The 106,984-nt window shown below is 43.5% G+C and overlaps 4 protein-coding genes, 2 long non-coding RNA genes and 1 pseudogene across 10 annotated transcripts in view; all 7 read right to left on the reverse strand.

Moving 5' to 3' along the window:
• Positions 1-266: 266 nt before the first annotated feature.
• On the reverse strand, positions 267-57,923 carry LOC115168466 (coiled-coil domain-containing protein 71). 3 transcript variants are annotated; one of them, XR_003870672.1, is made up of 3 exons: positions 57,665-57,923; positions 694-786; positions 267-569 (listed from the first exon to the last, which is right to left on the reverse strand). XR_003870672.1 is itself a non-coding variant. In XM_029723782.1 (3 exons), exon 3 carries the CDS (start codon positions 24,971-24,973, stop codon positions 23,921-23,923), a length of 1,053 nt encoding a protein of 350 aa, XP_029579642.1. In that variant the 5' UTR covers positions 24,974-25,000; positions 33,369-33,584; positions 57,665-57,878; the 3' UTR covers positions 22,448-23,920. The 3 variants fall into 3 exon arrangements, 2 of the variants coding, with proteins under 2 accessions (XP_029579642.1, XP_029579641.1); XM_029723782.1 differs by lacking the exons at positions 267-569; positions 694-786 and adding exons at positions 22,448-25,000; positions 33,369-33,584 and having other exon boundaries at positions 57,665-57,878; XM_029723781.1 differs by lacking the exons at positions 267-569; positions 694-786 and adding an exon at positions 22,448-25,000 and having other exon boundaries at positions 57,665-57,877.
• Positions 57,924-64,134: 6,211 nt separating this feature from the next.
• On the reverse strand, positions 64,135-67,073 carry kctd6b (potassium channel tetramerization domain containing 6b). Of its 2 annotated transcripts, none has more exons than XM_029723784.1 (3): positions 66,910-67,073; positions 65,888-66,007; positions 64,135-65,644 (listed from the first exon to the last, which is right to left on the reverse strand). In XM_029723784.1, exons 2-3 carry the CDS (start codon positions 65,912-65,914, stop codon positions 64,958-64,960), a joined length of 714 nt encoding a protein of 237 aa, XP_029579644.1. In that variant the 5' UTR covers positions 65,915-66,007; positions 66,910-67,073; the 3' UTR covers positions 64,135-64,957. The 2 variants fall into 2 exon arrangements, with proteins under 2 accessions (XP_029579644.1, XP_029579645.1); XM_029723785.1 differs by lacking the exon at positions 66,910-67,073 and adding an exon at positions 66,219-66,890.
• A 456-nt stretch (positions 67,074-67,529) lies between these two features.
• Positions 67,530-76,659, reverse strand: abhd6b (abhydrolase domain containing 6, acylglycerol lipase b). The gene is made up of 7 exons (XM_029723783.1): positions 76,414-76,659; positions 76,137-76,250; positions 75,822-75,954; positions 75,482-75,639; positions 68,625-68,679; positions 68,344-68,444; positions 67,530-68,025 (listed from the first exon to the last, which is right to left on the reverse strand). Exons 1-7 carry the CDS (start codon positions 76,624-76,626, stop codon positions 67,846-67,848), a joined length of 954 nt encoding a protein of 317 aa, XP_029579643.1. The 5' UTR covers positions 76,627-76,659; the 3' UTR covers positions 67,530-67,845.
• A 7,993-nt stretch (positions 76,660-84,652) lies between these two features.
• LOC115168903 (filamin-B-like) lies at positions 84,653-102,176 on the reverse strand (annotated as a pseudogene).
• On the reverse strand, positions 95,317-96,403 carry LOC115168470 (uncharacterized). Its single transcript, XR_003870673.1, has 5 exons — positions 96,374-96,403; positions 96,172-96,271; positions 95,733-95,892; positions 95,525-95,630; positions 95,317-95,426 (listed from the first exon to the last, which is right to left on the reverse strand). It is a non-coding gene; the product is annotated as an uncharacterized LOC115168470 (long non-coding RNA).
• LOC115168471 (uncharacterized) lies at positions 98,020-98,742 on the reverse strand. The gene is made up of 2 exons (XR_003870674.1): positions 98,615-98,742; positions 98,020-98,453 (listed from the first exon to the last, which is right to left on the reverse strand). It is a non-coding gene; the product is annotated as an uncharacterized LOC115168471 (long non-coding RNA).
• Positions 102,177-104,138: 1,962 nt separating the features above from the next.
• The window catches only part of slmapb (sarcolemma associated protein b), a 15,674-nt gene continuing 12,828 nt past the window's right edge, over positions 104,139-106,984 (reverse strand). Inside the window, exons 8-10 of one of the 2 annotated variants that reach the window (XM_029723787.1) lie at positions 106,857-106,984; positions 105,509-105,596; positions 104,139-105,128 (exon numbers count right to left, since the gene is read on the reverse strand). The exon at positions 106,857-106,984 is cut by the window's right edge and continues 7 nt beyond it. In XM_029723787.1, coding sequence (XP_029579647.1) covers positions 105,513-105,596; positions 106,857-106,984 — 212 coding nt within the window. In that variant the 3' untranslated portion in view covers positions 104,139-105,128; positions 105,509-105,512. The remainder of the gene's footprint in view (positions 105,129-105,508; positions 105,597-106,856) is intronic. The other variant, XM_029723788.1, reaches the window with a different exon arrangement.

Below are 106,984 nucleotides of genomic sequence, written 5' to 3' on the forward strand. Positions count from 1 at the left end.
TGATATAAATATGAACTTGATTGAACAAAACATGCATGTATTGTATAACATAATGTCCTAGGATTGTCATCTGATGAAGATCATCAAAGGTTAGTGCTGCATTTAGCTGTGGTTTGGGTTTATGTGACATTATATGCTAGCTTGAAAAATGGGTGTCTGATTATTTCTGGCTGGGTACTCTGCTGACAATCTAATGTTTTGCTTTCGTTGTAAAGCCTTTTTGAAATCGGACAGTGTGGTTAGATTAATGAGAGTCTTGTCTTTAAAATGGTGTAAAATAGTCATATGTTTGAGAAATTGAAGTAATAGCATTTCTAAGGTATTTGAATATCGCGCCACAGGATTACACTGGCTGTTGAGTAGGTATAGGCCCATAGAGGTTAATAATGTCCCAATTTGTGGGGAATAATCAGAGTTTCCCAAGCAGACAAATCACCCACCTGAGCCACCACTGTCCTTTGCGGTCCATTATGTCTTGTCCATTTTCCTACCAAGTACACCAGCAGCATGAGAGAAGTTTGGACAGGTTCTCTCTCCATGCTCACTCCACATGGACTCATGTCGCACTCCTAAGAGAAAAGGCATGAGAGAAAAGTCAGTTGATAGCTTCAACTGGATGCTGTGTACAGGTTGCTGGCTTGGACTCAGGAAGAAGAGGTGAAGGACCACAATGAACGCCATTGTTGCTATTACTTCAGATGGTTAGAGGTGGTGAGGCTCACTGTTCTTGGTTGAATTCTCTCTTCCGTGCATCGAGATACCATATGTGGTCACCTTCGCCATAACCTTGAGAGAGTACAGACCAGAACAGTTTAGGGCATTTCTGAATCAGGAAATCCAAACCAACTATTTACTGTCTGACAAATTATTACTACTAGCAATATTCTTAATACAAATGTTCTCTTTAACATTTGTCTTAGACAACACACAGTTGAAACCATTTTTGCAAATTGGCTTATACTCCCCTATCATCTTGGCAATCTCACTGCAGAGTTACACGGTCAAGGAGTTAGAGGGCTAATCCTTAGGCAGAAATCACAACCATCCAGCAGACCCAATCTGGTTAGATTTGTATTGAAACAAGACAAAAACAACATATATTGTGATTCATGTGTCCCAAATAACCAACAACAAAAAAAACACTACTACATTTACATTTAAGTCATTTAGCAGACGCTCTTATCCAGAGCGACTTACAAATTGGTGCATTCACCTATAATATCCAGTAGAACAACCACTTTACAATAGTGCATCTAAATCTTTTAAAGGGGGGGGTTAGAAGGATTACTTTATCCTATCCCAGGTATTCCTTAAAGAGGTGGGGTTTCAGGTGTCTCCGGAAGGTGGTGATTGACTCCGCTGTCCTGGCATCGTGAGGGAGCTTGTTCCACCATTGGGGTGCCAGAGCAGCGAACAGTTTTGACTGGGCTGAGCGGGAACTGTGCTTCCTCAGAGGTAGGGAGGCGAGCAGGCCAGAGGTGGATGAACACAGTGCCCTTGTTTGGGTGTAGGGCCTGATCAGAGCCTGAAGGTACGGAGGTGCCGTTCCCCTCACAGCTCCGTAGGCAAGCACCATGGTCTTGTAGCGGATGCGAGCTTCAACTGGAAGCCAGTGGAGAGAGCGGAGGAGCGGGGTGACGTGAGAGAACTTGGGAAGGTTGAACACCAGACGGGCTGCGGCGTTCTGGATGAGTTGTAGGGGTTTGATGGCACAGGCAGGGAGCCCAGCCAACAGCGAGTTGCAGTAATCCAGACGGGAGATGACAAGTGCCTGGATTAGGACCTGCGCCGCTTCCTGTGTGAGGCAGGGTCGTATTCTGCGAATGTTGTAGAGCATGAACCTACAGGATCGGGTCACCGCCTTGATGTTAGTGGAGAACGACAGGGTGTTGTCCAGGATCACGCCAAGGTTCTTAGCACTCTGGGAGGAGGACACAAGGGAGTTGTCAACCGTGATGGCGAGATCATGGAACGGGCAGTCCTTCCCCGGGAGGAAGAGCAGCTCCGTCTTGCCGAGGTTCAGCTTGAGGTGGTGATCCGTCATCCACACTGATATGTCTGCCAGACATGCAGAGATGCGATTCGCCACCTGGTTGTCAGAAGGGGGAAAGGAGAAGATTAATTGTGTGTCGTCTGCATAGCAATGATAGGAGAGACCGTGTGAGGATATGACAGAGCCAAGTGACTTGGTGTATAGCGAGAATAGGAGAGGGCCTAGAACAGAGCCCTGGGGGACACCAGTGGTGAGAGCACGTGGTGCAGAGACAGATTCTCGCCACGCCACCTGGTAGGAGCGACCTGTCAGGTAGGACGCAATCCAAGCGTGGGCCGCGCCGGAGATGCCCAGCTCGGAGAGGGTGGAGAGGAGGATCTGATGGTTCACAGTATCAAAGGCAGCAGATAGGTCTAGAAGGATAAGAGCAGAGGAGAGAGAGTTAGCTTTAGCAGTGCGGAGAGCCTCCGTGACACAGAGAAGAGCAGTCTCAGTTGAATGCCCAGTCTTGAAACCTGACTGATTAGGATCAAGAAGGTCGTTCTGAGAGAGATAGCAGGAGAGCTGGCCAAGGACGGCACGTTCAAGAGTTTTGGAGAGAAAAGAAAGAAGGGATACTGGTCTGTAGTTGTTGACATCGGAGGGATCGAGTGTAGGTTTTTTCAGAAGGGGTGCAACTCTCGCTCTCTTGAAGACGGAAGGGACGTAGCCAGCGGTCAAGGATGAGTTGATGAGCGAGGTGAGGTAGGGGAGAAGGTCTCCGGAAATGGTCTGGAGAAGAGAGGAGGGGATAGGGTCAAGTGGGCAGGTTGTTGGGCGGCCGGCCGTCACAAGACGCGAGATTTCATCTGGAGAGAGAGGGGAGAAAGAGGTCAAAGCACAGGGTAGGGCAGTGTGAGCAGGACCAGCGGTGTCGCTTGACTTAGCAAACGAGGATCGGATGTCGTCAACCTTCTTTTCAAAATGGTTGACGAAGTCATCCGCAGTGAGGGAGGAGGGGGGGGAGGGGGAGGAGGATTCAGGAGGGAGGAGAAGGTAGCAAAAAGCTTCCTAGGGTTAGAGGCAGATGCTTGGAATTTAGAGTGGTAGAAAGTGGCTTTAGCAGCAGAGACAGAAGAGGAAAATGTAGAGAGGAGGGAGTGAAAGGATGCCAGGTCCGCAGGGAGGCGAGTTTTCCTCCATTTCCGCTCGGCTGCCCGGAGCCCTGTTCTGTGAGCTCGCAGTGAGTCGTCGAGCCACGGAGCAGGAGGGGAGGACCGAGCTGGCCTGGAGGATAGGGGACATAGAGAAAATCAAAGGATGCAGAGAGGGAGGAGAGGAGGGTTGAGGAGGCAGAATCAGGAGATAGGTTGGAGAAGGTTTGAGCAGAGGGAAGAGATGATAGGATGGAAGAGGAGAGAGTAGCGGGAGAGAGAGAGCGAAGGTTGGGACGGCGCAATACCATCCGAGTAGGGGCAGAGTGAGAAGTTTTTGATGAGAGCGAGAGGGAAAAGGATACAAGGTAGTGGTCGGAGACTTGGAGGGGAGTTGCAATGAGATTAGTGGAAGAACAGCATCTAGTAAAGATGAGGTCAAGCGTATTGCCTGCCTTGTGAGTATGGGGGGAAGGTGAGTGGATGAGGTCAAAAGAGGAGAGGAGTGGAAAGAAGGAGGCAGAGAGGAATGAGTCAAAGGTAGACGTGGGGAGGTTAAAGTCACCCAGAACTGTGAGAGGTGAGCCATCCTCAGGAAAGGAACTTATCAGGGCGTCAAGCTCATTGATGAACTCTCCAAGGGAACCTGGAGGGCGATAAATGATGAGGATGATAAGCTTGAAAGGGCTGGTAACTGTGACAGCATGGAATTCAAATGAGGAGATAGACAGATGGGTCAGGGGAGAAAGAGAGAATGTCCACTTGGGAGAGATGAGGATTCCAGTGCCACCACCCCGCTGGCTCGATGCTCTAGGGGTATGCGAGAACACGTGGGCAGACGAGGAGAGAGCAGTAGGAGTAGCAGTGTTATCTGTGGTGATCCATGTTTCCGTCAGCGCCAGGAAGTCTAGGGACTGGAGGGTAGCATAGGCTGAGATGAACTCAGCCTTGTTGGCCGCAGACCGGCAGTTCCAGAGGCTGCCGGAGACCTGGAACTCCACGTGGGTCGTGCGCGCTGGGACCACCAGGTTAGAGTGGCAGCGGCCACGCGGTGTGGAGCGTTTGTATGGCCTGTGCAGAGGGGAGAGAACAGGGATAGACAGACACATAGTTGACAAGCTACAGAAGGGGCTACGCTAATGCAAAGGAGATTGGAATGACAAGTGGACTACACGTCTCGAATGTTCAGAAAGTTAAGCTTACGTTGCAAAAATATTATTGACTAAAATGACGAAGATGATACAGTACTGCTGGCTGGTGGAGTAGGCTAGCTAGCAGTGGCTGCGTTGTTGACTTTGTTTGAACGTGTAGCTGGCTAGGTGTAGCTGGCTAGGTGACCTCGATAGTTTCAGTACTACACCTTGTCATGATACAAAAGCAACTATTGAGAAAATATAAACGTCTTCCTAATCATCAGTGTTTACATACTACATTTAAATCTCACCCAATGTCTCTTGACTTTCTAGTGAGGGTGATCAGGCCTCACCAGAAAGTCAAAACCAATGTCAGAGGTCATTCAACCCCATTAAGTTAGTGTTTCTTTCCCTTTTCTTTCCCTGTATCTCAGACTCAGTGACAATTCAAACATTTTGTGTATCAGGTTTGTAACCAAAACACTGACAATAAATACTTCAGAAAATGTAATGTGTGTACCCTTTAACCTGTTTGGGATAGGGGGCAGTATTTTCACGGCCGGATAAAAAACGTACCCGATTTAATCTGGTTACTATTCCTGCCCAGTAACTAAAATATGCATATAATTAGTAGATTTGGATAGAAAACACCCTAAAGTTTCTAAAACTGTTTGAATGGTGTCTGTGAGTATAACAGAATTCATATGGCAGGCCAAAACCTGAGAAGATTCCATGCAGGAAGTGCCCTGTCTGACAATTTGTTGTCCTTCTGTAGCATCTCTATTGAAAATACAGCATCTGTGCTGTAACGTGACACTTTCTAAGGCTTCCATTGGCTCTCAGAAGATTTGTTAGTGGTCAGCCTGGGAACAGTGAGACTGAGAGGCACGTTCACGAGAATTCTCTATTTTTTTCTTTCAGCCTTTGAATGAATACAACGTCACCTGGTTGGAATATTATCGCTATTTTACTAGAAAAATAGCATAAAAATGTATTTTAAACAGCGTTTGACATGCTTTAAAGTACGGTAATGGAATATTTTGAATTGTTTTGTCACGAAATGCACTCGCGCGTCACCCTTCGGATAGTGACCTGAACGCACGAACAAAACAGAGGTATTTGGATATAACTATGGATTATTTGGAACCAAAACAACATTTGTTGAAGTAGAATTCCTGGGAGTGCATTCTGACAAAGAACAGCAAAGGTAATCCAATTTTTCTAATAGAAATTCTGAGTTTGGTGAGCCCCAAACTTGGTGGGTGTCAAATTAGCTAGCCTGTGATGGCCGGGCTATGTACTCAGAATATTGCAAAATGTGCTTTCACCGAAAAGCTATTTTAAAATCTGACACCGCGATTGCATAAAGGAGTTCTGTATCTATAATTCTTAAAATAATTATGTTTTTTGTGAACGTTTATCATGAGTACATTAGTAAATTCACCGGACGTTTGTGGTGGGTATGCTAGTTCTGAACATCACATGCTAATGTAAAAAGCTGGTTTTTGATATAAATATGAACTTGATTGAACAAAACATGCATGTATTGTATAACATAATGTCCTAGGAGTGTCATCTGATGAAGATCAAAGGTTAGTGCTGCATTTAGCTGTGGTTTTGGTTTTTGTGACATATATGCTTGCTTTGAAAATGGCTGTGTGATTATTCTTGGCAGGGTACTCTCCTGACATAATCTAATGTTTTGCTTTCGCTCTAAAGCCTTTTTGAAATCGGACAATGTGGTTAGATTAACGAGAGTCTCGTCTTTAAAATGGTGTAAAATAGTCATATGTTTGAGAAATTGAAGTTATGGCATTTTTGAGGTATTTGTATTTCGCGCCACGCTCTACCATTGGATATTGGTGAGGCGTTCCGCTAGCGGAACGTCTGTCCCTAAAGGTGCATCCTTTCTAGCCTGTGAAAAACCCACAAAAAAACAAAATAAACCCCACACAATAAATCAAACAGTATTAACACCACAAACAAATATTCATAATAGGTTGGTTTGTGTGTGGGTGCTGGCGTGTGTGGTAAAAACAAACAAAATGGGCAGGCCTTACATAATTTGGGAGCTCCCTTAACAGCTGGATCCGGGTACCTTCATACTGTATAGTACACAGTCTCAATAACTGCTCTCTTAAGGAACCTGCCTCAGGAAGCCTTTCAAAGGGAGAGATACAGAATCATTGGTAAACTTGGTAGTGGACATTCATCAGTTCTGGAAGAATTGTTTTTTTTGTTTTTTTTTACTTAGTTTTCACTATTCTACATCTTAGTCAGTCCTAAGAATTATTAATATTAATCAAGTTTACGGCATCTTAGGCAGGAAGTCTAGATAAAACCATGCATATACAGAATCATACTTCAGACATCAGATGATACAGTGTCCCGTCAAGCGGAACAGGCACCCAGAGCCCTTTCTTGTAATCTTGTAATTTTAACATTTTCTGTACTGACTGTCCCTGTGACAACTAGTCAAAATATTAAACCTGTTTAACAAATCTTTTAGGTCCTTCAGAAAGTTGGTGCTGGCTTATCAGCTCAATATTCGGTACTAAAACCATTTTCTTGGATCTACTTCAATTTTGGACACAGTTCCACGTAATGGAAACAGATTGTTTAAGATTACATTAACCTGTTGAGGACAGACGCCCGTTCCGCCAGCGGAACCCCTAACCAACAGCATCGCACGGCGCGAAATACAAAACCAACTAAAATACCACAATTCAATTTTCTCAAACAATCAACTATTTTACACCATTTTAAAGACTCTCGTTAATCTAACCACATTGTCCGATTTCAAAAAGGCTTTACAGCGAAAGCAAAACATTAGATTATGTTAGGAGAGTACATAGACAAATAATCACACAGCCATTTTCAAAGCAAGCATATGTGTCACATAAACCCAAACCACAGCTAAATGCAGCACTAACCTTTGATGATCTTTATCAGATGACACTCCTAGGACATTATGTTATACAATACATGCATGTTTTGTTCAATCAAGTTCGTATTGATATCAAAAAACAGCTTTTTACATTAGCATGTGATGTTCAGAACTAGCATACCCACCGCAAACTTCCGGTGAATTTACTAAATTACTCATAATAAACGTTCACTAAATACATAAATTATTTAAAGAATTATAGATACAGAACTCCTTTATGCAATCGCGGTGTCAGATTTTAAAATAGCTTTTTGGCGAAAGCACATTTTGCAATATTCTGAGTACATAGCTCGGCCATCACGGCTAGCTATTTTGTCACCCACCAAGTTTGGGGTTCACTAAACTCAGAATTACTATTAGAAAAATTGGATTACCTTTGCTGTTCTTCGTCAGAATGCACTCCCAGGACTTCAACAACAAATGTTGTTTTGGTTCCAAATAATCCATAGTTATATCAAAATACCTCCGTTTTGTTCGTGCGTTCAGGTCACTATCCGAAGGGTGAGCGCATTTCGTGACAAAAAAAAGCAAAATATTCCATTACCGTACTTAGAAGCATGTCAAACGCTGTTTAAAATCATTTTTTATGCTATTTTTCTCGTAAAATAGCAATAATATTCCAACCGGGCAACGTTGTACTCATTCAAAGGCTGAAAGAAAAAAATAGTTTTTCAGTCTCACTGTCCCCAGGCTGACCACTAACAAATTCTGCTGCTGTTCTTTGCCCAGAGACAGCAGACACCCCATTCCACTTTCTGGCGGCTTTAGAGAGCCAATGGAAGCCTTAGAAAATGTCACGTTACAGCACAGATGCTGTATTTTCGATAGAGATGCAACAGAAGGACAACAAATTGTCAGACAGGGCACTTCCTGTATGGAATCTTCTCAGGTTTTGGTCTGCCATATGAGTTCTGTTATACTCACAGACAACATTCAAACAGTTTTAGAAACTTTAGGGTGTTTTCTATCCAAATCTACTACTAATATGCGTATTCTAGTTTCTGGGCAGGAGTAGTAACCAGATTAAATCGGGTAATTTTTTTATCCGGCCGTGAAAATACTGCCCCCTATCCGAAAGAAGTTAACTTCTTACTTAAAGCACTGGTGTTACCCAAACTATAATCAGATTTTGTAACAGAATTTACGTGACAATAGTCCATACATAAGCGGGACGTACCGTCAGGCTTAGGAACGAGAATACACGGGGAACTCCAGGAGCTGTTACTGGGTTTTGCCATGTCATTCTGTAATAAATAAGCTCTCACTCTTTATTACTTCCCTTTTCTTAGTGTTAACCCGATACGAATGCTGACAAATACGAGCAGCGTTCCCCACATCCACATCATGTTCCAAGATGGACGTGCGACTTGGAACGTCCTGAAACACATTGAGAAAACTATTTATCAATAGGATAAGAACATTTGTTTGATCGTTATCCAAAGGTTCCATTTGAGGGGGTAACTTTTTCAGCATCTCCGAATTACATAAGCGTTCACACTGCTGTAACGTATGGCATAACTCCAACCCGTCCTCCTTAGCCTCATCTAGGTCCCAGCCAGGCTTCAGCACCACCACAGCCACACTGGAGATGGCGGGCTGGACCGGCTTACCTGAGGAGCTGTCTGCAGAGTCCCACATATAATACGCGTTCAGCATGCTAACATAACACACACGGGAAGAACGCCTCCGATCTGGGAACTTTATCACATAATTGGTGTCACAGTTTCTTTTCCACAAGATACGGCCCAGAAAAATGTGCCGACAGAGATAAGCCAGGGATTGGCAAAAAAACTAAAACTTGATCCCCTGGTGCAAAAGAACGGCCAGCAGCCTCTTTGTCATAATGTAATTTCATGCGTTTTTGAGACTAGGAGAGAGACTTTTGGGCAAACACGCATGTGGCGTGCAGTCTCTCCCGCATCTTACTGACATAATCCAACACATTTTTAGGGGCGCTACCAGGTGTAGGAGACAGGATATGCTCCTTCAAAACTTTTAGCGGACCCCGTGGGGTGTGTCCAAACACAAGATCAGCAGGGCTGAACCCTCAGGACTCTTGTACTGTTTCCCTGATAGCAAATAAGACAAATGGCACTGCCTCATCCCAATCGGTACTGGCATCCATGCAATACTTGCGTAGCATCGCCTTAAGTGTCTGATGCCAGCGTTTGAGGTCCCCTTGACTCTCCGGATGATACGGACTGGAGACCTGATAGGAAATACACAGCGTCTTTAACACATTTGATAACAGTTTTGGCATAAAGTTGGTTCCTTGTAAAGATTGGATTACTTTAGAGAGTCCAAACGTAGAGAAGAACTTAACTAGTGCCTTCACCACAGTCTTAATCGTTATAGTACAGAGAGGGATAGCCTCTGGGTATCGAGTAGCACTGCACATTATTGTTAGTAAGAACTGGTTACCTGACCTAGTTTTTGGCAACAGACCTACACAATCGATTATCACTTGTTCAAATGGTTCCCCCACCACAGGAATCAGTCAGAGCGGCGCACATGGAACTGTTTGATTTGCTTCCCAGTGAGTTGACAAACATGACATGTTTACAAAATTGGACAATGTCAGACTTCAAACCGGGCCAGAAAAAATGTTGAAGGACTCAGTTATAAGTCTTGGTGATCCCTAAATGTCCAGACCACGCCTTGTCATGGGTGAGTGACAGCACCTACTGTACAGTGTAGGAACAACCACTTGAAACACTTCACTCTAGTCACTAACTGTTATGAGCTGCCCATTTATGCATCAAAACTCCTGCTTCCATAAAGTAGGCGGTCTCCCTAGTTTTAGCTTCCTCAATGGAAATTACCGAAGCAAAACACTTGCGAAGACTGGTGTCTCCCTTTTGACATTCAATCACCATCTCGGGGGTGACAGACAAAATAATATTATGTAATTGGGCTGCGATTTCATTTTCCCCTGCATTAGTTTTTACGGGGGTAAAAACCGTCAGCCTTGCAGAAGGAGTACTCGGTGCATTGTCTTCAACCTCAACATTCTCAAAAATGGAACTAGACAAATCCACCACACCTCCCAGCTTGCGAGATTGTGCCCTCGTTAACACACAAGCAGAAAAACATGGGGAAATGCTTGAACCAATTTATCATCTGCAGTTTTGATTTCTGGGTTGTCTACTACTCACACAGAAGTCACGTTACCACCAGCGATATCATTCCCAAGTAACAATGTGACTCCTTTTACTGGCAGTGTAGACACTACACCAACACGGAAACGTCCTGATACCAAGTCTTGACACTAAGTGGACCCAGTGTAATAGTACAGGTACGGTTTCTGTCTCTATACCCTGTAATATGACATGCGAGCCACAATACGTTTCAGGGGACCAGGGTAAAGCATCAGTAACTATTACTGACTGCGCTGCCCCGATGTCTCGTAAGATTTGTATGGGCTTTTGATTAGCTTGTTCTCCAGTTAAGGAAACACAACCGGCATAGATAAACGGAGCATGGATAGGATCCAGTTTCCCAAATGCTGAATCAATAAGTGGGTCCAGCAGATGAGCCACAAACTGGACTAAACCCAGCCTTTTAATTTAGGGGATGGTGATAGGGACTGTTTAGGTTTATTTTTCAAAACCGGGCAGTCCACAATCACGTGACCCTTTTGGTGACAGTAAAAACATTCATGGATTTTGTGCCAAGACTTAGGCTCGGCAGAGGAAAACGACCTGAATGAGGCACAGATGACGTAATTGTTCGGCCTTCAAAATGAGGCCCACCAAACACAGTCTTGTGTGTCAGAGCATACTCACCTGCCAACACTGCTGCTTGGGCCAATGTTGCCACTTTCTGTTAATTTAAATGAACTACAAATCTATCAGGCAGGTTGCTTTTAAAATCCTCCAACAGCATCAACTCCCGAATATAAGCAAAGATGTTAGCTTTGGTGGCTGAACACCAGTGATTAAACAGAGACTCTTAGTCCCTAGCAAACTCAACAAAAGTACAGTGAGAGGTTTTTTTGTGGTTCCTGAAGCGCTACCTATAGGCTTCAGGCACCAACTCATAAACCTGCAACACGGTTGTTTTAACTTATATCGTACTGTAAACTGTCTTCCATGGAGAGAGCGTCTACTACTTCCTGGCCTTTCCCAGACAATTTACATTGCAACAGGAGCGACCAAACCTCGAGTGGCCAGTGCAGTGCAGGGACACGCTCAAACGCAAAGAAATAGGAATCATCTTCCAACTCCCAAAATGGAGGGACTAAAGCAATATTTTTACTCAGATCGAAGTGGGCTTGATGACGGGCAGGCTGTGGAGTTGCACTGGAGCCAGCGTCTATCTCCAGTTGTTGGATCCTCACCTCCGTGTCGGCTTCTGCTTCCATTTTCTAAATCAAACTCCAGCTGTCTAACTTGCTCTTTATTTTTTAGCTCAATTTCCAAATGGGCCAGCCTCACCTTTAGCCTAGCGGTCCCGTCTGAATGACCCGAAGCAGAAGATAAAGGGTCGAATCGGGGAAATGTAAAGGGGGTACGAGCAACCCCTTCCTCCGTGTCATCCTCTGACTTGGCATCGGAAAGTCTAACCGTCTCCTCATCTTTCAATGAGAAAGTTTGATTTCCCACTAAACCCTCCCTGACTAGCACTGAAAGCTCAGCCTTTAGGGCTTTCTCAGGGACGAAGAGGCCATAATGGTCAGGTATGGCGCAAAGGTCTACTTTACGCAACCTCACTAACCGATGGCGCTTCAATAAAATTGGAGACGGCTGAAGCAGCCATTTTGTACACAGCAGCCTCCTGAACACACGTAAATGAAACAAGTCACCCAAACTCACAACCTTACCCCCACGCCTCAATCACCAATCACAGAGAGCTCAGAGCAGCGGGGTCCTGTGGATTTAATAATCCCGGATGAGCCTCCATTATGTTACGTACGTCTCTTGGAAGAGGGAACGCAACACCCTGCTACATCTCAACTCCCCGTGGAGTGAAACAGTATGTGATCGTAGATTGCAGAGACAGGTGTATCCCCTGACGAGAGGGAGGGGTCAGAGCTCCAATCAGCTGCTTAGAATCCAGGAAGCCATTTCCTGAAATACACACACATACAAACCCAGAACACAGAAACTGGGGAAAGTAACATCTTTAGTCTCCTTAGTCTCCCCAAATCTCCCATTCTTCAGTCTCCCCAAATCTCCCATTCTTCAGTCTCCCCAAAACTCCCCAGTCTCCCCAAAACTCCCCAGTCTCCCCAAAACTCCCCAGTCTCCCCAAAACTCCCCAGTCTCCCCAAAACTCCCCAGTCTCCCCAAAACTCCCCAGTGTTAAATAATCTCCCCAATTCTCCCATATTTCAAATTTCCCAAAATCCCCCCAGTCTTCCCAGTTTCTCCAAATATCCCAGTTAGATTCCCAAACCTCCCAGTCTTCCCAAATCTCCCATAATCCCCAGACTTCCAAAATCTCCCGTCTCCCAATTCTCCCATCTTCCGAAATCTCCCCAGTCTTCCAAATCTCCCAGTCACCCAGTCTCCCCAGTCTGTCAGTCTTCCAGCTCACCCATCTACCAATCTTCACATATCACCTCAGTCCCTCCAAACCTCCCCAGTCAACCCAAACCTCCCCAGTCAACCCAAACCTCCCCAGTCAACCCAAACCTCCCCAGTCAACCCAAACCTCCCCAGTCAACCCAAACCTCCCATTCTTCTGTCTCCCCAAATCTCCCAAGTCCCCTAAATCTCCCCAGTGTCCCAAAATCTCCCCAATTGACACATATTCCAAATTTCCCCAAATCTCTCCAGTCTCCCCAAATATCCCAGTTACAGTTTCCCAAATCTCCCCAGTCTTTCCAAATCTTCCAAAATCTCCCCAGTCCTCCAAAATCTCCCCAGTCCTCCCAAATCTAACAGTCTCCCAAATCTAACAGTCTCCCAAATCTAACAGTCTCCAGTCGTTGTTCCCCAGTCTCCCAGTTACACAGTCCCCCAAATATCTCCAGTCTCGCAATTCTACCAAATCTCCTGTCTCCCAAATCTCTGTTAAAAGCCTCCCAAATCACTCCAGTCTCGCAAATCACCCAAATCGACATAGTCTCCTAAATCTCCAGAATTCTCCCAGTCTCCCATTTTCTCAGTCTCCCAAAATCTCCCCAGTCTCCTAAACCTGTTACACAGCCTCCCAAATCTCTCCAGTCTTGCAAAACTCCAATATTCTAGTTACAGTGTTCCAAAATCTCCCCAAATCTATTTATTCTTCCCAGTCTACCCAAATATTCTAGTTAGTTTCCCAAATCTCCCCGGTCTTCCCAACTCTCCCCAGTCTCCCATAATCCCCAGTCTACCCAAGTCTCCAGTCATCCCAAGTCTACGTCTCCCAGTCTTCATAGTTGTCTAGTCTCCCCAGTCTTCCAAATCTACCAGTCGTCCAAATATCCCAGTCTCCCAAATCTCCCAGTCTTCCAGAATCTTCCTATTTCTCCCGTTTTCCAAAATCTCCCCAGACTTCCCAGTCTTCCAAATCTCCCCAGTCTCCCCAAATCAACCGTCCTCCTAAATCTCCCAGTCTTCCATTTCTCCCATAATCCCCAGATGTCCGAAATTTACCATCTACCAAGTCTCCCCAGTCTTCCCAAATCTCACCAGTCGTCCCAAATCTCCCCAATCGACCCATATTCCAAATTTCCCCAAATCTCTCCCGTCTTCCCAGCCTCCCCAAATATCCCAGTTACAGTTTCCGAAATCTCCCTAGTCTTTCCAAATCTTCCCAAATCTCCCCAGTCTCACAAATCTCCTAGTCTCCACAGTCTTCTCAAATATCCCAGTCTCCCAAATCACCCCATTCTCCCCAAATCTCCCAGTCTCCCCAGTCTCCCATAATCCAGTCTCCCCAAATCCCCAGACTTCTAAAATCTCCCCGTCTCCCCAGTCTCACCGTCTCCCCAGTCTTACAAATCTCCCCAGTCTCCACAGTCTTACAAATCTCCCCAGTCTTACAAATCTCCCCAGTCTTACAAATCTCCCCAGTCTTACAAATCTCCCCAGTCTTCCCCAAATCTCCCCAGTCTCCCAAACGTGCCCAGTCTGCCCAGTCTCCACCAATCTCCCCCGTCTCCCCCAATCCCCCCAGTCTCCCCCAATCCCCCCAGTCTTCCCAGTCTTCCCCAGTCTCCCCAGTCTTCCAATCTCCCCAATCTCCCCAGTCTCCCCCAATCTCCCCAGTCTCCCCCAATCTCCCCAGTCTCCCCCAATCTCCCCAGTCTCCCCCAATCTCCCCAGTCTTCCCCAGTCTCCCAAATCTCAAACGTGCCCAGTCTGCCCAGTCGCACAAATCTCCCCAGTCTTCCCCAATCTCCCCAGTCTCCCAAATCTCCCAAACGTGCCCAGTCTGCCCAGTCTCACAAATCTCCCCAATCTCCCCCGTCTTCCAATCTCCCCAGTCTTCCCTAAATCTCCCCAAATCTCCCCAGTCTTCCCCAAATCTCCCCAGTCTTCCCCAAATCTCCCAGTCTCCCAAATCTCCCAAACGTGCCCAGTCTGCCCAGTCGCACAAATCTCCCCAGTCTTCCCCAATCTCCCCCAAATCTCCCAGTCTCCCCCAAATCTCCCAGTCTCCCCCAAATCTCCCAGTCTCCCAAACGTGCCCAGTCTGCCCAGTCGCACAAATCTCCCCAGTCTTCCCCAATCTCCCCCAAATCTCCCCAGTCTTCCCCAATCTCCCCCAAATCTCCCAGTCTCCCAAATCTCCCAAACGTGCCCAGTCTTCCCCAAATCTCCCCCAAATCTCCCCAGTCTCCCCCAAATCTCCCCAGTCTTCCCCAAATCTCCCCCAAATCTCCCCAGTCTCCCCCAATCTCCCCAGTCTCCCCCAATCTCCCCAGTCTCCCTCAATCTCCCCAGTCTCCCCCAATCTCCCCAGTCTTCCCCAATCTCCCCAGTCTTCCCCAATCTCCCCAGTCATCCCCAATCTCCCCAGTCTTCCCCAATCTCCCCAGTCTTCCCCAATCTCCCCAGTCTTCCCCAATCTCCTCAGTCTTCCCAGTCTTCCCAAATCTCCCCAGTCTTCCCCAGTCTTCCCCAGTCTTCCCCAGTCTTCCCCAGTCTTCCCCAGTCTTCCCCAGTCTCCCAAATCTCCCAGTCTCCCAAACGTGCCCAGTCTCCCAAACGTGACCAGTCTGCCCAGTCTCTCAAATCTCCCCCAAATCTCCCCAGTCTTCCCCAAATCTCCCCAGTCTTCCCCAAATCTCCCCAGTCTTCCCCAGTCTTCCCAGTCTCCCCAGTCTTCCCCAGTCTTCCCAGTCTCCCCAGTCTTCCCCAGTCTTCCCCAGTCTCCCAAATCTCCCAAACGTGCCCAGTCTCCCCCAATCTCCCCAGTCTTCCCCAGTCTCCCAAACGTGACCAGTCTGCCCAGTCTCAAATCTCCCCCAAATCTCCCGTCTCCCCCAAATCTCCCCAGTCTTCCCCAAATCTCCCCAGTCTTCCCCAAATCTCCCCAGTCTTCCCAGTCTTCCCCAGTCTCCCCAATCTCCCAGTCTCCCAAACGTGCCCAGTCTCCCCCAATCTCCCCAGTCTTCCCCAATCTCCCCAGTCTCCCCCAATCTCCCCAGTCTTCCCCAGTCTCCCAAATCTCAAACGTGCCCAGTCTGCCCAGTCGCACAAATCTCCCCAGTCTTCCCCAATCTCCCCAGTCTCCCAAATCTCCCAAACGTGCCCAGTCTGCCCAGTCTCACAAATCTCCCCAATCTCCCCCGTCTTCCAATCTCCCCAGTCTTCCCTAAATCTCCCCAAATCTCCCCAGTCTTCCCCAAATCTCCCCAGTCTTCCCCAAATCTCCCAGTCTCCCAAATCTCCCAAACGTGCCCAGTCTGCCCAGTCGCACAAATCTCCCCAGTCTTCCCCAATCTCCCCCAAATCTCCCAGTCTCCCCCAAATCTCCCAGTCTCCCCCAAATCTCCCAGTCTCCCAAACGTGCCCAGTCTGCCCAGTCGCACAAATCTCCCCAGTCTTCCCCAATCTCCCCCAAATCTCCCAGTCTCCCAAATCTCCCAAACGTGCCCAGTCTTCCCCAAATCTCCCCCAAATCTCCCCAGTCTCCCCCAAATCTCCCCAGTCTTCCCCAAATCTCCCCCAAATCTCCCCAGTCTCCCCCAATCTCCCCAGTCTCCCCCAATCTCCCCAGTCTCCCCCAATCTCCCCAGTCTCCCCCAATCTCCCCAGTCTCCCCCAATCTCCCCAGTCTTCCCCAATCTCCCCAGTCTTCCCCAATCTCCTCAGTCTTCCCAGTCTTCCCCAGTCTCCCCAGTCTTCCCCAGTCTCCCAAATCTCCCCAGTCTTCCCCAGTCTCCCCAGTCTTCCCAGTCTTCCCCAGTCTTCCCCAGTCTTCCCCAGTCTCCCAAATCTCCCAGTCTCCCAAACGTGCCCAGTCTCCCAAACGTGACCAGTCTGCCCAGTCTCTCAAATCTCCCCCAAATCTCCCCAGTCTTCCCCAGTCTTCCCAGTCTCCCCAGTCTTCCCAGTCTCCCCAGTCTCCCCAGTCTTCCCCAGTCTTCCCCAAATCTCCCCAGTCTTCCCCAAATCTCCCCAGTCTTCCCAGTCTTCCCCAGTCTCCCCAATCTCCCAGTCTCCCAAACGTGCCCAGTCTCCCCCAATCTCCCCAGTCTTCCCCAGTCTCCCAAACATGACCAGTCTGCCCAGTCTCTCAAATCTCCCCCGTCTTTCCCAAATCTCCCCCGTCTTTTCCAAATCTCCCCCGTCTTTCCCAAATCTCCCCAGTCTTTCCCAAATCTCCCGTCTTTCCCAAATCTCCCCAGTCTTTCCCAAATCTCCCCAGTCTCCCAAACGTGCCCGGTCTGCCCAGTCGCACAAATCTCCCCAGTCTTCCCCAATCTCCCCAGTCTTCCCCAATCTCCCCAGTCTTCCCCAATCTCCCCAGTCTTCCCCAATCTTCCCAGTCTTCCCCAATCTCCCCAGTCTTCCCCAATCTCCCCAGTCTTCCCCAGTCTCCCAAATCTCCCAGTCTCCCAAACGTGCCCAGTCTGCCCAGTCGCACAAATCTCCCCAGTCTCCCCCAATCTCCCCAGTCTCCCCCAATCTCCCCAGTCTCCCCCAATCTCCCCAGTCTCCCCCAAACGTGCCCAGTCTGCCCAGTCTCACAAATCTCCCCAGTCTTCCCCCAATCTCCCCAGTCTCCCCTGTCTCCCCCAAACGTGCCCAGTCTGCCCAGTCTCACAAATCTCCCCAGTCTTCCCCCAATCTCCCCAGTCTTGCCCAATCTCCCAAATCTCCCCAATCTCCCAAATCTCCCCAGTCTCCCCAATCTCCCCAGTCTTCCCCCAATCTCCCCAGTCTTCCCCCAATCTCCCCAGTCTTCCCCCAATCTCCCCAGTCTTCCCCCAATCTCCCCAGTCTTCCCCCAATCTCCCCAGTCTTCCCCCAATCTCCCCAGTCTTCCCCCAATCTCCCCAGTCTTCCCCCAATCTCCCCAGTCTTCCCCCAATCTCCCCAGTCTTCCCCCAATCTCCCCAGTCTTCCCCCAATCTCCCCAGTCTTCCCCCAATCTCCCCAGTCTTCCCCCAATCTCCCCAGTCTTCTTCCAATCTCCCCAGTCTTCTTCCAATCTCCCCAGTCTTCTTCCAATCTCCCCAGTCTTCTTCCAATCTCCCCAGTCTTCCCCAGTCTCCCAAATCTCCCAGTCTCCCAAACATGCCCAGTCTGCCCAGTCTCACAAATCTCCCCAGTCTTCCCCCAATCTCCCCAGTCTTCCCCCAATCTCCCAAACGTGCCCAGTCTTGCCCCAATCTTCCCCCAATCTCCCCAGTCTTCCCCCAATCTTCCCCCAATCTTCCAAATCTCCCCAGTCTTCCCCCAATCTTCCCCCAATCTTCCAAATCTCCCCAGTCTTCCCCCAATCTTCCCCCAATCTTCCAAATCTCCCCAGTCTTCCCCAATCTCCCCAGTCTTCCCCAATCTCCCCAGTCTTCCCCAATCTCCCCAGTCTTGCCCAGTCTGCCCAGTCTCCCAAACATGCCCAGTCTGCCCAGTCTCACAAATCTCCCCAGTCTCCCCCAATCTCCCAAATCTCCCAAACGTGCCCAGTCTTCCCCCAATCTCCCCAGTCTTCCCCCAATCTCCCCAGTCTTCCAAATCTCCCCAGTCTTCCAAATCTCCCCAGTCTTCCAAATCTCCCCAGTCTTCCAAATCTCCCCAGTCTTCCAAATCTCCCCAGTCTTCCCCAGTCTTCCCCAGTCTTCCCCAGTCTTCCCCAGTCTTCCCCAGTCTTCCCCAATCTCCCCAGTCTTCCCCAATCTCCCCAGTCTTCCCCAATCTCCCCAGTCTCCCCCAACATGCCCAGTCTGCCCAGTCTCACAAATCTCCCCAGTCTCCCCCAATCTCCCAAATCTCCCAAACGTGCCCAGTCTTCCCCCAATCTCCCCAGTCTTCCCCCAATCTCCCCAGTCTTCCCCCAATCTCCCCAGTCTTCCAATCTCCCCAGTCTTCCAATCTCCCCAGTCTCCCCCAATCTCCACAGTCTCCCCCAATCTCCACAGTCTTCCCCAATCTCCCAAAAGTGCCCAGTCTGCCCAGTCGCACAAATCTCCCCAGTCTTCCCCAATCTCCCCCAAATCTCCCAGTCTCCCAAACGTGCCCAGTCTGCCCAGTCGCACAAATCTCCCAGTCTCCCAAACGTGCCCAGTCTGCCCAGTCGCACAAATCTCCCCAGTCTCCCCGTCTTCCCCAAATCTCCCCGTCTTCCCCAAATCTCCCCAGTCTCCCAAACGTGCCCAGTCTCCCAAACGTGCCCAGTCTCCCCAGTCTCCCCCAAATCTCCCCAGTCTCCCAATCTCCCAAATCTCCCCAGTCTCCCCCAAATCTCCCCAGTCTCCCCCAAATCTCCCAAACGTGCCCAGTCTGCCCAGTCGCACAAATCTCCCCAGTCTTCCCCAATCTCCCCCAAATCTCCCAGTCTCCCAAACGTGCCCAGTCTGCCCAGTCGCACAAATCTCCCAGTCTCCCAAACGTGCCCAGTCTGCCCAGTCGCACAAATCTCCCCAGTCTCCCCGTCTTCCCCAAATCTCCCCGTCTTCCCCAAATCTCCCCAGTCTCCCAAACGTGCCCAGTCTCCCAAACGTGCCCAGTCTCCCCAGTCTCCCCCAAATCTCCCCAGTCTCCCCCAAATCTCCCCAGTCTCCCCCAAATCTCCCCAGTCTCCCCCAAATCTCCCAAACGTGCCCAGTCTGCCCAGTCGCACAAATCTCCCCAGTCTTCCCCAATCTCCCCCAAATCTCCCAAACGTGCCCAGTCTTCCCCAAATCTCCCAGTCTCCCAAACGTGCCCAGTCTTCCAATCTCCCCAGTCTCCCCCAAACGTGCCCAGTCTCCCAAACGTGCCCAGTCTTCAGTCGCACAAATCTCCCCCAAATCTCCCCAGTCTCCCCCAAATCTCCCAGTCTCCCCCAAATCTCCCAGTCTCCCCCAAATCTCCCAGTCTCCCCCAAATCTCCCCAGTCTCCCAAATCTTCCCCAAATCTCCAGAATTCTCCAGAATTCTCCCGTCTTCCCAAATCTCCAGAATTCTCCCGTCTTCCCAAATCTCCAGAATTCTCCCGTCTTCCCAAATCTCCAGAATTCTCCCGTCTTCCCAAATCTCCAGAATTCTCCCGTCTTCCCAAATCCTCCCAAATCTCCAGAATTATCCCATCTACCCAGACATCCCAAATCTCCCAGTCTACCCAGACATCCCAAATCTCCCAGTCTACCCAGACATCCCAAATCTCCCAGTCTACCCAGACATCCCAAATCTCTCCAGTCTCAAATCTCCTAGTCTCCCCAGACATCCCAAATCTCAACAGTCTCCGTCTCCAAAATCACCCCATTCTTCCCAAATCTCCCAGTCTCCCCAGCCATCCATTTCTCCCATAATCCCCAGACTTCCGAAATGTCCCGTCTTCCAAATCTCCCCAGTCCTCCAAATCTCCAAACCTCCAACTCTAAGTCTCCCAAATCTTCCCATTTCTCCCGTTTTACAAAATCTCCGCAAATCTTCCGTTTTACAAAATCTCCCCAAATCAACCGTCTCCCAGTCTCCCCAAATCACCCAGTCTCGCAAAATCACCCAGTCTCTCCAGCCTTCCAAATCTAATAGTCTCCAGTCATTATCTGCCAGTATCCCCAGTCTCCCAAATCTCCCAGTTACACATTCTTCCAAATATCTCCAGTCTCGCAATTCTCCCAAATCTCCCGTCATCCCAAATCTCCCAGTCGCCCCAAATCTCCCACGTCTCCCCCATTGCCCAAATGGATTCTATAGTCTTGCCGCTTCAATACTTAGGTATTCACATCCACACCACCAGCAATAATCACAGTGCAGCCAGTCAGAGGTACACATGTTTGACAAAATCTGTGTCCTGCGTTATCAATAAACAGCACTCACCCAGCTCAGCTGTTAGACTCAAACTTTTCAATGGCTTCTCCTGTCAGTGCTCACTACCTGTAGATCGATGGGCGGTGGTGGACAAAACCCCTAGATAATGTTATAGATTGAAAAACTCAGCTCACACAGAACTGGTTGGGGTATTCATTCACACACACACACACACACACACACACCTCTTTCACAGCAGAGCTAGTCCCAACAGTTCTCATTCACTCATTACTGTTAAGTACTATCTAAAATTCAATCCTCGTATTATTCCAAATGTTTTGTTGAACTCAGCTTCCCACTTACCTAAATTACAAATCTCTTAGAACTAATAATATAAAACACGTGCTCAGAAACACCTTGTGCAATTACCAGTGGCTGCAGACCACGTCGACACTTCAAATAAATGCCTAGACAGCTGTCAGCGGGGCTTTTCCATGGTACCGTTACTTGCCCTCTCTAGTCTTGCCTAGGAGACAAGCTCTAGCCTTAAGACTAATGGTACCTTCATTTTTGTTTAGTTTTATAACAAAACATTCATTTTTTAAAATTAACTTACTGAAACGCAGTTGCAGTGTCCCTCAATTATCCGCGGATGATGCGTCCCCTCCTGGGCAGCTCGCAGTAAGGGTCTGGTCGGGTCCTTGTCTTTTGGTCAGATGGGAATTTCCCCTCACGCTTCTTAAAGTGCACCACCGGTTTTCCCTCGCAGACCCTCACTGGAAAGCTCCGCAGGCAGAATCAATCATTTAGTTTATGACGCCAAATTGTCAGGGAAATCACCACCAGGGACACCTGAAGTCAATCTTAAATGAATCATTCTTTATTAACAGCATGCTGGAGTGGTTCCAACAAACTCAATGCACCATAGTACACTACGTGTCAGTCAAGAGCGCCATCAGGGCAGTCCAGTTAGTTCTTATATACTGCTTAAAACTGACAAGTTATATTTGCATGATTTACATTACTCATAAATCACCAATATCTTTTGGTGCATGCATGTGAGCGACCAATACCTCATGAGGCTTCTCTCCAAGCTTAGACCTTGAAACTGAGATATCCCTTTCCGTCCTCAAAAACAATATTCTGGGCGTACTACCAAATTGCCAATACTGATGAGGATTCCTCCCAGGCACGATCAGTCAGTCACTTGCATGAACCCAGTCAAATTGTTATTAGAAAAGGAAACATTTTCCTTCACACTGCTATTGACCAACTGGGTTCGAACCCATGTCTGTGTGTCACAACACTATGTAGGCCTAAGTCTGTCTAGGATTTAGCTTGAATGAACGTAACTGTTCAGGTTTCAGGCAAAAGTACGAGTCATTGGGCCTCCCGAGTGGCGCAGCAGTCTAAAGCACTGCAGTGCTTGAGGCATAACTACAGAACCGGGTTTGATTCCGGGCTGTGTTGCTGCCTGCCGCGACCGGGAGACACGAGGCAACGCACAATTGGGCCAGCGTCACCCGGGTTAAAGGAGGGTTTGGCCGGCTGGGATGTCCTTGTCCCATTGCGCTCTAGCAACTCCTGTGGTGGGCCGGGGACATGCACACTGACACGGTTGCCAGTTGTTTCCTCCGACACATTGGTGCGGCTGGCTTCCGGGTTAAGCAAGCAGTCTGTCAAGAAGCAATACGGCTTGGGGGGGGGGGGGGGGGGGTAGTGTTTCGGAGGACGCATGGCTCTTGACCTTCGTACGGGAGTTGCAGCGATGGGACAAGACTAACTACCAATTGGATATCACAAAAAAGGGGTAAAAGTAAAAAAAAAAATTACAAAAGGGTACTAGTCATCACACAAACATGGTTATGAGTATAACGACCCATTATTAAAATGTAAATGCCAGGTAATCCAGAGAAAGAAGTGGTCAAAATGCTTTATTTTACAGTTCAACAGTAATTCCCAACACACAATGACCATAACATGTTAACAGATGTCTTTGTTAAGAGTATCATTGTGGTTCATACAAAAAGTTTAAAAAATAAAAAGTTGATTTTAAATAGATATAAATTAAGCTACATTGAACATGAACTGTATCTCTACCTCTTCACATACCTAAAAGTGCCTCAGACATTTTGTTCAAAGCATGTGTGATTTAGAATATGTAGCTAACAGATGAAGACAACCTTAAGTTGGAAACAAATTAAAAGTACAATTGAGAAGCACCAAAAATATACATTTGGCACATGAAAATCAAAACAAGCAAATGTAACCCAACGCAAAAAAAGCATTACTCTGCCTTCGATTGAGAATGGAAAGGTCAAGGACGGATAAATCAAAATCAGTTGAACCTAATGAGAGTAGGATACTTGAATAAAAGTAACCAACTGGCATACTTCCTCCAATTACAGAAACAAACAAGGCCTAAATATCAATTTCAAAGCTAGAAAATGCTTTAGGAATAGTTCTCAATGTCAGATAATACACAATATAGGCTAGAGCATTTCCTCCAGAGGCTTTAAAAACACTGAAAACTCTTAAGGCCATGTAAATTCTTCTACAAATTAAATTCAGATAATGGAATAAAATGCCTTAAACTTTGTACAAATGAGAATAAAAGCCATAAAATGTTAACACATAGCTAGGAACTCTTAACTGTCATGTCTAAAAAGAAAAATTACCTTTATAACACCATTTAAATTGCCCCTTTAAGCCAACATACAGTAGAAATTACATGACTAAAAAGTGATGTATATAAAATATCTGTAATATTCTAGCAAATGAATGCTGCATAGTTATACATGACATGGCTTCATTGTCAGATGTTTGTATCATTTATAAAACAGATGAATGAAATTTCACAGTGTCCCAAAAACACACATGTAAAGAAGGATATACTGCAGGTACAACTCATGAGGACATCCATTGCGCCTCACACTTCACCATTCCATCACTCAACAGTCAAGGGGTAGTCTATAGTATGTGCAGTGTAAACAAAACATTAAACCATATTTTTGGATGTTTAGGCAACAACCCAGCGTCCCCTTATCTAAACATATTAACAAAGAAATAGGATTATCCACATCTCCAAAAAGCATCCCAAACAATCCCAATACTCCCAAGCTGAGCACAGCTGAAAGACAAAGCATTGCCTTGTTGAGATGCAACTGAAACCAATGAAATTTACATGGAGGACAAAAGGACTTTAAGGCTGTGTTCACACAGACCAATTCAAAATATTTCCCCCCCAATTATTGGTCTTTTGGCCAATCTGATCAGATCTTTTGCCAATAACTGGGTTAAAAACAATAATAAAAAAATAATTTAAAAAAAATACAGAATTGGACTGTCTGTGTAAACGCAGCCAAAGATATTACAGCCAGTCACATTGGGTAGGCAATAAGTGGTTGAATCTCTATGACCGGTGACAGGTTAACTCGCAGGATCTTCTGGGCTTTCCTCCTCACCTCCTCATCGGTGATCGAGTCATCAACCTTGATCACCTTGAACCTCAGGTTGTTCTCACTCAGTCTAAGGTCTTCAGACTGCTCTTTGACCAGCCAGACCTCATTTCTGGGCCTCTTCACACAGAGTTTGTCTTCAGCCTCGTCAGTCCTTTTCCTTTTCTGGTCCCTCCAGCAAGGCATGCCGTTGCATTCCTTCAAAACCCGGTCGTTTTGCAGCATGGCAGGCACTCCGATGATATTGACTGGGCAGGGCAAAAAGCTCACTCTCCTCAAAGTGACAGATTTTGCTGAGTTTCCGGTACCTTCCGAAGGCTGTACTTGGGTACCTGTTAGAGATAGTGGTCGATGAGAGTTGGGCACAGTCACCTCTCTTGACCATACACCTGTGTGGAACTGCAGTCTCGCTGTGTGGCCTGTAGAGGGTCCAGTCATGTTGGTCAGTCTTATGTATGACTGCATCTGAACAGGCACAACAGCCAAGGCCGGTGGTTTCAAGAGGACAGTCTGTTTGAGAGACTCCTTTGACAGATTTGTCAAAAGAATTGTGGGTTGATTCTTCAGGACGACTTTCGCTGCAGCACTTAACAAAGAATAGTTGATTTCAGTCTTCTTGCCATGGGGTTTTCTACCCTTCTTTTTGCCAGGCTTTTGAACCTTTGAGACAGCAATGTCCAGTGTGCTCTGTGTCTTTATTACAGGCCTCAGTACTGCAGTACAAGACCTGTAACCATAAACATCTTTGCTTTTAAGTACAGTAGGCTTGTGACCTTCATCTTTGAGTCCCTCAATAAAAGTGGCCAGTTCTTTCTCAGTATCGAAAAGGTCTTTTGACATAGGACTGAACGCTTTCAGAGTCTCCAGTAGCGTAGTTTGGCCAGCTGAGTTGAAACGTGACCATGACTGGACAACCTTCTCTGTGGCTTCCTTACAATTCATGGCATATACCATCTGTTCTGTAATCTGTAGCATTGGTGATACTCACGTCCGAGATCAGCCCTGTGGGCAAAAAGAGAACAAACATAAAAATGTAGACTTCATACTCAACTTCTGTAAATCATTGACATTCAAAAATATGGATAAGGGAAATCTCAGGTTACGGCTTCTGATCAAGTAGGCTAACCTAACATTCAACATACCACCAAAGTGACTACAAACAAAGCTGTATTCATAATCTTCCTGAAGAGGGAGACCTACAAACTCTGAAATAAACTTGTTACATCAGAAAAAAAAGAAAAAAAAAGAGCTTTGCCTATTTTAAAACATCTACCAACCATGGGTGACTAACATTAGCCAAAATTCAGTGAGGCAATATCCACCATTGACCTGGAGGACAAATTATAAATTGACAATTCCAACTGGAATTTATTTTTACAGATCGAGCACTCTTATTCAAATTAGCTCCAAAAAGCACAAGACTGATAACAAAATTCCAGTAATATTTAATGAGAAAACGTAGAATTTGGAGAATGAGAGTTTGCCCCTCGATTGTTTTCACTCAGATCTGATGGACAGATCCTACTCTGCCACAAAGACAGGTGTATGACCTGTCACATAACACAAAGTAGGCTAGCTTTTGATTCAACTTACGGTGGATGCGGCAAGTCAAAACGGAATGTAGAAACAGGAAAATAACTTTGCATTGCTTTGCTGCAAGTTTGCACGTCTTGTGCGGCAGGTTAGCGAGCCAATGCTTACATAGCTCAGCTTAAACGCCAATTTGCATTGGCTCACAGAACAACTTCTAAAAAGGCTTCTACAAGCTGCACTCCAATGATCTACTTGCGTGCACGTGAGTGGAGTTAGGTTTTTTTTGGCAGCGGACTCTTCGTTGCACATGTATTTTTTGGAATTGCTAGAGCTTGAACTGCTATTACTACTCAGGAGTACGGAAAAAACGGACTGAGAAAATGGCAAGTTCGTTCCATGAAGACCACGAGAGGGGACGATGGAGAACACGCGTCTCCTGTTCAACCTAGGCAAAGCATTGACGAGGAACAACATGTTCAAATCAAATTTTATTGGTCACATACACATGGTTAGCAGATGTTAATGCAAGTGTAGCGAAATGCTTGTGCTTCTAGTTCCGACCGTGCAGAAATATAACAATTCCACAACTACCTTACACGTGTAAAGGAATGAATAAGAATATGTACATATAAATATATGGATGAGCGATGGCCGAACGGCATAGGCAGGATGTATATACTGTACTCTATACCATATGAGATGAGTAATGTAGGGCATGTAAACAAAGTGGCATTGTTTAAAGCGACTAGTGATACATTTATTACATCCAATTTTTTATGATTGAAGTGGCTAGAGATTTGAGTCTGAGTGGCTGCTGCCAACATACTATGTTAGTGATCGCTGTTTAACAGTCTGATGGCCTTGACAGAAGCTGTTTTTCAGTCTCTCGGTCCCAGCTTTGTTGAACCTGTACTGACCTCGCCTTCTGGATGAGAGCGGGGTGAACAGGCAGTGGCTCGGATGGTTGATGTCCTTGATGATCTTTTTGGCCTTCCTGTGGCATCGGGTGGTGTAGGTGTCCTGGAGGGCAAGTAGTTTGCCCCCGGTGATGCATTGTGCAGACCTCACTACCCTCTGGAGAGCCTTGCTGTTTTGGGCGAAGCAGTTGCTGTACCAGGCGGTGATACAGCCCGACAGGATGCTCTCGATTGTGCATCTGTAAAAGTTTCAGGTTTTTGGGTGGCGAGCCAAATGTCTTTAGCCTCCTGGAGGTTGAAGAGGTGCTGTTGCGCTTTCTTCCCCACACTGTCTGGGTGGACCATTTCAGTTTGTCCGATGTGTATGCTGGGGAAGCTTTCCACCTTCTCCACTACTGTCCCGTTGATGTGGATAGGGGGGTGCTTCCTCTGCTGTTTCCTGAAGTCCACGATCATCTCCTTTGTTTTGTTGACGTTGGGTGTAAGGTTGTTTTCCTGACACCACCCTCCGAGGGCCCTCACCTCCTCCCTGTAGGCCGTCTCGTCGTTGTTGGTAATCAAGCCTACCACTGTAGTGTCATCTGCAAACTTGATGATTTAGTTGGAGGCGTGCATGGCCACGTAGTCATGGGTGAACAGGGAGTACAGGAGAGGGCTGAGAACGCACCCTTGTGGGGCCAGTGTTGAGGATTAGAGGGGTGGAGATGTTTCCAACACCCACCACCTGGGCAGCCCGTCAGAAAGTCCAAGACCCAGTTGCACAGGGCGGGGTCGAGACCAAGGGTCTCGAGCTTAATGACGAGTTGAGGGCACTATGGTGTTAAATGCTGAGCTGTAATCGATGAACAGCATTCTTACATAGGTATTCCTCTTGTCCAGATGGGTTAGGGCAGTGTGATTGCGTCTTGTGGACCCATTGGGGCGGTAAGCAAATTGGAGTGGGTCTAGGTTGTCACCTGTTCAACGGACATGCTACCTGTCCCAGACCTGCTGTTTTCAACTCTAGAGACAGCAGGAGCAGTAGAGATACTCTGAATGGTCTGCTATGAAAAGCCAACTGACATTTACTCCTGAGGTGCTGACCTGTTGCACCCGACAACCACTGATGACGATGACGATTATTAAGACCCTGCTGGTCATCTATGAACATTTGAACATCTTGGCCATGTTCTGTTATAATCTTCACCTGGCACAGCCAGACGAGGACTGGCCACCCCTCAGCCTGGTTCCTCTAGGTTTCTTCCTAGGTTCTGGCCTTTTAGGCTGGGTTTCTGAAGAGCATTTTGTGACATCAGCTGATGTAAGAAGGGCTTTATAAATACATTTGATTGATAGGGTGATTCTTGACTAGTCTCTCAAAGCACTTCATGATGACCGAAGTGAGTGCTACGGGGCAATAGTCGTTTAGCTCAGTTACCTTAGCTTTCTTGGGAACAAGAACAATGGTGGCCCTCTTGAAGCACGTGGGAACAGCAGACTGGGATAGGGATTGATTGAATATGTCCGTAAACTACTGGACGTTGGCGAGTAGTATACTCAGGAGCGGTGGGCGATGTGCCCGTCCACGGAGCCTGACCAGAAGACCGCTCCGTCTGCCCCTTCTGCGGTGCCGTTGTTTTGGGTCGCCTATTGGGATCCGATCCATTGTCCTGGGTGGTGGTCCAAACAGAGGATCCGCTTCGGGAAAGTTGTATTCCTGGTCGTAATGTTGGTAAGTTGACGTTACTCTTATATCCAATAGTTCCTCCCGGCTGTATACAATAAGACTTAACCTGTCTGGGCTAGGGGGCAGTATTTTCACGGCCGAATAAAAAAAACGTACCCGATTTAAACTGGTTACTACCGCAATTTCCGGATTATTAAGCGCACCTGAATATAAGCCGCACCCACTGAATTAGATTTTTTTTTTAATTATTTTGAACATAAGCCACACATGCCTACCGGTACACTGAAACAAATTAACTTTACACAGGCTTTAACGAAACACGGCTTGTAACAAAAAAATAAAAAATTAGCAGTAAGCTTGAGTTGTCTTTTTGCACTGAGTCAATTCCTCACGCTGCTGTTTCCAACGTCTTATCATCGACTCATTAAGACCAAGCTCCCGTGCAGCAGCTCTATTTCCTTTTCCAACAGCCAGATCAATCGCCTTCAACTTGAAAGCTGCATCATATGCATTTCTCCGTGTCTTTGCCATGATGAGGGTGACAAAATGACTACCGTAATCAGAATGATGGGAAGTTTGAGCGCGCTCGATTTAATCTAATCTAAACAGTAAACAAAAAAGTTGTTTGACCTTAACCCGTTAGGAAATTTCATTGGTCTAATGAAAGCTTCATGCCGCCAAAAAACTGAGCACGTCACAGAATGTTTTTTTTTGAAAAAAAAAAAACTTGAACGCGGGAAAAATCCATATATTGGCCACGTCATTGTTTAAGCCGCGAGGTTCAAAGTGTGTGAAAAAAGTTGCGGCTTATAGTCCTGAATTTACGGTACTCTTGCCCAGAAACGAGAATATGCATATTATTAGTAGATTTGGATAGAACACACTGAAGTTTCTAAAACTGTTTGAATGGTGTCTGTGTATAACAGAACTCATATGGCAGGCAAAAACCTGAGAAAATTCCAAGCAGGAAGTGGCCGGTCTGAGAATTTGTAGTTCTTTTTTCTAGTCCCTTTCGAAACTACAGTATCTCTGGGGTTACGTAGCACTTTGTAAGGCTTCCATTGGCTCTCTAAAGCCTTCAGAAAGCAGATTGAGGTGTCTCCTGTCGCTGGGCAGAGTATGGTAGCTCAGTTTCTCAGTGGTCTGCCTGGTGACAAAGAGATTGGATATGCGCGTTCACGAGACCACGCTGTTTTTTCTTTTCCTCTTTGAATGAATACACTATTGTCCGGTTGGAATATTATCGCTATTTTACTAGAAAAATAGATTTTAAACAGCATTTGACATGCTTCGAAGTACGGTAATGTAATTTTTTTTATTTTTTTGTCTCGAAATGCGCTCGCGCGTTACCCTTTGGATAGTGACCTGAACGCACGAACAAAACGAAGGTATTTGGACATAACTATGGATTATTTGGAACAAAAACAACATTTCTTGTGGAAGTAGCAGTCCTGGGAGTGCATTCTGATTAAGATCAGCAAAGGTAATCCAATTTTTCTAATAGTAATTCTGAGTTTAGTGAGCCCCGAAGTTGGCGGGTGTCAAAATAGCTGGCCGTGATGGCTGAGCTATGTACTCAGAATATTGCAAAATGTGCTTTCGCCGAAAAGCTATTTTAAAATCTGCCATAGCGATTGCATAAAGGAGTTCTGTATCTATAAATCTTAAAATAAATATGTATTTTGTGAACGTTTATGAGTAATTTAGTAAATTCACCGGAAGTTTGCGGTGGGGATACATTTTCTGAACATCACACGCCAATGTAAAAAGCTGTTTTTGGATATAAATACGAACTTGATTGAACAAAACATGCATGTATTGTATAACAATGTCCTAGGAGTGTCATCTGATTGATGATCAAAGGTTAGTGCTTCATTTAGCTGTGTTCTGGGTTTGTGACATATATGCTTGCTTGGAAAATGGCTGTGATGATTTGTGTCTATGTACTCTAACAATCTAATGTTTTGCTTTCGCTGTAAAGCCTTTTGGAAATCGGACAATGTGGTTAAATTAACGAGAGTCTTGTCTTTAAAATGGTGTAAAATAGTCGTATGTTTGAAAAATTGAAATTATTGCATTTGAGGTTTTTGTATTTCGCGCCACGCTGTTCCACTGGCTGTTGAATAGAGTGGGACGGTGACGTGCCACCTAGCCCATAGAGGTTAAGATTTCCTGGGGTAACATTGTAAGTAGTAATACATTAAAAAAAACTACTGCATAGTTTCCTAAGAGCGGGAAGCAAGGCGACCATCTCTGCCGGCGCCATGTTGAAAGGTGTTCACTACTTTCGGATGTCTGTTGCCAGATTTTACGACTTACTTCAGTGGTTTGCCCCTCACATCTCGCAGAAGAAAACTCAAAGCTTACCCGTAAGGACTGCAGAAAGTCTGACCTTTCGGTTTTTGGCGAGCGGCAGCACACAGCAAAGTATTGCTGCGAGTTGTAACTCATAAGCTAGGAATGTTTCTCAAATATTTACTGCCATCGTCAGAAGTGTGCCAGGCTATCTGGCATGTCCCGAAGGAGGATTTTGTTGCTTATCCCTCCGTGGCACACTGGGCAGATTGAGGATCGTTGGACAGAAAACATGTTCGGTTCCGAGATCTGGCAAACCCAGGCAGGCAGCGATTACTACAACGGCCTTTTGCCAATGGTCCTGATGGCAGTCTGCGTAACAAGGTACGAACCATATCCAGGTAGGATACGCTAAATACATGTGACTATACACACAAAAATTATTCCAATAGATGTTGTAATGATACGCTTCACATAAGTGATCTGGCATCCCAATAAGAGGATGGGGGCCTATGTCCAAAGCATAGGCTACACAGTTGTTACAGTACACATTTGATAGTATTAAACAGGAACATGAAGGCTATGGAAACACTTATTTTAGTCAAGGTTTCTTCTGGCCTTGATGATGCCAAGATCTACAACTACCGCCACTGAAAATACAGACCAATTTCAGAGAACTGCTTTGGGATCCTTGCTGCAAGATGGAGGATCCTGGGACGAGCCCTTGAGGTTCCCCAGGAGAAAGCGGAGACCATTGTGAAAGCCTGCGTGGCCCTCCACAACTAATGTCGACCACAGACTGACAACACAGATTCATCAACAGGGTAGATCCAGTCCACACCCACTAGGGACCTGCTTCCAGGAGAGTGATACAAGGGGACACCAGCTTCCCAGAACCAAGAAACATGTCAGCATAGAGGGAAACAATTGCTATAGGATGTGCGCAACAACCTCAAGGGACTACATCCTCATACCAGCAGGTCAAGTGTCTTTCCAGGATGCTATCATGCATGGCACCCTACAGTAAATATGGTTTGGAAAAATGTGCACTCATGGTTTCATCTCGTTGATTACCGTTTGTGTCATGAGAGCTACACACTTGGTTTAGCGTTTTTTCTTATTCACACTTCACAATAAAGAGCACTATTATTACAGTCACTTCATCCTTGTTTTAGTTTTTCTTCATATTTTAAACCTCCAGGGTAGGGGGCAGTATTTTGACGTCCGGATGAAAGGCGTGCCCGTAGTAAGCTGCCTGCTACTCAGGCTCAGAAGGTAGGATATGCATATTATTAGCAGATTTGGATAGAAAACACTGAAGTTTAAAACTGTTTGAATGTCTGAGTATAACAGAACTCATATGGCAGGCAAAAACCTGAGAAAGATTTCCACACTTCCTGGTTGGATGAGGTTTGTAGTTTTTCCAGTGATTGCCTATACAGTGACTTGGGTTCATTTTGCACTTCCTAAGGCTTCCACTAGATGTCAACAGTCTTTAGAACCTTGTTTCGTGCTTCTACTGTTACTGGGGAGAGAATAAGAGCTGACTCAACAAGTGGACTGCCTGAGGCCAATGAGTTGTTTACTGCGCGGTCACGCAGGTGCGCCGTTCCTTCTTTTTCCTCTAATGAATACACTATTGTCCGGTTGGAATATTATCGAATATTTATGATAAGACCCTAAGGATTGATTGTAAACATCGTTTGACATGTTTCTACGAACGGTAATGGAACTTTGACTTTGTCTAGGGTTTCGCGCTCACGCATTGTGCCTTTGGAACAGTGATCTGAACGCAAACAAAACGGAGGTATTTCGACATAAATATGGAGTTTATCGAACAAAACTAACATTTCTTGTGGAAGTCCTGGGAGTGCATTCCGACGAAGATCAGCAAAGGTAAGTGAAGATTTATAATACTATTTCTGAGTTTTGTTGACTCCAGAACTTGGAGGGTAACTGTAGCTTGCTTTGATGGCTGAGCTCTGTACTCAGAATATTGAACAATGTGCTTTCGCCGTTGCATTAAGGAGAAGTGTATCTATAATTCTTTCAATAACTGTTGTAAATTTTATCAACGTTTATGAGTATTTTTGTAAATTGATGTGCTCATTCACCGGAAGTTTGAGGCAAAACATTTTCTGAACATCACGCGCCAATGTAAAATGAGGTTTCTGGATACAAATATGAACTTTATCGAACAAAACATACATGTAGTGTGTAACATTGAGTCCTGGGAGTGTCATCCGATGAAGATCGTCAAAGGTTAGTGATTCATTTTAGCTGTATTTCTGGTTTTTGTGACGCCTCTCCTTGCTTGGAAAATGGCTGTGTGGTTTTTCTTGTCTCAGCGCTGTCCTAACATAATCTAATGTTATGCTTTCGCCGTAAAGCCTTTTTGAAATCGGACAATGTGGTTGGATTAACAAGAAGTGTATCTTTAAAATGGGATATAGTTGTATGTTTGAGAAATCTGAATTATGAGATTTGTTTTGAATTTGCCACCCTGCTATTTCACTGGCTGTTGAATAGTGTGTCCCGCGAAGAGGTTAACCTTGTGTATTGGCCTTTCCTGCTATACAAAATGGGTGCGAATGGCAGTCCACCTTTAGAGGATAAGGCTAGACCCTCGGGACATAAACCTCATGTTATCTAGATGGTCGTGTAGCGGACTTTCAATGGAGACTTTCCTGCTTTGGTACATGGGTATCCAGCTGTAGACAATAAGGACAGATCCTCCAAAACATGAACCTTATCTACATAGTAAACTTTTACTGCTTTGTACATGATCTGAGTAATATTTTCTGCCACAAGTACATTTGCAGACCTTGAAGATTTACTATCACAACAGGAAAATAGTGCAATGTAACACACAGGTGAAGTGTGATGAGGAAATGAGTATAAACAAAAAAAATCCACACCACCCTAACATACGAATAATAAAAAAAAAAGTTTGTCTCACCACAAAAAACGGGAGATGCTGATCAGCAGGAATAGACACCATCCATAGTAGCATGACGTCGTAAACAAACTCCTGCTGCCGATTGTTTAAGTAATCTGCATAATTCCAGAGGCCAAAGGATCCGCAGCGGTCTTCCTCTTCCGACCATGGGAGCTGGGGCGAGAGTTGCAGGGCCGAGAGCACCTGGACAGTGGGTTGGGTATTGGTGAGATGGGCCTGGATGTTGGGGAGAGGGGCCAGGGGTGATAAACCAGGCCCGGGGAGATTATGAGTCAAGGTGCAATGAACCACCTGTAGATGGGCCCTCAAGGATCAGCTCTATCTCGGGATTGCAACACTGAGTCAGCCCTGTTTGCGTATTGTCTGTGGAGCCCTCAACTTCCTTCATACTGGACACAGAAATAAAAATGGTTCAGCTTGTGAAAATTTAGATGTAGAATTACTGATCAACAAATAGTATTCCCTGCGATTAATAGGTTGTGCATTTAAAACCTGTTGGGGCTAGGGGGCAGTATTGAGAATTTTGAAAAAAACATGTGCCCATTTTTAACTGCCTCCTACACCAACTCAGAAGCTAGGATATGCATATTATTGTTCAGGTTTGGATAGAAAACACTGAATCTTCTAAAACTGTTTGAATGGTGTCTAAGTATAACAGAACTCATATGGCAGTCAAAACCCTGAGACAAATTCTGACAGGAAGTGGATACCTGATGTGTTGAATTACCTTTAAGCCTATGCCATTGAAACACACAGGGGCTTATTAATCGTTGAGCACTTCCTATGGCTTCCACTAGATGTCACCAGTCTTCAAAGTGGTTTGAATCTTCTACTGTGAGATGACCGAACAAGAGCCTTGGAACGGTGGTGGCCGATAAGACTCTGGCGCACGAGTTCATGTTGGGTACTCTCGTTCCAATACGTTTTAAAAGAGAATGCAATCGTCCGCCTTGAATATTATTCAAGTTCTGGTTGAAAAAGGCACTAATGATTTATGCTATACAACGTTTGACATGTTTGTACGAACGTAAATATTTTTTTCCCCCCTCTTTCACGAAGACAAGTCCGGCGGGTGTAGTTCATGTGCTAACAACACGGAGCTTTTTGGACATAAATTATGAGCTTTTTCAAACAAAACTACATTTGTTGTGGGCTATACTCGGCCTTGTCTTCGGACGGTAAGTTGGTGGTTGTAGACATCCCTCTAGTGGTGTGGGGGCTGTGCTTTGGCAAAGTGGGTGGGGTTATATCCTGCCTGTTTGGCCCTGTCCGGGGGTATCATCGGATGGGGCCACAGTGTCTTCTGATCCCTCCTGTCTCAGCCTTCAGTATTTATGCTGCAGTAGTTTATGTGCCGGGGGGCTAGGGTCAGTCTGTTACATCTGGAGTATTCTCTTGTCTTATCCGGTGTCCTGTGTGAATTTAAATATGCTCTCTCTAATTCTCTCTCTCTTTCTTTCTCTCGGAGGACCTGAGCCCTAGGACCATGCCTCGGGACTACCTGGCATGATGACTCCTTGCTGTCCCCAGTCCACCTGGCCATGCTGCTGCTCCAGTTTCAACTGTTCTGCCTGCGGCTACGGAACCCTGACCTGTTCACCGGACGTGCTCGTTGCACCCTCGACAACTACAATGATTATTATTATTTGACCATGCTGGTCATTTATGAACATTTTAACATCTTGACCATGTTCTGTTATAATATCCACCCGGCACAGCCAGAAGAGGACTGGCCACCCCTCAGTCTGGTGCCTCTCTAGGTTTCTTTCTAGGTTTTTGGCCTTTCTAGGGAGTTTTTCCTAGCCACCGTGCCTCTTTCACATGCATTGCTTGCTGTTTGGGGTTTTAGGCTGGGTTTCTGTACAGCACTTTGAGATTTCAGCTGATATACGAAGGGCTATATAAATACATTTGATTTGATTTATAGACCTGGGATTCCTGGAAGTGACATCTGATGAAGAGAATCAAAAGGTAATGGATTATTTACATAGTATTTTCGATCTCTCCAACATGGCGGTTAGTCTGTATCGCAAAGCGTATTTCTCTGGGCGCAGTGCTCAGATTATTGCAAAGTGTGATTTCCCAGTAAGGTTATTTTTAAATCTGGCAATCCGGTTGCGTTCAAGAGATGTAAATCTATAATTCTTTGAATGACAATATAATAATTTTACCAATGTTTTCGAATAGTAATTATTTAATTTGTTGTGCTGATTGACTGGCGGTATTGGAGGGAACATATTTCCTCAACGCCATAGTAAAACGCTGTTTTTGGATATAAATATGAACTTGATAGATCAAAAAATGCATGTATTGTCTAACATAATGTCCTAGGAGTGTCATCTGATGGAGATTGTCAAAAGCTTAGTGCATAATTTTAGCTGGTTTTCTGCTTTTGGTGACACGTGTCTTTGCATTGACAAAACATTACACACAGCTATTTTTAATGTACTGTCCTAACATAATCTAACTTTATGCTTTCGCCGTAAAGCCTTTTTGAAATCGGACAACGTGGTTAGATTAAGGAGATGTTTATCTTTCAAAAGGGTGTAAGATAGTTGTATGTTTGAGAAATTTGAATTATGACATTTAATTGTTTTCAAATTTGGCGCTCTTGATATTTCACCTGTTGATAGGGTGTACCAGGGGTGGGACGCTTGCGTCCCACATAGCCCATAGAGGTTAAGAGCCGCGGAGATACGCTTCCCCTGGCTCAGGCCATCCCCCCACAAAACACAACCAGAATCTGATTGATATGAGGCAGCTTGTGTCAATTAAAAAAACATTTCCTAGGATTTTCTACCTGAAACACTTGTGGATAATGCTAAAAATAAAAAGGTGAAAGCAAAGTGCCTCAAAAGCACGGGACTGACACGGTTATTTGAATATCCGAACAGACGTTAGTATTCGATGACTTGAGAGTTCATGAGATATTTTTGGGGGGCCTATTTTAACAATGAAAAAGCAATCTACATTACAATATCCTTTTGAGATAGAGATCTCTCCATCTATACACATACATACAGTGAGGGAAAAAAGTATTTGATCCCCTGCTGATTTTGTACGTTTGCCCACTGACAAATAAATGATCAGTCTATAATTTTAATGGTAGGTTTATTTGAATAGTGAGACAGAACAAAAACATCCAGAAAAACGCATGTCAAAAATGTTATAAATTGATTTGCATTATGAGGGAAATAAGTATTTGACCCCTTTACAAAACATGACTTTGTACTTGGTGGCAAAACCCTTGTTGTCAATCACAGAGGTCAGACGTTTCTTGTAGTTGGCCACCAGGTTTGCACACATCTCAGGAGGGATTCTGTCCCACTCCTCTTTGCAGATCTTCTCCAAGTCATTAAGGTTTCGAGGCTGACGTTTGGCAACTCGAACCTTCAGCTCCCTCCACAGATTTTCTATGGGATTAAGGTCTGGAGACTGGCTAGGCCACTCCAGGACCTTAATGTGCTTCTTCTTGAGCCACTCCTTTGTTGCCTTGGCCGTGTGTTTTGGGTCATTGTCATGCTGGAATACCCATCCACGACCCATTTTCAATGCCCTGGCTGAGGGAAGGAGGTTCTCACCCAAGATTTGACGGTACACGGCCCCGTCCATCGTCCCTTTGATGCGGTGAAGTTGTCCTGTCCCCTTAGCAGAAAAACACCCCCAAAGCATAAATGTTTCCACCTCCATGTTTGACAGTGGGGATAGTGTTCTTGGGGTCATAGGCAGCATTCCTCCTCCTCCAAACACGGCGAGTTGAGTTGATGCCAAAGAGCTCCATTTTGGTCTCATCTGACCACAACACTTTCACCCAGTTGTCCTCTGAATCATTCAGATGTTCATTGGCAAACTTCAGACGGGCATGTATTTGTGCTTTCTTGAGCAGGGGGACCTTGCGGGCGCTGCAGGATTTCAGTCCTTCACGGCGTAGTGTGTTACCATTTGTTTTCTTGGTGACTATGGTCCCAGCTGCCTTGAGATCATTGACAAGATCCTCCCGTGTAGTTCTGGGCTGATTCCTCACCGTTCTCATGATCATTGCAACTCCACGAGGTGAGGTCTTGCATGGAGCCCCAGGCCGAGGGAGATTGACAGTTTTGTGTTTCTTCCATTTGCGAATAATCGCACCAACTGTGGTCACCTTCTCACCAAGCTGCTTTTTGTTGTTATTCTGTCTCTCACTGTTCAAATAAACCTACCATTAAAATTATAGACTGATCATTTCTTTGTCAGTGGGCACACTTTTTTCTCTGTCTCTGTCTATGTCTCTATATAGCATCAAAAGTTGACACCTACTCAGTCAAGGTTCTTTTTTTATTCTACATTGTAGAAAACGTCAACATACGGAATCATGTAGTAACTTAAATTATTTTAAAAAAGTGTTTAACAAATCAAAATACATTTTAGATGTCAAAGTAGCCACCCTTTGCCTTGATGACAGCTTTAGACGCTCTTCAAATTTTTATTTGTCACATGCGCCAAATACTACAACAGGTGAACTGCTTACTTTACAAGCCCTTAACCAACAATGCCGTTAAGAAAAAGTAAAAAATAATTAAAAGAGCAGCAGTAAAATAACAGTATTGAGGCTATATACACAAGGGTCAATGTGCAGGGGGCACAGGTTAGTCAACGTAATATGTACATGTAGGTAGAGCTAAAGTGACTATGCATACATAGTGAGTAGTAGCAGCATAAGAGGGTTAGGGGGGCAATGCAAATAGTCTGGGTAGCCATTTGATTAGATGTTCGGGAATTTTATGGCTTGGGGGTAGAAGCTGTTGAGAAGCCTCTTGTACCTAGACCTGGCCCTCCAGTACCGCTTGCCTGCAATAGAGAGAAGTTTATGACTAGGTGTCTGACAATTTAAGGCCTTCCTGACACCGCCTGGTATAGAGGTCCTGGATGGCAGGATGCTTGACCCCAGTGATGTACTGGGCCGTGCGCACTACCCTCTGTAGTACCTTGCGGTCAGAGGCCGAGCAGTTGCCATACCAGGCAGTGCTGCAACCAGTCAGGATGTTTTCGATAGCGCAGCTGTAGAACCTTGAGGATCTGAGGACACATGGCAAATCTTCTCAGTCTCCTGAGGGGGGATAGGCGTTGTCATGCGCTCTTCACGACTGGCGTAGTCTGTTTGGACCATCAGTTTGTTGGTGATGTGGACGCCAAAGAACTTGAAGCTCTCAACCTGCTCCACTACAGGCCCGTCGATGAGAATCAGAACGTGCTCGGCCTTCCTTTTCCTGTAGTCCACGATCATCTCCTCGGGTCTTGATCACATTGCGGAAGAGTTGGTCCTGGCACCACAGTGCCAGGTCGCTGACCTCTTCCCTATAGTCCCATCGTTGTCAGTGATCAGGCCTACCACCAGTGTCGTCTGCAAACAAATGGCGTTAGAGTCGTGCCTGCCAACGCAGTCATGAGTTAACAGGCAGTACAGGAGGGGACTAAGCATGCACCCAAGGGCCCCAACCGTGTTGAGGATCAGCGTGGCAGATGTGTTGTCTACCCTTACCACCTGGGGGCGGCCCGTCAGGAAGTCCAGGATCCAGTTGCAGAGGGAGGTGTTTGGTCCCAGGGTCCTTAGCAATGAGTTATGAGGGCACTATGGTGTTGAAAGATGAACTGTAGTCAATGAAAAGCATTCTCACATAGGTGTTCCTTTTGAACAGGTGGGAAAGGGCTGTGTGGAGTGCAAGAGAGATTGCATCATCTGTGGACTTGTTGGGTTGGCATACAAATTGGAGTGGGTCTAGGGTTGCTGGGATGATGGTGTTGTGAGCCATGAACAGTCTTTCAAAGCACTTCATGGCTACAGACGGGACTGCTACGGTCGGTAGTCATTTAGGCTTAGTTGGTAGAGCATGGTGTTTGCAACGCCAGGGTTGTGGGTTCGATTCCCACGGGGGACCAGTACGAGAAAAAGAAAAAAAATGAAATGTATGCATTCACTACTGTAAGTCGCTCTGGATGAGAGCGTCTGCTAAATGACTAAAATGTAGGCAGGTTACCTTGGTGTTCTTGGGCACAGGGACTACAGTGGTCTACTTGAAACATGTAGGTATTACAGACTCATCCAGGGACAGGTTGAAAATGTCAGTGAAGACACTTGCCAGTTGGTCAGCGCATGCTCGGATTACACGTCCTGGTCATCCATCTGGCCCTGCGGCCTTGTGAATGTTGACCTGTTTAAAAGGACTTACTCACATTGATCACCCTCGCTGTAGCCACACAGTCCGGGACAGCTGGTGCTCTTACGCATTCAGTGTTGCTTGCATTGAAGCATGCATAGAAGTCATTTAGCTCATCTGGTAAGCTTGTATCACTGGGCAGCTCACAGCTGGGCTTCACTTTGTAGTACATAATACTTTGCAAGCCCTGCCACATCTGACGAGCGTCAGAGCCAGTGTAGTAGGATTCAATCTTGGTCCTGTATTTACACTTTGCCTGTTTGATGGTTTGTCTGAGAGCAAAGCGGGATTTCTTATAAGCGTTCGGGTTAGCGTCCCGTTCCTTGAAAGCGCTACCTTTTAGCCCAGTGTGGATGTTGCCTGTAATCCATAGCTTCTGGTTGGGGCATGTATCTACGGTCACTGTGGGGACAACGTTATTGATGAACCCGGTGACTGATGTGATCTACTCCTCAATGCCATCGGATAAGCCCCGGAACATACTCCAGTTTTTGCTAGCAAAAAAACAGTCCTGTGGCTTAGCATCTGTGTCATCTGACCACTTCCGTATTGAGCAAGTCACTGGTACTTCCTGCTTTACTTTGATTGTAAGCAGGAGGATATAATTAATGGTCAGATTTGTCAAATGGAGGGCGAGGGAGAGCTTTAACCCATCTCTGTGTGTGGCATAAAGGTGGTCTAGCGTTAAGTTTCCCTGCATTAAAGTCCCCGGCCACTAGGAGCACCGCCTCTGGATGAGCATTTTGTTTGCTTTATACAGCTCGTTGAGTGCGGTCTTCACGCCAGCATCGGTTTGTGGTGGTAAATGGATAGCCATGAAAAATAGCGATTAAAACTCTTGGTAAATTTATCAAAATGCTGTGGTGGCGTGGTTAGTCTTGGGATTTGAAACCTAAACCGAGTTGGAATAAGAGGTTCGCATCTTACATCCTGCTTCCCTTTTTTGCCTTCAAGTTAACTATTTTTTTAAATTAGTGAATCCATGGGAATTACTTAGGATCCACTATTTAGGCTGAAAGCTCATATACCCAGTACTCAAAAAAAGTGTTGGCTTGCTATTTTCCGAACTCCCTACACCCAAGACTATACACGCCTACCGCCAGCGGGGAGAGCGGAGTTCGCCGTTCAAGACATTTGAATCTTGAGGGTAGCCCCCACTCATAGGAAAGCTATAATCCCTAGGCAAGCCATTTAACTAGGTAATTCTAAAGACAAAAGCAAGGAATTTCTCCAATCTCATTCATCAGTTAAAAAGCCCGACATCCCGCTTGGAGTTAGCCAAAATGCACCTAAAAGGACTCCGACAATGAGAAAGCAAGATTCTGGCCTGATGAAACCAAGATTGAACTCTTTGGCCTGAATACCAAGCATCACGTCTGGAGCAAACCTGGCACTCTCTCTACAGTGAAGCATGGTGGTGGCAGCATCATGCTGTGGGGATGTTTTTCAGCATCAGGGATTGGGAGATTAGTCAGGATCGAGGGTAAGATGAACAGAGCAAAGTACAAAGAGATCCTTGATGAAAACCTGCTCCAGAGCACTCAGGACCTCAGACTGGGATGAAGGTTCATCTTCCAACAGGACAACGACCCTAAGCACACAGCCAAGACGAAGCAGGAGTGGCTTCAGGACAAGTCTCTGAAAGTCATTGAGTGGCCCAGCCAGAGCCTGGAATTGAACCCGATCAAGCATCTCTGGAGAGACCTGAAAATAGCTGTGCAGTGGCACTCCCCATCCAACCTGACAGAGCTTGAGAGGATCTGCAGAGATGGGAGAAACTCCCCGAATAAAGGTGTGCCAAGCTTGTAGCTTCATACCCAATTAGACTTGAGGCTGTAATCACTGCTTCAACAGAGTACTGCGTAAAGGGTCTGAATACTTAAATGTAATATTTCTGGGGGGGATAGAGAAAATGTGCTAACATTTCTAAAAACATGTTTTTGCTCAGTCATTATGGGGTATTGTGTATAGATTGATGTGGGAGGACTACTTAATTGTTTATAGAGTAAGGCTGTAACATAAAATGTGGAAGAAAAGGGGTCTGAATACTTCCTGAAGGCACTGTACATTGAGCTTGTCTGACTATTTAAGCTTACCGTTTGATGAAATAAGACACAAAATTACTCAGAGCTAGATAACCTGACCCAACCGCTCTCCCCCAGCTCCAGCTGGCTTTCGCAGGTTCTGCCATTACTCTCCTGAAGTTGCTGGTATAAGGCTACATGAGGAGCCTGCAACCTCTCATGTGGAATGCCAATTTATTTTAACATTTCAACCGATCTGCGTGCCAGTTAGTTTACATACCCACATTTTGTGGTGCAGTTTCATTTATAATGTCTTCATCTCAAATTCATTGTCATGTGGATAAATCAAACTCCTTTCCAAATGAAAAACGATAACCTAAAATATAACTATTGCCAACTAGGTAAAAATAGCCTACTACATAGAGCCAACAAATAAAACTAGCCTGCCAGTAGAAAACACCCGGATAAAAATAAAATATCCTATAAATCACATTGGCTACGTATAGCCTGTCTGCAACGAACTTGAAACATTGTAGAAAATCTTCTGGGCCCCTCAAGTTACCTGCACCAGTGAGCTGGGGACAGACACAGCTGTAGGCTATTTGCGCAAAGGATAAGAAATCAGTGCTCGACTTGGGCAGGAGCTCACCGGAGCAGAGCACCGACATCTCAAGGTTCAACTGCTTTTGCTCCTGTTCCTCTTATAGAATATTAGCTCAAACATATTGTGGAGCTCCTGCACCTAAATATAAAACTGCACCATCACCCAAAATGAGTAAAGAAACCCATTTCAGTCCTGCAAAAAAAGTAAATCAGGTGGGCCTATTTTATGACGTTTCCACTGGATCAGAGCATGACATTTTTCCCCTTTCACGCCGAGTGGTTATCAAAAAAGGGAGAGAGCTAGAAAGATTTTTCAAATCATTGAGAATGACAGTTCCTCATTGTGATGTAAAAAAAACAGACTTAAAATTTGCTTGCCGTTTGAGGTGAAGAAAACATTACTTTGAGAAACTCTGAAGGTCATTAGTGGAGGTGTACTAAGCCAAATCAGAAATACTATATCAGATCCCCAAATGGGCACATTTATATGCCTACATTTGAACACATGCCAGGAAGCCTATAGGCCTACTTCAAAATGTAAATCATGTGTGGGTCCTTACAACATTGACAATAGCACTCCAAAACAAAAGACAATGACTAAACTGAATTGACAAAACTCAAATGGATTGAAATAAACCAAAACTTGTTTCTCACAAGTGATGCATAGGTTGTGCGCTCTGCAAACAATGTGTCCATTCCAACAATGGTAAAAGCAATCATATTGAATGCATTAACAGAAATTCCCATAACCAAACAAACATTGTAGATTAGAAATAATAGGAATTTACAGTAAATATACTACTGATGATATACAATGCATTTCGGGAAATATTCAGGTCACTTTACCTCTTCCACCCTAGTCTTATTCTAAAAGATTAAATAAAACAATTAATCCACACAAAACCCCATAATGGAGAAAGTGAAAAATTTGTGAACTTTTTATTACAAATAAAAAACAGATACCTTATTTACAAAACTCTTCAGACCCTTTGCTATGAGACTCAATTGAGCTCAGGTGCATCTTGTTTCCATTAATCATCCTTGAGATGCTTCTACAACTTCATTGGAGTCCACCTGTCATAAATTCAATTGATTGGACTTGATTTGAAAAAGGCACACACCTGTCTCTATAAGGACCCACAGTTGACAGTCATGTCAGAGGAAGAAAGAATAAAAAATAAATAAAAAACCTCCAAGCCATGAGGTCGAAGGAACGGTCCCTAGAGCTCCGAGACAGGATTGTGTCGAGGCACAGATCTGGGGAAGGGTAATAAAAAACATTTGCAGCATTTAAGGTCAAAATTGCATTTAACATGTTACGGCTAGGGGGCAGTATTTACACGGCCGGATAAAAAAAGTACCCAATTTAATCTGGTTACTACTCCTGCCCAGTAACTAGAATATGCATATAATTATTGGCTTTGGATAGAAAACACCCTAAAGTTTCTAAAACTGTTTGAATGGTGTCTGTGAGTATAACAGAACTCATATGGCAGGCAAAAACCTGAGAAGATTTCATGCAGGAAGTGGCCTGTCTGACAAGGTGTCATTCTTCTTGTCTCTGTTTATTGAAGAGTGAGGATCTTAGCTGTAACGTGACACTTCCTACGGCTCCCATAGGCTCTCAGAGCCCGGGAAAAAGCTGAACGATATCGGAGGTAGCCTCTGGCTGAAACACATTATCGCCTTTGCCAAGTGGCCGATCAGAGGACAAAGGAATTAGGCGCGTGCCCGAGTTGACCCCATGCTGTATTTTCTTTCGTCTGTTTACCTAATTGCAGATTCCCAGTCGGAATATTATCGCTTTTTTACGAGAAAAATTGCATAAAATTGATTTTAAACAGCGGTTGACATGCTTCGAAGTACGGTAATGAAATATTTAGAAATCTTTTGTCACGAAATGCGCCGTGCGCATGACCCTTATTTACCATTCGGATAGTGTCTTGAACGCACGAACAAAACTCCGCTGTTGGAACATAACTATGGATTATTTGGGACCAAACCAACATTTGTTATTGAAGTAGAAGTCCTGGGAGTGCATTCTGACGAAGAACAGGAAAGGTAATCAAACTTTTCTAATAGTAAATCGGAGTTTGGTCAAGGCTAAATTTGCTGGGTGTCTAAATAGCTAGCCCTGTGATGCCGGGCTATCTACTTAGAATATTGCAAAATGTGCTTTCACCAAAAAGCTATTTTAAAATCAGACAGAGTGCATAGAGGAGTTCTGTATCTATAATTCTTAAAATAATTGTTATGCTTTTTGTGAACGTTTATCGTGAGTAATTTAGTAAATTGTTAGTAAATTCCCCGGAAGTTTGCGGGGGGTATGCTAGTTCTGAACGTCACATGCTAATGTAAAAAGCTGGTTTTTGATATAAATATGAACTTGATTGAACAAAACATGCATGTATTGTATAACATAATGTCCTAGGGTTGTCATCTGATGAAGATCATCAAAGGTTAGTGCTGCATTTAGCTGTCTTCTGGGTTGTGACATATGCTAGCTTGAAAAATGGGTGTCTGATTATTTCTGGCTGGGTACTCTGACATAATCTAATGTTTTGCTTTCGTTGTAAAGCCTTTTTGAAATCGGACAGTGTGGTTAGATTAACGAGAGTCTCGTCTTTAAATAGCTGTAAAATAGTCATATGTTTGAGAAATTTAAGTAATAGCATTTCTAAGGTATTTGAAAATCGCGCCACAGGATTCAACTGGCTGTTACGTAGGTGGGACGATTTGGTGCCACCTGCCCTAGAGAGGTTAAGAACACAATTGCCTCCGTCATTCTTAAACGGAAGAAGTTTGGAACCACCATGACTCTTCCTAGAGCTGGCCGCCCGGTCAAACGGGGGGAGAATGGCCTTGATCAGGGAAGTGACCAAGAACCCGATGGTCACTCCGACGGAGCTCCAGAGTTCCTCTGTGGAGATGGGAGAACCTTTCCGAAGGACAACCATCTCTGCAGCATTCCACCCAGCAGGCCTTTATGATAGTGGCCAGACGGAAGCCACTCCTCAGTAAAAAAGGCACATGACAGCCCGCTTGGAGTTCGCCAAAATGCACCTAAAGACTCTCAGACCATGAGAAACAAGATTCTCTGGTCTGATGAAACCAAGATTGAACTCTTTGGCCTTAATGCCAAGCGTCACATCTGGAAGAAACCTGGCACCATCACTATGGGGAAGCATGGTGGTGGCAGCATCACGTTGTGGGGATGTTTTTCAGTGGCAGGTACTGGGAGACTAGTCAGGGATGAGGGTAAGATGAACAGAGGAAAGTACAGGGAGATCCTTGAAGAAAACCTGCTCCAGAGCACTCAGGACCTCAGACTGGGGCAAAGGTTCACCTTCCAACAGGACAACAACCCTAAGCACACAGCCAAGACAATGCAGGAGTGGCTTCGGGACAAGTCTCTGAATGTCCTTGAGTGGCCCAGCCAGAGCCTGGACTTGAACATCGAGAGACTTGAAAATAGCTGTCCATCCAACTGGAGAGCTTGAGAGGATCTGCAGAGAATAGGACAAACTCCCCAAATACATGTGTGCCAAGCATGTAGCGTCACACCCAAGAAGACTAGAGGCTCCCATCACTGCTAAAGGTGCTTCAACAAAGTACTGCATAAAGGGTCTGAATACTTATGTAAATGTGATAGTTGCAAATTTATTTTAAATTTAAACCATTTCTAAAAACCTGTTTTTAGTTTGAGGAGAATAAACAATTAATTCAATTTTAGAATAAAGCTGTAATGTAAACAAATGTGAAAAGGGTCAAAATAGAATGGTGAAATGATATACACTGACAATTCACACAATTAAGTTGTGAAACAATGAATGTGCACTAATTGGCAGGAGAGCGCGCATTCTGGAGTGATTAGTGCATTGTGCATCTGGCCGCTGCATGGTCAATCTGATGTCTGCATTGGCCATACAGAATTTACGGTGATACGGCCTCGAACATTGCGGAGCAGTGCAGAGCTGTTGTCAAGGAAGTGAGTTTATGTATCGCACCCACCTACCAATGATAATGTGGAGCTAATACAAAGCCCTCCGCATGGTTACAACATTCGGGAGCTGCATGGCGATGCTGTACAGAGCTCAATTTGGCATCTGCATGCCTCTGGAGGCACCGCAATTGCGTCACACCCTCCATATGTTGCCACCGACCAGATTTTCAGATCAAGCATAAATTGTCTTTTAGTCTAGGCCTCCACAATTGATTAGTTCCCTCCTGGACAAAAATACAATTAATTAATTATATATATATATATATATATATATATATATATATATATATATATATATATATATATATTTTTTTTTTTTAAATTTTATTTCACCTTTATTTAACCAGGTAGGCAAGTTGAGAACAAGTTCTCATTTACAATTGCGACCTGGCCAAGATAAAGCAAAGCAGTTCGACACATACAGAGTTAGTAACACAAGGAGTAAAACAAACATACAGTCAATAATACAGTAGAAACATAAGTCTATATACAATGTGAGCAAATGAGGCGAGACAAGGGCTGTAAAGGAAAAAAAGGCCATGGTGGCAAAGTAAATACAATATAGCAAGTAAAAACACTGGAATGGTAGATTTGCAGTGGAAGAAAGTGCAAAGTAGAAATAATGGGGTGCAAAGGAGCAAAATAAACAAATACAGTAGGGGAAGCGGTAGTTGTTTGGGCTAAATTATAGATGGGCTATGTACAGGTGCAGTGATTTGTGAGCTGCTCTGACAGCTGGTGCTTAAAGCTAGTGAGGGAGATAAGTGTTTCTAGTTTCAGAGATTTTTGTAGTTCGTTCCAGTCAGTCATCGGCAGCAGAGAACTGGAAGGACAGACGGCCAAAGGAGGAATTGGCCTTGGGGTTGACCAGAGAGATATACACCTGCTGGAGCGTGTGCTACAGGTGGGTGCTGCTATGGTGACCAGCGAGCTGAGATAAGGGGGGACTTTACCTAGCAGGGTCTTGTAGATGACCTGGAGCCAGTGGGTTTGGCAACGAATATGAAGCGAGGGCCAGCCAACGAGAGCATACAGGTCGCAGTGGTGGGTAAGATATGGGGCTTTGGTGACAAAACGGATGGCACTGTGATACTCAACAGCCTACGGACCAAATAAGCAACTAATTTCAGTCAGCAATACATTGCACTGTGTAAGAAGCCTGCAAGTAAATGACAATTTAATTCACTGGATTTGAATTTAATTCTCCTTGTTATCTTAGATTTCACACAAAATAATTTATAGTACTTTTCCAAATGGCTTCAAATGCAGAAAGCACCGGCACAAGGAAAATCAATGGGATGTCGAGTTTGCTACACACTTTGAAAAAGCACGCGATCAAACAAAGCTTTGGATGTCCATGATCACGTGGTTGACATTTGATACAAGCGTTGGTACTTTTGTATCAGATTGCTTTGAAAATATGAAGAAAACCTTGAAGCATACCATCCCTAAAGCACCCAGTGCTTCACACCGTTTGAGTGACGAGAGAGATATGTGCTCGGCCCTCCGTCTCCTGTAGTCCACGATCATCTCCTTTGTCTTGATCACGTTGAGAGGTTATCCTGGCAACACACTGACAGGTTGACTTCCTCCCTATAGGCTGTCTCATTGTTGTTCATGATCAGGCCTACCACCGTTGTATCGTCGGCAAGGATCCAGTTGGAGGTGTTTACTAAGGACCCTGGGACTAGAGGTCGACCGATTTAAAAATCGGAATGGCCGATTAATTAGGGCCGATTTCAAGTTTTCATAAATCGGAAATCGGTATTTTTGGACGACGATTTTATTTATTTAATATATATATTTTTACACCTTTATTTAACTTCTTATGGCTTGAGGGTGCCATTTTCACGTCTGGATGAAAAGTGTGCCGAAAGTATACTCCATGCTCTTCAGGCTCAGAAGGTAGGATATGCATATAATTGGTCGATTTGGATAGAAAACACTCTGAAGTTTCTAAAACTGTTTGAATGATGTTTGAGTATAACAGAACTTATTTGGCAGGCGAAACCCCGAGGACAAACCAGCCAGGATAAAAAAAAAATTGAGGTTACTCTTCCATGGGTTTTCATTGAGAATCTAGAATTCTAAGCGAGTTGCTTGCAGTTCCTATCGCTTCCACTGGATGTCAGTCTTTAGAAATTGGTTGATGTTTTTCCTTTGTGTAATGAAGAAGTAAGGCTGTCCAGAACGAGGCTCGAGGGAAGTGTACTTTTGATAGAGGCGCGCGACCTGAAAGCAAGCTCCACTTTGTTTTCCTCCGGTATTGAACGCAGTCTATCCAGTCTTAAATTGTATCGATTATTTACATAAAAAAATACCTAAAGTTGTATTAGGAAAGTTGTTTGCTGAAAATTGTCAAAGATTACAGGTAACTTGAGAGATTTTGTAGTCATGTTGTGCAAGTTGAAACTGGTGTTTTTCTGGATCAAACGCGCCAAATAAATGGACATTTTGGATATATAACGACGGAATGAATCAAACAAAAGGACCACTTGTGATGTTTATGGGACATATCGGAGTGCCAACAGAAGAAGCTCGTCAAAGGTAAGGCATGAATTATTTATGTTATTTGAGTTTTGTGTCGCGCCTGGCGGGATGACATATGATTGTCAGTGTTTGTTTGTTGGGGTGCCATCCTCAGATTATAGCGTAATTTGCTTTCGCCGTAAAGCCTTGTTGAAATCTGACACGGTGGCTAGAAATGCAAGAAGTTCAGCTTCAATTTGGTGTATTGCACTTGTGAATCTATGAAAGTTAAATATTTGTAATAATTTTTGAATTTGGCGCTTTGCCATTAAACCAGATCCCGATCCCGTTAAGAACACATTCTTATTTTCAATGACCGCCTAGGAACTGTGGGTTAACTGCCTTGTTCAGAGGCAGAACGACAGATTTTTACCTTGTCAGCTCGGGGATTCAATCTTGCAACCTTACGGTTAACTAGTCCTACGCTCTAACCACCTGCTTTACATTGCACTCCACAAGGAGCCTGCCTGTTACGCGAATGCAGTAAGAAGCCAAGGTAAGCTGCTAGCTAGCATTAAACTTCTTTAAAAAAAAAAAAACAATCATAATCACTAGTTAACTACACATGGTTGATGATATTACTAGTTTATCTAGCCTGTCCTGCGTTGCTTATAATTGCTTATGTACACGTTGCTCCAACCATAAACATCAATGCCTTTCTTAACCTCTCTGGGCTAGGTGGGACGCTTGCGTGGGACGCTAACCACACTGTCCGATTTCAAAAAGGCTTTACAACGAAAGCAAAACATTAGATTATGTCAGCAGAGTACGCAGCCAGAAATAAGACACCCATTTTTCAAGCTAGCATATAATGTCACAAAAACCAAAACCACAGCTAAATGCAGCACTAACCTTTGATGATCTTCATCAGATGACACTCCTAGGACATTATGTTATACAATACATGCATGTTTTGTTCAATCAAGTTCATATTTATATCAAAAAACAGCTTTTTACATTAGCATGTGACGTTCAGAACTAGCAAACATACCGAAAACTTCCGGTGAATTTACTAAATTACTCACGATAAACGTTCACAAAAAAACAAATTATTTTAAGAATTATAGATACAGAACTCCTTTATGCAATCGCGGTGTCAGATTTTAAAATAGCTTTTCGGCAAAAGCACATTTTGCAATATTCTGAGTAGATAGTTCGCCATTACGGGCTAGCTAATTTGACACCCACCAAGTTTGGCGTTCACTAAACTCCCAGGACTTCTACTTCAACCACAAATGTTGTTCTGGTTCAAAATAATCCAGTCATGTTCAAATATCCTCTGTTTTGTCCGTGCGTTCAGGTCCCTATCCGAACGGTGACGCATGTCGTGACAAATTTCAAAATATTCCATTACCGTACTTCGAAGCATGTCAAACGCTGTATAAAATCAATTTATGCAATTTTTCTCGTAAACGTTTTCGTTCTAAGACTGAAATAAGAAAATGGTGTCTTCACGTGGGCCCGTGTCATTGTTCTCAGATCAACCACTTTCCAAATGCGCTACTGTTTTCCGCCCAGGGACTGCAGAGTCATCATTCCCCGTTCTGGCGCCTTGTGAAAGCCTATGGGAGCCTTAGAAAATGTCACGTTACAGCAGAGATCCTCCGTTTTCGATAAAGAGGCTATAGAAGGCCAAGAAATGGTCAGAGAGGGCACTTACGGTATAGAATCTTCAGGTTTTGGCCTGCCATATAAGTTGTTATACTCACAGACACCATTCACAGTTTTAGAAACTTTAGGGTGTTTTATATCCAAATCAAACAATTATGCATATTCTAGTTTCTGGGCAGGAGTAATAACCAGATTAAATCGGGTACGTTTTTTATCCGGACGTGAAAATACTGTCCCCTACCCAAGAGAGGTTAAACGTTAGCTTTCTTACATGGCACATATTGCACTTTTACCTTCTTCTCCAACACTTTGTTTTTGCATTATTGAAACCAAATTGAACGTTATTATTTATTTGAGGCTAAATTGATTTTATTGATGTATTATATTAAGGTAAAATAAGTGTTCATTCAGTATTGTTGTAATTGTCATTATTTAAAATGAAAAAAAAAAAATTATTTGTTAAAACGGACAATTAATCGGTATTGGCTTTTTTTGGTCCTTCAATAATCTGTATCGGCGTTGAAAAATCATAACTAAGTTCTAGAGGTCGATTGATTAAGTGATGAGCTTTGAAGGTTGTATGGTGTTGAACGGTGTGGAGTGCAATAGAGATTGCGTCATCTGTGGCTCTGTTGGGGCTGTATGCAAATTGGAGTGGGTGTCAGGTTTCTGGGATGGTGTTGATGTGACCCATGACCAGCCTTTCAAAGCACTTCATGGCTACAGACATGAATGCTAAGGGTCGGTAATCACTTAGGCAGGTTTCCTTGGTGTTCTTGGGTACAGGGAGTATGGTGGTCTGCTTGAAAAATAGGTATTAATAGCCTGTCAGGGATAAGTTGAAAATGTAAGTTAAGACCCATGCTCGGAGTACACGTCCTGGTAATCTGTCTACTCCCTGTGAATGTTAATCTGTTTAAAGATCTAACTAATGTCAGCTATGGCGAGCGTCCGCAACAGCTGGTGCTCTCATGCATGCTTCAGTGTTGCTTGCCTCGAAGTGCGCATAGAAGTAATTTAGCCCATAAGGTAGGCTTGTGTCACTGGACGGCTTGCGGCTTGGCTTCCCTTAGTAGTCTGTAATAAACTCTGCAAAAAAAAAAAAATAATGTACGTCCCTTTTTCAGGACCCCGTCTTGAAAAGATAATTAGTAAAAATCCAAAATCCAAATAACTTCACAGATCTTCAATGTAAATGGTTTAAACATTGTTTCCCGTGCTTGTTCAATGAACCATAAACAATTAACGAACATGCACCTGTGGAACAATCGTTATGACACTAACAGCTTACAGACTGTAGGCAATTAAGGTCACAATTATGAAAAGTTAGGACACTAAAGAGGCCGTTCTACTGACTGACACCAAAAGATGCCCAGGGTCCCTACTCATCTGCGTGAACGTGCCTTAGGCATGCTGCAAGGAGGCATGAGGACTGCAGATGTGGCCAGGGCAATAAATTGAAATGTCTGTACTGTGAGACGCCTAAGACAGCGCGACAGTGAGACAGGACAGACAGCTGATCATCCTCGCAGTGGCAGACCACGTGTAACCACACCTACACAGGATCGGTACATCCAAACATCACACCTGCGGGACAGGTACAGGATGGCATTAACAACTGCCCGAGTTACACCAGGAACGCACAATCCCTCCATCAGTGCTCAGACTGTCCGCAATAGGCTGAGAGAGGCTGGACTGAGGGCTTGTAGGCCTGTTGTAAGGCAGGTCCTCACCAGACATCACCGGCAACAACGTCGTTGGACCGGACAGGACTGGCAAAAAGTGCTCTTCACTGACAAGTCGCAGTTTTGTCTCACCGGATTTTCGTTTATCGCCGAAGGAATGAGCATTACACCGAGGCCTGTACTCTGGAGCGGGATCGATTTGGAGGTGGAGGGTCCGTCATGGTCTGGGGCGGTGTGTCACAGCATCATCAGACTGAGCTTGTTGTCATTGCAGGCAATCTCAACGCTGTGTGTTACAGGGAAGACATCTTCCTCCCGCATGTGGTACCCTTCCTACAGGCTCATCCTGACATGACCCTCCAGCATGTCAATGCCACCAGCCATACTGCTTGTTCTGTGCGTTATTTCCTGCAAGACAGGAATGTCAGTGTTCTGCCATGGCCAACGAAGAGCACGGATCTCAATCCCATTGAGCACTTCTGGGACCTGTTGGATCGGAGGGTGAGGGCTAGGGCCATTCCCCCCAGAAATGTCTGGGAACTTGCAGGTGCCTTGGTGGAAGAGTGGGGTAACATCTCGCAGCAAGAACTGGCAAATCTGGTGCAGTCCATGAGGAGGAGTACCGCACTGCAGTACTTAATGCAGCTGGTGGCCACACCAGATACTGACATACTTTTGATTAGGGAGACATTATTCCATTTATGTTAGTCACATGTCTGTGGAACTTGTTCAGTTTATGTCTAAGTTGTTGAATCTTAGGTTCATACAAATATTTACACAAGTTTGCTGAAAATAAAACGCAGTTGACAGTGAGGGCGTTTCTTTTTTTGCTGAGTTTACTTTGCAAGCCCTGCCACATCCGACGAGCGTAGTCCTGTATTTACGCTTTGCCTGTTTGATGGTTTGTCTGAGGGCAACGCAGGATTTCTTATAAGTGTTCAGGTTAGAGTCCCGCTCCTTGAACACTCTACCCTTTAGCTCAGTGCGGATGTTGCCTGTAATCCATTGTTCTGGTTGGGGTATGTACTGTGGGATCGACGTCGTCATTGCACATATTGATGAAGCCGTTGACTGATGTGGTATACTCAAATGCCATCGGATGAATCCTGGAACATATTCCAGTCTGTGCAAGCGAAACAATCATATAACTTAGCATCTGCGTCATCTGACCACTTCCGTATTGAGAGAGTCACTGGTACTTCCTGATGTAGTTTTAGTTCTGGCTAATAACAAAAAACTCAATTTCTTTCTCAACAAAAAAAACACTTGTATCATAATTGTATTTGGACATTTCTCCATATCCATTACGATACTCAATTTGTCCGAGTACTCGGCCCACCCCTAGGAAGCTAACCCAGTCTATTTTTCCTCAAGGTGCCCAACGGTTGTTATGGTAAACACCCCACCCGTCTGTAGCAAACAATATTCATGAGTTCATAGAATTAAGTGTGCTGGACTTTCTTATTGGTCAGTGAAATTAGTATTTTAGTGTTGTGAAAACACTAGTGTACATTAGCGGTCAGTGCCGTTTAGGATGAGGGAGGACTTCTTTGTTTTTTGAGTATGGCGTGATTTCTATAACAGCATATTGGATGACTGTCATTCATATTACATTCACCTAACCTTTGTAACAGCGATAGGTTTAGTCTAATACATGATACAAAAGTGTTCCCTATAACCATTATGAGGTTGCTACAACCTAGCCCACGAATGAAAGTTCACAAAGTAGGTGCACAGTTTGAGAGAATTTAGAAATCAAGGTGACTGAGAGTGACACATTCAATACAGCCTTGCACACTCTTGCCTGCATCTAGCTTATTTAGGGTGTAATCATTAGTCCAACAGTTTTAACTTATGACTGAAATCCCGTTAACGGGATCGGGATCCGGTTTAACCTTTCTGGGCTAGGGGGCAGTATTTTCACGGCCGGATGAAAAACGTACCCAATTTAAACAGGTTACTACTCTGCCCCAGAAACTAGAATATGCATATTATCAGTAAATTTGGATAGAAAACACTGAAGTTTCTAAAACTGTTTGAATGGAGTCTGTGAGTATAACTGAACTCATATGGCAGGCAAAAACCTGAGAAAATTCCAAGCAGGAAGTGGAAAGTCTGAGAATTGTAGTTCTTTTGATTCTCTATTGAAACTACAGTGTCTGTGGGGGACGTTGCACTTCCTAAGGCTTCCATTGGCTGACTAAAGCCTTCAGAAAGTGGTTTGAGCATTCTCCTGTCACTGGGCAGATAATAGGAGCTCAGTTTCTGAGTGGACTGCCTGGCAACAAAGGGATTGGATATGCGCGGTCACGCCGTTCCTTTTTCTCCTTGAATTAATACGCTATTGTCCGGTTGGAATATTATCACAATTTTACGTAGAAAATACCATAAAGATTGATTTTAAACAGCGTTTGACATGCTTCTAAGTACGGTAATGGAACATTTTGACTGTCTGGTTCTGCGCTCACGCATTTTGTCTTTGGATAAGTGATCTGTACGCAGGTATTTGGACATAAATATGGATTATTTGGAACAAAAACATTTATTGTGGAAGTAGCAGTCCTGGGAGTGCATTCTGATGAAGATCAGCAAAGGTAAGAGAATATTTCTAATACTAATTCTGAGTTTAGGTTGCCCCGAATTTGGCGGGTGTCTGTATAGCTCACCGTGATGGCTGAGCTATGTACTCAGAATATTGAAAAATGTGCTTTCTCCGTAAAGCTATTTTAAAATCTGACACAGCAGTAGCATCCAGGGGTAGTCCATCTATAATTCTTGAAATAATTGTTACATATTTTGTCAACGTTTATGATGAGTATTTTTGTAAACTGATGTGCACATTCACCGGACGTTTTGCTAGGATTACATTTTCTGAACATCACGCGCCAATGTAAAATGCTGTTTTTGAATATAAATATGAACTTTATCGAACAAAACACATGTATTGTGTAACATAATGTCCTAGGAGTGTCATCTGATGAAGATCGTCAAAGGTTAGTGCTTCATTTAGCTGCGTTTTGGGTATTTGTGATGCATGCTAGTTGCTTGGAAATGGCTGTGTGGATATTTGTGTCTATGTACTCTCCTAACATAATCTAATGTTTTGCTTTCGCTGTAAAGCCTTTTTTGAAATCGGACAACGTGGTTCAATTCAGGAAAGGTGCATCTATAAAATGGTGTAAAATAGTCCTATGTTTGAGAACTTTGAATTATGACATTTTGTGGTTTTGAATTTGGCGCTCTGATTTTTCACTGGCTGTTGAATAGTGTGGGACGATTGCGTCCCACCTACCCTAGAGAGGTTAATGAGAAGTTTCTTTAAAATGGTGTAAAATAGTTGTCAATTCTACTTTCTCAAACATACATTGTTTTTGAATTTTCCGCCCTGATATTTCACTGGCTGTGTCCCGCAGGTCCTAGCCCATAGAAGTTAATGGCAAAGCGCCAAATTCAAAAATTATTACAAATATTTAACTTTCATAGATTCACAAGTGCAATACACCAAATTGAAGCTGAACTTCTTGCATTTCTAGCCACCGTGTCAGATTTCAACAAGGCTTTATGGCGAAAGCAAATTACGCTATAATCTGAGGATGGCACCCCAACAAACAAACACTGACAATCATATGTCATCCCGCCAGGCGCGACACAAAACTCAAATAACATAAATAATTCATGCCTTACCTTTGACGACCTTCTTCTGTTGGCACTCCGATATGTCCCATAAACATCACAAGTGGTCCTTTTGTTTGATTCATTCCGTCGTTATATATCCAAAATGTCCATTTATTTGGCGCGTTTGATCCAGAAAAACACCAGTTTCAACTTGCACAACATGACTACAAAATCTCTCAAGTTACCTGTAATCTTTGACAATTTTCAGCAAACAACTTTCCTAATACAACTTTAGGTATTTTTTTATGTAAATAATCGATACAATTTAAGACTGGATAGACTGCGTTCAATACCGGAGGAAAACAAAGTGGAGCTTGCTTTCAGGTCGCGCGCCTCTATCAAAAGTACACTTCCCTCGAGCCTCGTTCTGGACAGCCTTACTTCTTCATTACACAAAGGAAAAACATCAACCAATTTCTAAAGACTGACATCCAGTGGAAGCGATAGGAACTGCAAGCAACTCGCTTAGAATTCTAGATTCTCAATGAAAACCCATGGAAGAGTAACCTCAATTTTTTTTTTATCCTGGATGGTTTGTCCTCGGGGTTTCGCCTGCCAAATAAGTTCTGTTATACTCAAACATCATTCAAACAGTTTTAGAAACTTCAGAGTGTTTTCTATCCAAATCGACCAATTATATGCATATCCTACCTTCTGAGCCTGAAGAGCATGGAGTATACTTTCGGCACACTTTTCATCCAGACGTGAAAATAGCACCCTCAAGCCATAAGAAGTTAAACCAGAGTTTCTATTGGACTAATTAAAGTATGTTTATCCCTGTTCCGATCCATTTAAGATAGGTTTTTCAACAGAGTCGCTGAAACAAATGAACCTTGATCTCTGCAAACAGTTCACTTTCATAGCAGCCACATACAAACAGCATGATCATTTGCTCATTTATAATTCCTTTCTCTCTTTGAGCCAACTACTCACCACATGTTATGCACTGCAGTGCTAGCTAGCTGTAACTCATGATTTCAGTACCAGATTCATTCTCTGATCCTTTCAGCTCTGATAGGTTGGAAGATGTCTTACGGAGCTTGTCATAATCACTGTCTAAGTCTATGGAAGGGGGTGAGCACAATGAACCTCCTAGGTTTTGTATTGCACTTAATGTACACAGAAGAGGACGGAACACCAGCTGTCCTCCAGCTACACCATGGTGATAGCCTCAACAGCACTCTGTAGGGTACTGACATTTATTGCAAAACAGTGTGTTTTAATCAATTTGGTGACTTGAATATATTTTGTACAGTTCTCTTTAAAGTATCACTTTATTGATTTACTATTTTTATGAAATTCGCTGAGAAAGATGGTCCTACCCTTCCTCCTCTGAGGAGCCTCCACTGACAGATCATAATTAAACGTTACAATTGACAGTTTATAATATAAGGCACCATTTCACTCAATACAAAAGTAGTGCTGGTTGATCACACTGAGACATTTTAAAAATCACCTTTCTGCCATTTCCTCTATGGAAATGCAATGGCATGACGTGATTGATGTCCTTCCGAATAATCGAAAAAGATCGGACAGAAGAAAAATCGAACATTGTAAAAACATTACTGTGATAGAGAGTAAACATCACTTGAATTCAGTCAGATAGCTAAGTCGCTAAGTATACGTACCTGCCCTCGTTCGATAATTTGAATAGCTAGTAGACACTCTAAAAAGTGAGCAAAGTCATCAACATGCAAACAAGCCAAGTAGATAACGTTAGCCGGCTAGCAGCATTGTTCAACTGGCCAGAACATTCGAAACAAGAGCCGATGTAACGTTAGCTAGCTGGCTACGTTTCTTGAGGCCAGACACACATTCCTGAGTCGAGGTACAAGAGATAATACAATACTGTACTGACAAACCGGCGAGTAACTAACGTTATCTAGTTGTAAAGCCAGCCTTTTAAACACCATGCCACCATGGTTTGCTATCATTTCCCCTCACATCATAGGTACTGAATGTGTGTAGCTACCTTTTTGTTGTGCGAACCGCTGCTCCGTTGCACCACTCAGCAGCGCCGATAACTTCAATCAAATGCGAGCAGAGCCACACTTTCTTCATACAGCAATTAACGGGAAGTGCACTCTTTGGAATATTGCTTTGACAGCTACAATTCCAGTCAAGCGTTGGCCAAAGTAAAATGGCAACCGTTGGGGGTGTTTCCGTTTTGAAGACCTGAAAGAGAAGAGGGGCGGAGTTTAGAATGCAATAGGGACGGCACTTCAAGCTAAGCACGCCCATTAGACCTTATCAGTGTACGATCGGTGCTCAGAAAAAAGGGAAAGAAGGCGTGATTTAGGCGTGGTCAGGAACAGGAAAGGGGTTGGGCAAATTTAAGGGAGGCGAACTTCCCATGCCTTTTGTGAAAAAAAAAGGTAAGCAGTGAGCTAGCTAGCAATCTTTGTGAGATAATGGAGGGGTTGAAAGGACAATTTAAATGATTGCATTAAGTGTTAATTTAGCCATTAGATTAATATGTATATTATGTTTCTAAATTCATGAATGGGATAACGATTAAATATGTTTTTTTTATGTATGTAAATTTTGACATACAACAAAATGGAATGTTAGCTAGCTTATTTTAAGGATTGAAGAATTGTTTCCGACCAAAAAGCACATGAATGATGCCGCGTTCAGATGCTAATCAGAACTAGAAAACTCTGACATTTCCAACTTGCTAACTGGTTAAACGTGACACGTGTATAGCTACAACCAGTTAGCAAGTCGGAAAGTTTCCAACTAGCACATGAACGCTGCATGACACTAAATCGTGGTTTCCCGACCAGCATCTGAACGCTGCATTAAAGGATGCAGTCTTTGAAGGGGCAATAATAAAGCATTGTATTCGTTTGTCGGCCATTTACAGAAATATTAAGCTAGGTGATAGCAATAGAAAGAGGACCTCTGCATTAATAAGCAGCTCAATTTCACAATTTTATAATGCAACCATTCAGTGTAAAATAAAATTTAGAAAAACTGACAAGTAGACTTCGATTAAGAAATTCTGGTTTAATGTAGTCAATGTTATCACCTTATTATTTCTCCAAAGGTTATAGGAATGACTGTTACGACACTGAAAAGTTTAGAGTTATTGTGAAGCCAGGCTTTTTTAAACCTCCCCTCCCCCATTTCTCATCTCTCCACTGTGATGACAGATGTGAGCAGTATGGCACAAAATGGCTGCCAAGAATAATCAAAATGGCTGCTACAGACTGTGAATACGAGGTGTAATTACTGCATAGTGCTTTAATAGTTTTGAAAAAAAATGTATGTATTTACATAAATGTCTACATATGCTTCCCTGGAAAATGATATCTTAAATGAAACCAAGGAATGAGGAGAACCTTGATCCTATCACAGGCAACCAAGTGCTTGCTGCCTGGGAGATTGTTAGAAATTGATACAAAATGAAGGTTTCTGAAATGTAATGTTGATGTCCCCCGATAAAAAGATAGTCTTCTAGACATCCGGGTTGCTCCCACAATTTTCAATTGACTTAATGATGCTTTCAAAACAACTCGGAATATCGGAAAACTCGGAGCTCATTTGTCTACGAGTTTCCAAGTCGGACATTTCCGACTTTCCGAGTTCCGAGTTGTCTTGAAAGCGGCACCGTCTGTATGTAATATAACCTCAGTTTGGCATAGTAACAATGTCACTACCTTATCCGCTTGAATAAAATGCAAAATAGTAGCTAGCAAAATGGAGATCACGGAGGTTATTTTTAATGACTGCGTTTCACAAGTGGCTAGTTTGAGTCAACTACCTCACCAAAACCACTTAAGGTTTTGCCTGCAAACTTTGGTTTCGAATCGCAACGTTCTCGCATGTCTGCCTCGTTATTTATTGGGAGAGTTCGCTACAACCTTTTTAAGCCCGAAAAGTAGAAATCGGATAAAAAAATGTAAAGACGGGATGACGGAAACAGAAAATGTTTAGGTAGACTTTCCAAATGTCGGCAAAACACACTAGACAAGGTGGGATAATTTTGTGTCGGTAAAATGAATTATTCAAGAAATGTCGGTGGCAATATTGATAGCCTAATAACCATCATTTGGAGTCACGCGATGACGTGTGGTGCTCCCTTTACAACTCAGGAAACCATGCAGTTTATTAGGCCACAGATTAAATCAATGATGAACTTCACAGGGTGGTGAAAATTCAAGGTGATGAGCTTGATGCTGCTTTCCTATACATATCGTGGGTCTTATTTTGGTGACATGATCATCAATGCTTGGCTTTGACACAAATGTAATCTAATGTAGGCTGTACATACACTCTAAACAACAGCGAGAAGATAACAGTACCAGTACCAGAGTGGGCACACTGGCTACAAAACGCTTCTCTTTTTTTTTTTACCTGAGAAACCATCAGTAGAGTTGAAAATTCGATGGAAACCCATTTAATTTGTATTCTTTATTAGATACATGGGATTAATTGAAAAGGGTATTTGTATGTGCGCTACGTCATCACGCACAGCCTGCAACAAGTCAGTTAGATGGAGACCTCTCTGGTGGGCATATTGTTTTTATGTGGATTTTAGAATATCCGCATGAAAATATGTCGCCAATTCGATGGAAAGCTAGGTTTTTTATTTATTGGAAAGGAGTAAAGCTCATCGCCGTGCTCTTTCACCACCCTGTGAATTTCGTAATTTATTTAAGATTTAGCCTAAAACTCCATGCTTTCCCGAGTCGTAATGGGAGGACCACACACCATATCGCTTGACTCGAAGTTTACTTCGATTTGGTGGTTATTATATCAATATTTTAGCATGAAGACGTTTCCACCGCCATTTCTCGCATAATACGTTTTACTGACAGAAAGATCCCACCATGTAGAACGAACAAATTATCTGTCCGCATTTATAATTGTACCAAACTCCCTTTTCCTATCATAGATGTCATGATTTAAATAAACATATTGTATGACTAGTCGCATAAAAACTGTCCTGAATAGTGGTTAATGCCGAGGGTCGGTTTTAGACTTAATAGAAAGACTTAATAGAAATATGGAGATTTTGTAAAAAAAAAAACGTCTGTAGAGAAGTTTGAAGGGAAACAAGGTGAAATGTTGAAGAAGACCAAACACTGCAGTGGGAGGGGTTATAGACGGGTGTTAGATGGAATAGACTGACATAAAAATAAAGATTAGAATGTGAATAGAGCAGATTTGGAAATTGAAAATTAACCCCATTTGGAGACATACCCCTTGTTGTTCACGAGGTCAGCCTGACCCTGGAACCTACATGCAGAATCCTATTCACTCATCTTTCCATATAAGGTTTGTTTTTGGAAGTTGAGTTTGTTTATAGTCAGCTGTAGGCATTTCCACTATTTGCATAAAATACTAATTGAACCCCAGGTTTTAAACAAGGCATAAACCATTGGGTGTAATCAGTGTTCCAGATACAGTAAATGGAGCTGACAAGATTCAAGTGTTTCCCTGTTGTTATTGCCCTATTGCACAACATTAATGCTTCATTCATAACATCTCGTAAATTCGAAAATACCAGCATATGACTGGGAAAAATCCACTTGAACGCCCCTCTAACTGGTAATTACTAGTGGGAAACTTGTCTATCATCTCTGAGCTCGGAATTGTCCCAAATGTGGGGTGGCAGGTAGCCTAGTGGTTAGAGCGTTGGACTAGTAACCGAAAGGTTGCAAGATTAAATCCCTGAGCTGACAAGGTAAAAATCAGCTGTTCTGCCCCTGAACAAGGCACTGTTCCTAGGCCGTCATTGAAAATAAGAATTTGTTCTTAACGGACTTGCATAGTTAAATAAAAGGGGGGGAAAAAAATTGGTTTGCAAGTGTAACTGGTGTGAAATGGCTAGCTAGTAGTGTTTCAATTGGGCAGCTTTTGTGGAGCGATACAGTAGGTAAATGCTTTGTGGGACGCAGTTGTTCAGAGGGTCCCTGGTTCGAGCCCAGGTTGGGGAAAGAAGAGGGATGGAAGCAATACTGTTACATTGAACAGTGATGTGGTAAAAAAAAAACTCTGATCGCCGTTCGTAGTGAATAAAGTGACACTACTTAACACTTTAATGCATTTTTCCGCAAAAGGTGTGTAAACCCTTGTGCAAAATAAAAATATATTATGTAAATGGTGTTTATTTGCATTTAACCTACGCTACACTGTTTGCGAGCATGATAGCTGTAATTTTAGGTTATGGTTGCCGCAGCTTGTTTGCCATTAGCCAATTGGCGTTCTCAACAAGTTCAAAACGAGTTCAAAGCATCTCTCCTTCCAGAGAGACATCAGGGACCGTAACATACTCTGTTTCACAGAATCATGGCACTCTCGGGATATACTGTCCCAGTCCATACAGCCAGCTGGGTTCTCAGTACATTGTGCAGGCAGGAATAAAGAACTCTCTGTGAAGAAAGGCATTATTTCATGATTAGTGTGATTGTGATAACATACAGAAACTCAAGTCCTTTTGTTCACCTTACCAAGAATAATAGATGGCTGCATTCGTGCAAAACTGAAAGCGTAAACCAACGCATTTAACCATGGTATGTTGACTGGGAATATGGTCAAATACAGTGTAGTTACTCCCTCAGTAAGGCAATCAAACAGGGAAAAAGTCAGTACAGACAAGATTTATGTGGCAAGGTCTACAGACAATCACGGATTTCAAAAGGAAAACCAACCAGGACACCAACATCTTGCTCCTGGACAAGCTAAACACCTTAAACGATTTGAAGGCTATGCTACCAAATACTAATTGAGTGTATGTACATTTCTGATCCACTGGGAATGTGATGAAAGAAATAAAAGCTGAAATAAATCATTCTCTCTACTATTATTCTGACATTTCACATTCTTAAAATAAAGTGGTGATCCTAACTAACCTAAGACAGGGAATTGTTACTAGGATTAAATGTCAGGAATTGTGAAAAACTGAGTTTAAATGTATTTGGCTAAGGTGTATGTAAACTTCTGACTTCAACTGTATTCAATCTCTCCCTATCCCAGTCTGCTGTCCACCATTGTTCCTGTACCCAAGAAAGCAAAGGTAACTGAACTAAATGACCGTGCAACTGGGTCCTGGATTTCCTGACGGGCTGCCCCCAGGCGGTGAAGGTAGGAAACAACACCTCCACTTCACTGATCCTCAACACAGGGGCCCCACAAGGGTGTGTGCTCAGCCCCCTCCTGTACTCTCTGTTCACCCATGACTGCGTGGCCACACACGCCTCCAACTCAATCACCAAGTTTGCAGACGACACAACAGTAGTAGGCCTGATTACAAACATTGACGAGACAGCCTACAGTGAAGAGGTGAGGGCCCTGGCAGAGTGGTGCCAGGACAATAACCTCCCCCTCAACGTCAACAAAACGAAGGAGCTGATCGTGGACTTCAGGAAACAGCAGAGGGAGCATGTATCTATCCACATCAACGGGACCGCAGTGGAGGTGGAAAGCTTCAAGTTCCTTGGCATACACATCACTGACAATCTGAAATGGTCCACCCACACAGACTGTGGTGAAGAAGGCACAACAGCGCCTCTTCAACCGCAGGAAGCTTTTACAGATGCACAATTGATAGCATCCTGTCGGGCTGTATCAACGCCTGGTACGGGAACTGCACCGCCCACAACCACAGGACTCTCTAGAGGGTGGTGCAGTCTGCCCAACGCATCACCGGGGGTACACTGCCTGCCCTCCAGGGCACCTACAGTACCCGATGTCACAGGAAGGCCAAAAAGATCATCAAGGACATCAACCACCCAAGCCACTGCATGTTCCCCCCGCTACCATCTAGAAGGCGCAGTCAGTACAGGTGCATCAAACCTGGGACCGAAAAACAGCTTCTATCTCAAGGCCATCAGACTGTTAAATAACCAGCTACCACCCGGTTACTCAACCCTACACCTTAGAGGCCGCTGCCCTTTATCCATAGACATGGATTACTGAATTACTGGCCACTTTAATAATGGAACACTCGTCACTTGAATTATGTTTGCATACTCATTTACTCATCTCATATGTATATACTGTATTCTATTCTACTGTATTTTAGTCAATGCGACTACGGCATTGCTCATCCTAATATTTATATATTTCTTAATTCCATTATTTTACTTTTGGATTTGTGTATTGTTGTAAATTGTTAGATACTACGGCACTGTTGGAGTTAGGAACACAAGCATTTCACTACACCTGCAATAAGATCTGCTAAATATGTGTATGTGACCAATAAAATGTGATTTGGTGTGAACGCACACAACTCGTTGCTCCCAGTTCACAAGTAGTTTCTTTAAAGTTCCCACCTGTTATGAACACAGCATTACCTATCTGATTCAACTCACCAACTAATCACCAAGCCATTGATTAAGTGAATCAGGTGTATGACTAGATAAAAATAAATTGCTTACCCTGGGTACTATTGAAGGTAGGCTAAACCAAGAATATTCCCATCTATGAAACAGATTATGACAAATGGATTTATTTGTCGGATAGACCAACTAGAGCTGGGACGATAAACCGAAAATGATCGACACCGACCATACCGATCACTTATCGCAAGCATTTTACTGATATCGTTCATTACAAGAAATCAAATAAGTAGCCTATACTAGAGAAATGTGAAGATTGAAATGAAATAAGTTTGCTAATATAATAGCAGTAGTAATTTTAAGGATTTTTGTTTTTAAATGGTGGTGCACATGGTTATAAACTTATCTAGCTATTTATCATTATCGCATCAATTCAGGCAATCTATGGCGATATGTTTTTTTGTCCATATCCCCCAGCTCTAAGACCAACTACATCACTGATGACATGAGCTCAAGAATGTTGAAATATAATACTTCATATTGAACATGCAATAATGCCTGGATTCTCAATTGCACCATGCAGATATCGTAACCATATGCAATTTATGCCTAAACAGACATTGTTAACATTCAGATAAGACAGATGTATCCATATATTTACAGAAGAACTGTTGATTATTATGCATTATTTTATTTTCACAATCAAAGTGTGTTTATAGTATTAGGGCATGAATTTATCACTTGTTATTTGCACCTTCTCTCTTCCATTGTGAAGGATGAACCTATTATAGGATATTGTCTTATACACAGTGATTTCTTATCATCATGGCAATGAAACCTCATTACAACCAGACCAACCAGCTTTTCTTTTTTTCTTTCAACAATACCATAATAATGTCAATATGTTGCCATTTTAGAGCGATGATGATGAAAACTGTATGGAAGTGACTCCATTGACTACAGCTGTGGCACAGTCATCAGTCTTCTACTTTGCGAGCCGGTCTACAGAATGTCCAGTGGTGCTCCACTGTATTCTCATTGGCTCGCTCGCTCATGTGATGCACTCGAGTGTTCCGGATGGTGAAGCCCTGCTTCATAATGTAGTCCATTAGGTGAACCCTGAGGGTCACTTCCTGGTGGTAGTCACACGGTCCAAAAGTGAAGGACACCTGGAAGTCTCTTGTGTCCATCATGTGTTTGTTCCACTTGGTGAAATTTTTGCAGATGCCCTCCAGCAGGGCTTGCACCTTGGTTGTTATGGTGAGCTGTGTGATAATGACGGCCACTGGGTTTGAATACTTGGACAGTTTCCGTGTGCTGGATAGCTCAACCACCTGCTCAAAGATGTCCAGAGGGTAGAGCGGCTTGGGTTCGTTGAGGCAATGGATCAACGGTTCAATCAAGTAGAAATCCGCCTCCTTCCTCAGGAGGTCAGTTTCAGTGAAGTCCACAGGGAGCGTGAGCTCGGACGTACGTAGGAAGTTCAGCACGTACCGGAAGAGTGTCCCATCGCGGTCGATGAAGTAGTTTCCCTGGGCGTCCCGCGTTGTGGGAAAATCCCCACGGAACATGGCGCCCAGCATGGAGTCTGGGTATCGCTGCAGGGTTGATAGGGAGGTGGTGTACAGGTGGCCCCCCACATTCAAGGTCACTGGGTTAGTCATCTACAGAGTGATGATACATTAGCATTGTGGAATTAGACAAGAACATGAATATAGCTATATGAATAAATCAAGAAACAACAGCAAGATATGTTGAACAAAAACATCTGGCAATACATCAAACATATTTAATTCTAACCACTGTGGTACTGGTCAACATACTCATCTCAGTAGCCATCAACATTACTCTTAATCTGAACTGAATTTGAAGGTAGCCTTGACTTCAGGTTGTCCTGTGTTACATACCCTATGGCCCCAGTCTCCATTCTCCATTTGTAAACAGAAAAGCCCACTTCAAGATCAAACCCAGAAAGGCTGCTGATATGATCAGAAACTTAGTGCAGTATGTCTTGTCTTCAATATCACCTGGGAAAACAAGTCACAAAGCAAGATATAATGTCATCATATTGACACTGGTGTGTTCAGCAAAGTCAGGTGAGTTGGCTTGGTCAAAGACTGCAAAACAAGCTCCAAACTGTATCTGCCAATTCACGATTTGCTTAAGACCAAACGGTCTGTGACGAGTTTATTCATAGAATCAAAGATCATGCTTCACTCAACAAGAGAATCGACTTACATATTGATCAGCTTGAGGTGGGACAAAGCCTGAGCAGAGTAATTGTTAGATACCCATCACAGATGTCTTTAAACCTTCGAATTAGCAGGGAATTTATAATGTTGTGATTTTCAGGCAGATCAATGTGTGGACAGACTGAGGACAATTTAGTGATTTCCAAAAATGAAGCTTAGACTGACAGACTTTGAGCATGAAAAACTAAAATATGTTTTGCAAAGCTGAATAACTAGCTACAGTACTGTTGATGTGACCTGTTAGTACAGAGATAAATGAGAACACAGTTCAAATAACCTCATTACCGTGTGTAATATTAATAGTAAAATACATTGCACCATTACCGCACATACTAGTGTGGCGCCATTGATGCAGAAAAACACGTCCAGCGCGAGCACGGATGCAGATGCGCATCCCCACATCATCAACTGGCTAGCTGCTAGTAGGCTATATTGGCAACGTAGATATCAAGAGCAACGATTTGGAGAGTTAGCTAACGATCTATGGCATTGTATTAAACACTCGTTAAACGTTTGAAATTGCATTGCAAAGGCTTATTTTGATATGCTCGTCTATTGTATTTTGGGGTTAGACAACCAACGTGCCATTCGCTACTGTTAGCTAGCTAGTTAGCACAAATTACAGCTGTTATATTTAGCTATCTAAAGTGGTCGATAGCATTTAAAAAAAACATTACCTGTATGTGAAAGGTTACCCTTATTATTTCATCGATTTTACATGTTCGTTTAAAAGCTATCTAGACCGATATTTTGCTCTCGTCAATGTTGGCAGCTGGCTGCAAGGTGATGAATGGTGTCCGATCACTGTTCCCGATGCCCAGGCTACAGGGTCGTCACTAGTTACCACAGTCACAAAATCATAAGCCCCGCCTATTCCTACAATTTATCTTCTTAAAATCTGATTTAAAACCTAACCCTTACCGTAACCCTGATCTTAATCACACTGCTAACCTTATGCCTAACCCTGACCTTAAATTAACACCAAAAAGCACATTTTGGTTTATTATATTTCTCAATATAGCAACTTTGTGGCTTTGGTAAATAGTAAAAACCAGGCTGCAGCAAAACTAGCCAGCTAAACAAATGGACAACCAAATTCTTATGCGGGGTTGACGCTAATTCACGAAAATTAGAGCTCTCACTTTTTTCAACATGAATGCGTGCGTTTGATCAAATAAACGTCAAACACACACACAAATACATCTACAGTGACTATATTAAAACAAATTTTGATTTGGTCAAATTAACAGCAAACACACACATAAATACATCTACAGTGACTAGATTAAAACACATATTTTGAGTGATGATAGAAAAGAGATGGAAGAATTCTTTATTTTATGCACATAGGCTAGCTACAAACATTCCATCAGCATAGTTTGATGAAAATCAATGAAATTAGACACGGGCAGAGTTTACTAATTTAGTCAAATATGATCAAATATTGCAGGAAGAGGAAAACAACATATTTGACCAAGATATTACATGGGTGAAAAAAATAACAGAATCTGAAAAGTTTACAGTTAATAGTTGATCGTAAAACATTTCTTTTTTTAAAATTTCAAAATAAAATGCTTGACTAAATAATAAAACTTCCATAAAGCATTTATTTCTCAGGAGCGCTTCTTAATGGTTCCACTGGTGGTACCCAGGGAGATAATAAACTCCATGATGAGTTTGGCCGTCCGGCGAGGCCTCTCCATCACCACAGAGTGACCACAGTTCTCTAACAGGTCCACCCTGCAACCGGGCAAGGCCTCCGCCACTACCACAGCTCCAGAGACATCCACCACCTGGAGAAGAGAGCAGCTGTAAGGTTACTCTTATTTATAGCGTCCTTTCTTTTTGATACTATTATGAAAACATGGAGGATCATATGATAATATATGCCATTTAGCAGATGTTCTTATCCAAAGCTTGCATACAATTTCGACATATGGGTGGTCCTGGAAATTGAACCAACTATCCTGGCTTTGCAAGAGCCATGCTCTTCCAACTGAGCTACAGAGGACCATGGGAAGGCAGGTAACTGTCAACATCATAGATGCAAAATTCCTCTCCTAATATTGTTTAATTTGGATGCATAAGCCTTCTGGCTTTGGTGTATTTACCTGGTCCTGTTTGCCCCAAATGACTTGCAAAGGGGCAGTGATCAGATGCAAATGTTCCTGTAGGGCGTATCTGGAGTTCTCACCCAATATCTCCATGAAAACTGTGGAGAGATTCTAGATTTAGCAAACCTTGTCAAAATGAGCAACCCAATATCTGCGACTATGACCTACATCTTATAATATTTAATACATTCTTTGTCATAGATATGACAAATATTCATACAGAGAAAAATACCTCAAAACATTTGACTATGAGACAAAGGAACAGAACAGAGACAGACCTTCTTGATAAAAATCATTGTGCGGAAGCCGAACATCCACCAGTCCTTGAAGAATCTAACATATGAAAGCAGAAAATAACAACAGTCTGATATCATTTTCTATCTGTAGGCATATGAAAGAGGAACATTAGGTAGGCCTTAATGCTTAACGATGAGTCTTTTTTGAGTTCTGTTCAGTTTTGGTTCGATTCTTTTTATTGATGATTTCAGAGCTTTTAATACAAATTCCAAAGCCCAAAATAGTGAACATTCAATTGCCAAAACATTGAAAATATTCCATTGTCTCTGTCAGCTCCACATTGGGTAAACATCAATAGAAAATTACTTTGAAATAATAAAATATTTTGGTTGTGTATATTACTTAGTTTTTATTTGATGACTTTATTACTTTTCATTCCTTAAAGTCATAATTTCATCTCTTTTCAGGCAGTAGCAGCCAGCCAGACAGACCATCTAACGTCATCTCTGTGCTCCCCATTCTATACTGTCTTTAGTCATCCTATTAGCTAGGCTAGCCTGCCTAAGTATGCTGCAAAGCTGTCTGACAAAATAATTTGACTAGTTCATCAAAGTAAATAAGGCATACTTTCACGAACTGTCTCTATCCCTCTCCTCTTTGTGTTGTGTACATTCCTCTCTCATGTGGTCTGTGTGTATCTAATGTAGCAGGCGTAAAAGTGTATCCGTCTGTCTGAGCCGGAAAGAACAGGCGCAATGGATTAGGGTCATTGTAGTTAATTAACATGTTTCTGCGCTTGAACTAGGTTGAATATTTGCTTAATGAAAACTACAACTCCCTTCAGTCCAGCGTCCCACATAGTTCTTGACTTGATTCTGCTCGTGAATGAATTGATTTCTCTCCAGAGAAACAGCGTGTTGGGATCACCAAAAAACAAACTAAATTTAATTAAAATACTTGAACCGACATCTGTCAATTAGTTGTTTAATAATCAAAAAATAATAATTACGAAATGTCAGTTAATCGCGCAGCACTAGAAGGCCTAGGATATAGCCTTTGCTAGGACTTTTGAAATGTGAGCGTTAATCTATAAAATTGTGCCGTTAATATTTATATTAATATAATCTATTATTGTTAATATAAAACAAATTCTGACTGTTTTCCATGTTATTTGGTTAGTTCTCTTTAAAAGCACCCTCATAGATATGCAATAGACCTATGGCGCTTTGAAAGTGTGAGTGAAGGGTGGCAGTATTTAATTATGTTATTTTAGGACTGCCCATAATTCCCTCTGGCCTACACCAATTGGTGGCCAAGGGTTTGTCTTAGGACGCAAAGGTGCGTCATGAGTCATGGAGATGGTCTGATGGTCTTAGTGACAACAGACCAAGCTAGATATGGGGGGATGTTTTAGTGGGTGGAATATTAGGACAATTGGAGGTTTACACAGTTGCAGCTACAGTATCCTTAACAGTGCAAATGTTATGGTAAGCTATATGGACACTTAATAATCCTGGTGCTTTTTAATGCTAAGTTTACAAACATTGATTGTGGTAAGTATAATTGAAACTTGGGTATCATTATGGTTAGTGGGGAAATAAGTACACTACCGGTAAAAAGTTTTAGAACACTTACTCATTCAAGGGTTTTTATTTATTTGTACTATTTTCTACATTGTAGAATAATAGCGAAGACATCAATACTATGAAATAATACATATGGAATCATGTAGTAACCAAAAAAGTGTAAAAATATATTTTATATTTGAGATTCTTCAAATAGCCACCCTTTGCCTTGACAGCTTTGCACACTCTTGGCATTCTCTCAACCAGCTTCATGATTAGCAGATGTTAATGCGAGTGTAGCGAAATGCTTGTGCTTCTAGTTCCGACCATGCAGTAATATCTAACAAGTAATCTAACAATTTTACAACAACTACCTTACACACAAGTGTAAAGGAATGAATAAGAATATGTACATATAAATATATGGATGAGCGATGGCCGAACGGCATAGGCAGGATGCAGTTGATGGTATAGAATACAGTATATACATATGAGATGAGTAATGTAGGGTATGTGAACATTATATAAAGTAGCATTGTTTAAAGGGACTAGTGATACATTTATTACATCCAATTTTTTATTATTAAAGTGGCTAGAGATTTGACTCAGTATGTTGGCAGGAGCCACTCAATGTTAGTGATGGCTATTTAACAGTCTGATGGGCTTGAGATAGAAGCTGTTTTTCAGTCTCTTGATCCCAGCTTTGATGCAGCTGTACTGACCTCGCCTTCTGGATGATAGCGGGGTGAACAGGCAGTGGCTCGGGTGGTTGTTGTCCTTGATGATGTTTTTGGCCTTCCTGTGACATCGGGTGGTATAGGTGTCTTGGAGGGCAAGTAGTTTGCCCCCGGTGATGCGTTGTGCAGACCTCACTACCCTCTGGAGAGCCTTGCGGTTGTGAGTTGCCATACCAGGCGGTGATACAACCCGACAGGATGCTCTCGATTGTGCATCTGTAAAAGTATGTGAGTGTTTTTGGTGACAAGCCCAATTTCTTCAGCCTCCTGAGGTTGAAGAGGCGCTGTTGCGCCTTCTACACCACGCTGTCTGTGTGGGTGGACCATTTCAGTTTGTTTGTGATGTTTACGCCAAGGAACTTAAAACTTTCCACCTTCTCCACTACTGTCCCGTCGATGTGGATAGGGGGGTGCTCCCTCTGCTGTTTCCTGAAGTCCACGATCATCTCCTTTGTTTTGTTGATGTTGGGTGTGAGGTTGTTTTCCTGACACCACACTCCGAGGGCCCTCTCCCCCTCCCTGTAGGCCGTCTCATTGTTGTTGGTAATCAAGTCTACCACTGTAGTGTCATCTGCAAACTTGATGATTGAGTTGGAGGCGTGCATGGCCATGCAGTCATGGGTGAACTGGGAGTACAGGAGAGGGCTAAGAACGCACCCTTGTGGGGCCCTAGCGTTGAGGATCAGCGGGGTGGAGATGTTGTTTCCTACCCTCACCACCTGGGGGCGTCCTGTCAGAAAGTCCAGGACCCAGTTGCACAGGGCAGGGTCGAGACCAAGGGCCTTAATGACGAGTTCAGAGGGCACTATGGTGTTAAATGCTGAGCTGTAGTCAATGAACAGAATTTTTACATTGGTATTCCTCTTGTTCAGATGGGTTAGGGCAGTGTGATTGCTTCGTCTGTGGACCTATTGGGGCAGTAAGCAAATTGGAGTGGGTCTAGGGTGTCAGGTAGGGTGGAGGTGATATGATCCTTGACTAGTCTCTCAAAGCACTTCATGATGACGGAAGTGAGTGCTACGGGGCGATAGTCGTTTAGCTCAGTTACCTTCGCTTTCTTGGGAACAGGAACAATGGTGGCCGTGTTGAAGCATGTGGGAACAGCAGACTGGGACAGGGATTGATTGAATATGTCCGTAAACACACCAGCCAGCTGGTCTGAGTATTGCTCTGAGGATGCGGCTAGGGATGCCGTCTGGGCCTGCAGCTTTGTGAGGGTGAACACGTTTAGATGTTTTGCTCACTTTCGCTGCGGTGAAGGAGAGTCCGCAGGTTTTGGTAGCGGTCCGTGTCACTGTATTGTCCTGAAAGCGAGCGAAGAAGTTGTTTAGATTGTCTGGGAGCAAGACATCGGGGTCCGCAACGAGGCTGGTTTTCTTTTTGTAGTCCATGATTGACTGTAGACCCTGCCACATTCCTCTCATGACTGAGCCGTTGAATTGCGACTATGTCTCTATACTGACGCCTAGCTTGTTTGATTGCCTTGCGGAGGGAATAGCTACACTGTTTGTATTCGGTCATGTTTCCGGTCGCCTTGCCCTGATTAAAAGCAGTGGTTCGCGCTTTCAGTTTTGCGCGAATGCTGCCATCAATCCACGGTTTCTGGTTGGGGAAGGTTTTAATAGTTGCTGTTGGTACAACATCACCGATGCACTTGCTAATAAACTCGCTCACTGAATCAGCGTATACGTCGATGTTGTTGTTTGACGCTATCCGGAACATATCCCAGTCCACGTGATCGAAGCAATCTTGAAGCGTGGAATCAGATTGGTCGGACCAGCATTGAACAGACCTGAGCACGGGCGTTTCCTGTTTTAGTTTCTGTCTATAGGCTGGGAGCAACAAAATGGGGTTGTGGTCAGATTTGCCGAAAGGAGGGCGAAGGATGGCTTTGTATGCGTCACGGAAGTTAGAGTAACAATGATCCAGAATTTTCCCAGCCTGGGTCGCGCATTTGAAATGCTGATCAAATTAAGGGAGCCTTGTTTTCAGCTTAGCCTTGTTAAAATCCCCAGCTACACTAAATGCAGCCTCAGGATATGTGGTTGCCAGTTTACATAGAGTCGAATTAAGTTCTTTCAGGGCTGTCGAGGTGTCTGCTTTGGGGGGGGATGTACACAACTGTGATTATAATTGAAGAGAATTCTCTTGGTCGATAATGCGGTCGGCATTTGATTGTAAGGAATTCTAGGTCAGGTGAACAAAAGGACTTGAGTTCCTGTATGTTGTTATGATCACACCAAGACTCGTTAATCACCCCCGCCCTTCTTCTTACCAGAGAGATGTTTGTTTGTCGGCGCGATGCGTGAAAAAAAACAGGTGGCTGTACCGACTTTGATAACGTATCCCGAGCGAGCCATGTTTCCGTGAAACAGAGAATGTTACAATCTCTGATGTCTCTCTGGAAGGCAACCCTTGCTCGGATTTTGTCTACCTTGTTGTCAAGAGACTGGACGTTGGCTAGTAGTATACTCAGGAGCAGTGGGCGATGTGCCCGTCTACGGAGCCTGACTAGAAGACCGCTCCGTCTGCCCCTTCTGCGGCGCCGTTGTTTTGGGTCACCTGCTGGGATCCGATCCATTGTCCTGGGTGGTGGACCAAACAGAGGATCCGCTTCGGGAAAGTTGTATTCCTGGTTGTAATGTTGCTAAGTTGACGTTACTCTTATATCCAATAGTTCCTCCCGGCTGTATGTAATGAGACTTAAGATTTCCTGGGGTAACAGTGTTAGAAATAATACATAAAAAAACAAATTACTGTATAGTTTCCTAAGAACGCGAAGCGAGGCGGCCATCTCTGTCGGCGCCAGATGTTGTATCACAGATACAGAGAACCAAGGTAGTCACCTGGAATGCATTTCAATTAACAGGTGTGCCTTCTTAAAAGTTAATTTGTGGAATTTCTTTCCTTCTTAATGCGTTTGAGCCAATCAGTTGTGGTGGAGTATACAGAAGATAGCCCTATTTGGTAAAAGACCAAGTCCATATTATGGAAAGAACAGCTGAAATAAGTAAAGAGAAACGACAGCCATTCATTACTTTAAGATATGTTGGTCAGTCAATACAGAACATTTCAAGAACTTTGAAAGTTTCTTCAAGTGCAGTCGCAAAACCCATCAAGCTCTATGATGAAACTGGCTCTCACGAGCACCGCCACAGGAATGGAAGACCCAGAGTTACCTCTGATGCAAAGCATAAGTTCCTTAGAGTTACCAGCCTCAGAAATTGAAGACCAAATAAATGCTTCACAGAGTAACAGACACATCTCAACATCAACTGTTCAGAGGAGACTGTGTGAATCAGGCCTTCATGGTTGAATTGCTGCAAAAAAACACTACTAAAGGACACCAATAAGAAGAAGAGACTTGCTTTGGCCAAGAAACACGAGCAATGGACATTAGACCGGTGGAAATTTGTCCTTTGGTCTGGAGTCCCAATTGGAGATTTTTGGTTCCAACCACCGTGTCTTTGTGAGACGTGGTGTGGGTGAACGGATGATCTCCGCATGTGTTTTTCCCACTGTAAAGCATGGAGGAGGAGGTGTTATGGTGTGGGGGTGCTTTGCTGGTGACACTGTCTGTGATTTATTTAAAATTCAAGGCACACTTAACCAGCATGGCTACCACAGCATTCTGCAGCGATACGCCATCCCATCTGGTTTGGGCTTACTGGGACTACAATTTGTTTTTCAACAGGACAATGACCCAACACACCTCCAGGCTGTGTAAGGGCTGTTTAACCAAGAAGGAGAGTGATGGAGTGCTGCATCAGATGACCTGGCCTCCACAATCCCCTGACCTCAACCAAATTGAGATGGTTTGGGATGAGTCGGACCGCAGAAAAAGCAGCTAACAAGTGCTTAGCGTATGTGGGAAGTCCTTCAAAACTGTTGGATAAGCATTCCAGGTGAAGCTGGTTGAGAGAATACCAACAGTGTGCAAATCTGTCATCAAGGCAAAGGGTGGCTATTTGAAGAATGAGCTCAATATAACTCTAATGAACTCTAATGAACTTATCCTCTGCAGCAGAGGTAACTCTGGGTCTTCCTTTCCTGTGGCGGTTGAAGAAACTTTCAAAGTTCTTGAAATTTTCCGGATTGACTGACCAACACGTCTTAAAGTAATGATTTACTGTCATTTCACTTTGCTTATTTAAGCTGTTCTTGCCATAATATGAACTTGGTCTTTTACCAAATAGGGCTATCTTCTGTATACCACCCCTACCTTGTCACAACACAACTGATTGGCTCAAACACATTAAGAAGGAAAGAAATTCCACAAATTAACTTTTAACAAGGTACACCTGTTAATTGAAATGCATTCCAGGTGACTACCTCATGAAGCTGGTCGAGATAAATAAGTACAAATTTTCCTTTATTTGACTAGGCAAGTCAGTTAAGAACAAATGCTTATTTCACAATGACAGCCTACCCCAGCCAAACCCTCCCCTAACCCCCCTTAGACTGCTGCGCCACTCGGGAATGCCAAGAGTGCGCAACACTGTCATCAAGGCAAATGGTGGGGGAGGGGTTAAAAAAAAGTTATATATTTTTTGAATAAAGTAGGCCTAGACCTATGGATCAGTCTGATTACTCCACCTGTTGAGGGATCTTAAAGCGGACATGGGAGCAAAGCCTGAGCATATCCTCCATCTCCTCTGGTGTGGACGGAATCAGTGGGATGCTCAGAGTGTAATGGCTGTGCTCAAGGTCCTGCAGATGATTGTCAAATTTTGTCTCACAGGGGTACCGTATACCTAGGGGGTGAAGACATATTGATACTTTTTTTCTGATCAGAGACTGATTTTTTCCCTGAATCTCTCTCTCTCTCACACACACACACACACACACACACACACACACACACACACACACACACACACACACACACACACACACACACAGTGATATCGCAATATTGTGATAACGTATGACTGACCTGCTGGACAGATAAGGGTGATGCTACAGATTTCGGAGGGGAAGCTGGCTGCGTACACCCCTGCCACATTGCCCCCCATGGAGGTCCCGACCAGATGGAAGGGCTTCCTGTTCAGTCGAACGTTCTCCACAAACTGCATAAGGAGTACAGCATAGAAACTCTGATGCTACGGCATGTGGTTACTTATTGTGACATAACTTAAGACAACTCTTCTTGTCCCCATTCATGGTCACCAATGCAATCTTTGATGATCTTTCATGCTGTGTATTGGGTGAGCGCATGTTGTTCCAATGTGGTGACAGGACCAAGACCCACCTGATGAATCCTCTTGACCTGGCCCTGGATGGAGTAGTCCTCTGAGTTGGTACGAGTGGTTCCCTCATGGCCAGGCATATCCACGCACAGTATGTGCAGGTGTTTGGGTAGATACTGCATGCCATAGATACATGTTACAAAACTTGATATTTACCTTTTTATGGGAATCAACTATACATGCTAATACCTACTATTACAGTAGTAAAGATAAACCTACATTTGTCCACAACTACTTTACCAGCCCACATCATACTAGGTGATTTTTGGATTATGTTACCTTGACCATAGTGAGCCATGTGTCTTTGTGAGCAGAGAAACCATGTAACATGAGGATGGATGGTCTGAACCCTGGCTTCCCTCTGTAAGAGTAACAGAAGCGGTACCCCCCACAGTCTGCGTAGCGCACCTGTAGACCCAGGGTCCTCCTCCAGTACCTATTGAGGAATTGATAAATACTGTTTCTCTTTCTCTCTGAATCTCTCTGCAACATGTAGAGAAAGATGAGTGTTCTGCTTTTTTACTGTTTCTATTTTGGATTTCCCTTTTAGCAAGAACAAGAATGTCTTTAGAGCTTTGTTATGACTCATGCTGCATGTTGCACCTGAGCAGGAAAAAGAGACGTGAATCTGGCTGTGGTGTAGCGCAGGATGTGGTTATAGGGGGACTGAAGGCTAGAATCAATCTTTTCTACTATTATAGTGCAGTTTATTCAGTGGTGGGTGGGATCTCTTTTATGCAGATGTCTAAAGGAGGTGAAAAGGGTACAAAAAATAATCTCTCCCTTTAGCAACCTTTCTAATCCATAAAACTGTCTATAAGAATTCAACACCACACAAGAGGAGTGAAATACAGCATTATACCTTACCAGTAATATATTTTGATGAGGGCCGAGGGCCAGAGGATAAAAGAGGCCACAAAAGACAGAATAGGAATGGCCAACGTTGCACCAGCAATGACCAACAAGTTCACCATATCTAAATCCGCGGCCATGGCTCACCTGTTCAAAATCAACACACACGCTGTTATACACATTATGCCTATTGTATAGTTATGGGTTAGTACCAGTAGTTCTGATTTGACCTTCCCTGGGGGGGTGTCAGGGGAGGGACATGGGACAATATGTAGTAGGCCTAATCAATTTAATCCTACTAAAATGGCTATAAATTCTGTAATAAATGAAGTAAGAAACTTACTTGATATGGTGGTGTTTTTTATTCCCTTTGAATAACTGTCATGGGTCGGTTTAGTATGGGAATCTACCAGAAGAGCTCAATCAGCTTCGTTGATCTGTCTAACGACCCAGTTGACCCAGATGTGAGATGCGTGGAAATTATTTATTTGCCTGGTTATCTTCTCCTGAATGTTAAGTTCAACTGGAATTGAGTACGTTGACGGCGGACAGTCCTACTAGTCACTGGTTTATAGAGAACTCCTATTGATCTGTCGCTATATAATTGTGTCAATTTTTTAAAGGGGACGCACACGTTTCCATCTGTGACGTATTACAGTTCAATCATGCCATGTTCATGACCTTTATTGCTTCACATTAGGGAAATAATTTGCTTTGTTTTAGTTGCATGTTTCACTTAATGTTTTACAATATGACTCCAAATGTTTCTATTCGCAAGTAAATTCATATTATTCCAAATTACGCATCATTCATAGAATCAGTCAATCTTTATCCCTTTAACCCTATTCTCGATGGGCTGGTAGAGCATGTTGTCAGTGGACACAAATCTTCATTTGAACTTGATTGGTTAACTCCCCCAGCCCTCCTGCACCAATTTCCATAATTTGTATCCTTATGGGTTGCTGCAGTTCAGTGTTCGCAAATTGCCATTCTAATGTGGTATTTCTAATCACCATCTTTTGACTTCTCAACCGCCTGGTAGAGCTCTGTATGTTTTTCCAGAAGAGACAGTGTAACAGAGAAACTGGGAATCAAGAAGCAGGTGAGTTTAATAATACAAGCAACAGAACGATACAAAACAGAAGTTACGTCTGGACATGTAACACATAACCAATACTGCCTGGGTAATGGAGCCAAGGGAGTGACAGATATAGGGGAGGTAATCAGTGTAGTGAGTCCAGGTGTGCCTCATAATGAGGCGCAGGTGCGCGTAATGATGATGTCAGGCATGTGTAATGATGGTTGCCAGGACCAGTGGTTAGTAAACCGGCGACTTCGAGCACTGGAGAAGGGGAGTAGACATGACAGACAGTTAAAGGGTTAGTTAAAACAGACAGTTAAAACATTCATTTAAATGTGTCTATAGTCTGAGTGACGTAATTTATGCAGTACAAAGCAAACTAAGTCCATTCAAAGTGTTGAAATAAAATATTTTTTTACAGTATAAAAACATCTATTGACTAAGAACTCTAGTTGCCCAAATATAACAGCAGAAATAGTGCAATGATTGCTATACATCCAAGAATCAGATTCAGAAGGATATACATCATTTTTTCTCTCCATGATAAGTATTATAATTAATTGCTGTAAACAATTGCTTTCATGCACTCAACTTCCCAAACTCCTCCACTCTCCCCCTCTCCTTATAATCTCTTGGCCCTGGGACTTATGTTGTCTAGCCACAGAATGAGACACCTTTATGAGGTGTCAGGAGTTCACCTAGGGGTCATGATAGGGGCTGTATTAAATGTTTGATGTATTATAATAATTGATTATGCTTATGTTGTATTAATAGAAGGGGAGGGGTTATAAGACCCCGCCCTCCTTACATTTATAGGGTCCTAGACTACAGATTAACAATATATATTCATTATAGAGGTTTAGTATTGTTCCACAGTTGTTTTCTGGTCTCTCTGCCTCTTATAAAAGAGACCCCTCTGAGAAATGTGTGACTGAGACAGAACTCTGCAGGGGAGTGTAGGAGATAAGAGACTAGTCAGACATTCCACAATAAACATGCACCATGTTCCTGATGTCAAATTCTGTCTGCAATTGCGTTAAAGGTTGAATTATTTAATTAAAGATATTGTCATAATGATAATTTCACCAATGATTGACAAGGAAACAAATCCCAACAGAGGCAATGACATGGAAAAGAGACCCTGGAATATACTCCTCTCCCCACTTCACAGCCAATATATAGCTGCCCCCTCCTTGATAACATAGTTGATATAGCCAAGGTGTTTGACACATCCTCACACCACAGTGGGACCATGCATCCCCACCAGAAGCAAGTTAACACCTAAGACAAGATCATAAAAATAATCGATGCATTAGTGTTTTGTATACATTTATATTTTTGTCTTAAACAAAAAAGAGTCACTTCCGCTGCATATAGTGATATTGACTAATGTTACTAAATTGAAGAGGAATCTCTCCCCCGCTCTCAGACAGAGACACACACACACACACCTCAGCGAGATAAAGAGCCCCTCCTTTACAGCTCACAGAGATTCAAGGTCATTGAGCTTCACACAAATCAAATTTTATTGGTCATGTACACACGGTTAGCAGATGTTAATGCGAGTGTAGCGAAATGCTTGTGCTTCTAGTGCCGACATTGCAGTAATATTGAACTAGTAATCTAACACCGCCAACAACTACCTAATACACACAAATCTAAAAGGGGTGAATGAGAATCTGTACATACAAATACACAGCTCAAAAAAATAAAGGGAACAGTTAAACAACACAATGTAACTCCAAGTCAATCACACTTCTGTGAAATCAAACTGTCCACTTAGGAAGCAACACTGATTGGCAATACATTTCACATGCTGTTGTGCAAATGGAATAGACAACAGGTGGAAATTATAGGCAATTAGCAAGACACCCCCAATAAAGGAGTGGTTCTGCAGGTGGGGACCACAGACCACTTCTCAGTTCCTATGCTTCCTGGCTGATGTTTTGGTCACTTTTGAATGCTGGCGGTGCTTTCACTCTAGTGGTAACATGAGACGGAGTCTACAACCCACACAAGTGGCTCAGGTAGTGCAGCTCATCCAGGATGGCACATCAATGCGAGCTGTGGCAAGAAGGTTTGCTGTGTCTGTCAGCGTAGTGTCCAGAGCATGGAGGCGCTACCAGGAGACAGGCCAGTACATCAGGAGACGTGGAGGAAGCCGTAGGAGGGCAACAACCCAGCAGCAGGACCACTACCTCCGCCTTTGTGCAAGGAGGAGCAGGCGGAGCACTGCCAGAGCCCTGCAAAAGGACCTCCAGCAGGCCACAAATGTGCATGTGTCTGCTCAAATGGTCAGAAACAGACTCCATGAGGGTGGTATGAAGGCCCGACGTCCACAGGTGGGGGTTGTGCTTACAGCCCAACACCGTGCAGGACATTTGGCATTTGCCAGAGAACACCAAGATTGGCAAATTCGCCACTGGCGCCCTGTGCTCTTCACAGATGAAAGCAGGTTCACACTGAGCACGTGACAGACGTGACAGAGTCTGGAGACGCCGTGGAGAACGTTCTGCTGCCTGCAACATCCTCCAGCATGACCGGTTTGGTGGTGGGTCAGTCATGGTGTGCGGTGGCATTTCTTTGGGGGGCCGCACAGCCCTCCATGTGCTCGCCAGAGGTAGCCTGACTGCCATTAGGTACCGAGATGAGATCCTCAGACCCCTTGTGAGGCCATATGCTGGTGCGGTTGGCCCTGGGTTCCTCCTAATGCAAGACAATGCTACAACGCCTGGGCATGCTCCCTACAACGCCTTGAGCATGCCCAGGCGTTGTAGGGAGGTCATACAGGCACGTGGAGGCCACACACACTACTGAGCCTCATTTTGACTTGTTTTAAGGACATTACATCAAAGTTGGATCAGCCTGTAGTGTGGTTTTCCACTTTAATTTTTAGTGTGACTCCAAATCCAGACCTCCGTGGGTTGATAAATTGGATTTCCATTGATTATTTTTGTGTGATTTTGTTGTCAGCACATTCAACTATGTAAAGAACAAAGTATTTAATAAGATTAATTCTTTCATTCAGATCTAGGATGTGTTGTTTAAGTGTTCACTTAATTTTTTTGAGCAGTATATGGATGAGCGATGGCTGATCGGCATAGGCAAGGTGCAATAAAATACAGTATATACACATGAGTAATGTAAGATAGGTAAACATTGTTAAAGTGGCATTATTTAAAGTGTCCAGTGATCTATTTATTAAAGTGTCCAGTGATTGAGTCTCAATGTAGGCAGCAGCCTCTGAGTTAGGGATTGCTGTTTAGCACTGATGGCCTTGAGATTGAAAAACAGCTTTTGTCTCTCGGTTCCAGCTTTGATGCACCTGTACTGACCTTGCCTTCTGGATGGTAGCGGTGTGAACAGGCAGTGGCTTGAGTGGTTGTTGTCCTTGATCTTTTTGGCCTCCCTGTGACATCGGGTGCTGTAGGTGTCATGGAGAGCAGGTAGTATGGCCCCTGTGATGCGTTGTACAGACTGCACCACCCTCTGGAGAGCCTTGCGGTTGAGGGCGGTACAGTTGCCGTACCAGGCTGTGATACAGCCAGACAGGATGCTCTCGATTGTGCATCTGTAAAAGTTAGAAATGTGTCTCGTCACCCAAAAACCTTCAGCATCCTGAGGTTGAAAAGGCGCTGTTGCGCTTTCTACCCACACTGTCTGTGTGGGTGGACCATTTCAGTTTGTCTGTGATGTGTACTCAGAGGAACTTAACTTTCCACATTCTCCACTGCTGTCCCTTCGATGTGGATAGTGGGGTGCTCCCTCATGTGTTTCCTGAAGTCCACGATCATCTCCTTTGTTTTGTTGACGTTGAGTTAGAGGTTGTTTTCCTGACACCACACTCCGAGTGTCCTCACCACCTCCTTGTAGGCTGTCTCGTCGTTGTTGTTAATCAACTCCACAACTGTTGTGTCGTCTGCAAACTTGATTGAGTTGGAGGCATGCATGGCCACGCAGTCATGGGTGAACATGGAGTACAGGAGAAGGCTGAAAACGCACCCTTGTGGGCCCCCCCAGTGTTGATAGTCAGCGAAGTGGAGATGTTGTTTCCTACATTCACCACCTGGACAGCTGCAGCCCATTAGAAAGTCCAGGACCCAATTGCACAGGGCGGGGTTGAGACCCAGGGCCTCCAGCTTGATGATGAGCTTGGAGGGTACTATGGTGTTGAATGCTGAACTGCAGTCAATGAACAGCATTCTTGCATCGTCTGTGGACCTGTTGTAGCGGTATGCAAACTGAAGTGGGTCTGGGGTGGCCGGTAAGGTGGAGGTGATATGATCCTTGACTAGTCTCTCAAAGCACTTCATGATGACAGAAGTGAGTGCTATGGGGCAGTAGTCAGTTCAGATATTTTTGCCTTCTTGGGTACCGGAACAATGGTGGCGATCTTGAAGCATGTGGTGACAGCAGGCTGGGATAGGGATTGATTGAATATGTCCGTAAACACACCAGCCAGCTGGTCTGTGCATGCTCTGAGGCTCTCTAGGCTGTACATGCATGCCATGATTAGATACTAACAACATATATTAATTGGGTAATTATTAACTATGACCTATAATAACCAGCGTATTACTAACACTTAGTAACAAAAGCAACATCTAGTGTCGCTGAGTCAGGAGAGGAATAGGCTGATTTAGAAGGGGAGGGGGCTGGTAATAGAGAAGACAGATGGCTCGTATGAGACTGGTGTTATTCTCTCACCAAGATAAAACTTGGGCTACTTCTCCAGATGCTACTCATACATTTATTAAAATTGTTTCTCACAATAGTTGAATAGTTTGATGTGTCTTTTCACATATTCCCAGACCATAAAATCTTGTTTTGATGATTATTTGAACGCTTCCTTGTTTCTTATCAGACAGCTGCAAGCTTGTTTTTGTCTCAGACATGCCTATCTTCTCTAGTCTATGTTCAATGTCATTCATATTTTACACATGGCCTACCCACCTTTCTGAATTGACCAATCAAGTAGCATTTTGTATGTCAACCGAGGGAGGAGCTTTTATGGCCTCACCTAAAAATTAGAGGTACAATATGTCATTGCCATTTCTGTGTATATTCCTCCAGTGTACCTTATGGTATTAAAGTGAAGTTCCGATTGTTGTCCTCACCATTCTTTCATTAGTGTTTAAAAATTACAATATAACTAATTATTGTGTAATACAATGTTAAAACCATGTATTAGAAACATTACGTTTTACTACAGCCTTTGCTGTTGAGACTATTTTAGCAGGGAGTCATCTTGAGACAAAGGTCTCTTTTACAGATGAGCTCTAATAACAAAAACATACACATTAAACACAATATGAAAAGCAAAGCAGAGATTAAAAAAAAAACGTCAAAGAAAAACAAAGACCGGGTATGGTAACTAAGTTATTAATGAATGACGTTAGGTAAAGTTTTGTACGAGAACTCAAAGAACCTACTTTCAAATACAGAATGCATTGATGTGTACTGAACCTGTCGGCCGTAATAAAGTCCAGTGCGTTTAGATAAAATGCATAATTTTGTAAATGCATCAAACACTTGTGTGGCTTTCATGTACAAGCTTCAAATAAACAACCTGTCAATCATTCTTTATTTAACTAGGCAAGTCGGTTAAGAACAAATTCTTATTTAAAATGACGGCCTAGGAGCAGTGGGTTAACTGTCTTGTTCAGGGGCAGAACGACATATTTACCTTGTCAGTTCGGGGATTGGGCTAGCAACCTTTTGGTTACTGGCCCAATGCGCTAACCACTAGGCTACCTGAGAGGTTGGTTTAATTATTTACTGTACTGTCTACTTAATTATTTTGACCCTACATTCATGTGAAGTAATCGGACTTGGTTTAGTCAATTAGAATCCTGGTTAAGTTTTTGGGCCAATTACGTCAACTCTGGGTTTGCTGTTGCAAGGAACTTTTTGGGGCTCTGGGACTCCTGCCTCTGCTCAAGCTGTGAGGAGAAGATTACACTATTGTTGTTGAGCTTAAACTTTTACATCGAGAGATTTCGAATCGCATTTAGCAGAAAGACTGTTTCTTAGTCTTAGATTTTTTATTTCCTTATATTGTGATTGATTGTGTGACTGATAATTTAGATTTACTAGTATCCAAGTCAAATTGTATTCAGTGTGTGGTTGTATTTTCCTTGAGTCACTTTTGAATTGCATGGGAGAACTTTCTGGAAACAGTAATCTATGATTTAAATATATATTAGTAATATACCAAGTCTCTAATTTTTTTTCCCCTAACGAGCACATTTTGTTAATTTACTGAGATTATTCCCATGCTGATTCATCCGAGCCTGTGGTGAGAGGGTTACACTTCCATGATCAAGAAGTCAAAAACTGAGAGCTACAGTACAATCTGTAAAAGGAGATATTTGATCTCTGTCCCCATCTTTAGCTCCATGTAGGCTCACCAGCTTTACTGCAGTCCACATTGAAGATGTTTCTCCTTCCCATACAGGCTTCACTCAGGCCTGGCCCGCTACTGACAACCTTATAGGCATCAGTCTGGAAGGAGGACCAGAGAGGACGCAAATCAGCCATTGATTACCCTTCCTCATCAGATGACCTGTGATGGGTGATAAAATGTTACGATATGATCCGTATGTCGTTTGTGCGCCTAATTTCCCCCTCTAAATGAGATATGGAAAGACACATGAGACAGTAAATCTCCATAAAATAATAGTACTGATTGATACCTTTGGTTTGTCCCGACCCTGATGCATCATCTCCAGCAGAGCCATACACTGGCACCAGGTAAGGACTGTCCTGAATGTGCTCGTCATTGAATTTGACTGACACTTCATAGTCCCATAGCACACAATTGGCCCGGCGTCATTAGGGTTTGGCCGGGGTAGGCCGTCATTATAAATAAGAAATTGTTCTTAACCAACTTGCCTACTTAAATGCCTAGTTAAATGAAAAAAGTCACCAAGAGGAAAAGCATAATTTTTGGTGAATCTCTGTTTTACATTGAATGTGTCAGGGGACAATGTGGAGGTGAGGCCTGTGTTTCTATACCTGGTTCCTGAGCAATGTAGGAGATCCCACAGGAGCCATCTTCCCTGTCCTCAAAGGTGAGCTCTGCCTGACCTGGGCCCTCCATTGTTACCGGCACCTGCCTCTCAAGCCCAGATACTGAAATCAGCTGCACAGAAAAAAAGATAGATAAAACACATGTGCAAGGCACACACACAAACTAGAACATCTGCACTCCATACAGTACCATAGAACCACATGCATTTATGTGTACTTTAACCTCTTGGGTAGGGGGCAGTATTTTGAATTTTGGATGAATGAGGTGCCCAATGTAAACTGCCTGTTACTCAGGTCCAGAAGCTAGGATATGCATATGCATGGTAGTATTGGATAGAAAGCACTCTAAAGTTTCCAAACTGTTAAAATAATGACTGTGTGTATAACAGAACTGATATGGCAGGCGAAAACCTGAGGAAAATCCATCCAGGAAGTGGGATATTTTTGATGTGGGTACTTTTCAATTGAATGCCTATACAGTATGTAATAGGATAGGACCCAGATTGCAGTTCCTATGGCTTCCACTAGATGTCAGTCTTTACTGTTTCAGGCTTGTTTTCTGAAAAATAAGGAAGAATGAGACCATTCTTTCACTTTCAGTGGTCTATAGAAAGAAGCAGAGCTGGTTTGCACGGGTGACCGATTGCGCACCCTTCATTATTTTTCCTTTCTATTGAAAACGCTATTGTCCGGTTTAAATTTGATAGATTATTTAGACAATAGACAACCTGAGGAATAATTATAAACATCGATTGACATGTTTCGACAAACTTCACCGGTACTATTAGGATGTATTCGTCTGCATGTCATGACTGCCTTTGAGCCAGTGGATTACTGAACAAAACGCGCCAACCAAACTGAGTTTTTGGGACATAAAGAGGGACTTTATTGAACAAAATAAACATTTATTGTGTAGCTGGGACTCTTGTGACTGCAACCATATGAAGATCAAAGGTAAGTGATTAATTTTAAAATCGCTATTTCTGACTTTTGTAATTCCTTTACTTGGTTGTAAAATGTTTGTATACTTTTGTAAGCGGGGCGCTGTCCTCAGATAATCGCATGGTATGCTTTCGCCGTAAAGCCTTTTTGAAATCTGACACAGTGGCTGGATTAACAAGAAGTTCATCTTTAAGCTGATGTATAACACTTGTATTTTTATGAATGTTTAATTTGACTATTTCTGTATTTTGAGTTTGGCGCTCTGCAATTTCATCAGATGTTAGCCAGGTGGGACGCTAGCGTCCATAAGAAGATAAGTAACTTATCTAGGGATACAGCTGGAACGCTTGCTTGAGCACTCTGAAGTCCCAGTCTCCAAGCCTGCACCTTCTTTGGTCCTCCCTCCCATAGTAGACCCACAGTGTACTGGCAAGGACTGCCAGGGATCTGCTGGCTTTTGTACCTCACACTAAGTGCATGGACACCCGTCTCACTGGGCATGGAGCTCAGAGTAGATGTCATCTTCTGTTGTTGTGATGTCTGCTTCTTCTATGGCCCCAGAGGGACTGGACACATGGGCAGAAATGTGTTGGGCATCCAGGCCTGTAAAATGGCAGACAGAGCTCACTCAGGTTGACTCCGTGACGTCATTAAAAAAAGATTAGGTCAGAAGGCTCCTCCTCTACCTGCTATGTTGAGGTTAATCCCATACACATTGCTGACACTGGCGATAGTTGCAGATCCCTGGAAGTGGGTTATGCTTTCTCTGACATAGCCACTCTGTCACCTCTGCCACACACCAGCCTAAGATCACCCTACGCCAAGCGTCGGCTGGAGTGGTGTAAAACTCTCCGCCATTGGACTCCGGAACACTGTTTTTCATGGTTCGAGGTCCATACAGAAATGGTTTGTTGAGATCGGTGGGGAAGAATATGACTGGCCTGCACAGAGCCCTGACCTCAACCCCATCAAACACCTTTGGGAAGAATTGGAGCCAGGCCTAATCATCCAACGTCAGTGCCCGGCCTCACTAATGCTCGTGGCTGAATGGAAGTCCCCGTAGCAATGTTCCTACATCTCGTGGAAAGCCTTCCCAGAAGAGTGGAGGCTGTTATTGCAGCAAAGGGGGGGACCAACTCCATATTAATGCCCATGATTTTTGAATGAGATGGTTGATGAGCAGGTGTCCACATACTTTTGGTCATGTAGTGTACATTACATACAGTTTGAATACAAACACAGCTTCTCTTTTCAAACTAATCTATTTACTAACATTTGTTCACAGAAATAGTGTAGCTACCTGGCACATGTTCCTCCGTGAATTTGTCTGAGAGGGTGTAGGCCCCAGGCTCCGTGGGGCAGAAGGAGACGACACAGAACCCATCCTCCGTCTGGACCTACACAGTACTGGGACCCTCGATGGCCAGAGTCAGTCTCCCATAGGCTGATAAATTGTTCAGCCACAAAGTCTTAGTCGAATTTCTGAAAATATTCACATGGTGATATGTTTTTGTTTCAGGGGGAGATTTGTGACTCACCTGCATCTTGTGTATCCACAACAAAGTCTGACATTTCAAAAGTGCGCTCCCCGTCACGAGCCCTGGTCTAAAGAACTTGACCCATCTGGGGTCTGCAATCTCTAACTGGGTAATGGTGAGAGGGATGGGACTGCTGGCCAAATGCTGTCCATCTTTCACGTCGACCAGATGCTCTTCCACCTCTTTCGGGATGAAGGATGTACCTGCACAGCAGAAGAGTGAGACTGTTCTTTAAAACAAGGGATTTTGTACATTCATCCCACAGAAATAATTTCCCCAAATCAAATCCAACTTTATTTGTCCCACATTGCGAATACAACAGGTGTAGACCTTAGTGTGAAATGCTTACTTACAAGCCCTTACACAACGCAATTCAAGAAAGAGTAAAAAAAAATATATTTCCCAAATATGCTAAAGTAAAAATTTTTAAAAAGTAACAATAGCTGTTGGGGGGGGGGTCTCGGATGGTTTAGGGGCAGCTCTTGGGGAACTGTGGTGGGGGTGGGGATCTTGGAGGGCTGACAGTTGGGCACCTGGGCCGGTGGATTGCTGGTTCAGGTCCCCGTTTTTTGACCTTGTGGGAGATCTGTTGACCCTGGTTGCTTCTGTGTCGCTATGGATGGGAGTCTGTTAGACGACTAATGGGATGTGTTTGTTGAGCAGCTTCACTGCAAGTATAATTTTATGTTTTAAACATTCAATAAATAACAACGAGGCTATATACAGGGGGTACCGAGTCAATGTGCGGGGGTACAGGTTAGTCGAGGTAATTTCTATATGTAGGTAAGGGTAAAGTGACAATGTAAGTAGTCCGGGTGGCCATTTGATTAATTAATTGTTCAGCAGTCTTATGCCTTGGGGGTAGAAGCTGTTAACCTTTTGGTCCTAGACTTAGCTCCCGGTACCACTTGCCCTGTGGTAGCAGAGAGAACAGTCTATGACTTGGGTGACTGACAATTTTTGGACTTTCCTCTGACACCGCCTAGTATATAGGTCCTGGATGGCAGGGACCTTGGCCCCAGTGATGTACTGGGCTGTACCCACTACCCTTTGTAGCGCCTTACGGTCAGATGCCAAGCAGTTGCCATACCATGCGGTGATGCAACTGGTCAGGATGCTCTCAATGGTGCAGCTGTAGAACTTTGAGAATCTGGGGACCCATGCCAAATATTTTCAGGCACCTGAGGGGGGAAAAAAGTTGTCATGCCCTCTTCACAACTGTCTTGGTGTGTTTGGACCATGATAGTTCGATGGTGATGTGGACATCAAGGAACTTGAAATTCTCGACCCGCTCCACTGCAGCCCCGTCAATGGGGGCCTGTTTCGGCCTGCCTTCTCCTGTAGTCCACGAGGCTTTGGTCCTCACTCTTAGCCCCCAGTGCCCTCAACTCCTGAACCCTGACCTGTGTGTCTGTCAGGCTGCCTCCTCAGCAGGCAGGACACATCCAGGCCTGATGGAAACACGATGCTGGCTGTGAGCAGGCAGATATCCTCTTCTGTGATGTCCAGGCTGAAGTCAGTCGCTGTGCCCAACATCACCCTGCGGGACCTCCGGGGATCAACACTGTCACCAGCCTCTGCACAGGAATATGTGAGACAGGTGAGAATGCAAAAGGTGAAGTGGTGAAGAAGTACTTACATTCTCTTAATCTTAATTTCACTTTTAGTTCAACCCTTCCTACCCTGTAGACCTACCAACCACGTACTGTAGATACTCCTGCTGATGTCGTACTAGGATTCTGTAGTCACCAGAAACCATTGGCAGGTAGGTGACCGTACATGTACCGTCTCTGTTGTTCGTGAGGTGAATCTCTGCTTTAAAACGGACCCTCGAGGGAAAAGTCCAGTTCATCTGGTGATTAAAGAACATGTATAGTATCTGCCTTCCAGTATGATTCAGAAACCTTTGGTGTGGTATTAGTTTCATTGTGTGTTTTGTCTTTTAAGTTCAAAAGTAAGTATTTCTCATTTGCTAATGGTGGGACTCGTAGTGTGTTGAGTCTTTGTTAAAGATGGTAAAGGCTGCGATCTTGTTTGCCATGCCATAGACTAGGCCTGCCCCATGTGCCACAGTGTCAGAGTTACTGGCATTGTTCAAGTAGAACTGGAGTGGGCTCTAAAATGCAGATTTGGGTAATCAGACATTGGATAGCTTATTGTTTGCCTTTCTATTATATGTAAGGAATGGGTTTAATAAACCTGACATTCTTACCAGGGAGAGCTGTGCCATGAACCTTGATGTGCATTTGGAGGACTTCTTCTGTGATCATATATCAGTATGACCATTCCATCTCAGTTATCAGTTATATCAGCCAGGGCCCTAAAACCAGATGACATACGTACTTCACCTAAGAAATCATTTGAGAGCAATTGTGAATACATCTAAAAGGTGTTATTTTCCACCAATCTCTGGTAAATCACTTCTAGGATACATGAAAAGTAAAAAAACGTCAATGCAGGGTTCCATGTCTCACCTTTGATTTCCCCCTCTGTCAAGCTGTATGCCAGAACAATGTTGATGGGTATCAGTCCAGTTTACACGGCTAAGGGCAATGTAAGAGCTGTGTGTCATCTGTAGAGAGAGGTGCTAAGATGGGCTACGACAACTTTTTAAATCAAGCTGTCTAGAAGGTGCAACAAAGGGCTAAAATGTTTATGAACAGCACTATATAAAAACTAGACAATTATAGAGTAATTTGGGAGCCCCACACCCATAGTGATCATATTTAATCATCAATTAAACAGACAGCTCCAAAAGTTGCATATATTCCTGCCGCTCTGAAAGGGAAGAATGTCCATACCAAAGGCTGGCCATCTCTGAGAGAAGCTTTTTGCTTCCATTTGGACTACTGCCCATCACATCCTGAGTCCAAGTCATTGTCTGTAGCCTGAGCTCATACACAGAACAGATCCAGCATGCAACAAAAAACATCACCTTAAAAAGACACACACAGGCTTGAGATTCACCTATTTTTATACATAATATACAGTGGCTTGTGAAAGTATTCACCCCCTTGGCATTTTCCCTATTTTGTTGCCTTACAACCTGGAATTAAAATAGATTTTTGGGGGGTTTGTATCATTTCATTTAAACATGCCTACCACTTTAAAGATGCAAAATATTATTTGTGAAACAAACAAGAAATAACACCAAAAAAAAAGAACTTGAGTGTGCATAACTATTCACCCCCCCAAAGGCAATACTTGTTTAGCCACCTTCTGCAGCAATTATAGCTGCAAGTCTCTTGGGGTATGTCTCTATAAGCTTGGCACATCTAGCCACTGGGATTGTTGCCCATTCCTCAAGGCAAAACTTGAGAGGACACGTAGATTAGTGGACACGTACATTAGTACACGCAAGAGGACACGTACATTTGTGTCTAGTTTGAGAAACTGACACCTCACAAGTCCTCAAGTGGCAGCTTCATTAAATAGTACCTGCAAAACACCAGGCTCAATGTCAACAGTGAAGAGGCGACTCCGGGATGCTGGCCTTCTAGACAGAGTTGCAGAGAAAAAGCCATCTGACTGGCCAATTAAAAAAAAAGATTAAGCTAGGCAAAAGAACAGACACTGGACAGAGGAAGTTGTGTTATGGACAGACAAATCTAAGTTTGAGGTGTTTGGATCACAAAAAATAACATTTGAGAGACACAGAAAAAAAATAAAAGATGCTGTCAAGCATGGTGGAGGCAATGTGATGTGGACTGGGGGTGCTTTGGTGGTGGTAAAGTAGGTTTGTACAGGGTAAAAGGGATCTTGGAGTAGGAAGACTATCACTCCATTTTGCCAAGCCATACCCTGTGGATGGCATTTAAATTGGAGCCAATTTCCTCCTACAACAGGACAATCACCCAAAGCATAGCTCCAAACTATGCAAGAACTATTTACGGAAGATGCAGTCAGCTGGTATTGTGTCTATAATGGAGTGGCCAGCACAGTCACCGGATCTCAACGCTGTTGAGCTGCTGTGGGAGCAGCTTGACCGTATGGTATGTAAGAAGCCAATCCAACTTGTGGGAGGTCCTTCAGGAATCATGGTGTGAAATCTTTTCAGATTATCTCAACAAATTGACAACTAGAATGCTAAAGGTCTGCAAGGTTGTAATTGCTGCAAATTGAGGATTCTTTGGCAAAAGCAAAGTTTGAAAGAGTGTACTTCAATTAAAAACATTTAACCTTCAACGTGACTATATTTCCTATTCATTTTGCAACTCATTTCATGCATGTTTTCATGGAAAAGACATTTTAGTCCCCCAACTTCTGAACAGTTGTGTGTGTGTGTGTGTGTGTGTGTATCTATATATATATTTTTTTTTACATTTTCAGAGCCATATCCCTATAATGTTCAGAGAAGATCTTGTGTCAAGTGTTATGGAAGTGTTGTGGTCGCAGGCTCACCTGGCACATCTAAAGCCTTTTATTTTGGGGCGTTGCTATAGGCCACCAAGTAGTAACAGTCAGTATTTAGATAATGTGCAAAATGCTTGTTCGTGTATGTGGTGTAAACAGAGAGGTCTACTTTCTTGGGGACCTTAATATTGACATTTGATGTTACCAATTTAAGTAATGTGGGCAAACCTAGACAGGAAATGCCAACAACGAATAGTGAGCCATCATATTCATGCATAAAACATTTAATGAAAGAAAAGAAATGTAAGTGTGGGAGAGTTGGAAAAATTGTTATGGAACAATGACAAACATGGCATTGACAACTTAGATGAAAAGCTACTGACAGTCCTCAAGCCTGAAGGGAAGCCAAAGTCATTCCGCTACCCAAGAATGTCAAAGCGGCCTTTACTGATATAACAGCCGACGTGTCAGCTCACTGCCAGCTCTTAGCAAACTGTAGGATAACATTGTGTTTGACAAAATACAATGCCATTTCTCTGTAAACAAATTAAACAGACTGAGCCTGCTTATAGAGAAGGGCACTCAACATGTACTGCACTGACACAAATGACTGATGACTGGTTGAAAGAAATTGATAAGTGTGCGGGAGCTGTACTGTTAGATTTCAGTGCAGCCTTTGATAATGACTACCTGATGAAAAAAACATGTTATGGCTTTTCAACCTCAGCTCTGAAACCATGATAGCTAATAGAATAGAGAGTTCTTTAATAGAAGCTTCCCTAATGTTAAATATGTAAAGTGTGGAGTACCTCAGGGCAGCTCTCTTGGCCCTCTACTCATTTCACCAATGACCTGCCATTGGCATTAAACAAAGCCTGTGTGTCCATGCATGCTGATGATTCAACCCTATGTGTCAGCAACCACAGCTAGTGAAAGCCTAAACAAAGAGTTGGTCTGTTTTGGAATGGGTGGCCAGTAATAAACTGTTCCTGAACATGTCTGAAACTAGGAGCATTCTATTTGGTACAAATCATACCTTAATTTCTAGACCTCAGCTGAATTTGGTAATGAATGGTATGGTTGTTGAGCAAGTTGAGGAGACTAAATTACTTGGTGTTACCTTAGATTATAAACTGTCATGGTCAAAAAAATATGAACTCAATGATTGTAAAGATAGGGCGAGGTCTGTCCGTGACGAAGAGATGCTTTGCTTTTTTGGGCCCCACTCTCCAAAAAGCAAGTTTTGCAGGCTCTAGTTTTAGCTTGATTATTGTCCAGTCATATGGTGAAATGCTGCAAAGGAGAAACAATTTAAGCTGCAGCACTGACACACTTACCCCAACAGACATGCCATCAGGGGTCTTTTCACACAGTCCCAAGTCCAGAACAAATTCTAGGAAAAACTTACAATATTATACAGAACCATGATTGCATAGAACTCCCAACTCATATAGTGCAAGTGAACAGGAAACCTGATTTCAAAAACCAAATAAGCAACACCTCGCCCCCATGTGATCTACTTTTTGTACATGCATGAGTAACTGATATATGCGCACACACCATATGTTTATGTTATTAAAATGTAAATAGTGAAGTCTTTGGTCTAATGTATTTTTTGTTATCTGTCGGATGACTGACCCCATTAAGACTAGCTGCCACCATTGGTGTCGGCTAATGGGAATCCTAATAAAATGGACAAATCAAAAATACTTAAAGGTGCAGAAATCAGCACCAGTTCCTCACCGCAACCTCAAAGGGACTGGTAAAGAGACTCCCCCTCCAAACCCAGCTGATATGATGTAGTTCCCTGGCTGAGTGGCAGATCTCAAAGGTCCCGTCCTCCTTCTCAATGATGTCTGCCTCCACCTCCTTCCCATCTGGAGTCTGCACCAAACATGAGACCTCCCCCATCCCGGCAGACTACATGTTCACCACAAAGCCAATCTCCTTACACGGTGCTGATGGAGCCTAATCGAGGACCTGGTCAATCATAAATCAATCACTTGAATTTGATCAACACAATATTCAACCTGTTAACAAGGTGAGGTGCAGAAGGCGGGGGGTAATTTAGCTCCAAATAATTCTAAAATACCCTGCTTTGAAATAATACATTGATTCTGAAAGATGAGCCAATACAGCACCAGCCATGTCTCTAAACTGTTATGATGCACTTGTCAGCATCCCCAGTTGCAATGGCTCAGACATGTTATGGTGAAGTCGGGATCTCACCACTATATTTAAATATTTGATGTTATTGTGTATTTACCTGCTTTGTCAGGGACATAGGACACCTGATGGGTGCCATCCTGGATATCATAGCAGCTTGCTTTTTTTTTTTTTTTTTTTTAGATGTCCTCTCTGGATCCTGATATTAGGATGAGACAGCAAATGTTAACACATGGAAAAATAGATAGAAGTGCTGACCAAGGTTGCATTGCAGCTACGCAGAACAGACGGAGCATGTCACGAACTGCAGTAGCCTCGAGAGACTACTAGGTATAGCTGTTATTCCTGTCTTTTCACTTACTGCTTTACCCACTTACTAACCTAACCAGTAAGTCAGAAGACAGGAACAGAAAACGCTAGCTGTCTTGAGAGACTACAGCCACAGATGTAGCTAGCTAGTTAGATGCTATTCACAGTAACTATGAATAAAGCGAAGTAGTCAGAACTCAAATCAAGTTGCAATATCGTCGGAGACGTCGATGAGTGGATCAACTGACCAATGCTAGCTAGTTCTACAACTACAAGGTAGCTAGCTCGAGCAGGCTTACCTCTATGGATGGTGGATTTCTGTGGACTAGGTCCAGGACAGAAGCAGAACAGCTTTTTTTGTTTGGAGACTGACTGGTCGTGAGTAGTATCAACGTTAATTTGCATAATATGAAATTAGCTTTCCCCTTCATGAATAATCTAGTTGGCATTTCACTACTAGGGAACTTGCACTTTTAGAGCAAGTTGCTTTCTTGCCGTTTGTCCAGCTGTATGATTGGCAGTAGATCTGGGCTGTAGGTGACCCACTGTAAACCATGCAGATTGAGCCAGTGTCATTTCAATTTATGGAATATAAATACTGTGTTGATGAGATTAATATAACTAGTTATAATAGCTAGCCATTTTTTGCTATGAAGACCCTTCTGAAAAAAAGAAATCTTAATTTCACATGTGAAGTGTTCCAAAAACACATGTTTTCATGTGATCTTATCTGAAGTTAATGTGATAACATGTAACAAGTAAAGCAACATGTGATAACATGAAACTAAACTTGAAAACTTTTGATGCTATGTAAAATGTGTTGGTGATAAAACCTTAGACTGTGGCCTCCACAAGGGGTTCAAGCTTATAATATGGCTCTTACGTAAAACATTTTATAACTCACAGTAATCTTCACTGATTAATGGCCTTCTCCTACATCAGTAGCATCTATGGTGATTTGTGAAGATAGGCTGGCAGGTAACCCAGATACCAGGCCCAGACCTCTGGCTCTCACGTTACTGGCATCATGAGAGCACAAGACAAGGAACTGAAACAGACTGGTCAAAAAGGCACACAAAAGTGCATTTACATTGAATCTAACTGTTCCATATCTTACCTGCAGAAATCATCTTCGTCACCATATTTGACAACCAGAGAGTGAGCATCCTTCATGGAAGGGAAGTAGGCCAGAGTAAGTTCTCTCTCCATAAGCTCCATGTTACCTGCATAGATACAATAAAGAAACACTTTATCTTATCAAAATAAAGTAAAAGACAAAATCCACCTGGCAGTCAAATAAAATATTAAAGTCAGATAGAAATTACATTTCTCGCTGGTATGTGTCATAACAGCAACATACTATGGGGCCTCTCCAGTCTTGCTACAATCAGTTGTAAAGATCTGGGAAGTTTGGGCGCAAGTTCCTGACTCCAAGACTGACCCCGAGACTATCAACTTGCTGGCAGCACTTGGAAGTGGGAAAGACTGAAATGCAGTAAAGAACATGTTAACACTCCCGAATGGTGCAGCGATCTAAGGCACTGCATCTCAATGCTTCACTACAGACCATGGTTCGATTCCAGGCTGTATCACAACCGGGAGTTTATTAGGGCGGCGCACAATTGGCCCAGCGTCGTAAAGGTTTGGCCGTCATTGTAAATAAGAATGTTCTTCAATGACTTTCCTAGTTAAATAAAATGATTATTTCTTTGATTTTTTTCCAAGTGCAAAATACCATTAATCTTTTATTTTTACAAGTCTTACCTGCAAAATACATCCTCATACTTGACAGCCAGAGTGAGAACCCTCCATGGAAGGGGAGTAGGCTACTGAGTATGTCCCATCCCCATTTTCTGAAGCTCACCTTTTGATTTAAAATAACCAGAGCATAATACTTCACCCATGTAAAATTCTTAAGCTTAATTGAAACCAACTCAAGAGATTACTGCAAAACACAGATACTCACCACTAGGTGTCATAACAATCAGACTCTGGGGGTCTCTCCAGTCAATTGTGAATATCTGGGGGAACATTGCACAAATTCCTGACTGCAAGCCTGGCCCACAAACTTTCAGCTTGCTACAGTCATTGGTTAGTAGAACTTGGAAGTTTTAGGGACTGCAATACAGTTAAATACAGAAAAATCTAGTTGAATTTATCACAAAATGACAATGTGACTAGTCTACATTAACAGCAACTAAAATATGAAATCCTATTGCCTCACCTATGAAACTCATCTGGCCACCAGAGAATCCATGGAAGGGGAGTAGCACACTAAGTATGTCCCATCCCCATTCTTTGTCACCTTTGCAAGCTCTATATTACCTTATTAGAAAGATAGTAAAGTAAATAGAAATAGCATCCAATGTCATTAACAGATCAATAAAATTACCAGATATGTAGTAGTGAATTTGATTTGCATAAAACCTCCAAATGCATACCACTAGGTGTCATGACAGCCACAGATTCTGGGGCCTCTCCAGTCAATGGTGAAGGTCTGAGGAATGTGGGCACAAATTCCTGACTCCAAGCCTGATCCAGACACATGCAACTTGTTGGCATCATTAGTAGGCACACAACACTTGGAACACAACTGGACTGCAACATAAGAAATGACAGAACTGAAATGCAATAATCATGCTTCACATACATACAAATCATGCTTCACATACAGATATAAGATCTTAAATTTGATCACCCTGTTGCAGCAAATGTCCTCTGTATTCAAGGTGTAAAGGGCTTCTAAAGTCTAAAGTCTTGACTTGCCCTAACAAAAAAAGCACCAACCCCTGTAAAAATGTCAGTTAATTATAATCCAGTTTCTGTTGCTGCAGGATTATTTTCTTGCTGTGGAAAATTGGTCAGATTAGGATCCTGCATCTGTACAGCATAACTATATTAAAAATGTACACACTAAACATTTCCCATCTGAACCCCCCCTGATATCTTACCTGGAGAATGCCTCTTCATTGGCATATTTGACCACCAGAGTGAGGACCCACCATAGAAAGGTAGTAGGCCACTGAGTATGTCCCATCACCATTGTCTGTCACCTCCAAAAATTCTACCTTACCTGGTTAATCAAGCAACAACCAAAATGTCTGTATATTTGAAATAGATGAGTGATTATAGAAAGATGAGTATAGTATCTTGATATAATTTGTCCCCACCACTTGGTGTCATAACAGCCACAGATGCTAGTACTTCTCCAGCCTTGCTACAGTTCATGGTGAAGGTCTGAGGAGTTTTGACACAAACTCCTGACTCCAAGCTTGACCCAGACACTATGACTTCACTGACATCAGAAGCATTCTTCACTGATACTTTGAAAGGGCTACCTGATTGATAGATGGAATCAACCAAATCTTTACGAGGAGCTTCATGTCACGTCTACTCCCACTCCTCCCCTCCGGGTTACTAACCATTGGTCCTGGCAACCATCATAAAGAACACCTGTCATCAATCCTTACACACACCTGCGCTTCATTATGAGACACACCTGGACTCCATTACCTCACTCATTACCTCCCCTTTATCAGGCACTTCCTTAGGTCCTTTCCCCAGCCAGTATTTTGTCTGTGTTTCATGTCAAGACGCTACTCCTATGGTGTATCATTCAATGTTCTTTGTTTTATTAAATTTACCACCTGCTTCTCAACTCCCAGTGTGTATGTTATGCTTGTCTAATGTTCCGAATAAATTTCATCCATTTTAGATTACTCAATACTAGTAGGGCTCATATATGAAGAGTTTAAATTAAGTTGAAATCTTATCTGATAAACAAATATGTGTCTCTTTACAGTTCTCACGTTAACAACAATGGTAACAGAAAGGGCATCAATGGCACACAAACCACTAACATATTCCCAGTCTGAAAACGCTTGCCTAGAATGTGTTCTCCTCCATAGGTGATGGTGAAGTCATACAGCCCCGGCACACTGGGGATGTACTCTATAACATAGCATCCATCTTGTTTCTCTGTGAAGGTGACCTGCACATCCGATGGGCCCTCCACAGTGATGGCCAAGCCACCTGCTCGAGCACCCCTGTGAATTCAATATAATTTGTCAGAAACCAACTTCAATGTACAATGACAAGAGATGTCCATAACATACTGATTGTGCAGATACCTTTGAAATGGCTATTCTATCAGTGGGAATCAATTGCTTTGTAATGAAGTGTTGGCCCTAACATAAGGCTGCCTCACCTGGTTGTGATGTTGAAACTGTTACTCTGACCTAGAAGTCCTATGCCATTTGCAAACAATCTGGCTGGGTCACATTCTCTGTCAAGGCCATTCAGACCTGCTGTCAAAATATATACCATTCAGACCATTCAACAAAGTACGTCACAGTAACAACATTACTGAAAATATTATAGTGACATAAAAAAAATAGAGAAACTTAAGACGTTTCCTATCCATTACGATGGCCTTAAGAACTATCCATTGCAATAAGCGTAGTCACCAGGCTTTATGACAAATCTACTATACCTTCCCTTTCAGCTCCAATCCCAGACACCTTCACTTGCCTCTTGTAAACAGCCGGATGCACAACAACCTCGGAGGCGAAATTGGCTACCACTTCCCCACCATACTTCAGCCGTAGCGTGTACACACCAGCGATGAGGAGCAGATATACCACCCTATAGGAACTCTTGTACAAGTTCCATCCTCGTTAACGGAACACTTTATTTTCGTCGGGCTGGGGCCGTCTACTGTCACCTTGAGCCGATGGCTGCCGGAGCTGTTTATGTCTATGGTGAACTCTGCTAGGGTTCCCACGAAACCACCCTTGACCTAAAAAAAGGATGAAAGCATCAAATGTTATCATAAAAGCTGTTAGTATATACTTTAAATGAAGAGTAATGCAATGTCTCTGGATGTAGTGGACATCATACATTGGAGGCATTAGCTGACCAGTCTGCCGGGCCGGTTACATGCAAATCAAACTTGTACAACAAATCAGTGCTGTCTGAAAATCCCTGGTCCGTCTCTCCTGCAGTAGGGCATGCAATACAATTAGTTTGAGAATGAAGATAGAGAGTTTATGTGTAAAAATCAGCTCACCAGGCTTCCCTGGCCCTTTAGCTGGAATGTTTGAGCTGTTTAATTATGGTTCTATTCTAACTCTGTCAGGGGTCACCTAAAATAGACAACAATTTCAGACAAAGATATATATATATATATATATATATATATATATAGTTGAATGGTTCATATTTTAATCATTCTATTTTTACTTACTTTGAAAGGACTGCCAGGGACACTGACCCCTCTTCCAAATCACACAGATAGCTTGTTTGGCCAGAGTGGTTGGAGTGTAGTAGCAAGTATAGAGGCTCCGCTCTTTACGAACCACCTCCACATTGACTGGGACTTCAACAATGGGTTAGAGGAATTATATACACATAGAATAAGTCCTACTTTAAGGCCATATACAACAGTAATAACTGTAGTGAATACTAATGTACATCATATCTAGCACAGTTCTTTATGGCAAAGAACTTTAGTAAAGTGGGACCGGAGTGCCAAGTCTAGGTCCAAGAGGCTTCTAAACAGCTTCTACCCCCAAGCCATAAGACTCCTGAACACCTAATCAAATGGCTACCCAGACTATTTGCAGAAGCGAATTCTGGAGAAGCGCAGAATGTTCCAAATACATGGACAAGCACAGAATGACCCAAATACATGGACAAGCGCAGAATGACCCAAATACATGGACAAGCGCAGAATGTTCCAAATGCTAAATAGAGCAGAACAAATGGACCCAGTAACTGCAGGGAGGCACTGGTCTTGTGTGGGTAGAATTTATTTTTATTCAGGCATTTGTGGGACATGAAAGGACTGTCCTCGATCTCATCTTCATCACAGGTCACATGCACAGCATATTGCCCCGGATTTGTCCATAGAACCTCAAAACACAAATCACCTTTGTGTAAAAACAAGGCTAGCCAGATTGCCTGTTATGAGCGCTGATTAACATAAGAGGGGTAGAGCAGTGACAAACCTGATTGGGGATTGAGGGGGGCTCCAGGTTTCAGTTGAGCTTTGGGGAACATGGAGAGGTAAGTCATGATGGACTGCTCATCCACACCAGGGTCGATGAACTCCTCTGGGGCAATGACCTGGATGCAAAAGAGAAACAATGGTTATGTAAATGTTTGTATGTCCTTTCCTGATGAATTATGCTAGCACCAATTATTCCCCAAAGTGGCCTCTTCAGGTCACATGCAAAGTGACATCGCCCCTACAAGCTAAAACAACGTGCATGATGTAAATCTGCTACATTTCATGTCTTCCTTTCACTATGAGCAAAGGACTCTACTTCCTGAAAGCTTTGTTTGTGTGGTGAATTCTGTAATGAGCGATGATGTCTAGGCCAAAAGATTACCCCCCAGAGGCTGTTCCGAGAAGTTAAAACCTAAAATGAAATCTGTACAAATTCCTAGAGTTACACCAATGTTTATCAATGTAATGGGAACCATATGGGATCTTGAGGGGTGCTGACCACTCATAACAAATCAGGGCACATACGTTTTGAAGTGTCAGCCCTGTTCCCCTGTGATTTAGTGGTTTATTCAGTGTAATATGTGGAAACGACAAGAGTGTTGATAGTCCAAGGACTCACCTGTGGCACTCCCATCCACTCGTCAGCCTGCTGCTTGGCCACTCTGGCATTGTCTACTTGCTGTACCTCGTCCCAGCTCTCCCAGTCTGGACACAGGCATGCAGGCAGGGAGAAAGACAGAGTATCAAAGATCAGCTTCTAGACTAAATAAGCTATAGGAAGTATGCCTTACCCAGTAACAACAAAGCTGGATGTTGTTTTCATAAATCCAGTTATAGTTCACCTGGGGCCAGTCCGTCCACCAGTGTCCCAAGAGCCATGCCATTCTGCCAGTCCTGGCTGAAGTTGGTGATAGGCAGTTCGGGCACCTTGTCCAGGATCCACCCAGCAGCCGTAGCTCAGTGGTCTGTTTCTTGGTCTTGTCCGTCATCTTCCAGTAAACGAGAAGAGATGGAGTAGTGTAGGATCCACACCAACCCCCAAATCAGCTTGATATTCCCATCCACGATGGCCTTACTGTCTGTTGAGGCAGCACCATATTATACCCACAAGAATGGATGGGAGAACCAGTGTTATCTAACACAAACAGTATCACACATCTCCCAGAGTAAATCAAACAGTCCTATAGTCTTCACTTTTATAATATAAAAAATTGTGGCAACATGTGCAATGACATGACTGTACACAGTAACTGTGAGGTACATTAAACAAAGACTGAACTGTATCATAGAAAACTGGCCAAATTGTATACAGTATAATTACAAGTAATGGTACCTAAAAATAAATATGGTATCTGAACAATGCAACCTCATGTAAAGTGTAACCAAAGAAGTGTGACTTTATCTTCTTCCTTATCTTGGCCTGGCTGCCAGACTGAAATTGATTCCTGAGTATTTAAACATGTAACTTACCTATGGACACCAGCTTGACATTCTCCTGTTCCAGAAACTTGAGCGCAACAGAGACATTATCTAGCCTCATCTGTCTGAATGTGGGCCTGGTGTTGTACTTCCTGAACATCTTATGGCTCAAGACCTCCAGTAGGGTGATGAGAGTCAGCCCGTCGTTTAGGTCAAACTGAAGGTCACCTATGAACCTGTTAACACATTTCAGGTGCTCGTTGCACCACCGTGTGATGGTGTTCTTCTGGATATTCTTCAATGGTGCATCATCTGCCAGGTTACACTCAGCGGCACACATACTGTGTTCAGCCAGAGAGACCTCGCTCTTGGTAAATGGCATACTGTAATATACTAACGTTGCTTGTTCCTTGTTGCTTTTTTCCCCTTCCTCTGTTGTTTAGAATCAGATCTGTCTGTCTCCCCAAAGTGCGGTGGAGCTTTTAAAGGAGGGCGAGGTGGGGAATATGACAAGCGATAACCTCACAGATTTTAGGAGTTTTTGCTGGAGGGGAGGGACAAAATATTCCCTCTCCATGTTATCTTAACACAAAACATTGTCCAAACTGTTAGCATAGAAAGTGCATCAGACACTAGATTTCATGACCTCACTAGGATGTGTATTGAGGGTTATTGGATGGAGGTCAGCAAGACTACCCCTCGGATGTAAAGCTTATCCCCATCTGGGGGCCCTATGTGTAACATCTGCTTCCAACTCACACCCTCAAACACAGCGCACTTTCCAGCCCACTTTCCAGCTCACACTCTCAAACACCTAGATCCCCTGAACGCAGCTCATTCTCCAGATCCCAATCACAGTTGTCGGTGAAGGAGGACCAAAACGCAGCAGGTATGTGCAGGCTCCTCTTGATGTTTATTTACTTTCAAAATGAACATACAAAAATAACCAAAACGAAACCACGAACAGCAAAACAGTCTGACTAGGCACAAGGCTAAGCACAGAACAATCTCCCACAAAATACAAGACAAACACACCCAACTAATATAGGACTTCCAATCAAAGGCAACACCAAACAGCTGCCTTCAATTGGAAGTCCAACCCCAATTAACTCAACATAGAAACACACACACACTAGACTAACCATAGAATACATGAAAACCAAACAGTGCCCAAAAACCCCGGAATACTTAAATCAAATGCCCCTTCAACAAACACACCACCCCGAACCACATAAAACGAATACCCTCTGCCACGTCCTGACCAAACTACAATACCAATTAACCTTATACTGGCCAGGACGTGACAATCACCTGAATTCTAATCACCTGTTCACACACCTGCATGTCATTATCACACACTACTTAGTTCAGTTCTTTAGACCCCATCACTGTGAGCTATTGTTTGTTTTGTGACACGTCTTTCAGAGCGCTGGGTTTCCCGTGAGTTACTCCTCCTATGTATGATCGTTTTTGCCTGCCTCACTAACGACGCCTATTCCCTGCCTGTACTTTGGCCTATCTGATTTCCTGTTATCTACCTATTGCCTGATCTCCCGGACTACGTTACTAGCCTTTTCCCTGCCTGTACTGTTGCCCTTTTGGACCTCCAGTGTATGACCTTCTGCCTGCCCCTGGACCCAGATACCTGCTGCCTCCTGTGGTCCTTTGCAATAAACACCTGCTGCACCCTGTGCTTGAAACCAGCTCTGTCTCCCCTCGTTCATTACACTATGACTAATATCCAGGCCTGATTTCATCCCTACACCCCCTGCCTGCATTGATGTTATTCATTATTAATATCAGGATAAGACTATTATTACATAATGATGGGCTAGCAACGTCTCACCTTATGTTGCCGGTGTAGCAGCCGTAGCTCAGGGGTCTGTTTTTTTGGTCTTGTCCTGGCCCCCATCCTCATTGAGATGGACTGCAGGATGGCATTGAGGTGTGTGTGCATGCGTGTTATTGAAAAATGTTGACTCTACATCTTTGTAAAATACTGAAACGAATCCTCTAAACACCAAACACATGTCCCAGTTTAAAGTACTTTCCTCTGTTTCTTCCAAAAGCACCTTTTCTGATTATCAATAGTAAAGTAATATCCATCAGAAATGCCTGGAGAAGTTCAAAGAACCTGGCATGATAGCCTATGGCAAAATCAACATGACACACATGCCATACTGTACACATTGATTTCATACAGTCAATGAGAGGTTTCTACCAACCCAAACTTAACATCTGGCTCCACTTATTGTCTAATATGTGGTACTATCAGGGTAATGGAGAAAAATAATCATGATCATGAGATTTAGAATGTTTAATTAAGGTCACAAAGTACATTTTAGAGCAAACTTAAACTATACTATCACCTCTTATCTTTTTCAAATACAGTACATTTTGAACAATTATTTACATTGGAAAAAGCAATGCTTGAATTACAGTATATTTTCTGGTGAATTTAATTGGATGACAAATGAATTGATACTAGAGGTTTAAATTGCATGCAAACATTGATTCAAAAGGGAGGTAGGACTACTGAATAGTCAACAGTTAACATCAAATTGAGGGGGAACTTCTAACGGTTTGGGCTCAAGATCATCATTAATCTCAGGGTATTTCTTAACCCTTTTTACCAGAATTATGTGAGTGAGTGTTTGCAAATTATCTAAGATCATTCACCATGTATTCACACATAGCTTAGGCGTTGCAACGCAGAAAATTAAAGTTTAAGGTGAATTTACATTTTACTGGACTCTAAAACAAAGAAAGTGTTTAAGGCAGTTGGACCTCGAAGACAGAAGGTCTTTCTGCAGTAATATTAAACATGATCAGTGAGGATAACAGTGTACAGTATCTTTAGCCTATATTCATTGTTGAAATCCTATGAGAAGATAGAGTCCTAATGTAAAACATAAAGAGAAAAACAAAAATGCATTTATGAGTTTCTGAAATTATAACTTTAGGAAGATTGAACTTGTCTTTAATTGTACAGTATATTTGATATTCATTTCTCAAATTTCTCTCTATCAATTAAACTATATAAGTATTCAACTAAAGTGCTCTCCTTGTTAAAACATCTGAACATGATTAAACAACTGAACAGATCAGGAGGCAATGAATTTAATAGGTTTAGTGTACAGAAGTCTGACCATATGTACGTATGTGTGCATGTTTGCACTCATATATCCGTGTGTGTGTGTGTGTGTCACACTCAGGTCCTGGCGTAGAGCATGGCAACAGTCATAGTCGCTACCACGGCAACTGCATGAGGCACCCAGACGATCCATCCACTCTGAAATAGGAAGTGACACAAACTGAAACACTGACCTCAGCACCGTCTGACAGGCTGCTCTAGCCCTTTAACAGCACCTGATTGACCAAAGCCGTCATGGAATGCACAGAGAACAATGACGGTTAAAAGCAACATGTTCACGTAGAGCAAGACAAGACAAAAATCAGCCCAGAGAAAGAGAGATTCATTAGATATTAATGATCTAGGCAAGAGGAGAAGATGTCATATTAGAAATGTTAGTTCTGTCATGGGGAGACATCGTATTTTCCTCAGTATTTCAGAGGAACGAGAGAGACTTGAGATTTGTTTCATGCAGTGTGCTGACAGAGACAAACAATGCGAGATGTAGGCCGGGTTGACTGGACAGGAGTACGGTGTACCTTTCTACCACAATGCGCCGAAGCACCAATACAGCAAAGCCAGGATAAGGCCGATGAGTATGGCTTGGACAGGCAGCAATAGGGAGGTCTACAGGAGGGAAGGGATATAAAGACATTGTTGGGAATGGGTGAGTTTGACCCCAGGAGAGTGGGTCAACTCATCAGTGTATTAAACATTAGAAACACCTGCTCTTTCCATGACATTGACTGACCAGGTGAATCCAGTTTTATTTTTACATTTAACCTTTATTTAACTAGGCAAGTCAGTTTAGAACCAATTGTTATTTACAATGATGGCCTACTCCGGCCAATTGTGCGCCGCCCTATAGGACTCCCAATCACGACCGGATGTGATACAGCCTGGATTCGAACATGGTACTGTGGTGACGCTTCTTGCACTGAGATGCAGTGCCTTAGACCGCTGCGCCACTCAGGAAAGCTTAAAAGGTTAAAGCCATGATCCCCTATTAATGTCAATTGTTAAATCCATTTCAATCAGTGTATTTTAAATGGGAGGATTTTTAAGCCTGAGATAATTGAGACATGGATTGTGTATGTGTGCCATTTAGAGGTTGAATGGGCAAGACAAACGATTTAAGTGCCTTTGAACGGGGTATGGTAGTAGGTGCCAGGTGCTCCGTTTTAAGTGTGTCAAAAACTGAAACGCTACTGGGTTTTTCACACTCAACAGTTTCTCGTGTGTATCAAGAATGGTCCCCCACCCAAAGGACATAAGCCAACTTGACAACTGTGGGAAGCATTGGAGTCAACATAGACCAACATCCCTGTGGAACGCTTTTAATACCTTGTAGAGTCCATGTCCTGACGAATTTAGGCTGTTCTGAGAGCAAAAGGGGATGCAACTCAATATCAGGAAGGTGTTCCTAATATTTTGTACACTCAGCGCATATTGATATTGGTACATAAAATACACAACACAATATGTATCTGACCATATTCTAACATACTACAAGCGTGTCCAAGCGTGTCTAAGTCTAGAAGCAATAGTGAAGGGACAAGCGGGTTGGGAGGAGGGAGGGAGCAGTTGTGGTGTGATTAGAAATGCTCTGGTGAACACCTGTTGTATCCTGTGCACGTGGCAAAAAAACTCTGAAACTTTTCAACTTAACTCAAAGGAAGGGGTAGCCTGCTACTGGTGCTGCTTGAAGTCAATTTTATCTTAACTCATCTCAACATTTGAATTCAACTTAGAGATACTCTCAACTTCAACCCAACATTTCCAAAACATATATATTTACAGTATGCATGTTGAAGATGATTCATGCAATATTCCTCCCTCTTCTTAGTCGCAGTATATTTCTTTAAGTCTTGATAGTGGATAACTCACTTTGTTTCCTTTCTCCCGCAGCATTTTCAGGTCAGCTTTACACTCCTCAAGCTCATCAGTGATCGCCTGCTTTTCCTGTTCGGTCCTCTCAAACTTCTCCTTCAGGTCTGACAGCTCGGTCTGCGTCT

The sequence above is a fragment of the Salmo trutta genome, chromosome 30, assembly GCF_901001165.1.
Source record: "Salmo trutta chromosome 30, fSalTru1.1, whole genome shotgun sequence".
NCBI classification, from domain to species: domain Eukaryota; kingdom Metazoa; phylum Chordata; class Actinopteri; order Salmoniformes; family Salmonidae; genus Salmo; species Salmo trutta.

What these genes read in the sequence shown, in the direction of transcription:
- LOC115168466 (XM_029723782.1), bottom strand. Translation starts at nt 24,973, where the DNA reads ATGCTACAGATTACAGAACAGATGGTATATGCCATGAATTGTAAGGAA.
- kctd6b (XM_029723784.1), bottom strand. Translation starts at nt 65,914, where the DNA reads ATGGAGAATGGAGACTGGGGCCATAGG. An exon ending in ATGGAGACTGGGGCCATAGG is followed by an intron (nt 65,645 to 65,887) that starts GTATGTAACACA and finishes ATCACTCTGTAG; the next exon opens with ATGACTAACCCAGTGACCTT.
- abhd6b (XM_029723783.1), bottom strand. Translation starts at nt 76,626, where the DNA reads ATGTTGCAGAGAGATTCAGAGAGAAAGAGAAACAGTATTTATCAATTC. An exon ending in AGGTCAAGAGGATTCATCAG is followed by an intron (nt 75,955 to 76,136) that starts GTGGGTCTTGGT and finishes CTCCTTATGCAG; the next exon opens with TTTGTGGAGAACGTTCGACT. An exon ending in GCTTTAAGATCCCTCAACAG is followed by an intron (nt 68,680 to 75,481) that starts GTGGAGTAATCA and finishes TTCATATGTTAG; the next exon opens with ATTCTTCAAGGACTGGTGGA.